At 41.3% G+C, this 144,179-nt stretch overlaps 2 protein-coding genes and 1 long non-coding RNA gene across 3 annotated transcripts in view; all 3 read left to right on the top strand.

The window, feature by feature from the left end:
- Window positions 1–517, top strand: part of LOC136358171 (uncharacterized) — an 8,084-nt gene extending 7,567 nt beyond the window's left edge. The window contains exon 2 of the long non-coding RNA XR_010743021.1: window positions 1–517. This exon is cut by the window's left edge and continues 6,231 nt beyond it. This is a non-coding gene — a long non-coding RNA (uncharacterized lncRNA).
- Window positions 518–26,491: 25,974 nt separating this feature from the next.
- Window positions 26,492–38,524, top strand: FUNDC1 (FUN14 domain containing 1). Its single transcript, XM_066314072.1, has 5 exons — window positions 26,492–26,571; window positions 28,257–28,413; window positions 30,256–30,331; window positions 36,311–36,439; window positions 37,904–38,524. Exons 1-5 carry the CDS (start codon window positions 26,541–26,543, stop codon window positions 37,979–37,981), a joined length of 471 nt encoding a protein of 156 aa, XP_066170169.1. The 5' UTR covers window positions 26,492–26,540; the 3' UTR covers window positions 37,982–38,524.
- A 22,847-nt stretch (window positions 38,525–61,371) lies between these two features.
- EFHC2 (EF-hand domain containing 2) lies at window positions 61,372–115,542 on the top strand. The gene is made up of 18 exons (XM_066340552.1): window positions 61,372–61,595; window positions 62,269–62,472; window positions 63,330–63,429; window positions 65,079–65,207; window positions 68,938–69,126; window positions 73,448–73,598; window positions 79,530–79,753; window positions 82,573–82,827; window positions 84,355–84,465; window positions 84,791–84,929; window positions 92,470–92,635; window positions 93,633–93,775; window positions 97,855–98,051; window positions 101,557–101,690; window positions 105,873–106,070; window positions 106,653–106,745; window positions 113,619–113,724; window positions 115,364–115,542. Exons 1-18 carry the CDS (start codon window positions 61,372–61,374, stop codon window positions 115,457–115,459), a joined length of 2,859 nt encoding a protein of 952 aa, XP_066196649.1. The 3' UTR covers window positions 115,460–115,542.
- Window positions 115,543–144,179: the final 28,637 nt, after the last annotated feature.

The following is a 144,179-nucleotide window of genomic DNA, read 5'->3' as shown; positions in this document are numbered from 1 at the left end:
AAGTCTCACAGGTGGGTCACAAAAATGGTGGTGCCTCAGAAGGGGTCCTGTGACATCTATTTGGGAAAAGCATCCCCTGCTCGTGACAGTCCCGTCCCTGCCACTGTTGCCAACCCTGTGCAACCCCTCAGCAATACTGATTTAACTGTTTGCAAAGCTGTATTGGAAACTGAGGCAAAGTCATTGAAACAGCCTCAATTAAAAAAAATAAACTGGCCTCCACCCCCTCCAAAAAAAAACCCCAAACAGAAAAAAACCCCAAACCAACCAAACAAAAATCCTCAAAACAAATGAAACCCCAGAAACTTCCAGAGGGGAGGTGAAAGGCACTTCCTGACAACTTTTATGGTCATTATTCCCGTGCAATATTGTGTGGCACACTGAAACGTGTTTAAGAATAACATCAATTTAATGTGAAATTAAATGCCAGAACGGATGATACAGTGGTTGCACTATTGAGTAGCATACTGAATTCAATTAAATCTTGTCTTGTTAATAAATCTTGCATCACTGCTGACAGCTGCTGTGGAGAATCTTGAGATTGTTTTGTGAGGACGTTCAGCCTGTTCCTAGCAGTGCCTGAGGAGCTGGTGGATGGCTGCCCAGCACAGTAAAATGATTGCATCTTGTGAGCTTGACTGCAGATCGCTATCACAATAATAAAAACCAAGTTAAAAATTACAAAAACCTGGTACCTCTAAAAGCTTATGAGCCGTAGAAATGACCTACTACTAACTCCTTACTATCTCTGAGTAATTGCTTGTTAGGTTGCCAGTTAGATTTAGGTTGGAAGAATTGGACAAATTGCTGTTGGTCTTTATCACGATCTCTCTTTTTTTGCTGTTCTGATGCAGCAGCTGTTGCTGGGAATCAAACCCTGATCCATAGAGAAGGAGGAATAACTCATTTTTCCAGATAACACTTGCTGCATTACCTGTGTACACATTTCCTTCCCAATGGAGCATGGACCAAAAGGAGCAAGTTCTACACAGCTGGCAAGGCCAGTAATGAAACATAATCTACAACTGATGAAACTGGTAGTTTATATAAGAAAATAGTTCACACTCTTCTTTCATTCTAAAGAAAACTCTTACCGTTTTTTAAAAAAATCTGATTACTGTTCTTACACGTCTTTTTTCATGTCACTGTTTACAGAAACTTTTAGGAAAGAATTTGTGTCTTTTATATTAATTCTTAGGTTTCGAAATACAGATTATTTTCCTGAACTAACCACTCCCTCTTAAGCCCAGCTTTGAAATGTTTCCATTATGGTTATTGAGAAGTCTAGGAATTACAGATGTCTATTCAGAAAAGTGTTTAAAGTAATGATAAATAAACAATAAAGGCCATGAGGGTTAAAGATTAAAAATTAAACTTTAAACTACTATCTACTTGTTTTGCAGCCTTAATATGTGCACTGTGATTCTTCCTCTACATTAACATTCAGAAAGTTTTTCCCCATGAACATGTAATTGTTTGTATTAGAAGCTTAACTGTTGTACTCAAAATTAGAATCATGCCTGTGGGCATTTAAAATGGAAGAATAATACCAGCTAATGACTTCAGAGTAACTAGTAAAATTACATCAGGGAGAGTACTTCAGATTTTGCAGATTGGCCAAATTTATATTGATGAGAAATACATAAGATTTAGCTTAGTAAAATTTAATGAAACGAAGCATATATTGAGGTGTGCAGGCTTATTTGTTGTGGAAATTTGTTAACTTTTTATTTCAGAGATAAATGGAGTTCTGCTTTATGGAAATTTCTGGTTATTTTTCTAAAACATTGTTACACCTTTTGATGTAAACAGTTACATGGTCTTGCAGATAGGTTTCTTTAGTAAATTAAATTTATTGGAAGTTATTTCTTCACAACAATAAATGTATTTCTTCACCAGAAGTCCACCAAGGCATATTCCTATGCAAAAAGAATTCAGCTGGTTTGAAATACAAAGGAAACCAGAGGAGTTGCAGTTCAGAGTTCCAGGTGTTTTCTAGAAAATTACTCCATCACTTTTCTGGTTATTTTCACGTTTGTAACATCTTTTTGTGTTCAAAGAGAACAGAGACCTCCACTAAAGAATGGCCAGCTCTTACCTTGGGCACTGAGGTCATTGACAGCCATCATCTGGCTTGCCATGTGGGCTATGATTTCTATCAGCTTCTAATTCGTCCAAGAAGTATAACTGCTCCTCATTTCTGTCCTCACAATTTGGTGTAACTTCATCCTCCAGCTTCAGCAGAGTTTTCCTTTGTCTAAAAGGGTGGGTGCTATAAATAACTTTTTGCCGTGGAAGGTACAAGACAGCAGTTTGGATCTTGGTATTAACTGCAAAGAGCCAAGAGGTTCAAGATGAAAACAGGATCCATTTTCTGTGGATCCATTTCCATTTTCTGTATCTTCCTAGTGAAGATACAGAATCTGAAAATATTAGAATGGAATTCATTAATTAACTTATTTATTTATGAAATGAGTGGGAGAAATTCTGGTAAAATACTGGACACTTCAATAAAAGTGTTACAAAAAAAGGGAAATGCAAATTCAAGTACAGCCATGCTTTAATGAACCAGATAAATCTTTCAGGCAATCAGTGGATGCATGAGCACTAAAGTAGAATGATATAAATCTCATTTTTAAAGTTGGATAGTTTATTCAGCGATTGAATCAAATTAAGAGCATGTGTGTGATGTTCTACTAGCACAGAAATGCTATAGGGAATGAACAAAAAGGTAAGCCTAATAATGTTATCCATAGAACATCTGAAAGGAAGCAGAACAGAACAACATGTTTTAACCAAACAACTCACAAAGCAGGCCTCTGATGTATCAAAGCCAATTAGGACAGAGTCCAACAATTACAAAAGATATTTAGTCATAAAGAGATACCCAGCAATGTTTTGTCTTATCTCTGAAGCAGATCATTAAAGGCTTCCTGTCATATTTCTTCATGGCTTCTTTTCAGGAAAGTCTATTTCCCTCTCCTCAGGAGGAGAACGGGACCTCCAGAGCCTCTCACTTGGCCCCTCCCAGCTCTACCATGGGCTGTGATCCAGGCAGGGAACAACAACCAACCTGCACCAGCACAACTCTGCTGCCTTTCCTCACTGTCCTCATCACACTGCACAACGTGGGCTCCAAATCCTGACCCCATCCAATCTGGGCAGAGAAGCTTCTGGAGGTACCAGGGAGTCATCGCAGCACGAAGCTGAGCCGGGAGTTTTGAGTTTTGAGACTCTGGCCTGGCAGAGTCTCAAATTCCCAAGGAAAAGATAGGAACTGCTGTAACAGTTAATGTAGGAAGAAGCAGGGTGGGCACCATGTGACAAGTTTTCCTTCAACATCAGCTTTTGCTTTCATATGATTTTGTATGTAATAGTCTGGGGCACAATCCTTGAACAAAGCAACAGCTCTCAACAACTCTCCTTTTGTATTTGAAGAAAGTCTGGTGGGAATAGGCCTCCAGCAGGTTATTGGGGAGACTTTCAATCCTGCCTACATGATAAATGGGGGAAATAGAGGTAATTAGCCAGCCTGTATCCTAGACTGATGCCTTATTTTTACATAACAATATTCTAAAAACTTTTAAGATTAATGTATTTACATGTTCTCAGTTGGCTCTTGTTCCTTTAGTCCTTTCTTGGCCGTCCTTCACAGCCTTGTAATGGAAATCACTGCACAGTTCACTGTCAGTGAATCTCCTCCTCTACTCAGCCTTTGGGTTTCTAACCCAAATGTATCACTCTTTCAGGGGGAAATGTGTATGCCCCACAAGTATGTTATTCCAGGCTTCCTCCTTGTCACTGGGAAATGGATGTAAAGCATGTCCTGCTGCTTGTCTAAGCAGTGAGAGAAATTGTGTCATCCTCCACCACAGACACTTCAGTGCCACTTGGCCTGTCTACAGTCCATTGTTAAATCCTATCCATAGGTAATCTGACCTTTTAATGGGAAGTGTTTTGGTTTGGAAAAGGCAGGTAGTGTCAGTGTTTCTCATGCAGGTTTTTGCCCTTGCTTTATTTCAATTTATCCTTCAAAAATAAAACAACTGAATATAATATGGAAAAATCAGTTCATTTTCTGAAATTATGTGAACTTCATCCAAGCTCAAAATCCTACAGTCGCTTTTTAGCATTTGCAAGTACAACACACTGAATAAAAATATTTTGACATCTAGACTGTCAGATAATCTGTCAATAACAGTTACGTCATTCAATGAGAGAACTGTTAATTTCCAGAGTAATTTATTGGGAAAACAATACATTTACAGCAGTGCAATACACTACTGGATGCTAGAAAAGCTACATAACATTTTTGCAAGTGAAGTAGTTTGTTTCAGAATGTGGAATATTCTTTTGTGACAAAACCACAGGAGCAGAAGAGATGCTTACCAGCAAATGTCAGCGAAGAGAATGTACCTGCAGAGAGCAGAGTGGTCCCAGGCCTCCAGGAAGCTTTAGGAGCCTCATGCAGAAGGATCTAATGCATGGGACAAAGAGGAGGAGTGCTCAGGGTCATACTCCTTACAGGCAGGCTCGTGGAACACAAAGGTTCATCCACCAAATGCTTTATTTTTAAAATAAATGAGTGATTTTTAAAAGCTGGAGACGTTCTCTGCATTGCGGTGCCGTGGCCAGAACAAGGCACTGTCTCTGGGCAGAGGTGTTGGCTGGCACAACACAGTCATGGCTCTGGAGACTCCCACAGTGGCTGGTTTTACATCCTCCAGTTCTGCCTCACTGACATTCCTCTGTTGCCTTTGTCTGTTCAAAAGTTGTCTTGTTGCTGTAGGGAAATGTCAGGGCATTATGTGCAATGATGGTGGAGATCATTCCCAGAGTGCCCAGAGGACTGAATTCCAGGTTTTGTGTGGTGCTGTTGGATGGTGTCAGTCAGGCTACAGAGTGTGTGTGCCTTTCATCTGGCATAATTTGTATCTCATATTGACGTACACATAAAATTTAAGTTATGATCGTGGGTTTTTGGAAAGAAAAGAAGGGATTTTTCATGCCTTATATTGTGTAATTAACAAATAGTAAATTGCTGCCCTGCTTGCTGCTGTTGTTGGCAGTGATGACAACAAAAGTCAGGATTTTTCAGGAAAAAGCAAGACCACATGATGGAGGAAAATCAGCAACTTTAAAGATTATTCAGCCCTTAAAGAAAGGTGCAGCACGGGCAAACTCAGCTTTCAAGGTTTCCTTAACTCTGCCCTGTCTAATTAGCCACCAAGTCTCACTGGGACTTTCCTTGATGGTTGATGCCACTGGTGGTGCTCTGAGAGCTGCTTCTTCCAGAGGCTTTTTTCCTGTGCTTTCCCTGATGCAGATGTTCTCCCTTTTCAGACAGACTAAGCAATAAGATCCAGGGAATGAAATTAATTCTGAGCTTCATGTGTTCTGAGTCACTTCTAGAAATTACAAAATAAAATGTCTAAGACACCATTTTTAGTTTGTTACACCTTAACTGATCTATATCAATCTTTTATTCCATTGTCATTTTTAGTCGAAAGACAACATTATTATGGAACTTCCTTCTTTTATCATTTTCACTTATCTTCAGTGAAACTAAAAATTAAAAACTCTTGCCATATTGATCTTTATTTACCTTCCTTATTTATTTTTCTGCATTCTTTTTTCTGAAGCAAAACGGAAGAGGGGGAAAAGAAGGCTTACAGTAAAAGGATGAAAGGAAAGAAAACCAAAACCAAGGAGGATGAAAAAGGTTTTTCAGCGAAACTTTTAACTTGAGAAAATACCCCATTTAAAGGCTTTACAGTTATGCCATACAGAATAACAGTAGTTTTGTCTATTTAAAAAATTCCCTACCATTTCTAATGTAAATTAGCACAGCTCCACCCAGGTCAGTTGAGGACAACTCACACAAACTTTAGCAATTACATTAGCCCATATTTAGTATGTTTTAAAATACTTCATCCAAGATATGGTGTCTCAGTTAGGGATTGAAGGGCTGTAGCCTTTAGCCTTCCCCTCTGTCTCCTCACTGTCACATTTTACTCACAGTCTTACTGCCTAAGATTTGGGTTATCAGCCCTCCTTTGTGACTAAAGCATCCAACCTATTAGAACCTTTTGTATAGATTAACCTTTTGTATAAATTATAATCTTAAGAAATTTGAACCCAATTCAGCTAAAAAAAATAGAACTTTTGCAAAATCTTAGCCAATTTTAAAAAGAAGCAGCTTAAGCTTTTAGAAGTGCATTCTGGATGTTGTGATTTATGTGCTGTCAATTATTTTTGCATGTATTGAAAAAACCTGTCAAGTTTCCATCTCACATTTCATAAATCAGGTTTTTCTGTATACAAAGCACGTGTCAGAAATCAGTATCTAAACAAGATGCCAGTTGGCTTCTCCATGTGGCAGCTTGTAAACAGAAATATTTGGGGACTGCGCATTTATGACATGCCATGTAATGTCATGTATCAACAGCAGTTACTGGAAAATACTCTGTTCCTCTACATTGCTAATAAGATGATAAATCATGCTTGCACTGCTATATCAGTTCAGCAGGCAGAACTTTCCAAATTCAGGTCGTAGTGGTGTTTTTTTCAAATAGGAGTACTGAGAGGTTAAATATTTTATTAGTGACCTACCTGTGCATCAGAGTGATATGTCAAAACTGACATGGTGTTTTGTACATTTGTCTTTAAGTTATTTGGATTTCTTTTAATTTTTTCCTTCTTCTTCTTTTTTTTTTTTTTTTTTTTTTTTTTTTTTTTTTTTTTTTTTTTTTTTTTGTGGTCAGAGACAAATTCTGGGTGTACTGAAATGAGTGAAGCACTTTCATCATTAGATGAAAATCCCTAGTCAAAGGGATCAGGAGTCTGCTGTCAGAGGACAGGAGAAGCCTGCTCAGGGTGATCTAAAACCTGGCCCTTGCCAAAAGGGGAAGTTCTGGTGTTGCTTCCACCCATGGCCATATTTCTGTTGCATCTTTCATGCAGGTTTAGTGATTCAGGTCTGGCCTCCAGCACAAGAAAGATGTGGACTCATTGGAATGACTCCAGAGCAGGGTCATGGAGCTGTCAGGGGGCTGGAGCACCTCTGCTGTGAAAGCGGCTGAGAGAGCAGGGTCTGTCCAACCTGGAGAAGGCTCCAGGGAGACCTTAGAGCCCTTCCAGAGCCTAAAGAGAGTCTCCAAGAGAGCCGGAGAAGGGCTTTTACAAGGGCCTGGAGTGACAAGACAGGGGGAATGGCTCCACACTGAAAAAGTGTGTATTTAGGAAGAAATTCTTTACTATGAGGGCGGTGAGGCCATTGGCACACAGAAGCTATGGCTGCCCCATCCTTGGAGATGTTCAAGGCCAGGTTGGATGGAGCTCTGAGCAACCTGGGATAGTGGAAGGTGTCCCTGTTCATGGCAGTGGTTTGGAACTGGATGGTCTTTAAGGTCCCTTCCAACCCAAACCACTCTGTGGTTCCATGATCACAGGGCTGTGCAGAAAGCAAGAGCAGTTTCCTGATCCACCTGAAGAGTATCACAGCAAAGAAACAATCACGGTGATAATTAATAGGGCAAACAGTGTCAGCTGCTGTTCACAAAGTGCAGGCTCCAAGGTGTGAATCAGCAACCATGCGATTTCAATTCAATACAATGAGAACACTAAAGGCACCACTGGTAAGGTATTTTATTCTGTGAAAACCAAAGCAAACTGGACAAGTCTTGTGGAGAAATTGTAAAGGCATATTATTACATCTTCCCAGTAGAAATGTAGCTGGAAAAGGCAAATTGTGTTTAAAGCATAAAAGCTTGAGCAGGATTAGGAGGAAGATGAGGATGAACTCAAAGTCACTGTTACCTGACTGGCTGCTGCTTAGATGAGCACTGGCAGTGCAGAAGGTTTCAGGCAGGGCTGGGGACATCAACAGGCCCAAGATATCAGTGCACGACATGGACCCAAAACCCCCAAGCACTTTTATGGTCACTTAGTCAACAATGCAGATTTCTTTTAGCATTTTATCCATTTTTTTAAGTTGTTGTCAGGCCTGCAAATAAACATTTATAGGATCCTCTATGAAATGATTTGGTTTTGTTTTTCTGCTATGTCTAGTAAAAGAGTCTGGCCTTTCTGTTCATGTGTCTTGTTATTTTTTTGTGCCACATCCAAATTTGTGAAATCAAATACCAAACAATAAAAAAACAAGTAATGAACTGTGCAAAGGTAAGTAGCTTCCTACTATTGTGACCAGGGGGTGGAAATGCTGGTTTTATCCCCATAAATCAAAGTAATCACGCAAATATATGAACCTTATATCCTTAATTTGTTTTCATAGGTTTCAAAATCTCACTGTTAGTTTCAGCCAAACATAATTTAATAATGGTTCTAAATGCCTGTAGATTATTTAATTAAAACAGAGTAAATTCATTCTCCATTCTCAGCTAAGTAATACGAAACAGACTTCGTAGAGTGAAGGCCAGAATTGGAGTCCTGACTCTGAAATTTCTTTATCTCAAGAATTTTAATAAATTCTTTATTGTTTCCTTCCTATTACATTAGCACAGTCTGTGGTATTCTCTCTTTATAGTACATGTCTGTAATCCAAAATTTTATTTCCATCCAAGGTTTGTGGAGGAGTTTTGGCAGTTGAAATGTTCTTTTACTGCTTTATTAAGTTTGACTGTCTGCCTGCAGACTTTCTGTGGACTTTTGTACTTCAGACTTATTTAATTGATATATAGTTTTGCATAGAATTTGTATTCCCAGCCATGCAAACTTTGCCCAGCTACTTCTGTAATTATTTGGAAAGGAGGAAACTGATAAGTCATTTAGGAAATAAGGAAGGAAGCTGGTTATTATCACAAATTACCAGAATTAACATGAATTCTGACATGCAAACGCCAGAGGAATGCAATAATGCAAATGCAGCCTGAAAACAAGAAATTGCAGCACTCCTGGCCACGTGTGGCTGGGTCCTGCTAAGGTGATGTGACCAAGGACTGAGCTGCTCCAGGGGAGGGACAAGCCTGGATGACAGAAACGCAGGATGAAACCTGGAAGCAGCATCAGACAAGTGTATACAAAAAAACCCCCGACAAAACCATGAGCAGCAGAGATGACCCACAAGACTGGCCTGTATTGCCTTGCTCTCACTTATGTGATCACATTTGAAATACCGATTTCAGTGTCATCTCATTAGCAGAAAAATAACTAGGGGATTTACAAAAGATCAGAAAACTGGTAGGGAGGTTAAAAGTCATGACTTAATCAGAAAGATGTTTGAAAAATCCACCCAAACATGAAATCGTTACTGATTATCCTAATTAGCAATCTCTGGAGGAGTGGCATGGAGTTAGTAAACTCCCTAAGGTTTGGATCCCAAGGTTTGGCATCATGTGTTTACAGTTTCAGAGGCTAAAATTGTCAGCAAAAGAAGGGAATGCTGATCATGTTTATTGTCATTCCTCGTTATCCCATTCCCAAAATTTGCCACATGTTTCTGTGTACTTCTAAAACAGGTTTAAATATTCCAGACTGATGTGCAATTGAAATATATAAGCTAAGCAAACCTTACTGCATCAGGAAGGGATCTAGAGGGCAACTCATTAAATAAAATGAAAGGATATATATGAAATTTTAAAATATAAGAATCAGGCTAATTATTAGCAAACATTTAGTTACTGATGTCTACATGGCAGCATAAAAGCATTCCTTTGAACATTTAAACCAGATAGGAAGAGACATGGAAAAGTCAGTGATTAATTTTGCATTGGTTGGATGTATTAGGATGACTAATAAAATAAGGCTTTAATATCTAAAATCTGTACTTCATCCATCTGAAACTGCATATACAGGCATGCAAGGGATAGAGGAATTTGACCCTGTAATTGGTAAAATCCAATGACTTCAATTTGTCAAGACAACCCCAAAGCACACTCTGCTGCATGAGAATGAAGACTATAAATAAGTAATGTATTTATTTTTAAATAAATGGGAATGAGTAAATTTTCCCATATACCTAAATGCTCATAAATCATTGTGATTTACTGTGTCAGTCTCTTTTTTCAGTTCTGCCATCTATTTCAGTTTCCTTTAATGGCTGTACATATGGGGAGATTGACTACAAGATTTTCAATCTCTGGAAATCCAAATCTGCCAGACAAAAATGTCTGGAGGCCGAGTTTACCCCTTTACCTCCAGGAGGAAGTGGCAGTACTTTTAATCAGTCATTGTTCCCAATCAGAGGAGCATTCTGTTACCCAGGGCCTGTGGGATACAGCCCTGCCTGTGTCTAAAGATGTGTGTGGAGGATTTCGTGGAGGGAAGGCAAAGAACAGGCTCAGTAGTAACACTGGGGGGTTTTGATGCTGCACAGGTGGTAGCTCAGTTACAGCAGGTTAAGAAACGCCCAAGCAGGACATCAGTCATTGCTCCTGCTGACCACAGTGCTGGGAGGGACCAGGACACCAGAACACAACTTCTGCCACCTGTGTCCAGGTGGCCAAGGAGGACAAGGTCACCTGGCCTGTGTCACCAACAGTGTGGCCAGCAGGACCAGAGCAGTGATTGCCCCCTGCACAGAGCACTGGTGAGGCCACACCTCGAGTGCTGTGTCCAGTTCTGGGCCCCTCAATTCAGGAAGGACATTGAGGGGCTGGAGCACGTCCAGAGAATGGGACTGGAGCTGGAAAAGGGCCTGGGGCACAAGAAAAGGAGGCTCAAGGGGAGAACCTTATCCCTCTCTACAACTCCCTGACAGGAGGATGTAGCCAGGTGGGTTTTGGTCTCTTCTCCCAGGCAAACAGCAACAGGATGAGAGGACACAGACAAAAGTTGTGCCAGGGGAGGTTTAGGTTGGACATAAGAAGATTTTTTTCACAGAAGCAGTGATTAGACATCGGAATGGGCTGCCCAGGTAGGAGGTGGAGTCACCATTCCTGGAGGTGTTCCAGGAAAGGCTGGAGGTGGCACTCAGTGCCATGCTCTGGGTGACACAATGGTGACTGGTCACAGGTTGGACTCGATGATCTCAGAGGTCTTTTCCAACCTAATTGATTCTGTGATTCTGATTCAGCTTTACAGAGTGTTTTCTATAAAAAGCTCCTTTTGATGTCTCAGTTCCATTCTACTCATTTTTCATATCAAAGCAAAAACTTTCTTTCCTAGCAACTCTTTCATTTCACATCAGTTTGCAGCACAGTGAATTAACTCTTCCAAACCAGGAGTCGATAACATCTTGCTCCAGGAGGTGCCTAATCACTGTGATGAATTATCCTAAAAAAATGAGAGACCTTTACAGATGACATTTTCATTTGCAGTGAGTTGAAGATGGATTTAGCAAACAGCTGCTTTCCACAACAGCCAGGATTTGTCATCTTACTCTTACATCAAGCATAAAGTAGTTATTTTATATAGGAATTATGAAAGAGACAAGTAATTCTGGATTATTGATCTATTCGTCTGCTGGGAGGTTATGAGTGAAAAATCTTTTGCTCTGTTGTTTTTAATTCAGATTTCATTAGTATAGAGCTTGCTCTAGGATCAGTCTGAAAGAAAATGATATAATGCCCAGAGTGCTGCAAAATATGTTTCTTTCCCAAATAAAAATAAATGGAAGTTAACAAAAAGCCCCCAAAACCAAAACAATAACAGCAACAACAAAAGGGGTTTGGTAGCTTAGAAACCAGAATGTTTTACAGTAGCAAGATCAATCAAATGCTGGTCTAAGACACTGAAGAATTGTACTTAATACGTTGTACATAAACAGCCTAACTACAGTGTAAATATTAATTATTACCCCTGCCTTCCAAAGGATCTATTTGCACTCATTTTCTTTCACTATCATCATAAAAAAGCTCAGTTTTATATGTAGCATAAATATACTTTTTCTGATTTCACAATAGCTGCCTGTGGCCATTTAATATTTTGCTGTGATTGAGACCTTTCCTCATTTACACTTCCAAAGTCCTATTGACTCGATGGAACAGTAGCGTGTTGTGTAACTGTGAGAATCAGCACAGGGTCTGACGCTGGAAATAGCATTTGCACTAAAAAGTGGAACATGACTTTCTTTATTTATACCCAAGTAACCAAGAGTGCTTTGTAGTAATTTCTACTGTATGTTTTTCTATATTTAGAAAAACAACCCTGTGTCTCTTATCATAATGAGTAAGAAACCGCAGGAATCTTCCAGCTCAGAGCAGGTGCCTGCAGGTTTTTGCCTCTCTGCTGATTTCCACGGTGCCATCAGTGTGCTCAGTGGCCGAGTCCCCATCCCGAGGTGCCCAGCTGGAGCCTTTGGATGCTCCTGCCTCCCTGGATCACATCACACTCCCATTCCATCCCCTTTCCTGCTCCTCTACTGGACTTCGCTGCCTGCTTGAATTTTTTTCACCTGAAGAGCGGAAGCATTTCGGCTTTCTAATTTTACTACTTTCTTAAATAATTCCTTCTTTTCCTCTTTCTGGTTGAGTTGTTCTAAATGCCCATTTGAACCCAGGCTAGAAAATGTTTTGCCCTGCTCAGAGGAGCTGGATGTAGGGTCAAGTCCAATGGAGCTTTCCCATTCATTCTTTCAGTACTGTTATTGCTTGAGCAACTTTAACCACAGCCAAGTGCCAGACACAGACACTGTCCAGGAATCTCAGTGTGAGTAAAGAATTCATGGAAGCTCTATGAAATGTTATTCCGATTGTTCTAATGTCAGCATAAATTACTATGCAGAAGTGAAAATGGTGATTTTATGTGTTAAACAGAGGTTGTGAAGGAGGCCCTTCAGTGAACACAGCTACTCAGCGCAGACTGTGACTGCTCCATGTGTAAGGTAAAGCACCAGAGGAGTTTTTTGTAGACTTAGCTGGAAAGAAATAAAAATCCATATATAATTGTTTCTTTATCCATAGGAGAGGCAATTTATTTTGTAAACAGAAAGCAGCTGTTTGCAGCACTAGACACTGAACTAGGAACCCTGTTTGTTAACTAAGAGTGTTTAATAAATTCACAGTGTGACTGCTAATGAATGAGTTGATTTTAATACATATCATATTTCACTGTAGAAGCCTCCTTATATTTTATCTACCCACAGTTTCATTTTATCTTCATTTGACATTCCCAGTAGGCAAGACCAAAAGCAAACTGGGCTATCCAGTAGTACTGATACAGATAGATTAAAAAACAGAAGGAGAACTCTGGGATAAATCTGAACTGGCTAAAAGGACAAAGAGGTGCCAAAGCAGGACTCCCCAGCAGGTGAGGATGAAGCTCAGGATCCCCTACCCCACCCCAAATCGTGACAGGGTGGCAAAGCAGAGACTCACTGGAAACAAGAAGAGTGAATTTCAGGCTGAAAAAGGGAGATGTGGGAGTGAAAAACAAGGAGGGAGAATAAGGATCCGTTTTTCATCAGATTGTCTGGCCTCTTGCATTTGCCAGTCCTCGTGCTTGCCAAGATGGGAAGTCCCCTGTTCCCTGCTTCTTTATGCTCGTTCCCAGCCTGGCTTTGTGAGGCAAGGCAGTGACGTTGTTCACTGAGGGACAAATTTGAATTCTTTGATCTTACTCTGCTAATTTCACATTTTCTGGGTAATTAAAAACAGACCAACATGCGTGCACACGTTAAAATACAACAATGTATTTGTAAGTGTAATTGAGCTGTGATTAATTCCTCATATTTCAGTACAAACCAATAAAATCCCATTAAAGGGCAATGAATGAATCCTGCCAGGAGCAGGCCCATATTCCCTCTGTCCTGTGTAATATGTGGCCACACACAATTTCACAAACCATGGGCGAACACTACCAGGACAATGGGGCAATATTTCACATTTCATATTTGTGTTGCAAATGTGAAAGTGACAGTGCAAGCTGTGAGAACATTCAGCATCAGAACACCAGCAGACCTTCAGGTCATGTGTACACCCCTGCCTCCATGGAGGATAATGGCATTTCTTCTGTTCCCGAGACAAAGAGGAACTTGATTTTCTCTCCTTTCCTTCATATCAGACACTACAGGAACAAAGGGATGTCATCTCCCTGCTAGTGGCACGGAGGCAGCATCTCAGATACGGATTAGCTCCGAATTATCCCTCTTGACAAATAGGTTGTGAAACCATCGTTGGTATCTCAGCAGTCCCGGCCCTGCCTTTGCTCAGGGAACCCTGAGCAGCTCTCAGGGCCACAGGGCCACATTTCTCTTTGTCACCCCGTGCATTTCAGGGCTTTAATCCACCCGAGGCACGGGCTGTACCTGCACAGAGCAGGCACACTCAGGGGGCTCTCTCTGCCACGTGTCCAGTGAGCTCAGTTAAAGTCAGGAGCACCTGTCAGCTTTTCTACCCCAGCCACAAACCATCTGCAAGGAGCTCTAGCTAAGAAATTCTTCAGAAATACCCCTCCTGTGCTAAATATACTGATTCCCTGATGGCATCTTGCACCATTTGCTCCTGCCTCCAAATCTGTGCAATACTAGCCTCCAGTTTTGCTCCTCTAACATTTGAGGAGGCAGGGAAAGGCACAAGGAGGGAAGAAAAATGTAATTTGAGTTCTTTTTATTGCCTTTCAGCATGATCACTTTCTGGTTTCAAAGGAAATGTAACTGAAACCCAATGTGGTTTTGGAGTAAGGGAAATGTTAGATAAAAATTAGCATTTTAAATCAGGGAAAAGATTTCTGAATTAAAATACTTGCTTCTTGTGGCTTTGCAGAATCACCTTCTTTTTGCCTCCAGGGTAGCCAGAACAATTTTCAGGCCAAACCAACATTTGAATTCCTGTTCTTCCCAAAGAAAACTGGTGGGTGGGTTTCTGTCTAGGAGCTAAAACAGAAGTTTGCCCTAGGGTTTGGCTGCAGTTCAGCTTTGGGGAAGCCACCATTCCATCCATCTTGTTGGCTTCCACCTACAACGGGGACATGGAGCCAGGCAGCAAACTCTGGGGTAGCGTTATACCAAAGCTGCTACAATGCTGCTTTCCACTGGTCATGGTAGAAACACAGGCTACAGCAAACAGAAAAATAGTATTTTCCTTTATGAAAACACTCTGTTTTCATAAGGAGTGATCTACTGCTTTAGATTAACAATGCTCAGCAGTATCCTAAGTTGGCTGGTCTAGCTACTACAGCCCTAAAGGAAACACAAGGAATAGCCAACAAGAAAATATCCTGCAATGAGCTCAACATTGTGGGGTTTTTTCTCTTTAAAGTTGCTTGTCTTTGTGCTATGGCACAGCCAGCTAAAGGAGAAGTTTCTGCTCTTCAGTTTGTTAAACAAATATGAGTAACATGGTTAGAGATGGCAGCTGGTGCTAGAAATGCCAGTGTACCCCATACCAAGCTGAGCAAGGAAGGGCTTTAAGATATGCCTGGTGAAAAGAAAAAAAAAAAAAAAAAAAAAAAAAAAAAAAAAAAAAAAAAAAAAAAAAAAAAAGAAGAGAGAGAGAGAGAGAAACCTGTTTCTTAGTCCTCCCTCCAGGTCCCCACTATGCCCATCCCTGTGTTAACTTACAGCCTCCATAGTGAAGGGAATGATGGCGTTTCATCCCATAAATTCAGGGTCAGTTTGAGTGAATCCATTTTTCACAGAACTCAAGTAAAAGGGAATTAGTTTTACCATAATTTCCAAAGCAAAATAATAATATGGGATGGTTCTGAATTGTGAACCAGGGAAAATATACTGGACGAGTCCAGGCTGTGAAGTGTGTTGTGTCCATGTGCAGAGGCAGTGTTGGGCTGTCCTTGCTCACCAGCTGAGGGGCCTGAGAAACTCTGGGAAAAGAGAAAGAGAAAATCCTGTGCAAATTTCAGGAACGGAGCTGTGTCTTTTCCTGATGTGTTCCCCTGCACTACATATGATTTGAGGGCAGAGTGGCTTTTGGCTGGCAGAGCGGCAGCCAAGCAAGAGGCATCTCTGGCATGAGGAAGGGTCAGGAAGTTGCAGAGAAGTGTTGGAAGCAAGTGGCTGCTCCAGAGGTTGAGGCACCACACAAGTGCACCTTAGGGAGCTTGAATCCCATCCCCTGGCAGCACAGAGAGCTGTGGCTCTGGAGACAGAGCTTTCCCATCAGATGTCTGCAGTGGCCTGAGGTGATGTGAGAATACCTCTGACCTGGCCTGATGGATTTTTTAAGGGCTACTGCACTTTATCATGATGAACGAGGATCAAAAGCAAAGAAAAGCCAGCAAAACAACTTCCTATTCCTCAGTCAAGAACTGTGACAGAGTTTTTATTCACATCACCTTCCAGACGCCCAGGATCCCTGGATCAAGATATCCTAAAACTCAATGATCAGCACAAAATATTTCTGGAGGCCAGGAAACATGGAGCAGAAATTTCCATAAAGAAATCCTCCACAAATAAGTTGCCTATTACTATTTTCAGAAAACTACAGAATGATTTGGTCAAAAGGGACCTTAAAAACCATCTAGTTCTAACCCCCTGCCAGTTAGTCCATATGAGATACCCAGCTAGCCCTAGTTACTATGGATTTGAGGTTATATATTATTTATCCTCTAAAACCATTGGTCTCTAAGCATGTAAGGCATAACACACACCTAACACAATGTAGCAGGTCTGAGACAAAATAACACCTGAACATCTTTAACCACTGGGCCAACTTCCTCTGTCATTTTGCTGGATTATGGAGAAAAATAAACAGCTCATTTTGCCAATAATCTAATAATACAGATTTTATATATATATATATATATATATGTGCAAAAAAAATTAATTCTGTGCACATTTATCTCAGGTAATATTTATAATCTAATGGCATTTATATAATAATACATGCACGGTTTATGTAACATTTAAATTTTATACATACACATGTGTTTTCAAAGTGCATTAGCATGTTGTCCCTCACTGCAGAATTAGTATTTTCTACTTTCCCCTCTTGTTAATTTTTCCTTGCAACCCACAAGAAATCGGCTTCATCACTAACTGATTTTGGCTGCTGTGCACCTATAAATAAGTAGCATTTATTTGCCACATTGCTGCTCTCAAACCGTGGCCACGCGACTGTGCTCCTTTGTTTAAAGTTCTCCTCTAAAAGGTTCTCTGCAAGGGCTGTGTAGGAGGATTTGCAGCAGGGAGGTTTGAAATTGTTTTTCTGAAAACTCTTTTGAAGAGTCTATCCTTTTCAAGGCCTTGGCCAGCTGCACAGCTATTTTCCTCTCTTCATTCTCTTTACTCCTGCAGCACTGAATAATTAGTTAATATTTTAGATATAAAATACATAGATGAATCTCTACTATATACTTCCTTCTTTATCAGCCTATACTGAGCACTGAGGCACTTCCAGAGAGTCTGCTTTTGCCAGGATTGTGCTGAGTTCCTGACAGCCCAGCCAATTTAGGGATCATTTTTACAGCAATTTCACTCATGGTGAAATTTCACTCAGGATTCCTTGTGGGAATCTCATATTTATGGAGAAGATGGACACAACCCATGTCAGGACCTTGTGTCCTGCTCATGAGTGACACCAAACAGCCACACAAAGTGTTTCCAGGAGCACTGACCAGATGGCATCAGCATAGGCACCAGCAGAAAATTCCCTCCAGTTTTGATCACAGCCATGAAAAGGACAACCAAACCCCTGGCACTGGTTATGCTGGGGCACAATAAATTTCACATCAAGACAGGGGGAGCCTTAAAGTTTTTGAGTACATTGAGATGTACATGAAAAATTGGATACTTTCCCTTGCTCCAAGGGTCTATGAACCATAGAGAACTTCCAGAAATATAACTTTCTTACTATGTTAAAAAGTTCAGACTGTGGAAAGAAGACATTTCTGAGAAACAGATTTTAGTCTTTGAAATAATTAGACTGAGCTGAACAGATTTTTGGCATTATTTGTAAGCCAGTCATTGTTCAGCCTTTGTACTTACAAGAGCAATTATGACTCCTTTGGAAACATCCTTAGTTGAACTTTTAAAATAATAAAAACACTCCCCCGTAAGACCACATCAACATATGGTTTTTGTAATGACAGCACAAACAAATCACCCACTCATCAAACATTTAGGAAGAAGACAGGAACAAATAGAACAAACAAATTTTCTAAAGATTACTTACTTGTCCTGATCAATCAGAAGGGAAAAAAAAGCTGAACTGAATGCAGAAATTGCCTATTGCATATAGAATGCACATAAAATACGCAAAATATAAATAAGCAAAACCGTAAAACAAACACTGCAAAACAAAGTTTATAGACAATGTGCTGTGAAGTTGTATTTCACAAATATTGAGCTGCTGATGCCCAGCTTTATGATCCCCTCACTAGTTTACTTTTTAACTTCAGTGACATGCCATGAGTAAGCAAGAAAGAGATAAAGTACATCTGCACTAGTGATGGTTATCAGAACATCCTGGTTTCATCACCTTCCTGATGACTCCGGGGTGAGGCCCCTGTGGATCACAGAACCAAAAAGATTGGAAAAGACCTCTGACACCATCAAGTCCAACCTTTGACCGACCACCAACCACCCTGTCACCCAGCCCAGAGCACTGAGTGCCACACACAGTTGTTTCTTGAACACTTACAGGGATGGGATTCCACCACCTCCCTGGGCAGCCCATTCCAACCCTTTCAGTGAAGAAATTCCTCCTGTTCCCCTGATGTGCATCTCTGCTGCAGTTCCCTCTGGAGGATGCTGTGAGTGGTGACCACAAGAGTGTGAACAATTTTGAGACTGACAGCCCACTGCTCCTTTCTTGGTGCAGCTCTGTGGTCATGCTGACAAGTTAGCACCACTTCAGAGAGGCAGAGGCCCAAAGAACACTTGTCTAGGTCTCTGGAGCTTAACACTGACACAGAGAAGGCCCTGGCAACAAAAGCATCCATGCTTTCTCATCATGAGTTTAGCCCTGAAAGCATCCATGTCTTCAGAAATGGAAAAGTTGAGGTAAATGGACCCAGAAAGGTTTTGAGTTGTGTCACTCCTGATCTTACCCCACAAAACATACAGAAATATACCTGCACAGAAGGACCCTTCTTCTCCTTTGAATCAAGATGTCTCTCTGCTTCCTGCATCATTTTATGCAGGTGCTGGAGACTCTGTCTAAGAACTACTTCTCCATAACCTCCTCCTCTGCCAGACAACGGCACATCAGTCCTCCTGCATGACCTGTGCCTGTCAGCTCACGTGTGGCTGAGCACTGGAACCTGTCAGCAGTTGGCAGTCAGCAGCTGCTGGTGCAGCCTCCACACAACTCCCTGGAAAACCTTGGTGTACAATAAGAAGGAAGCAAACAAATTCCATGTTCAAAATGGGCCTTGCCATACAATCACAGAATGGTTTGGGTTGGAAGAGACCTTAAAGGTCACTCAGTTCCAAACCACTGCCATAAGCAAGGACACCTTCCACTAGACCAGGATGCCCAGAGCTCCATCCAACCTGGCCTTGAACACTCCCAGGGGCAGGGAATCCTCAGCTTCTCTGGGCAACCTGTACCAGTGCCTCACCAGCCTCACAGGAAAGAATTTCTTCTGCATATCTAACCCAAATTTTGTCTCTTTCAATCTGAACCCATTAGTCCTTGACCTCTCACTACAGTTCCTGATGTTCCATCTGACAAACACCCAGAAAGAGCCCTCAGTATGAAACAATTTTAAAATTGAACATGGGGAGATTCCTCTGAGAAGTCATTCTGTCTGCACTCAAGTCTGCTGGTTTTGCTTGTCTTCTTCTGAGTGAGTCTGTGGTTTGTGACTACAAGAGCAAACTAGAGAACTCTACATGCTTATTTAGATTCCAGCGGGACAGTGGACCAAGCAAATATCCTACACTTCTCCTTCTCCTCTGAGGAATTCTGCATGAGACTCAATGAGAACAGCATTCAAACACCAATGGCTGGACTGGAGCCACTGCTACCTCTCTGCTGCTGTTGCTGCAGCCTGTGGGATTGGGCAGATGGTGTCAGTGCCAGGTAATGTATGGCACAAAAACTTCCGTAGATACAGCCTATATGTCTTGTTTATTGCGTTAATGACAAGAAGACAAACTAGATTTCCTCCTCTAATCCCTATCCATACAATTTTCAGATTCAATCAGAGTCAGGATTGCTGCTTCTACAGATGTTTAACTCTGAACTATGTTCCAAACCGCTTCAGTAGATGGCACAGCCTCTTGCTGTGTGCTGAAAGCTCTGCAGAGCAGGGCTTTGTCCTCTTTCAGGGGGTGCAGCTTTCACTCTGCAAAAATGAAGTCCTTGTAGAGACTGGAAGTGCTGAAGGTGGTCAGTGGCCATGAGTCACGGTGGGTACAATACTTCCACATATTCTTCCACAATACTTCTAATACATCTCCATATGGGAGAAAACCAGGAGGAAAAGCTGAACGTTATCTGTCTTTCAACAGTTTTATCAGGGGCAAAGGCTGCTTTCAATTTTTGTCAACCTGCATTAGTATTTTATGAGAAATCAAGATTTGAGTATTTAAAACCTGAAAAAATTAACAGTGCTACTGGAAACAATGCTATGACACAGTTATTTCATTATTGTTGAGCTTTGAAAGGTAAGTGAATGAGAGTCTGATCCTTTGGGCAATCTTTCAAGGCAAGCTTTGTTGTAAAGTTATTATTTAAATTTTACTTGGCATTGCCTTTGTAAAGTTAGGGACCATCTTGGTGATGAACTACAGTTACGGCACACAAATACAATACGGAATGCCTTTAGCTTGTCAGGCTGTTTTCCCAGTTGCCAGGGGCCTCAGTCTTTGCAGAATTACCCTTGGAAACAAATGCAGTTCCCCTGATCTCAGGGTCACTAAAGCAAGCTGGTCCTTTGGCCAGAGAGATGTTATTTCAAGATCTCCATCTAGGAAGGAGATCCAGCCGTGGGGAACGGGGCAGTTGGAGGCAGCCCTGTACTCTGGGAGTCTCATGTTTGACTGTCTTGGCAGGTTTTCAGTTATCTGGGGGAAATGTGTTTAGTTTTATTTCAGCCAAAGCCAGGCAGCACGGAAGAAGAAGTTGTAGGAGGGCTCTTCATAAGCTTGAGGTGACCTGAGAGCAGCCAGGTGTTTCAGTGAAGGCTACCTGTGACTGGCACAGCAGTCTCTGATCAAAGGTTTTCCTTGCCAGCAGTGATGACTCACATGAATTATCTTTTCTCTTTGTGTACTGTCTAGTGTTTACTCATTACAGTTCTGTATTGCTTTTTGTTTCTTGCAAGAAAATGAAAAATATTATTACCATGTTTCCCTTCAGTTTAGGATTTTTAACCTTTTCTTGGTGTAGGGCTTCACAAACAGAAAAATCTGAAATTCTTTGGGCCCTTCACCTCTTGGATTATATTTCTGGAGGGTCTTCAACTTTTTCAGGGTGGATTTTTTCTAAATCTGCCCTGTCCAGTTATTACCTTGTTACCTTTAACTTTGTAAAAAGCCATGCAAAGTAGCTTTATTTTTCTCTTCATTGTTTATATGCACTTATGCTACAGAAAATAAGAACATCTCTTAGCTGTGGAAGTGGTGTGTATGATTGATTCATCATCGCAGCTCCTCTAAAAATTCCTTACATTTGCTTGGCAAGACAGACTGCCAGACTGTCAGTCTGTTCTCACTCTCTCCGTTGGTTTGTCCGAGTACTTGAGTGACAGTAGCAGGGAACTCCAGGATACCTACAAGGATTTACCAAGGGAATTGGATATTTATCTCTCAAGGACAACTTAAAACCAAAATATATCATTACATTCATGATCACAGCTAAAATCTGCTTTAAAAACTTCCCTAAAATAATGCAGCACTACAGTCAGCACGGTTTTCTGAAATTTTATAATATGGACATACAGTAAACAAAAGGTTGCCTCCAGATAATTAAAAATCTTTCATGTTTTACTTACAAAAACCAGCAAATTAAGAACACAAACTTGGCAGAACCCTTTCATTTAAAAAAACCAGTCACTTTGCATATGAGAAAAATTTTAAACAAGAATTTAACAACAGAGACACCCCTATCAGATTGGACAACCTACCAGAGCCTCGCAAGACTTTCTAAGACTCAACTCTGCTCGCTGCCCTTTATTTGCCTGGGCAATCACATGAAGCCTCAAATTTAGCTGAACACTCCAGTTTCTATTAAGCATTTTTGACTGTGTGAGATGAACCTTCATGAGTGATTGCAGTCATCTGCCCCTGCATTCTGCTCCCACCACTGAAGCCGCGGCGGCCTCCAGGGGGATCCTAAAGGAATGATGAGCTCAGCTCCACCCCAGGAGTGCTCTGCCCCAATTTTGGCTCCCCTGGCTCCCCTCTGGCCGTGATCCCAGCGTTTTTCCACAGGCAGGGCACACCGACCATCCCGAGGCATGCATGGGATTCATACAATAGCAGGAGGTGTCACGGTCAGAGCTCCGTGCTGCAGTCCAAGCCTGGTAACTCATCACAGCTGAGATCAAAAGATTAATGGATAATCAGCTTGCATTATTAACAATATAGTAAACAAAGCAAACAGGAAACATCAATCTCCCCCTTAACTTTTTATTTCCTTACTTTTCCAGGCTGAGGTCATGGGAGTGTGTCCTGCTGCAGCCTGACCTGATAGTAACCATCAGTTTTGTTTAATAAGTAAAATGCAGGTGCTATGGACCCAGTGCATCTTACCTGGGTGATGTCTTTGGTTGTTACCTGTTTAAACACCTTTCACAGCACACTCAACCTGGTTTTTCTTTTTGTATCAATTGAGTTCTTCAGCAAGAGACAATTTAAACTACTGTTAGTTAATGGAGACAACAGACATATCCTTCTCCGCCCCTTTCTCCTCCACTCATACATGGATTGTGGTGGGAATTTATAACTTAAATTTCATTAGGATAAAAGAATTAAGATTTATGGTTGGACTTGATCATGTTAAAACTCTTTTCCAACCAAAATTATTGTGTGATTCTAAGATAAAGGTGGCTGCTATCGAGTTAGAGTACTACAAAACTGAAAAGCAGAATTTAATGATGTTGTCAAAGAAGGAAAAAACCTTCACAATTAAATTTTGTTAAACCTAACAACAAACATTTTACAAAGAAAAGTGGCAAAAGAAGGTTGAAGACAAGCAATACAAGCAAGCCATCCAAAATCTCACATGGAGATGGCAGGAGACACAAGGATGTGTATTTGTTAACTTCATAATTACAGGGAGGATTATCTTAATTTTAACATCATAAAATCATGGAATGTCCTGAGTTTGAAGGGACCCACAAGGATCATCAAAGTCCAGCTCCTGGCTCACCCACAAGAATCCAACCATGTGCCTGAGAACGTTTTTCAAATGCTCCTTGGAGCTCTGTCAGGCTTGGAGCCGTGACCACAGCCCTGGAGAGCCTGTTCTAGTGCCCAGCCACCCTCTGGGGAAAAACCTTTTCCTGATATCCAACCTAAAGCTCCCCAACATAATGTCATGGCATCCCCTTGGGTTCTGTCCCTGGTCACCACCGAGAAGACATCAGTGCCTGCCCCTGCACTGCTCTTTGTCAGGAAGTCATGGAACTCCCTACTGCATTACCAGTTCAGTTTACGGCCCTACAAGCCTTTGCCCAGGATCTTGATGGACTTGGAACCCAAATTCCTTCCCAGACATTTCTCTACCATTTTCCAGCCAACTGAGCCTTGAATAACAGCATGTCCAGTCAAGTTTTCAAAAAGGAATCATCCATTCGCTCCAATACCCTTATTGCCAAGTTATTCCGACTGCATTTACTAGGTTAACCCTGTGGAGAATATAAGTTTCACTCACACGTAAGGCCTAGTAGAGATGGCTGTCAGCATGTCTTGCCTTTAGTTTTTATAATTAATCATGCAAGACAGTAAAAAATTCAAGAGCATACGTGCCAGCTCAGAATTCTGGTCAGCAGCACAAAGAAGCTGCTAGGGTTAGAGTCCAAACAGGTGCTTGAAGATTGCAGGGCTCTCTTCTGCTTTTTGGGGTTTTTGGTTGCTTATTGTGGAGTTTTTAGTATTTGTAAGGTACATGTGTGCCATGTACGTTCCCTTGCAAGCTGTGACAGGGAACCTGCTTGTCACAGGTACAAGGACAGAGGGTGGCTGCGTAGCCTGAACTTGTAGCCAGGGCTTATAGAGCAAAGAAAGCAAGTGCAGTCCTTCTGACGTTACAGGAAAACATTTTGTTCCTGAAGAACCTCTCAGGGTGAAGCCAAAATGTGGCCTGAGTTTAAATTGTCTACCTTTCCTTGGAAAATCTGTCAGAATCTGCCATGAATAGCTTGAAGGAGGCATCAGTGTGCTTGAGATTTGAATGGGCTTGGGGAATTTTATACACCACAATGGGGCTGGTAAAAGCTCTCTCAGTTATTCTTGGTCTCTGGAGCCACGAAGTTTGCTGTCTCTGCACACGGTATGGATTTTGCTGGGAGCAAGAACAATCCTGATGGCATTTTCTATGTGGGCATTGAGCCAATACCCCAGGCAGTGCCTGCAGATCCCGGGCAGATCCCAGGCTCATTCACAGCACCCAGGAGCAGCGCTGGGCTGAGCACCACAGCTGGGGCACCACTGCATCCTACACAACTGGAATCCACTGGGAAATGTCTTGTGTTGAGCAAGGGGTGCATCCTGATCCCAGAACAGAGATACCACAAACCCAAAACCTGCCAAAAGGGCTTTCCCTGGGTCTTTTCCAAACTCCTTCCGTGCCACTTGTCACACCGCCCTGACTTGGAAAGAGGGATGCAAAAAATGCCAACAGAAGTTGCATGTAGAACATAATGCAGCTTCTAATGTTAATCTTTGAAAAGTGCTAATTATATAAACCTCCCTGTTCTGAAAGGAAATTAATCTAATTGTTTGTACAGACACAGGGAGAGTCATCTGAGAAGTGCTGCTATTTTTAACTGATCATAGTTTAAAATAGGGAAGCCAAATATTAAGAATTCAAGCAACAAAAGGTACAAAAATAGCCAGGCTCAGACAACCTGAGCAAAACTTTCTGGTCACCTCCTGTACCTTACATCTGAATGGGAAAAGTCAACAAACACTTTGTTACTGATTGGGAAATGAATACTAAACCCACCAATTTTATCCAAGGTGCACTGTGTTTGTCAAAACAAATCATGAGACAAATCTGTGCTCGATCTATTGAAAATCTTAAAAAAAACAATATATTACTAGTTCTCCCTGGCTTGTTGTCACCTGCTTATCATGATAGCAAATGTTTGTAATAAAGATCATTGAATAAGGAAACGACCACTTTATGCACTAACTTCAAGTTTTATATGCTAATTTCAATTTCAGAGTGGACTAAAGAAGGACCTTTATGTAGAGGATACGTTTTTCCCTTTTTTTGGTATGTCTGTAACGGCTGGTGTAATTAAGGGGTTTAATTAAAATCCTAAATGCTTACTCCATAAAAATAGCTTTATGACATGGGGAAAAGTGGATTTTTTTTCCATTATAATTGCCTGTCTAGTGTATTGGCAGTGTAAGAGTCCAAGTGAGAGGCTGTAAACACTTTTACATAATTTGTTTTCAATTTTATTACTTATAAATTATGTTCATTTATGCTTTTTTGTTCATATTGCAACAACACTCCTGAAGCTGCACTTACTCTGTCAGCCGCCTCTATGTTATGGCTGCACACAACTTAAAAAAAGTAATAAAATAGAATGATGCGGGTTTTAGCCCATTGAAACCACACCAACACATTGAAGGAGAGAGCAGACCAGGGCTCAAATTTAATTTTTTCCAATGTTCCACAGCTCACGTTGGCTTTAACCTTTGTACTTTGAGGGGCCTTGTGTTTGTTTTTTTCTGGTTATTAATTTTTATGGGGCTTGTGGCACGTAGCTGCCATCCAGCCATGCCTGCAGCCGCTGCTCTGTTCCTCACACACAGCTGGAGATACTGGGAAGATTTTGGGGTTTTCTTACCCCCATCACTGGGACCAATGACCCCCTCATGGCACAGGCTTGAATATTGTGTGGTTTTGAGCACCACAACACAAGAAAGACATTGAACGATTGGAGAGAGCCCAAAAGAGGGCAAGGAAGATGGTGAAGGGCCTTGAGGGGAAACTGTGTGAGGAGAGGCTGAGGACACTTGGTCTGTCCAGCCTGGAGGAGACTGAGGGCAGACCTCACTGCAGTCACAGCTTCCTCCTGAGGGGCAGAGCAGGGACAGACACTGATCTCTGCCCTGTGCCGACAGTGACAGGAGCAGAGGGAATGGCCTGAAGCTGTCAGGGCAGGGTTTAGCTTGGATATTAGGAAAATGTTCCTCCCCCAGAGGGTGGTTGGCCACTGCGCAGAGTCCCCAGAGCAGGGGTCATAACACCAGCCTGACGGAGCTCAAGAAGCGTTCGGATAACTCTCAGGCACGTGGTGGGATTCTCGCGGTGCCCTGCGCAGGGCACGGAGACAGACTGGAGGATCCCCGCGGGTCCCGTCCACCTCGGGACACTCCACATTGCCCACAGGCGGACTCCCCGTCCCTGAGGCGGGTCTCCCCTCAGGGCGGCCCCGGGGGGGGGCGGGAGGCGCATGCGCGGAAGGGCCGCGAGGGGGCGGCACGGCGGCGGGGCGGGGCGCGAGCGGCCGCTGGGGCCGCAGCGGGGCGGGCGCGCGCCGCCTCAGCACCGGCCAACATGGCGGCGCGGCGGCCCCGCTCCGCCTCAGGTCAGTGCTGGCCCCTTCCCGGCGGGAGCGGCGAGGAGGCGGCGCGGCGGGCGCCCTTCCTCCTCTCGGGGGCGGCGGGCAGCCCCCTTCCGCTGCCCGCGCTGCGTCCCGGGGGCGGGGAGGGATGACCCGGGCTCTGCGCCTCCCCGGTCCGTTCGTGTCCCCCTTTTAACGCGCGGCCCGGCGCATCGGCCCCGGCACCCCCGGCATCACCCGGGCTAAAGCTCCTCCTCGGCATTTAACCACCGAAAGCCCTTCTGGCAGGCCCGCAGGCTGAATGAGTGCTGGCCGAGCCCTCCCGGGGCGCGGGGCCGCGCAGCCGGCGGTGCCGGGGGGATGCGGGATGGGAAGCAGGAGCCTGCAGCCCCCATGGCCGCCGCATCCTTCACCGTGAGGGGCCTTCGGGCATCGCTGTGGCCTCGTCCTGCGGCGCCTCCCGGCACTGGCACAGTGCGGTGTGCTCGGGGAATGGACAGGACATCATTTGCCGCATGCAGGGAGTATTTTTCATCAGTGGAAAACGCTCCGGCAGTGTTACCTGCCACAGAGAGTGTTATCCTTGTGTACACGAGTTTTGGTTTAAATTATTGTAATAATTTAAGAGCGGAATTAATGTAACTGTTCATGACAGGGTTTTAGTATTCTTCATCTAAAGAACTTAAACAGATTGCCCTCAATACCTCAAAAAAAGAACATTCAGTAACAACTTTCTAGCATCATGGATCTTGCTATGTATTTTTTAGTACTCAAGAACACTTATGTGGTAATAAAGGGAAATAAAGAACATCTACATGTGTACTTCCTGCAATCTTTGAAGTTTTTACCCATAGTCTTAGTACAAGTTAAAAAGTTGTCAAAAATCTAATAAAATGTTTTTATCTGCAGTCTTACTTTATAATTCTAGGTAGTAATTTAACTGCGCTGCTTTTCTGGAGTGTCCCACCAGCATGATTTAATGTCAAATATATTTAACCAAAGTGAACTTCAGTTCGTGTGTGTATGCCACAGAATGTGATGCACTTAAAAAAATACTTCTCTTTAAAAATTTAGGCCCATTTCTTTCATTTGATGTTCCAGTATACATGGTGTTGAGGATCTCTTAATTTGAAGTTGTAGGATGAATATTTTGATTGGCAGACTTGTCCTGCAAACATGAAACCAAATTGAAGTCCCTGTGTCTCTGTTTCACTTTTGGAAAAGGAACAGAAGTCACTTCCTGGCTTTGTGGCAAATGTTGATGTCTGGTCCTCTGAGGAGAGCACTGGCCCAGAAGTTCTTAATCTTTCCAAATGTTGGTCTATCCTTTTGGTTTTGGTTTTTGTTGGGGTTTTTTGGTTTGTGTTGAAGGAGCTAACTGGTAATTTCATCTGGTGCCTCTTGGTTGCTGTACTTGAACGGGTAGGGGATTCTTGTTCACCTTTGTAGTGCAAGTCATGGATTTTATAGGTGATACTGTAGCCTTCTACAGCCCCCTGTAGCCTTCTACACCTTACCTTGATGGCAGCACAGAATCCCAAAATCCTTCCTGCTGTGAGCTGCTGGATTTGAGGTACCTCGTACACTACAATTAAAACCATTGGATTACCCAGATAATTCCCAGACTGGGTGTGGGGGGGTTCACATAATACGTTAATTTACTGTGAAGCTGAGAAGATAACTTATTTAAAACTCTTTTTCTTTCCCAGAGCACGACAGCGACGACGACTCCTACGAGGTGCTGGACCTGACAGAGTACGCGCGGCGGCACCACTGGTGGAACCGCCTCTTCGGCCGCAACTCAGGACCAATTGTGGAGAAATACTCTGTAGCCACACAGATTGTGATGGGAGGTGTGACTGGCTGGTGAGGGAGCTCCCCTTTCCATTTCAAAATTTCCGTTTTGACCTTTTACTCTGGTAGAAGATCCATTTCCAAGGGTATTCCAAGCAGATTAATGTGTCTTTAATGGGATTTCCTTTAGCGCTGATCAAGATTATTCATGTGTGAACTATTGGAGCTTGTTAGTCTGACTCATCGTTATGAAGTGGTTTTTAATAGTGGTGAAAACACCAGTTATCCAAGGGAACTCGTACTAGTTACTGTGGGAAGGATTTGGGAAAATGTCAGAGCTCTGAAATTACAAGAAATAAATGGAAAATTACTGCATATAGCTTTTATTTTATGGAAAAGCTTTTTCCTTACTAGTCCAGATTTAGAAACTTAGTTGTATTATGGCTGAGACATAGTTTAAAGGTAAAAAAAATGAAAGGGGAAAAAAAAAAAAAGATGACAAAATATACTTTTAATTAAGAGTCCTGTTTCATGGAGACTTTTTTCCTCTAAATAGAGCTGTAGCCATGTTGAGCAAATTCAGTTTGCTCTGATGTTAACTGAAAAGAGATACCATAGCCTAGTTACACTAGAATAATTCATGCTGAAAGCTAGACAGCGAAGATGAGAGCTTAAACTGGAAAATGTGGTCACAGCCTGAGCAGCTGTGTCAAGGTATTTGTTGTTTGTCAGGTATTTGAATGATCTTTGTCTATTCCAGTACACAGAAAAACTGTAAATTCATTGAAAAACACCATTATGGTAGCACAGTGACTTTTAAAAAGGGACTGTGCACGAATTGGAAGATGAAATAGGCTAAAAATGAAATTGTTGTACCCAGGCTCAGCTTTCTGGAGTGGAGTTTAGCTTTCAGTCTGAGTTTTTTGTTTGCTTCTGTAGCCTTAAAATTATTTTTAAAAGTTATATGTGTACATGTAAACTCAGAAGTTTCTTAGGAATAGTTCATCTGGCATCCATTAAACTTGGCTTATTGAATGATCTGGAAAATGCATATTTCAGTATGTGCAGATGCACATCTCTCTGGGTGCCTACTGATGTATATAAAAATAAGAATTCACTATTGATGTGCAGGAGGAAAAATTCCTCTCTGTGTGTGGGCCAGTGTTTAGACACACTGGAATTGCCCAGGGAAGCTGTGGAACATCAGCCTTGGAAACTCTCTGAGTCAGGGCTCTTGGCAGCCTGATGCAGCTTTGAGATTATTTTGGGCTCTGCAGCAGTTTTGGGAAGGTGACTGGCCCAGGTGACCTCCAGAGGCCCCTTTCTGCCTTATCACTGCTCTGTGATACCAATATCTGTGCTGTTCTCCGTTGGATGAGGGAGGGTTTGGAGACTGAGAACAAGGTAATTTCCTGGTTGCCTTGATCCATTAGAAACAGACTGGCACCACATCCCAGCAGAGTGACCTCGCTGTGTTCAGTTCTTGTGGTGGGGATGTGCTGCTTTTTACTGAGACCTTTCAGTTATGAGTAGTGTAGTTAATATAAATTATTGTATAATGCATTTACATTCCACTTGGGAACAGTTACAGAAGCACTGTTATATAATTATGCTGTGCTTTATTAACGTGCTACATTTAATAGCAGTAAGATCTGGGGATCTCAAGCTTACTTTAAAGGGGCCATCAGTCAGCCAGGAGCAAGCAGCCATTACTCACATTGCCTTGTTTTAGACATTGTTAATTTAATATTGCTTGCATTAAATAGCCTTGATTTTGAAATTCGTAAATGTGAAATGATACTTTTGCTTTTTTGAATGAAGTCATGGTACTAGTTGCAATCAGGAATTGTGTAGTGTGGCATTGTTCGGCAGAAAACTTCATTGGACTGGGTTTGTTTGTTTTGTTCCCCCAAGGTGTGCGGGATTTTTGTTCCAGAAAGTCGGAAAACTTGCAGCAACTGCAGTAGGTGGTGGCTTTCTTCTGCTTCAAGTACGTAGCATTTCATGCTTTATCAGTTGGCAAAATGTTGTTTACTGAACAATAGGAAAAGCACAGCTGGTGGGTAGCATTTAATTAGGAAGGCTTCTTATCTGCTTCATCTTTTTCGTCTTATCAGTCAAAGCCTTCCATTTGAGCTGCAATATTGTGTACAAATGTGCAAAAGAGACATTTCTAAAAAATCAGTGGTAAATCAAGATCTACTCTGTCCTGTAGAATAGTCTGTTGTAAGACAAGAGAACTCCTGTGCAGAAGCTGAGATACTGTGTGTGATTCCATGCTGCCAGAGAAGGGGAGCTGCCTGTAAACTTGTGGTTAGGGAGAGTTTAAAATATGTTTGTTTTACACTGGTTTGAGAATTTTATCAGAGCTGTAGGCTGCTTTGGCAGTTGCCTGGAAGGTTTGTTCTGATCCCAGCGTGAGCCATGGTTTTCTGTTTTCTCCCCTTGCAATGTTTTTATCTATTGAACCTCTAAAGCCTGACTGAATTTTGATAGCTTCATTGCATCCCTCTCTCAGCTGGTTTTCAGGTTCAGAAGTTTTTAATTATGTTATCTAGCATGATCATTTGAATTTTCATCAGATACTGTGATTAGAGGAGGATTTCCAAGAAACCTTTAAATTAGTTCAAACTTTAAGTGAAAGAGAATTTCCTGTGTCTTTCTGTAAGATGCCAGGATTTTACTGGCATTTTTCATATCTTAACACCTGGGAGTATTTTCTCTCATGAATGTCATAGTATGTCATGAGTATGTTCTCATTTTTCCTCTGATAGTTCCAGGAGATGTAGATTGGTGCCTCCTTAGGCTCAATGATAGACAATTTCTGGAGAGGGGAGGTTAAGGATATATTTATTCTTTCCACCATCACCTTGGAGGGTTTCTGAAAGGCATATCCTGCTTTTATTTCTTTTGATTGTAGTGGCTGGTGCAGTCAAACACTGCTCAGGAAGGGTGGGGTGGTAGCTGCTGCTGTGTGATACATTGAAATGTCACTGCTGTGTGAAGTACATACACTAATAATGGTAGTAATAATGTAATAATAACATAATCATGGTCCCTACTGCTTTGGGGGCTAGTTTGGTTTTTTTCCTCTTCCCATGGTCTTTATCCCATTGCTCTTAATTCTTTTAATGATAATTCTTGTATCAGTATGACTGAAGAGCTGCCAGAACAGTGCTGGGTGCCTTCCTCTGTGCTCCTGGCTACAGGGAGCTGAAAAGTGAAAGCTGAGACCCGTAGACAAAAGAGAATGGGAGTTGAATAAAACACATCACTTGTGCAGGATTTTTGCCTGTTAAGCTGTGAAGTTTGGGGAGCTTTCCTGTGCATGCAATAGTTTTTGCCACGTGGTTGAGTGTCTGATTTCTTGGTTGATCTCATTTACACTGAATCCAAAAAGGAATATTATCCAAGAGGAAATAGGAGTTAAGTATTTTGATTGGATTGTCTATATCTTAGGTAAGATCGGATTCTCTTGAAAGGAAATTAGGTAAATGCCTTGGTCTCTCTTTTAATTCAAAACATTTTGCATTTTAAGGCTGAGTCATAAATTCTATGGTGTAATTACATTTCTGTAGTCTTTAATTTTTTCATTTAAAGATCACACATCCTGATTCTATGAATATGTGTTCAGTGTTTCCCCTGAGTGGGCAGAAGAGTATCTCAGCACAGTACTAGAAAGTTCCTTTTTATCTGTAAATTTCTCTGAAGTTACAGATTTCATTTCAACTACTGATTGCAATATTGGCATTATAATTACATGCTAGAACAAGAATAATAACTACAGAAGGCAAGATTCTTGGCTAAAGCCCATTCAGTGAAACATTTCAGTCTTAAAATTTAAAAAATACTTTTTTTTCTTCAGTGGTGATGACTTCATCTCAAGAAATGTAGTAGGAAACTGAAAGCAATACATTTTTCAGTGTCAGTTTGTACAGGAAACAAAAGATTTTTCATGTTTTTCTAAGTGATACAGAACTTCAGTCTTAATGCAGATTATATGAAAAGTAGCTGGAGATAAAGAATAAAAATAAAGTGAAATATCCACAGCTTTTCAAAATCACAATTTGTTATTGTATCTTTGCAGTGAATATTTCCACACCTTAATTTGATTAATTATTATTTAATTATTAACTATGCTTTTTTAGTTGAGAAATAGAATAGTTCTTCAAATATGCTGGTATAGGAGCAATATCCAGGTACTGTATCGAGGAAAATATAATGCATTTCTCATAACCTGTGTAACTTCTCCTTTATACAGATTTTGGTAAAATCCTGAACAGTAGGGAAGTACAAACTTGTGTACTCTTGGTTCTGCTGTAATGAATTGGTTAAAAAGGATTGTTCTTAATGAGCACCTAATATCTATTTATTTTTAAAATCCTGTATCCTCAAGAGCAGTTTCATTGGGTTTTTTTGCTCTGCACTGAGCATACAAATTACAGGTTTTTCCATTCTGTGTTGTCTGTTATTTAGCAATGAAATTGGATTTTTATTCAGTTATTTGTGCTTTCACTAATACATTTTTCCTCAGCCCATTAGTATGCCATTGATGAATTAAATTGAATTCTTCATTAAATTATGTTCTAATTTAGGAAAGGTAAATATTTGAAAACAACACTAGAAACAGAATAAACTCCAAGATATCCTTGGCTTTATCTTGTACAGGGTTTTGTTGATAGTGCACCACAATGGTCATGGGATCATAGCATGGGTTGGGTTGGAAGGAGCCTTAAGGACCCTGTAATTCCATCCCAGGGATGTTCCCAGGGAGGGATCAACCTGCTTCTGGGGCTGGGGGCTTAGTGGGGAACAATTGGATTCAATTTTATGTTGAATGAATATCCCACTTGTCAGCTGATGTGTGCACACTTAGAGGGAATATTCAGTGGAACAGCCAAAGCCATGGGAGATGGGAGCTGGCCTGATAAGGAAATGCCAAGTTTCTGGCAGGTTCTGACATGGAGGGACAGAGTGTCTGTGCCTGTGTGACCTGCAGGGCTGGCAGTGGGGACAGCAGAGCTGAGGGTACAACCTCCAGTTCAGCTCTTACACCAAGTGTTGTGTCACTTCTCAGCCTCTCCTTGTCTGTGTGTGTTAAACTCAGAGACTTTTCAGATCTGTGGTGGAAACTGGGGGCTGTTCCCTCTCTAAACAGCAGAAAATACCTCAAAGTGCCTGTGTGTTCTGTGCACTGCAGCTGAGCTCACCTGTTTCTTCTGGCCTTGCTTGGGCTCTTCTGGTGTAAGAGATTTTGCCTTGAGGAAATTAAAACTCTTTTGTCTTATCTTGCTGTACAGATTTTTTGCTCCAAAACATTTTTCTGCTCATTATTCGTCTTAATGTTTCACAATATCAAAGTACCTGAGTGCCTCTCCAGTGTCAGTCCCAAAATGAGACCTGCCCTTGGAGATTCTGTTTTCCTTGATTAATGTCAAGAAAAATAACACATTTTTAGTGTTTCTGCACTGATGCGTTTCTTCAATTGCCTTTCTGAAAAAATTCTCTTATGTTTTCAACACTTTTGGAAGGTCTTGAACAAATAATGAGCTGTGAGATAGATAAGTATATAATGTATCTATTATTCCATTATCACATAGAGAGACATTTCTGTATAACCCAAAATCCATTCCCCATAGGTCTCTTTAATAATATATGCAATTAATATGTATAGACCTATATGACTCCTTCATATATCCAAGTATGGATACGATCTTGGAATACTGTTATTTTACTTGGTTATCATAAGGCCTGAGTTTAAAAATACTACTAAATTTTAAGAAATTGCATTTATGTGAATTTACTGTTATGAGCAAGTAGGTTTTTTATGATACATTGGTTTCTAAAAATTGAAGTTTTAGAATTTGAGTTCAGGGGTATTATTTCTGCACTTATATATGAAATTATGTAATTAGTGGGGTTGCAGCCAAAGTAGATATGACACAGGCTCTATCACTGCCAAAGTATAGGGTTTTTTTCTTCTCAGTTAAAAAATTTATATTCAAAACATTTCCCTCTGTTGCCTATTTTATAAACACTCAGAAAGTAGAATTTGGAATCTCTTATTTCAGGGCTACAAAGTTCAGGGAGAAAAGATGTCTGGTTTTGATACAAGTGTAAGCTCTGCAGTAGTGACAAACAGATCTTAATTAAAAACTTCTGCCTCCTCTTTGTGCTGTCTGGATAACTGAGCTAATTAAAGTTGTTTTAATGAAATGTTTCTTCTAAGATCCATTTGCATTTTACGAGCAAGCAGATACATTAGCATTTCTTACATTGTGTTGGACAGAGTAGATCAATCACATTTAATTTTCAGTTGTGTGACTGAGAAGGCACCAGTTCAATGCTGGGGCCTTTTTGGAATTCTTGTGGTTATGTTAAATTCATAAAATAACAATTGCCGCCATGTGCAGTAATTTTTCTTTTCCTGGTATGTCATCCAGTGACTGGATGTGCAACCAGCACAGCTTTCAAACTGGTTTCCTGCTTTCACACTGTACACACAGCCCTTAATGAGCTGTCCCTGCCTGGCACTAGTGCCCATGTGAATAAATGGTTTTATAGTAGACAGGCAAAGTCAATTAATTTGTTATTAATTACATTCTGAGGCATGAAGTGAAAGAGTTTTAAATGTAGAAAGTTCATTTTGCATTTGTCCAGTGAATTGGTTTTTTTAATTATGCAGAGATGAAAACTGAAGTTGGCTTTCTTGCAGAGGTGATCTTCTAGAAGCCTCAAACAAAATCTGTCTGACACTTGTTTCATTTTTTTTTTTTTTTTTTTTTGGATTATGAAATCCTCAGTTTCTGGTGAAATAGGTTGCCTAGTTACTGTGCCAGTTGAAGTGCAAGCTAGATGGTCTAATTTCAGTTATTTGGTAGAAAGATCCATGTGAAAGTCAAACTTCAGAGACTGTAAGTGATGTGAAACTAAACCTAACAAATTGTGTATTTAGGCTAAACCTAATAAATTTTATATTTAAATACCTGTTCCATAAAAGTTAATTATCTGTGTCTTAAGTTTACCAATTGCACAGCTTGGATAGAAAGCTGTTAGGTAAATTGGGTGGATTTCCCACCCACATATGACCTTAAGAAGTACCTGAGAAATCTCACTCTTCACAAAGAGTTTCTGTATAACAACCATTTCCATTTAAGTTTCGTGGTTTAAATCTGTTTGTCCTAACAGTTAAAATAAGCAGTAATCCCTGGTTTTTATTTTTTTCCTCTTTTTCTTCCCCCAAATAATGAGTTGTTTAACTGTTCTCTAGCACATGGAGCAATCAAACATTAGTAACGGAAATAAGGCAAAGATTTGGAATGATTATTAGATGTGCCAAAAAAATTGGAAGTTTTTGTGTAAATTGGTATGAACCAGTCTTCTCAAACTTACTCATTTTTCTGACTTTACAGAACTTACAGTGTTATCAGGCTGTATTATTTTTCTGCTTAATGATTTTGTTTTGTAAGAAGTGTGAGAATTGTCTTGTAATGAGTACTTTTCTTTTGTTGGGCAGTTTAAATTGTGTAGGATAAAATAAAGAGTTTTCAGTGTTTCTAATGATGATTTTGATTAGCTCCAGATACTCTGTAACAAATCAGAATTCTACAATTCTGAAAGAAGCTGAAACTAGAGAGTTTTTTCATTTTTGTCCAATAAATGTGTTTTTCTTACAAGTAAAGTTAGAGTAAATGCTGAAGGAAAAGCATTGCAAAGCTTTTATAACTAAAAAACAGAGAACTGGTAAAATTAAGAAGAGTCTACTGAACTTTGCCATTGCGTGTTCTTATTTGAACTGCTGGCACTGAGGAAGGATTTGAAGCAGAGAACCTGCTGAAATTAGAGCAATGTCTTTTCCTGTATCTGTAATAAGTGAAAATAAGAAAAACTCTTCTATAGGTACCAAGACAATGTGTTTTCACTCATGAAATGTGAATTGCAACTGTGCTAACTGCCTTTATTTCCCTAGATTGCTAGTCATAGTGGATATGTACAAGTTGACTGGAAGAGAGTTGAAAAAGATGTAAACAAAGCAAAAAAACAGTTAAAAAAACGTGCAAATAAGGCAGCTCCCGAAATCAACACTCTGATTGAAGAGGTGAGTCTGAGGTGATAAACTCCTTTTTACCAGTCAGGTTTTCTTACCTTTACTGCAGGTGATAATGAGCTGAAAATGCAGATGTGAAACTGGAACGCATCAAAAAATAGTTTGGCTTTATAATTTATTAAAAGTTATCAGATTGTGCTGTCTTTTATTCATTCAGCTCTCTGGTTTGGTCACTGGTAAAATGACACACGCTTGTTCTTGGCAGGTGACAAAGCCAGTAAGGTCATGACATGGTAAAAAGTTCAGGATGGTGTGGGTAAAACATGGAAACTACAAAGACAAAACCCAAATCTCCTTAGATTGCTGATAATAAAATTACTTATCTGGACAAGAATGACTTTTCTGCAGAAAAGCTGTAGCTACTTTGTAACAGGAGTTATAATTTTATCTCCTTTTCATACATTTTGGGGAATATCTGTCTGCAGAATCTGCCAGTTGCCTACTATGTTGAGAAGAGGTTGCTGTGATACTGATCAGTGTCACTGAGGCTGTTTCACCCTGTCATTTGAAGATCTCCATTTAATCAGTTTCATAGTTGTTTGGGGTTTTTTAAAGCCTGTTTTTTACACATTTTCACATTCCATTCGTGCCATCTAAGTTTCATTCTGAATAACTGAGAATCCTGCCTGGGAACGTGCTGCAGACAGTGACACAGCAGCCACATTGGTCATTAATGAGTTTTGCCGTCTCAGGTTTAACCTGTATGGAGTTGGATATAGATTGATAAAAATTACCTTAAATTTTAATGTGAACATGAACTGAAAGATCAAGAGTGAGGGTTTTCTTGCCTCTTCTGTACCTCAAATAGCTTAACCTCTCCTTTTCCATTGCCCTGTAGAAATGGGTGGGACAGGATGGGGTTTTTGGTTTTCCTTTGGTCTTTTTCCTCTCAGATTATATGACTTTCTTGTAACTGTGTTAGTTCCCAGTCTGAAGTGTTTGAAGCAGAGGATTTATGAAACGGCACATTTGATAAAAGGTGTTATACTCTGCACTGCTACTTCATGAAACACTCTACACCCATGTCATCATAAGTGTTTTTTTCCTAGGATTAGGTTGTTAGAAAACTGGCTCATAATGGAGTGTATTTATTTTCCAATGATCTTCCAAAAAGCAGTAATTTTTTTTTTATAATTATCATGTGATTGCAATTGAAGTCATGGTGGTGCTCGTGCTTTTTTTGACAAGGTAGTTTGTAAAACATGTCTTGTTTTGATCAAGCTTGAAATTGCTGTAACAAATCCTCTGTATTTTGACTTTTAAAAGGCTCAGTGTATTTAAATATATTGTTAAAGACAGCTGAGAGTCAGTTTGCACTACACTGGTGCCACCTATTTTTATATGATTTTAGATACATTGCTTCCCCCTGCACCACTTGTTTCCAGGATGTTATGATAAGTATTAAATAACAAAGTCAGACACAATTAACTTTATGAGTGTCATTTTTCTTCTCAGTCCACAGAATTTATCAAACAGAACATCGTGGTGTCCAGTGGGTTTGTTGGAGGCTTTTTGTTGGGGCTGGCGTCGTAAAGACCTGAACATCTCTTCGTGCTGGAATCCTTGATGTGTCTTCAAGCAGTGTGGGGCCACTGGGCCTGCCAGAGCAAGACAAGTGGACTAGCTAGACAACTTGGGAGCTTTTCATTTCAGGCTTTTGCCTCTTGAAGCTTGGCAAAGCTAGGATTTGCTGAAAAACTGTGCAGTGTGCTCATTAAAGCGTTTCTGGGCAAAACTGGTTCATCCTCATCATGACTCTTTTTATCTATGGCCTTTCAAGATCTAGCATTTTTTTAAAATGTTATTCTTGGAATATAGCTATGTAACCGTGCTGTAAGAATGAAAGCTCCATTTCTATGTTTTCAGTTAAATACTGTTTATTTTAAAATTATTTTTCTTCATGCTGTAGTAAGTAGTATCAATGACTACATACTGTATATGATATTGTAGTTGCAGCCTCCTGGCTGTCCATCTTCTTTAGAAGTCGCTGCAATAATGATCAGTCTGTAATACCTTTTTACAGAGTATTAAATAACAAAGAACCATGAGCTTATTAAAGGTGAAAATTAACTTTGACTCTGGCCTTTGTGTACATAAAAAGTAAGAAAGTCTCTCAATTACAGCCTGTAGGGACCTGGTGTCGGTGTTTGCCCAGACAGGTTTTCAAGGTGAGTTTAGTGATTTGTTACAAAGTTATTCTAAAGAAGCTGAGAATCCAAACAAACAATGCATTTTCTGCATTTCGAACTTGTGAACCTTTCAGAAATTTCTACCCAAGGAAGCGTTTGCTCTGCCCTGATTTCTCTGGTTTTTACTGTAGCAGCAGATGAATGTGAACTGCATTCTCTCTCACCAGAGTTCTCTTGGGTTCCTGTTCCATTCTCTGAGCAGCAGTAGTGGTTCAGTAGCATCGATGGATGGATGACTATGAGCTTGGGATGCAAAGGACGTGGGATGTTTGACATATTAACCTTCTAAATACTTAGATTTATGCATCCCTCGGCTCCAGAGGTTTGTATTACATGTTTGTGATGTGCTTGTGGCCAAGGTGAGTAAGGTATGAAGCATGTCCTGCATACCTCTGAGCTTTCAGGGTTTTATCAAGCCTGGTTAAAACTTTGGAAAATAAATCTTAACACACACACTCCCAAACCAAACCCCCAAACTCAAGGTACATGAATGGCTGCAGATCCTAAATATTTTGTTTCAAAGTGATTATCTGAAGTTATACAAGCACAGTTGCTGTTTACTGGAAATGGAAAGCCCAAGGGGGAATGTGTCTGCTGGGTTATCTGGGATTTAGAGTAAAACAAAGAAAGATGAAAATGTTAATATGTGAAAGCTTTTGCCATTATATTCAGCCCAAAGAATAATGGGAAGGTAACCAACCAGTCAGCTTTTTTCTGCTGATGAAGCTCATGGCTTTTTGGCAAGTCCAGAGGGTACTGAAGCCAACTGTCATGAGTCATCCACCCTGACTGGAATGAACTGGGTATCCTGAAGGCCTTTGGGGGTGAAGTGACCATCTCAGTACCATGAACCTGTAAATGTGCATTTTTAGTGTGTGAATCTTGTGTAAATGTGCATTTTTGTGAAAGGAGCATAATTTAGTGAGCTTGTTAAAAAGGCTGCTCATGTGACCAAGGAATTTACTTGTTACAAGTAGAATTAAAACCAGAAGTATTAGTAGGATGCAAGACTAATTTCTGCAGGGGAAAGTTGTTCTGCGCTTCTGTTGCCATCATCTGAGATTTTCAGTCAATGGATCAAGAATTGATTGAAATCCTTTTGAGGCTTCTACAGTTTTATTTTTTGAGTTAGATTTTATTTATTTTTGTAAGCCTTTGGAATAAGAGATGTGATGTTGTACATGTAAAAACTGTCTGAGGGACTAAAAAGGCAAGGAGAAATGAAAAGGTGAACACTGGTGGGTTTGTACTGGGATTGGCTTCATGTCCTGGGCTCCTGACAGGTAAAGAGGAATGGCTGCTGGCACAGCAGGATTTGCTGAGACAGTTCCTTGGGCTGGTGAGGCACAGGGGATACTGCCAGCAGCTCCAGCTCCAGCTGGCAGGGTGAGGTGGTGATGGAGTGGCAGCTGTGGTAAAAGACCAAGGTAAGTGCAGCGTTTCTTGCAAATACCTGAGATTTTTTTGTGTGCCAGCTCATACCAGTCTCATCTATGTGAGGGAATAATCTGTGAAAGCACAATCAAAAAAATGGATGTTGATGGGTTGGGAACAGAATGGAGTGTAACAGGGATATTGGATTTCTGGGGGTAGTCTTCTCTGGGATCATTTCAGAGTTACTGTTGCTCTCTGACAAAAAATAATCCAGGCTAAGAAGATTCAGAGGAGAAAGGCTGGTGAGGCCCTGGCACAGGTTGCCCGGAAAAGCTGTGGCCCCATCCCTGGAAGTGTCCAAGGCCAGGCTGGACAGGGCTTGGAGCAACCTGGGATAGTGGAAGGTGTCTCTGCTCATGGCAGGGGGGTTGGAACTGGGTGATCTTTAAGGTCTCTTCCACCTTAAACCATTCTATGATTCCACGATCCTAAAGAAAAAACATGGAATAAAGATTTTTGAAGAGCATTTTTTGGGGCGGGGTGCAGGAAAAATCAGTTTTAGGAAGCTGATTAAGAAGGAAGGTGTTTTTTAGAAATACTTAAATTAATGAAAGGCTGACACAGCATTTCTAAGATTTTTATTGTTTAGGTGAAGAACTTAAAGGTGGAAAACATGGACACAGCAGTGAGGAACAGCTTTCCATAATGCCCAGTGGGTCTGTGGAATTAATTTCTGCTGTGTGCTACTGAGACCAAGGAAGAGCCCTGCACTCAGGGAAAGATGAGGCAACATTGCAAGAGTCTCAGTTACATCTAAAGGTGGGAGAAAAAACACTTTAGGTTTCTCTGGCCATGGGTAATGTTGCTTGGTACAGTTCATGGTAAAATTCCAGTTGATCCTACTTTTCCCTCTACAGGCTTGTGTAAATTTTTCCCCTCAAGTAGTTGTTAGCAGCCACTTTTCAAAGTTGAATACTAAGATAATGACTGAGGAAGGCATGGCATATATCCCTGTAGTGAACAGCTTTTGAAAGCTTATTAAATAGTGCATTTGGGGAGAGATTGCTAATAAATCATCTGTTTGTTTTCTATTATCTTAATGGGATAATCTATTCCCTGAAATTATTTCTTTTTAGTTAAAGAAGCATTGGGCAGTGAATTTTCATTTAAAGTGAGATGCCAGTGTGATCTTATTACTGAATTTTAAGAGGCCAGAATTTGGCTAAAACTTTGAAGGCTGTTTCTGCTTCAGCAGCCAGACTGAAAATTAAAATGTTGTAGTTAAAAGATGGAGCTGCCTCCAGATTCAAGTGCATTTGTCATGAGGGCTTAAAAGGAGGAGAGGCAAACAGAGTAAAATGCAGGAGTCAGGACTGTAATTCAGTAATTCTTCCTTTGCAGACTCTATAAATTACAGTCAATTCAGTAATGTGAAAAAGCATCAGTAATACCTTCCCCTAACCTTTCAAAAATTGTAGGAAATCTCAAAGAATTACTTTAAAAATCCAACTTTCATGGTATGCAGCTCCCTGGGATCTGCAGGTGGTAGTGGAAAAAGATAATGTTCACCCAAAGTAGAAAAACATGACATTTTGGAAGGAGGATTGGGGGGGGGGGGGGGGGGAAAGCTTTATTCACCCTTGGACTGTGTGCATGGGCTGGGTGAGTGGTGGGGAGAACTAGAGTCAAATCTGTCAGGGGAAGGAGGTGCCATCCTCCCTTGTTGGATTGGGAAGCAGGTCTCATGAAGTGTGCTGATGTCCCAGTACTGGGACATGTGGAAGAGCTGATGCTTCCTATTTTGGGGCAGTTTGGGAAGTGAGTCAGCTGGCATTCATCAGGACCTGTAAGACCAGAAGCCAATTTTAATTAAGATATTTGTGGGGTGAGTGTACACAAAACATCTGGTGCTGATACAGCCCAGCCTGAACCCTCGGTTGTGTTTGGTCCCACGTTCAAGCTTGGAGGCATCTAAATCTTGGAATGCTGTGGGACATGGCACAGAGGTGTAATATGGGATTTTGTGCTCAAAGCTTGGGCTGGACACAGCACAACTGGTGCCAGGCTTGGACTAGGATATCTTGCTGGACCTGGGCTGACTCCAATTCATAGCTTGGGTAAAGCAGTGCAGTGGTACAAATTTGGATTTGGATTCCACACTCAGAGGTTTTCTGCCACCCTCAGCCTCTCCCCTTTTTCCAGTTCCTCAGAGCAGTCTGTGTTCCTGCCCCCCGCTGTAGTTTTGCCTGCCTTCTGTTTTTTCCACAGCTCCCTGGAACAGAGCACCACATCATACCCTGAGCTGTGAAAAAGAGGAAATGGAGTGCTTCAGAATGAGGTGAAGTTGGGAATAAATCCCACAAGTCAGCTCAGCTGTGGGACTTGCCAACAGCTAATGTCTCTGGCTTCGCTCAGGTAAGCTGGAGGCCACATTCCATTACCTTTTCCTGGGAAACCTCTCCTGCTTCCTAGACCAGTGCCCTACCTTCCAAACCATAATGTATTTTGGCATGAGATGACCTTGGTCTCTGCTGCTGACACATTCTGGGGTGTGGATGTATGTCTGTGTTCATGGAGCATGGACAGGAACTTGGGTCTGGTCACCTCAAAGTTTAACTGAAGTCATTTGTAAGCAGATGAATGAGCTGCTTCAGGTGGGAGTGCTCCAACAGGAAGAAAGGAAAGCAGGTTACACCCAGGATATTTTGCTGCCCATTTGGTAGGATGCTTACCTGGGAACTGGGATATATTGTTATACATTCAGTCCTTGATAAGACCTTTTTGTTTCATCATCAAACCACACAAAATAAAGTCCTCATGGCCCCAATCTGTAAAAACCTAATTTCTGCACATGTGGACTGTATATTTTAAAAGTACTTAATAGAAAATATTAATCCCCAAAGAGAATTGGGTATTGAACTATATCATTCCCATTTAATATCGATAATTTGAACTTTTGTCACAACAAGAGGCTCTCAAACGCTTGCCATACCCTGATGAGACCTGGAGAATTAGGACCAATATATCTAGCATGATTTGTAATTGAACATCTTATTTTCTTGAAGTATTAATGGTGAAATAGAGGTTATTCTGTTTTCTTGTGTGCTTAACTGACACCAAACTCATACTGCAGCCGAATTACAGATTTTTATTCACAGATTTCAAAATCCTCTCCACTGAGGCAGTCAAAATGCCTTGATAGCCTACATGTTGCTGAGACAGAAATATAAGCCAAAATACATCTGAATTAATCTGTAAATGTAAGAAACCCCTACAGATGTGTGAAAGGAATGTTTGAAAATCAAGAGTTGCCAAATATTATTTCAAAACCCACTTGGGCCAATAAAGAGGAGGAAGGAAAATTAACAGCAATCAGGGAATCTATATTCTTAAAGCTCTTATGAGAGTGTATGATTGTTAAAAAACATTGAGAAAGTGCCTTTATGACATTAATAATGTTTTTTTCTATTTGTATGGAATATAAATATATCATATGACATACGATATCTAGTTTTCAAACTTAGGAGATGAATTGCATGCTGGCTTCTTTAGGAGATTTGTTTTGTGGCTGCATGTGCAAGTACAGCCAAGCATGTTGCTTCGGTGACTCACTGGTTTGTATGTGAAAGCAAAGGTAGAACAAACCAGGGAAGGGATGGATAAGTTTTCCCTCTTTTTATGTTATTCCAGGAATCTCTGGTTAGGCTTCGAGACCTTCAGGTAGTCTGCACACAATCAGGAAACCAGGGAGTACTCACCGTGGGGGAGTTAAGGGTAAGGCACAAGAAGAGTTTTTCTGTCTGAAAGTGGGTGTCAAGCTGGGTTCCCTGTATCCTGTTTCTGTCAATGTTCTGTGGCAAATCTGCCTTACTGGAAATCACAGACTCACAGAATGGTTTGGGGTGGAAGGGATCTTAAAAATCATCTTGCTCCCACTTCTTGCCATGAGCAGGGACATCTTCCAGCAGACCAGGCTGCTCAGAGCCCCATCCAGCCTGGCCTTGGACACTTCCAGGGATGGGATATCCACAACTTCTCTGGGCAGTCTGTGCCAGGGCCTCACCACCCCTGCAGGGAAGAATTCTCTGAACATCTGATCTAAACCTGCTCTCTGTCAGTTGGAAGCCATTCTCCCTTGTCCTGCCTCTCCTTGCCCTTGCAAGCAACCTCTCTCAAACTTTTCCATAGGTCTCCTTCAGGTACTGGGAGGCCACAGTCAGGTCACCCCAAAGCCTTCTCTTTTGCAATCAAATTTTTTCTTTTCCTTTTGAACCACATAGGCAGAGGTTGCAGGAGTAGCAACTCTGCTGGGAAAGGTCTGGGGGTTTTGGTGGACTCAGAATTTAAATTTGAAGGAACCGTGCAGTCACTACACATGGCAGAAAACACAGGCTGAGGCGCCTTAGGAGGAGTTATGGAAAGGAGGTTATGGTTATGGAGGTAAAGTTATGGTCAGTTGTGGAAATTTTTTATCTGCCTGTCTGTCCTCGGCCCTGGGGGACCTCACCTGGAATACCATGACCGCTTTTAGGCCCTCCAGTTCAAGAGAGGTGTTGAGAAAGAGGAAAGGGTCCAGAGAAAAACACCTAAAATGATGAGGGGTCTAAAGCACAGCTGAGGTTGTTCAGCCTGGGGAAGAGAAGGCTGGGGGTGAATCTAAGGCAGCTACAGCCCCCTGAAGGGAGTCACAAAGGTGATGGAGCCAAACTCTTCCCAACAAGGGGCAGCCACCAGAAGAGTTGTGGCTGGCGAAGGTCACACTGGACATTAGGAAAAGATGTTCCAGCAGCAGGGTGGTGCAGCAGCAGGACAGGTCACCCAGGGTGGCTCTAGATGCTCCCTCCTCAGGAATTTACAGGATTTGGCTGAACAAGGCTGACCTGACACAGCACTTGGGTTGGGTTGATGCCCAACCATGCTGCTGTGAGCAGAAAACTGCACTGCTCCCCTCCTGTGAACACCAGGTGTTTTTATCCCACTCAGCTCCTCCATCCTTCTGGGTTTAGCCTTGTGCTCCTTCACTTCTGAACATGCAGCAGGAATGCTTTCTGTGGCTGCTCTCTTCCTACTGCTCACACAGAGCAGGAAAAATAGATGCTGAGGGGGTGTGGCACTGCAATTAATTCCAGGTTTTCATTTAAAAAGAAAAAAGAAAAAAAAAGAAAAAAAAAGAAAATTTATTAATTTTATCAGCATTGGAAAGGTTAGAGACCTGCCAGGGTTTTTTTGGTCGTGGTGTTTGTTTGGGGTTTGTTGATTTTTTTGTTGTTGTTGGGGGGGGGGTGTTTTTGTTTGTTTGGGTTTTTTTGTCATATTAGATTTGCTTTTAGCAAATTAAAGTTCTCTGGTAGCTGACACACAGGAATTTGTGTACGTGTGTGGTTAGCTTGGAGCTGTTGCAGCAAATTCTTAAATATGGAACAGCCAGAAAAAATTATTTCTTTTTTTTTTTTTTTTTTAATAGGCACTCCTACACTAATTTAAAAATAGTAAACTGGGGCAAGGTAAGTATCACAAAGCCTGATGTGAAAAAAAAATACTTCGATAGAAAATAAGGAATAAAATATGTGATGAAGATTGACACTGTAAGTAAAAAAGGAAGAGGGAAAAAATAACACAGAATAACGGAAGATGCAAAGTGATTAGGGAGCACCAAGAGAGATGGGAGTGGAAAGTTGGTGACAGATGAGGCTGATAAGGCAAAGGGCCTAAAGGAATTCCTCGCCCCAGTAATCACAAAGGGAGCAGAAGGCAATATCCCAGGAACTGGGATTTGTTTTCCTCAGGGAAGGAAGGAAAATGTCAAAAGGTTTTACTCTCGCACTGGAGTGGATAATAAGGCAATTAGTACTATTAAAGAGTTCTCAGAGCACCCAGGCTGGAGTAATAAATCACATCCTAGGACTGTAAAGGGAATGGGAGATTCTGGAAAGCTTTTGTGGGACAGTTGTGATAACTTACTGGAATGGGAATTACTGAGGACTGGTGAGTGTTTAATGAAGTTTGGGCATTTACACATCTCTAAGCTTGACTGCACTTGACCTCAGGAGGAACTAGACACTGGTGAGTCATGGCTGTGTAGATTTCTAAGTGGCAACAGGAATGTATTATTAAAAATACACCATTTTAACATGCATGCCACAGGAGAAGTATATAATACAAATTATTTGGAGTCTGCTGCACAAAAGATTTATGCAAATAATCTCTATTAATAGGATTTCTCAGTGCAAATCCTTTCTTGCCAATAGGAGAAGAGCAATGGTATGCTTATGATTTAGTTTTGCAAAGGGTTTCTGACATTTCTACAATTTCAAATGAGGTTTTTCTCTACATTGGGGTATTAGAGAGGAAGTAACTGGTAACCTTTTACAAAGCTCTGTAAATATGTGAACTACACAATTTCTCATCCACGGATTGAATAAGAAGGGAGAGGAATACAAATCCTTCATATGCTATACCTACACACACCTTCATTTGGTCTCCACACCATAGTATTGCTTGATGAATTTTAGAAAGACACACAGCTCCTTTGTAATATGGTTTAACTGCTGCCAATAAAATAAAAATAAAATAACATTTAAATAAAAATAAAAAGCCCCCAGACAAACTCCTCTGCTTGGTATTGTGGGCTGGTTGGATCCTGTGTTGCCCAGAGGAGTGAGATCTTGTTTTCCCCATCCATCCCAGGGACTGGAGCTGTGGGGGCTGCCTGTGGTGGGGGTGACAGGGTATGAACTGACAGCCCAGGCTCATCCTACTCCCAGCCTGGAGCAGCCTGTGATGAAAAAGGGCTGAAGGAATGAGTCCAGGCAGGAGGAAGGTCACAAGCTGCAGAGGGTGTTTCATTTACCTTCTCCTACAGGTGCATTCATTTCCTTCCTTGGGGAGCACCACAGGGACCTCTGTTCAAGGGGAAAATAAGGAAATAAGGAAATGGGATGGAAAAATCTGGACCTTTTGAGTGGAGCAGCCTCTGCAGAAAGCTTTTGGATAAACCAGTCCCTCTCCAGCTGGCAAGAGGAATCAGATGCCAGAAGATACCAAAGAAAGGGTGGAAAAGATGCTTCCCAGAGTGCTTCTACAGTGCCCAGCAGCAGCAGCACCCCCTGACCAGGCTGGCCAGAGGAAATCAGTGAGGCAGGAGCTGTGGGAGCAACAGCCTGTGCACGATAATCACCACTGGGAAAATGAGAGGAGCATTCAGGGACACAAAGGACCTCTCCATGTACAGCAGCCACCCTGCCCTGTGCACTGACACAGCAGCTGCCTGAGGAGCTTCTCCTCCAGGGCTTATGCAGGCCCAGATCCCAGACACAGAGACATGACCATCCCTGCAGGGTGCCTGACTGACCTCACAGATCCTGCAATTCCCGTGTGACTCCCAAGGCTGATGGGACCAAAGTGCAGCTGCCCTGCAGAGGCCACAGAGATGCCAAGGCCAACCTTGAGAGGACACCTGGAGCTGGGACCTTGGGCAGGTCCCTGTCCTGCTCCCATTGAGGAGGAGCTGCCCTCCTCCCCAGCTCTCCAAGGAGCTCATCCTCCAACACAGCCTCTGCTCTGCTTGGCACCTGCTGGGCCAGTTTGGATGTCCAAGCTCATCTTTGAATTTCAGCACTCAGGAAAAATAAAGGCACAGCTGAATCCAGCTGGAATTAACCTGCTGAGGGCCAGAAGATCTGGTAGGGATGCAGCAAGTGGCTGTGCCCATGTGTTTGTCCCAGCAGGGTTTGGGGTTTGTGCACTGTGACCCACCTGAGTCCTTGCTTCACCTCGAGGTGCCAAAGTGGATTCCTGCTTTTCTACACCATGGAACATGGACAGAACACAGCCATACCCCTGGTGTCCTGCAGCAGCTTCTCTCCAGGTTTGAGGCTGGCAGGGACATCAGGAGCTCAAAGCAGCTTTACCTCAAGGAACAACAAGACATCCCAAAAAAAGCTGGTTATGCCTGTGCAGTGGGAGGTAACACTAAAAATATCACCTGATCATCCCTAATTTCTGGCCAGCTCCCAAACTGCCTCACTTTTTCTTTGTTGTTGTTGTTATTTTAAAGGATTCAATATGTTTCCCTGCAGGTGTTTTCCCTCCTGAATTCTTGAGCTCTACCCCAAACTGTTCTCAGTTTTCCCACCTCTGGCTGTAATTGTACCTCTCTAATCTGTGCAGAGACCTTCTGGGGGCTTTCTCAGAGCCTGACTGGAGGTTACACAGCTGTGCTGTGCCAGAGCTGGGCTTTGGGCCCTTGGTGGCCACAGGGGCTGGGAGAGCAGCACTGCACTGCCTGTGTTGTGGTGTGGGGATTTTGGGAAAGACAGTCAAGCTTATAAAACCATGCTTTGTTCCTCAGGTCACACAGATGGGCATTGCCCTGATTCTTATTGACTTGGGGGTGACAAGGCAGTGCCCACAGCTGTTACCCATCATTTTTGCTGCTCCTGAGGAGCAAAACTGGTGTTTGCTGAGTGAAATTTGAGCACAAGCATTTCTTGAAATTTCTAATAGTGATACCATTCCTGTGCAATGTGTATTATTCTCAGTTTTGCGATTGGGTTTCTTCCAGCCTGCTCAGCATCAGGAGACACACACAGTCTTGTTTTCTCCTTGCTTCTTCTTTGGTCCTCTTCAAGACAATGAGCAGTGATGGACTTGATCTCCCCAGAGCCATTATCTAAACTGGAATGGTGGTGTGAGGCATCCACAGGTGCTGCATGGCTTTCCAAAGCCTTCTCATGGATGAGCAGCAGTGCTGACTGATTCTGGATTTCAGAGAGGGCTCATGTTCCATGAAAAACAGGCTCCATTTTTCGGGGAAGGCAAAAGGTGTTTTGTGCAAGAAGTTTCTTTCTGTAGAGAGGAGAAGACACACCCAGGGCCAGACACACACAGCTGAAGTGGCAGCATCAGTCCCATCCAATGAGAAAATGCTCCTGAGTGACTTGCAAAATCAGTGTATTTTGGTTTTGTTGTTTATCTGCACCACTTTTCCTAATTTCCAGCATTGTAAGAAGTAGGAAGTCTATTGTGTTATTACCCAGATTCCCTAATGTAGCTTTCCTTGGCTCAGCAATCAGTGACTTAGGCCATTGCAAGTTCAGTAGGGGATCAGAGGCACCAGTCAGTTAAAGTCTCTAAACATTTCTGTTGGAGCACAATTGCAAGCCTTGATCTCACTAAAAGAATTGACAGATTGCACATGATACCGGTAAATAAGAGTATCAATTTAATGTCTGACAGGTCACCTCCCAAAGGATTAAACCTGTGTTGCAGAGGGATAGAGATGGTTTTCAAATGGTCATTCCTATCTCTTTCTTTTATGAAAACTGCCTGTTTTGTGGCCAAGTGGTACAGAAGCAAAATAATTTGGAAGAGTTATTTTAAAGCTGAAATCAGGTTCTCGGAAAATCTGTCTTCCGTCTTCCAGTAGGTACAAGGTTGTTAAAAAGAGGATTATCATCACTCGCTCATCATGTCCATCAAAACAAGGACAAATCAGCTTTGAAGTAAAGAAGATTTAGGATTGGGGATACAGAAAACTTCCTAATGATGGGAATCCTGCAGCACTGGAAGACACAACCCAGGAATGCCCTTACATACCTGTGACTAAAATCTGTATTGTTACACAGAGGGATTTAAATCACTAAATCACAATGACATAAGAACCTTTAATCCTGGCATCTGCTATATTTGCATCTGGAATGCTTTTTCAGTTTTTTGGTTTTTTTGGGTTTTTTTGTTTTTGTTTTTGGTTTTGGTTTTTTTTTTTTTTTTGGTTTAGAGCCTGTATTAATATGCCAATGAATTGTATAAATCAATGAGTAGTATTTGCAATATCTCACTGTGATCTAGAAAAGAGGTGGGGAAGCAGCATTTGAAGGTGACACAGTATTTTCTAGGTTAGGCTGAGCCAATGGAGAGAAAAGAATTCCCAGAAGTTTTGTCCAGTCTGAGCATGAAGGCAGTGGGACAATAAAGCTGTGCTGGTTCTCATCTGTGCAAAATGATGTCCAGCAGATGGAGTGACCTGAAGCTTTCTGCACAGTGCTTGGTCCTGAGTCACGGACAGCAAAGTCATAGAAAGACTGGGAAAATCACCTGGAAATTCACAGTGTAAACCAGTGGTCAAATCACAAACAGGATGTTGGGGAATATTTGAAGTGGAATAGAAAATAGGTTCAATACTATGACATTTCAGTGTCAGTAAGGTTTAGCAATTCCCCTGGAATATTGGATCTGGTTCTGGTCAGCCTAATGCTCTGCAGAGACCTGCTCAGAAGAGCTGATTTAACTTAAGGAGCTTATTCAGATCTCTCTGCAGACAGGAATGAGCTCTGGCTCTCTCCTAGGAGATATTTCAAGGATCTCATGGTAGGTGACTGTTCTCCAGCACCCTTCAGAACAACCAGGTTTTCTCCCTTAAAACAGAGGCAGCCCTTTCTCTATCAAGACACAGAAACGTAAGGCATGATTCATGACAATTGTCAGAGAAGTTGGGGGAAAAAAAGCTCAAATGAAAAGTGAGGAAGCTGATTTACACAGGGAGCAATCAGAACTGCACAAGCTAAGAAAACCAAGAGCAGGTAGACCTGGCATTTCTGACTTTTTAATGGTAAGACAGCAAACCCCTCCCCAGTGATACAGAGAGGCAGGGGATGAGAAGAGGGAAAGGCTGTTCCACACAATGAGGGGATGAAGCTTCATTGTTTTGACAGCCTTGCAGGATTAAAGAAAATGTCATCCTCTCCTCAACTGATGGGACAACCAGCAGCTGTGCTGGAAGGGCTGAACCACAAGCAGCCCCAGGGCTTGGGTTGCTGCACGTCACTTCATTTAATGTTGAAGCTGGATATTCTTATTTATCCTTCTTTCACCAACAAGCAGTTTAATCAGTGGTTACCCCCTCACACAGTTTCTGTGTTTCTTCCCAACCTGTCTGGCCCAGATACCTCCAGAGACAAAATATCCCACCCTCTCCCACCCTGAGATCTCCTCAGCCATTTCTGAGTGAAGACACTGCTGCCAGCTGTACAGAGAGAAAAGGGGCCACAGGGACAAGCCTGAATGTGCACCTGGGAGCAAATGATGAGCCAGATTGCCGTGAGTGAGAGGCCATCCATCCCCTCACCTTTCCAGGTTCCTGCCAGGCCATAACTGCAGAGACACAGCAAGATATCCTGGATGAGAAACAGCGCATACACTCATTTACAACATCCCACTGACCCTATTGTTTCTAATTCCCTGGCTTCACAATTCCCTGCCTCAGCTTTTAACAGAAGCACTGTATTTGTTCCCTTCTAGTCTACTTTAAAAAAAGCACTAAGCTTTCTGAGCTTCTCAGCATCATCTGCCGATTTTTCTACCCATGGAGTAATTCTTCCCTTGTTTCCTCTTTTTGTTACTAAAAAAAAAAAATACCCTTAAAATGCCTTATTAGTATAAGCAAAGAATAGGAAAAGTATTTTATTTTGTGTTTTAGACTTTCTGATTTTGTCTCTGTATGCTCATGCTGAGCTTTTTTTTACATTCATTTTTAGATATTTGACCTAGTTTCTATGTTCTGTACTCTCCCTTCTTACACTTGAGATCATAGAAGAGCTTGTGATTTCACAGATATCTCATACTGCATTCCCTATCCTTTCTACACACTGGGATATTTTCTGATTTTGCTGCCACAGTCTTTTGTTTATTTTTTTTTTTTTTTTTTTTTGTTCTTAATGAAAACCCTCAACTCATTCTGGAACTCCTTTTTTCCATGGATTTGATTCCCAAAAGAATTTATCCTCTGTATTAAGTCTGCTGCCTTCAAGTCCTTTGCCTTGAGGTTGATGTTATCCTCCCTGCATTCCCTGAGGCTTACAAATGCTGTAACTCTCTCATCAACACTGTCCTTCCCTTTCACATTCCTGAGTTATTCCTCTCCCGTGGTAGGAACTCCAGGAACCCCACCTGGGAAGCTGCTTTCTGCACTGGTGCCATCCAAAACGCTGGTGACACTCACCAAGGGCTGTGCCCTACTTGATCATGTCCTTCAGAAATATGAGGGTGGTTAAAGATCCCCTCGAAACAACCCGCTCTGTTTCTTTGTTGAGTTGGGGGTGGTATTATTATTATTATTATTATTATTATTATTATTATTATTATTATTATTTTCAAATGACTCTGCTATCTGTTCAAGAGTGAGTCTGCTCCCCTCCCTGAATTTCTTAGTTAGGGGTAAGAGGCAGGATGTAATGGATGTGATTTTTCCTGCTGCCATTTAGAGGTCAGGTTTATCACGCTCCACACTCTCAGCCTGAGAAGGGATGTGTGTATCTGCTTTTCCCTTGCCAGTTCCTATTTCTCCAGTTCAGTTCACTGCTTTCCATTTCTCCCTGCTGCCCACAGCCCCATGCAGACCCTGCAGAGCATCCTGGTGGGAGGGGAGGGCAGAGCCCTGGCAGTCCCTGACCCTTCACTGCTTGAGAGCTGCGTGGAGCAGTAAGTGCCTCTTCACAGGCAAGACCTCTAAGGGAGTTTAACTTCACCCTTCCAAAAAGTCACATAAATTAGGCAGTAAAATTTTGCCCAAACCAGCAGCCATGACTTGACTATCAGGACCACTTTATTTCCCATTTCTTTAATAGGCAGCTTTTCTTCTTGAACATAGACTGCTTAAAATTTGATGCTGAGATCACTCAGTTCAGTCTGATTTGATCTTGTCATCTTCACCATGAACTGTCCCTCCAATTCGAAACAGAAACATCACAGCTACATTAAATACCAATAAAATTATGTGCAAATACAAAGATTAACTCATTCTAACTTGATTTTTCACAGCATGATCTTGTCCTCCTCATCCACATAAAAATTATTCAGCCACAAAAGGCCCTTGAGCATAGCATGACATTTACAGCATCTCTGAGTGTTTCTTGTTTGTTTCTCATAAATTTCCTTTGGTAATAACTTAGTCACTCAGCAACACTCTACAGCACACACATACATTACATGATTATCTCATATTTTATACAACACACGTTAAAGTAATTAATTTTCCCTGGCAAATGTCATACCAGTTAGTTCATCGTTAGGAGCCAAATATTTGTGCAACCATTTGTTACAAATATATGCACAACCACAGAACACTTCAGTTCCCTGGTATTTATTAAGTGTAATTTAAAGGGACACTGTCGAAGTTGGTACAGTCTTAACTCTCATGGTAGGTTTTGTTCCAGTTGAAATTCCTTTAAATATTGAACCACAACTCATTTATTTATTTGTGGACTAATCTTGCTGCAACATTTAGCACACAAAAATAAATACGGTCTTGCTGTGGTGTGGAATTTGCTAGTGACCAGCAAATGTCTGGCATGGCAGAAGAATTTTTTCTCTCATTTAAACCTTCTTTATCCTTTCATTGACAGGATCTGAAGTTCGCCCCACCTTTAAGGTAGAAACATAACGAAATAAGTACCTCATTCATAAAAAGGACTGGTATTAATCACAAGCTGAAAATGAACTCCAGGGGAAGACATTTCTTTCTGTGCTATCACAGGTTGCCTCCAAACAAAGAGACAAAACCCCACCAGGACAGCAGCTCTGATTTCAGTGGATGGAAGCCAAGTTAGCTGTGAAGAATCAGGATCAGTTGCCTTGAAAAATGTATTATAAGGGCATGAAACCACCTCTGATATATAGTGAAGTCTGCTTCTCCCATCCCTGAAATTAGGTCTTACCCATACTCCTCACACACTGATACAAAAGCAAAGCCCTTCAAAGTGCACTTAGAGAGAGGAAGAGCAGCAGTGGAGCTGTGCAGAGAGAAATTGTGCTCAGAGACTCGGCAGGCTGAGCCAGACATCTCCATTCGAGCTAACAGCCCAATAAATCCTGTTCCCTGCAGATCACCTGCTCTTCAGCACGTTCAATCAACAGGTTTGGAAAGGAGGACCCGGCATTTTTCTCACTTATTTTGGCCTTCTATGAGAAAAGCAGCAGTGAAGAAAAGAAGCAGAACAAGTGGGAATGGGAAGGGTCAAGAGGAAGCACAAACCCAAGAAAGCAGGAAGGCAGGGGAAAGAAATATTGAAAAGCAATATTGAGAAGACAGAGCAGAGGAAAGCAGAGATGAGAGTAACTGGAACAGTGCAGCACACTGGTGAGAGAGACTTCTTTTGGGTTATTGTGCATTGTTGCTTTTTATTCAAGGAAGGCACACACGGACTGGAACAGGCAGAGGAAAAAGCAGAGCTGGGAGTTCAGGAGAAACATGAACTATCACACAGGCAGTGTGCCAAAAAGTCTGGTTCACTAAACTTGGCCAAAAGCTAAAGGGAGATGTGATTGCTATCTGCCATTGTGTAAGGAGAAGGCATTGGATGGCAAAAAAAAGATACATTCTTCAAAGGACAATGCCAAAACAAGGATCAAAAGGATCTGTTTCTCAAGAGTGCCCTTAGGCTGGAAGTTAGAATAAAGTCCTAATCAGCAAAGGAATTAGGTTTGGGGTAAACCTCAATTCCTAATCTATTCATAAGTGACCGATTTCAGCCCCTTTTGAGAAGCTGGTATTGACCAAGACTTTTGATCCATACAGATGACTCAGGTATCATTAAGACAGAGCTCGATTAAGAAAAGATTTCTGGTGTAGTGCCTGCAATTGCCAATGTCCTGGTCTCTGTGACAGCGGGGATTACCGTCACTCCTGTTCTGCTATTATCCTGGCAGGCCTCACCAATTTTGAGACCACATCTTGGAAACCCAAAATCCACTTGCTGCTTTGATAACTTAGACTGCCTTAATTTTTTTTTTTTTCCTATGGACAATGAGCTATCATATTTGAAGCAGAATGGATGAATTCTCAAAGCAGCTTTGATCTGTCCTAGATCCTCAAAGCAGCCTGCAAGAATAGCTTGAAAGCTTTTTATTTAAAATAAGTGGCATTTCCTCCCCTCTCATTTTGATTGAAATAGATGATGAATGCAGGGCAAATTGTACTGTAAGCTTGATCGTGAAAGCAAGTATAATTCTAAACCAGCCTTGATCAATAGCAGTTTCTGGTAATTGATTGTAATCTATCTATTTATCTATCTATTTATCTATCTATTTATCTATCTATCTATCTATCTATTGAAATGGGAATTTTAAATATGGTCGGTGGGGTTTTTTTGTTGTTTTATCTGTTAGCTACAAAGCTACAAAGATGAACCTTGAAAATGGATGGGAGAAGAGGGAGGAATTGATCACTCATGCAGCCTCAGCTGATGGCTTATCCTCCAGGCAACTTGCAAGGCTTGGGGAAGACAGAATTTTCCTAGGCAGAAGGGAGCAGACTGGTAAATCTGGCTGAACAGAGACAGGGCTGGGCTTTCTTAGGGGCTTGTAGTGCTTCCCTGGCTGGATGAGAGAGCTTTGATAATGGGCATGGAGAGTCAGGCTGGTGGCAAGTTACACCCCTGATGGGAAGGAGGGAAGGTGTATGGACACTTCTGCTGAGCCAAACCCCTCGTTTTTGTGAAAGGGAAGTCAGGAAATGTTTGACCTGCATAAGTTCAGCCCCATTGACATCCCAGACAGGTCTGGAGTGAGGGAAGGAAAATAAGTACAGTCAGGAGGGAAACAGCTGCCTCCCTCTTCAATTGTCCCCATGAGAGCAGCTCCCCACTCGTTCTGCAGTGTCTGACAGGGCTCTGGGTGCTGCACTTGAGTGACAGCAGCATTTCCCTGACTCTCCTGGGACTGTCTGGGCTGTGGGAGTCACTGTGTCTCCCTGCCCTGGGGGGTCTGTGTTCCCAAGGGATTTGTCCTCACCCTGAAGGTGATGTTATCTGGAGAGAGGAAGGCTGCTTGGCTCTTGCAGGGGTGACATTGCCTGGCTCTTGCAGAGGTGACACACAACTGGGAGGCCTCAGCTGCACTTTGTGGTTACATTGCTACCAAGCTCCATGTTCGTACCTCATTCCCATCGGTGTTGGGTGTCTTACAAGTTTTTCCAACTCTTCCCAGAAACTACTGCGTGCTGTATTAAATGCATATCTATAGCTTAATTGAGGAAAAAAAAAATCTGCATTCTGCTCTGAATTAAATTAGAAGCTTTTCTGTCAGGTTCATTTTACCAGTGTGCCTGCATCTCAAATCAGCCCACGTAAGGAGGGTGAAGAGGAAGTGAACAGCTACTCCCTGATGCAGATCTCACTGAATATATGCAGCAGGGGCAACTCAAAGCTATCTACCAGGCCCAGAATATTCCTCTTTTCATGTACTTTCAGAAGTGTGGGGGGGCTTAGGGAAGTGGCCCCTCACAGTGTCCCTGACTTCCATGACACGGAAATCAGACTGATTGCAAATATCCCCTGAGAAGCTCACACCTTATGTAAAAGAGCTGGGTATCAGATGAGGGAGCAGGAACTTCATAGGACTTCAAACAGGCACAGCAAAGTGAAACTTGCCCACTGAGCTTGTTCTGTGAGACAGAGCACTTCTTCCATCAGGTTTTCAGAGGCTGAGGAGTTTGTGGGATGGGGTGATGGGGTGGGGACACAAGGACAGGAAAACCAGGCTGGTGCAGGGCCCCTCACACACAGGCTGTGTCAGGCAGGCAGCACCTGTGGGGACACTGTGCCTCCATCCCTCATCCCTGCCCAATACCTCTGTCCCCAAAGGGCATGGCACATCTCCTTGAGTGGTTCATGTGCAAATGTGCCTTGGTGGAGCAGGCTGAATTGGAGCAATTTGCCATGGAAAGGTCATTCCAGCTAAGGAAACTCTCCAGTGAGACCCAAATGGCTGGGACTGTCTTTCTATTTTCCTCTCCCCCTGGCATCACCAGGAGGAAAAGCTTACAGGCCACGAGAAGTGGAAATTCATTCTTTCCACTTTGCCTTCCTGGGACAGGAGGCAGCTGGAGGAATGATGCACCAGGTATCCATGTTCATGGATAGCACAGATCCATGGCCACAAAGGTGCCAGATTTCCCCCATGTGTCTGGAGCACTCCACAGCTGCAGCCCCAACACTGTGGTCTCAGCATTGTTTTCTGGCCACTGAAGAATTGGCTTCATGGGCTACATGTTCGTTGACTGGTAAAAACCAAATGAATGAGGTGATAAAAGACACTGGAAAACATAAGGAATCAATATTTCTGGGACTGTTCACTGAAGGTAGCAGCTGACCCACAGTGCAGCACAATGAACAGCCACCCTGGGGTTTGCCCTCCTTCTCCCAACACGAGCTGGCCACACCCAGGGCTGTGTCTGATTCCCCCAATCCAACCCCACTGTGACTTCTGCAATGCCTCTTACAGCCTTCAGCATTTTTCTAAGACAGGCCTAAGGAAGAGGGTATTAATAGATAGTAATTTTCTATTCTTAATTTCTGGTACCTAATTAAGTGTATGCCACAGTTCAATTTTGGTTCAGGTTTTATGATGATCCACGTAGGGTCATAATTCATTTTGAACAGAGAAACTTGGGAACAATCTGATTTTGGGCAGCCCAGCCTTAACATGGCCTGTAAAACCAGTCCCAGGAAGAGGATAAGTCAGTCACACATATGACAGAAGTAGAGACATGTCTTCACAGACAAGCTAAATTATGCTGATTTTAGTCAAACCTTCCTGGTCTCCTCTTCTTTCTAAATTTTTCTATTGTAAAATCCAGAGCTTGGTCAGACCCAGCCTTCCACTCATACAAATGGACTAAGCCTGCAGCATCTGGGCAGAGTGAAAGCCAGGATTTTTTTTTTAATTAAGCCTCTTTGGAAAGTTTTGGGTGGCTCACTTTACAATTTGTATTCCCCCACTCATTTGAAGTTTGCCAGTAAAACTCAATCTCAACACGAAGAGGCTAGAATAGCTGTCTTTTTATCACAAAAACAGCATTTCCCATGTTTTCCCCAGCTTTAGCATCCCTCCTGCTTTCTCCCTCTTTGAACTGTACAACTTATGCAGTCCTATGTACATCCACCACTATCATCTGCAGAGTAGTCAGAACACACAGTTAATTTACTACTGCCAACTGCTTACTGTTGTTGTCATTAACAATCTTCATTTAATAAAAAGCTTTTATCAAAATTGGTTTTCCTGGAGTACTTTCATTTTTCCCAGAAAAGGCATTAAAATTAATTTGTTTTCACTCGGTCTGTACTACTGAGTGAACACAGCAAGGAACAAAAAAGATAAACATGTGAGAGAAACCCCAAAGAGAAGGTAATGTAGAAAGAAGCAATTGTGTTCTAAAGTAGATTATATTATTTTTTTTTCCTCATTTGAAGGAAAACAAAATGATTGAAGACTGGTAAAAAACATCAAATTGCAGTGGTGGTTTGCTGCACAAGGAAGATGTTTCCCTTCTCCTGTGGCTCCTTTACTGGAGGAGGCAGAGGTGCAGAAAGATCTGACTTGAGGGTTTAGGGACAATTCACAGGATTTTCTGCTGGAAATGCACTGGGCTCTAGTGATACTCTGCATTTTACTGACCTTCCTCCAGCAGGGCTGCTGTTTTCTTTGCAAGTTTTTCACATGCAGCCTCTGCCCCTATTCCCTGAAACCTTGGAGCAACAGTTTATTATTGATCTCAGAGGGGATATTGAGATATTATTATTGATATCAGAGGGGATAATAAGACATTTCAACCATCCTGTTACACAATGAGCCACAAAAATTGAACGAATTGGAGATACCAATTCCTTCCTTCCTTCTTTCCTTCTTTCCTTCTTTCCTTCTTTCCTTCTTTCCTTCCTTCCTTCCTTCCTTCCTTCCTTCCTTCCTTCCTTCCTTCCTTCCTTCCTTCCTTCCTTCCTTCCTTCCTTCCTTCCTTCCTTCCTTCCTTCCTTCTCAAAATCTGGCAACATCCCCCCCCCCCCCCCCAAAAAAAAAAACCCCAACAACCCAACTCACCCCAAAAAAACCCTCTAAAATAATTTTCCCATAAATGACAGCTTTGGAAATCGGAACATTTTTTGGCAAAATTCCAATCCAGAGAGTGAATTCTTCACAAATGCTCCCTGGGGACTGGATGGGGAGTCTCTCCCAGGCTTGCTCAGACTGAGCACATCTCCCATGCTGTTCCATGAGCCTCTGTTTGGGGGAGGAGGGATGACACATTATGGGAATTTCATGGTCTGATGCATCATAGAGTATGAAATATGGCAGGGGAGATCCTCTCCATCCATGAGAATAAGGACATTCAGCAGCTGAAGTACAGTTCCTCTGAGACAGAGTGATGGCAGATCAGAACTCGAATATTTAGGTTTAAGTTATTTTATCCATAAACTAATTTTTCTGTAAAAAGCAGTCTAATTAAAAAAAAAATAATCAATGAACAGCTTTACTTAAAATGGAGGAACATAACATAGCATAGTTGCTGTTCTCTGGAACTGGCTTTGGAAGTGATCTGGAATGCATCCTCCCTTATTAACAAGGAAAATGTTACTTCCATTAAAGAAAGAAACAACCCTTCCCCCCACCAGCCATCCGTGAGAAACTCTCACTGTATTTTCTGTTTGAAATTTAAATTCTTGCATAATACCACCCACTGTACGAAATGAATGTGATTAAAATGATGGTTTCTCTAATTTTCAATTAAAATATCTTTTAAATGTTTACCTTTCCACACGAAATGCAAATGCAGATGTGGAGTACAGCGCTGGGAAACCAGAAGGTGGAAACCCACTGACCCAGTTTCCCCATCCCAGGGGACTAAAATGCAAAAAAACCCAAACAAAAAGCTGTAAAAGCATCCCACTTCCCCCTCCCCCAAGCCTGACAGGGCCCCAGAGTAAAATGGGCTGTGTAAAAGTCACAAAACAAAAAACATTAAAAATTAATTGGTGCAGAAAATGGCAAATGCAGTGGGATTTGCCCCATCTGTGACCCCAGTTCCAGAAGTATTTGGGGGCACCCCGTCCAGTGGGGTCACTGCTCCTCGCCAGGTGGGAGAGAGAAAGGGGGCAAGGCAAAGCTTTGGGCCTGAGGTCAATTTTCAGATAATCCTTTAGGTTGAAAAAGACCTCTGAGATCATCAAGTCTGACTTCTGACCAAACACTCCCTGGTCACCCAGTCATAAGGTCACCCTTGAGCCTCCTTTTCTCCAAAATTTGAGAGATTCCTGAGGAAAATGGCCATTAATCCTGAAAAATTGAAGAAATTGATTTAGTGTGTGCTGGTGTTTGATTTAATACGTATTTAGCATTTGGTAAATAATGATGTGTAATAAATACAATATCAATATATGTTATATATATTCTATATGTTATGACACATTTATGTTATGTTTTTCTATTATAATGAAAACAGTATAAATTATGTACACACATAATATTTAGATATATTTTATAATAATATAAAATATATCTATATATATAATATATAATATATATCTAAATATATATACTAATATATTATATATATTTAATTAGTATATATCTATATATATATACTAACTAAATATATATATATATATATATATTAATAAGAATGGATTTTTTTCTACTTTGTTACTTCTGACTCTGGGCCCATCCTGGGGCACCCTGAGGGGCTCCTGCAGAGGAAGTTGGGTCCTGCCTTCAGCTCCCTGGGCCATATCCCGGGATGGAGTGGGTTGGGATGAGCGGGTCGGGATGAGTGGTTTGGGACAGAGAAGTTTGGGATGAGTGGTTCGGGATGAACAATTTGAGATGAGTGGGTTGCAATGACCAATTTGGGATGGAGCAGTTCGGGATGAACAATTTGGGATGAACAATTCGGGATGAGCAGTTCGGGATGCACGATTTGGGATGAACACTTTGGGATTGAGCAGTTCGGGATGAACAATTTGGGATGAATAATTTGGGATAAACAATTTGGGATGAACAATTCGGGATGAACAATTCGGGATGAACACTTTGAGATGAACACTTCGGGATGAACCATTCGGGATGAACAATTCGGGATGAACAATTCGGGATGAACACTTTGAGATGAACACTTCGGGATGAACAATTCGGGATGAACACTTTGGGATGAACACTTTGGGATGAACAATCCGGGATGAACACTTCGGGATGAACACTTTGGGATGAACACTTTGGGATGAACAATCCGGGATGAACAATTCGGGATGAACACTTTGGGATGAACACTTCGGGATGAACAATCCGGGATGAACAATTCGGGATGAACCCTTCGGGATGAACAATCCGGGATGAACCCTTTGGGATGAACACTTCGGGATGAACACTTCGGGATGAACACTTCGGGATGAACACTTCGGGATGAACACTTCGGGATGAACACTTCGGGATGAGCGGCTCGGGCTCAGCCCGCGCGCCTCTCCCCGCCCCGTGACGTCACGGCCCATGACGTCACGCCGCGCGGTCGCCGGGCGGCGGGGGCGGTTGAGGGCGGCCATGGCGCTGCCGCCGCTGCCCGGCTTCTGCCGCCGCAACGTGAGTGAGCGCCGGGGCGGCCTCCTGGCCGCCCTCCTGGCCGCCCTCCTGGCCGCCCTCCTGGCCGCCCTCCTGGCCTGCCCGAGCCGCGGGGGCCGGGCCGGGGCTGCCCCGCCGCTGGGAGCGCTGAGCTCGGCCGGCCTCAGCGGCGGGCTGAGGGGGCGGCGGGGCGGGAGGAGCCGAGGGTAGAGCTGCGCCTCAGGGGAGGTTTGGGCTGGGCGCCAGGAGCCTTCACGGAAAGGCTGATCAGCCATCGGAATGGGCTGCCCCGGGAGGCGGTGCAGTCACCGGGCCCCGAGGTGTTTAAGGAAAGGCTGGAGGTGGCGCTCGGTGCCGCGGTCCGGGTGACACGGCGGTGATCAGTCACTGGCTGGACTCGATGGTCTCAGGGATCTTTTCCGACCTCACTGGTTCTGTGATCTGGCAGCTGCTCCGGGGCAGTTGGAGCTCTCGTTGCTCTCTAACAGAACGAAACAGGGAGAGACAGGTACCCTCTACATAAACCACAAAGGCTTTACCAGAGAGGGCAGTGACAGGGATGCTGATGTGCAGTTTCAGGGTTGCCAGTACCATTAATGCAGGCTAAATAGACAAGATGGTAAGTTTATTGCAGCAAACAAAAGAGAAGGCTGCCATCGCTACTTCAAAATTTTTCATCAAGGATAGGTAGGAATTAATTCGCTGAATACACTGTATTGTGGAGCAGTGTGGGGGGTAAGAGTAGAATGCACAGCACTCCAGCTTGGTGCCTTCAGGAGGCAAATGAAACAGCGTATTTTACCATTCTTAATAATGTTAATTATTCTTTATACCTGGAAGAGAATGTCATTTTCACACTATAAGCTTGTTGTGGCCAAGGTTGCCCACAGAACACGTCAATACCCCGTTGCTGGAGGTGTTCCAGGCCAGGCTGGGTGCAGCCCTGAGCAGCATGGTGCAGTGGAAGGTGTCCCTACCCATGAAAAGGGCGTTGGAACTGGATGATCTTTTAGGTCTCTTACAACACAGGCCATTCTGTGATTCTGTGATAGACACGAGACAGGTAGACACAAAGCTGCCCAGGTACAGGGAGCATGAAATTGTGTAGAAATACGTGCACTCCCAGCCTAGAGAGAGTGAGGATCTTTCAGACATCTTCTTCCCGGGAAACAGCTGGATGCTGTTGTTTTGGAAGGGGGATAAAAAGAAGGTCTGGTGGTGAATACTCAGCCTCTTGCTGAATTGAGATTGTTTTGTTAAAGGCTGGTTGTGTGTATAACACTTGAGGTGGCTGCTGAGTGTCAGCAGCCCTGGAATAGGTGTGTGCCATTGGTACCTGCTGGGTGGGGGCAGAACAGCTCAGCTCAGGAATACATCTGTGGCTTTATTGTTCTCCAAACTTCAGTTTAACTTAATTGATTTAACTTCACATGCTTGGGAAGAGTTACTGACAGAGAGTGTTGAACACCCCATGCTGAAGGGCATGCAGTGAGTATGTTATGAGAACTAAAGGTGTGAAAGCTGTCACAAAGTGCCACGAGACAACATTATATAACCGTGGTTAGACCCCTGTTAGGGCTCCAGATTGCTCTTTTTGTCATCCTTGAGACAGTGGAGTTAATAATGACAACTCACCTGAGAGGGAGCTGAGAGTAACATATTTAAAGGAAAAAAAAGATGTCACTGCTATAGATAAATTGAAAAGGAAGAAAGTGTTTCCACCTGTCAGGACTGTGAGCATCAGCATCAACGCCTCTTATTGCACAGAAACAACTCTGGCAAAGCATTCCCTGAAGAAGGATACACAGGGGAGAGGGGATTGCTTTTCCTATCAGCCCTTGGTTTATAATTATGGGTATTAATTCCACTCATTACTGTTCAAGCCCCTAGTGAAATTCTCTTGTCTCTGCTCCTAATGCTTCCACCTGCCTCATCTGTAGACCTCCAGAAGGCTTGGAAGGGGAGTACATGTGTGTTCTGTCTACCTTGGATGTGTTTGATAAGGTGGCTGGGCTGCCTCCAGGAAATCAGAGCTTTAAGGTAGTGTTCAAAATCAAAATTGTAGTAGTTTGTATACACAGAAGTCCATTCGTCAAAAAAAACCCCTTCACCTCATTTAAAACAGAAGTCCAAAGATCAGCTGCTCATCAGCAGTGCCTGTGTTTTTGTGGGTGAGGAGGAGATCTAGCAGTGGAGGTATTTTGAGCATATGGTGGAAACACAGCATGTAAAAGGTTTGCTCTGTTACTACAAGAAAAAGTTTGTGCATTTGGCGCCTAGACTGTGTCAGGGATGGCCCTGCTTACAGCACAAGTACTCCTTTTATTAGTGTTTTCTTTTTTGCTTGCTGTTCTCAAAAGCATCTGCTCCTTCTGATACTGGATTGATGTCCTTGCCTGTGTCAGCAGCTAAGGAGGAGGGTGAGAAACACGGATTCATGTGGGTCAGATCTGCCAAGTGCTGCCTGACCAGTGTGTTTTCTTGCCTGATGTTTGAAATCCCTCTCAGAGAGAAAATTGTGTGCAGCAAATTCTCCATGGCGTTTCTTAGAGGATGGGACAATACCCTTACAGATCTCAGGGGGGAAACTTCATCCTTGAAAAACTGCAGAAAAATTCTGTTCCAAACTTTAGTGGGCACAGCAGAAATTCCACATCTTCCTTGTTTATTGCAGAACCTTGGAATTGCCCTCAACTGTGCTCCTGTGGCTGTCTCTATATTTCCTGCTTGAAATATTTGCTGCTGCTCTGTAACCCAGAATACAGGACATTGGTTTTCTAGACCAAGAACATTTGGCAAACTCTTTATAAGTGAATGTGCCTGCTGTCCTTTCTTCTTTCCCTGGCTATCTTTCCTTGAACCCCTTCCACTACCTCCTACCCCTCAGCCCTTCTCTCCAGATCTCTGTGTGTTTACAACTCCCAAGTCTTCTTGGACCTGCCCTTCGTGGCTGCATTTTGGGCCCTTTCCTTTATCCACCTGTTGTCTTCTCAGAATCACAGAATGGTTTGGGCTGGAAGAGACCTCTAAAGGTCATCCAAGCCAATCCCCCTGTCATGCGCAGAGCACCTTCTGCTAGATTAGGTTACTCAGGGCAACCTGACCTTGAATGTTTCCAGGAATGGCATCCACCACCTCTCTGGGCAAGCTGTCCCAGTGTTTCACCACCCTCATTGTTAAGAATTTCCTCTCTACACCTAGCCTGCATCAGCTCTCTTTTCACTTAAAACTGTTACCCTTTGTCCTGTTGCAACAGGCTCTGCTAAAAGGTCTGTCCCTATCATTCTTATGCTCCCCCTTGAAGAAAGGGCACAATAAGGTTTCCCTGGATTCTTCTCTTCTTTGGGCTGAATAATGCCACCTCTCTCAGCCTGTCCTTAGAGGAGAGGTGCTCCAGCCCCCTGCTAATTTTTCTGCCTCTCCTCTGGCTCTACTGCAATAGATCCCATGCCTTTCCTGTACTGATCCACACTACTGGTGTTAATGGACCTTGTTTTGTGGTATTTTTGGAGTGGCACCAGAGTTGCTGGCAACAGTGTCTTAGGGTGTTCCTCCTTTGCCAGCACCACTTAACCCCTGAACATCCTGAGACCTCTGCAGTGAGCAGGGGGTGACAAAAAAGTTGGAAATCAGTCACATGAATTTGTCTTGCACGGTGTGTAGCGTTTGCATTTATTTCTATCATTTAGCTAAAGCAGCCAGGGGACTTTATCAGCAGCCTGGAAAAATTCAGAGATGCCACAGTTCCTCCTGATACAGGGTTTGAGCAGGACATCCACAGTGTAATTCTCCAGGTGGGAATTACAGATGGATACTGGGTACAGAACTATGCTGCCACTCCTGCCATAGCTCCCTGTGGGACTGAGTTAAAAATGTAGCTTCTGAGAGCCCACTGAGGGCTCTCCCATCACTCCAGCTGCTGTGCTGGGAGGTTTCCAGCTGTTTGGTTCAGCTGGAATGTGCAGCTCCCTGGGGAGTTTGCTGTGACTCTGTTACAGAGGAAGATGGAGTGAGCACAAGGCAGCCTTCCCCGAGGACTGCAGGGGCTGAGTTTGCAAAGCCAAGAGCTGCAGTCAGAGAACCCTGACCTTTGTATTAGTCACTACTGAGTGGCTCCTCAGTGTTTTTCAGGCTCACTGCACAGAAAATGTCCAGCTTTGTTCAGCAGATCTGCAGCCTGTTCAGCTGAGCTGCATTAGCACAGCAGACATATTCAAGCTCTTTCCCTGCTCCCTAAAAGGTTTCTGTTAGAAGTCATTCAGTGTGGAGGTAGCATGATGTTCTGTCACTATTTTAGGCCGGATGTGGACTGAGTTCATTAGCTGAAGTTTCCAAAATGTGATTTTCCTCTTTTGTGATCCTCAATTTTAAGAAAACTCCTTCTTAAACTTTTTTTTTTTTTTTTTTTTTTTTTTTTTTAGGAAATAACTATACAAATTTTGAGAAGAGATTTTTTTTTTGTCTATAGATCTAGGTGCTTTTTGGAAGAAGAGGATAATTAATTATGTGATTAGGAATCTAAAATAGTCTTTTTGTCAACCCCCCAAAAAGTTACAGGAATGACACAAAAGATTCCTAACAGAATTGAGCCTTTTTCATCATGTATTTTTCATACAAAATTTTAAGGATATTGTGATTTTAGCCCTAAATTCTGGAAATTCCAGCAGAGTCAGACCTGGATTACTTTGATAAACACTTTGCCATACTTCTGCTGATAAACCTCAAAAATATATGAACAGTAAATTCTTCTAGAAGAAGTTTTGAGGACATGAAAAGCTTTCCTTTGCTCAGGAAAATTGCCACCCTCACTGTGCTTCACTAAGTGTGCCTTTCTCCCTAACACATGCTTTGTTAATAGGGGGAAAATAATTAAAAAACTTGCTGTGCCAGAAAGTGGATGTGTTCTGTAGCACCTTCATTATAAATCAGATATGTCTGCCTAGGAAAATCCCCTTTTAAAATTCAGCTTGACTCTGGTTATTGTACATTTGCACTGATAAATGCAGAAAGCTCCCTTCCTTTCTGACTTCTCCTCAGCTCTTTCTCAGCTTACAGAATAAGAAAATTATTTTAAAAAGAAACAAAAGCAGAAAGGGAAGTTCAGCAGCACCCAAAGGAGAGAGAAGAAACCATCCCGAGTGCAGATGTGTTACAAAGCCCCTGTCAGTGCCTGGCTCTTCCAGATTCCAGGGGAGCACCTGTCCTCATTTCTTGTGGGAGAGGTGGGATAACCACATGAAGCTCTGCTCCTGATGCCTAAATGTCAGTACTCACACTGAAACATGACGTTTTATATTCACAACTCACAGAGCTGTGCTGATGTAAAATATTTAATTTTGGGCATCACTCCTGTAAATGTATCTATTGAAATTCCTGGCTCGAGCAATGCTCTGGTAGGGGGACCCATGAGCTCCTAGTCTGCAGACAAGCATTTCCTTTTATTGATTTTCTCTTTTATTCATTTATTCATTCTCTTTTATTTTATAACTCTTGTTCTTGAGTTATATCTTGAGGAGTAAATTTCTGTTTCCTTTGTATTATTCTTTAAATTATGATACTTTTTGCATGCTCTTTTAACTACATTTGTTCAAAACACTGCTTACCTTAAAGTATCTTCTTTGGGGATATACTTCCATAGCTCTGATGCTTTCTGACCCCAGTATGTGAACCTTATTCCTTTGCAATAACTGTTTCAAAGAGTGCTCAGCTAGCTCAGCTTTTTTTTTTTAACCTAAGCAAGGGTATAGCCATTGATTTGATAGTCATGGTATTAAAAATAATGATTTGTAAAAATAGTAAGTATTCTTTTTCATGCTGCTGTCCTTGCAAAAGTGGTGTGCAAAAGGATTTTCAGCAAGGTTAAGCTAAAGCAGTGATTGGGCTGTTTATGTCAGCAGCTCTGTCTTGTGCCATTGGATTTGGAGCACCTGGGGGCAGGTGAACAGTGCAGACTGTGACCCCCAAAGTGCAGGAGTTCCTACAGAGCAGTGTTGATAGTTCTGTGCTGTGGGGCTGGTTCCCTGCCTTTCACATTCCTGACTCTTTCATACTGGCAGAATGAAATAACTGCTTGAGTACTTTCAGGTTTTGCAGTTTCACTGCTGTCACTTGTTCCCAGAACTGCTCTGCTGGGTGTGTGTTACGTTATCTTGGAGCACTTGAATGTTGCCATCATGAAAAAGGAATTTTTGATTTATGATATTAACTTAGAACTGTCTGCACCTTTCGGGGGAGTAGTGTTTTACACATATGTGTGTGCTGATCAGTGATGCTCAGTCTTCCAAATGGAGTGGGGAGGCAATTTTGTTCCACTGCTACTTTACTGACATCCTGCTCTGGTGCTGCTGTGAAAAATTTTGCTGCCCAGCCTTTTCTTCTACCTTTACTTTTCTCCCCCATAACATCAGTTCCTCGCAGTTCATCCTTGTCTTCCCTCATGTTCCCCCAGTCCCAGGGAGGGCACAGCTCTAAAGGCCTTTCTCTCCCCTTAGTGGGTGTCCCAGGGTGCAGGGGGTCTTCTCTGCTTTCCCAAATAAAATATTTTCAGGATTTGAGAGGGCAAGAAAGGGAAGGACAGCAGAGTGAGAAGAGCTAACAAGTCAGGATTGCTGCTCATGGATGGAAGTTGAGTTTTCTGTTGGCACTTCCTCTTTCCCCCTCCTCTTCTGTGGGACTGATGTGTGGGGTCATTAGGGGATTGCTGCCCTAGCCCAGCTCACAGCAGCTGCCTCCATTGGAGGGAACTGGCCAGCAAAGCAGGCAGTTTATTAGAAGGGGCATTCCCAAAGACAGGAGTGATGTTTGTGTGAGCCCAAAAGCTTTTCTGTGTCACTTGAAGACTGGCTCCAGCCAAGAAATTCGAGTGGGGATGACGGTTTTCTTTGCTGTTGGTTGTTCCTATATTTGGAAGCACTCCATCTTTAATTGCCTGAAAAATTAATAATAATATGGAGCAATCACTACAGAGACCTTTTTTTGAAATACTCCCAGATGGAATGAATGTCTGCCTTTTGATTCATGTCCAGCCTCCCAAAATTCAAGCATATTCACTGGTACAGAGGAATTTATTTTGCACCCAGGGGTGCAAGTATAAATAAGATCTTTGACATGAATAACGAGAGCAGGCTGTTCTCTGAGTGCTGCTGAACTATTTCCATTTGTCCTCTGGAGAGCTGTAGGAAAGGCCTTTCCCTTTTACCTTTTACAACAGTTCTTGGGGGTGACTTGATTCTTTCTCTACCATGTACCTCAATCTTTATTGCAGGGAAGGAGTGTGGGGAGTAAACATCAGGTACTGTTCAGTCTCTCAGCCTAGGTAAATTACTGAAGTATTATTCCATTTTTGTCTAGAAGACTGGCAAATTGACCACTGAAAAATGTCACTTCACTTGCAGCATTCCAGTTGTTACAGGTTTTTAGAGTCTGTATTAAAAGTAGTTATAAAGAAAATTTTGCATGATTAATCCTCCTTCCTGGGTGGTGAGCTATTATGGATTTAAAAACAAACACAGAAAAATTTTTCTCTTTTTTCTTCTGTGCTCTTGACAGACTGGGGGAGAGAAGTTCCACAGATCACAGCTCTGTGGTTTCTGCAATGATGTTCCTATGCTCTTTGAAGATAAACGTGGAATAGGAGGTGAACTGTTACCTGGCCAGACCCTGAAAATTACCAACAGTGTGTTTCCTGAGGCAATGGGAAGAAGCAGTGCTCCTTCTTGGATAGCATTTGACAAGCAAGTATGTAGAAATCCTGGATTTTTTTCTATTCTGGTGAATAGCTACAATATGACAGAGTATAATGATGAAATTCCATTAGTCAGATATTTCAGAAGATTATTTTGTGCACGCAAAAAAAGCTCCTAGATAGAAAAAAAAAAAAAGAGTGGTGGTGGGTATTTTTCATTACATTAATATATTGGACAATTAATACAAACATATGTCATGCCATACAGCAATGTATAAAAATGTCTCTGTATTGGGATACCTCTCCTACAGGATTTAACAAGACTAAAGGAGTAGGCAGCATATTCCTTTTTAGTGAAAATCATGACAATAAAGGAATTATTTGGCACTTGGGCAAAGTGTGTGTGGGCACTTGGGAATCATTAAACTCAGTGCTGTATGCTTGAGATTCACTCATGCCATCATAGTTGTGTCTTCAAAGTCCTGTTGACTTCTGGACTTCTGTATGATTTGCTATTGTATAATTGAGTATGTCTGACACAGACAGGAATTTAAAATTAGGGTTTGGTTTTTTTGTTTGTTTTTGTTTGATTGGTTTTTTGTTTTATTTTGGGATTTTTGCAAGAATATAGTGACACCTTTCAAGTTAGAGAGTTACCAAGTAACTGTAACATGTGATGACAGGAATTTTGTAGCACATTGTTGTTGCTTCCCATGTTTAAAGTCACATTAAATTCTACTTAGAGATGTTTTATTTCTAAAGCAAAAAGCCTACAATTAGGGAAGGAAAATGATCCAGAAAAAGGAATCATTCAGCAGATCGCAGAAATGTTGCATGACTAAATGATTATGGTATTTAAATATTGGGAAGAAAGGCAAATCTTGTAATTTTTGCTTTAAAAGAGAAGCCATGCAGGTAATTGGAGTACAATTACACATTCATCTTTGGCAGAGCAGAACTACAAGAAAATGTAAGGTTTGAACAGCTCATGTTCCTTTGGTTGGCTTTGCCTCTGAGGTCCCTGGTCTTGCTGACAGAAAAACATGCTTGGGGATGACCTGCTCCAGTGTGCCCAGGTCTTAAGGCTTCAGCCAGACCTGGATTTGCTTTTCCTACTCCCTTCTTGGAGCAAGGAGGGGTGTGTTGCCTCCTCAGGAACTGTGGAATCAAGGAGTTCAACAGGAGGCAAAGGGAACTTCCAGTGAGCATCAGGTCCTGCCCTTGGCTGGTGAGAGGAACTTGCTGACCTTTGGCCATTCCTAATCCATATGTGCATCCACAGGGCAGTCCTGGACAGGAGTTTGCAGGTTCAGAATTGGCCTCTGGAGGGCTCATGTGTTTGTATTAATGGCAGATTTTTGCAAGGTACTTACTTTCCAACTAAATCAGCTTCCCCAGTTAGGAGCCTGGAATGCAGCTGTGTCCTCCAGTGCTGCAGTTTGGGGCTCAGCAGAATGAACTTAATGAAAAATGGTTTGAGTAGGTGTTTATCTTTTGAAATGTAAGCTGCTTTCTTACCACTTTGGCTGCTCACTTTCAATAGTACCATAGTAATTGGAAGAAGGATAGGCATAAAACTTCATTATTAAGTAGGCTGAGAAGTCTTTGTGATTTCACTTGCCTAATAGAAAGCAGGTGTAAATTTAATTTTTCTACAATTAAATACATACACGAGGCCTCCTGGGCTTGAAATGATGTTTGTAATTTGACTACCAGAGAAACTTTGTGGTACTTTGCAAAGTGCTACAGAGTTTGTTCAATCTTTGTTATTTTTGGTTTTCACAGGTAAGATTTAATTTTCTAAGGAGTGGGATGGGAACTTGGTAGTTCTGTACTGCAGATGAGACTGGAGTTAGGAAGTGTTACTTTTGAGTATTTTTAAGACTAACTTTGCTCCAAAATGAAAAGTAAGTCATCTTCCTTTCATTTGTTCCCCTCCTCACGCTTCCCAAGTCATCTGCTTTGATCTGCAAAATTACAGTTGGCTGCTGCAGATATTTCAGTCACACACTAGCATGTTGATAAGGGTATAAAGAGAATAAAGTGTGAGTGCAAAAAAACCTGGACAAACTCCTCAAATGGAATAAACCAGGGCATAGGTGTATGCTTAGAGAAGGAAATAAATCCAGTGTATTAAGGATATGATTGAGCTTGGAGTTCTGTGCAAACAGACTGCTTTGCCTGGCTGGTGTCTCATGAGACAGTTGTTCTCAGAAGAGATCATTGAAAAAATTAAGAATAATTAGTAATAAAACAGAGCTCTTGAACATATATGTTCATCAAATGTCCTTATTCTAGTGGGACTGGCAGAACAGGGACAAGAGGGTGCAGAAGTTTCTGTGTTCGCAGTGGTTTCATGGCTTATCAGCAGCTGGGTGAGGAATGAAATTCTGATCCTTGCAGCTGAAGGCCAGGATGTTCAGACTGGGATACAGTGGTTGCACCACAACACCTTTGAAGTCCCCTGGAGTGTTCAAGAGATTTATACAGGGCTCCCAGTCACTCCAAAACAGCTACTCTTTTGGAGTGACTGGGAAGGATCATTTGGTCACCAAAAATGGTACTCTACACCAGTGTTTTGACAACTGGAAGGAGGAAGAGATGTTGAAGGTTGATAGTTTGTGTTGCTTCTGTTGTATGTCAGATGTTTTGTCCAGTGTTTTTGTGTTTGATTCATGAAACAGTGAAATCCGCAGTGAATCTGAAAAAAATGTGGTCAAGTATTAATTTTTAAATTTATTTTCAAGCCTGTTGGTTGTTCAGAAACTTGCATGTTGTAGTAATTAAATAAACTATAACTGAGTTTTCTAGATTCCTTTGTGTGAAGATCTAATACCATTAGGTTTAAGAGGTAATGGTTATGTCATTTGATTATAATTTACATTTTTTTTCTCTAGTGGTGGAGGGTCACATTGCAGGACAGTTGATGCCAAAAATGTGTCTGTCATACTGTTTAATGGTTGCTGATAATCAGTGGGATCTAAACCTTTGAAAAAATTTCTGGGAACAGAATTATTCTCATTTTGCACTTACCCTACCTGAGAGAAGGGAATGTGACTGAGAAGTCTGGGCAGGACAGAGGGTGGCTGTTGTGTTCTCCTGGGCAAGCTCCTACTTCTCTTTTCCCAGATGTAGAAAAGGAGGTTGTTCTTGTCTATGAGGTGTTACAAAATCTATGTCTTCAATACTCATTGAAGTACTTTGAGATTCCCAAAGACTCATGCAAAAGGAGTACAGACTGTTAACTGGTGTGTTCTGTCACGCAGGGAACTCAGCCAGCTTACTAGATTTCAAACATTGCCAGCTCATAGTCTGCTAGATGCTTGTTGAAACATAGGGAACAGCTAAATTGTCTTTTTTTTTTCAATGTTTCAATGCTTCAGGTTGTCTGATGAATCAAAAGTAAAGGTAATTTCATTTATTTAATATAACCAGTGTGGAAAATAAAGTATAAATTGACAATGATTTGACCCAAATGTGTTGGGGGGACAGGATGGAAACCTATTTTAATTAATGCTTTCCTGCACATACTTACCAAAGCAAACATCCTGCTAGATAGTGGACTAGGAAGTTGATACATCTCTCATGTTCTTTTAACACTGATGTTGGTGGTTAAAAACTGATAGCAAGAAGTTCAAAGTTTGTGTAGTGGTGTCTGAGTTTGAGCTGAGATTTCCAGGTATGAGGGCCAGTGAGCACCTTCTGTGTGGAGGTGGGAATATTTTTATTTTTTATTATTATTATTATTATTATTATTATTATTATTATTATTGCTATTACAAGAGACTGTCAAGAGAAGTTGCTGCACTCTGAGATTTCCCCACTCACTGAACTGCAGGACCAGGGAAGTTTTGAAATGCCAATATAACACAGCTGTAGGTGCCTCCTGAAAAATGTAGTTTCTCTCTGATAGTCTTCAGAACCATCTGAACCACTTGCAGGATTTGCTTAAAAAGAACTCTTTCCACTTCCCTTGATGGTAAAGCCATTGCTGTCATCATGCACTGTATTGTCTAGTAATTCATAGAATAGCAGTCTAAAATTTGCTTCAGTACCTGGGCAGCTCATTGTGTTATCAGAAATGCTTTGTTTGGAAGGTTTTTCCAAGCAACCTGCTGATAGTTTTGTATTTGATTTATTTCTTTACTTTAGAGTTTCATCTCTGCTTAGATGTTGTGATAATAAAAATGCCAAGCAAAGAATTTTAAATTTATGTGCTTTAATGTGGATTTCTGTTCTTACATTTCTGAGAAATAAATCTACCTCCTGAAATCCATACATTTAGTTACTTATAACCTATACAAGATTATTTGACATATTTTGCAAAAGTGTTGGAGATTTTGCTGCTTTATATTTATTTATTGTTTGTAATAGGTGTTGAAATTTGATGCCTATTTTGATGAAGAAGTGCCTGAAAAACATCAAGAGCCGTATCGAATCAGACACTGTAAAATATTTTACTACCTTGAGGATGATACAATTCAAGTGACTGAGCCCGTAGTGAAAAATAGTGGCATAAATCAAGGTATCTGTTTTTATTGGATCCTTTTTTCTCCCCTTTGTCTCTTCAGTACAGTCCTGGTCCATTCCAAAGGATATATAATGTGAGTTCTTATAGCTAAAATGGGGTGTAAATGCACAGGTGTAATTGTCTTTTTTTGTTACAGATCACGATGTGAACTTTTTTATTGTCTTAATTTCCCAAGATGTGGCTTTTGTAAGGCTGAATCCTCTCCCCTACTCATACAATTTTTTTCTCTAATATAGTAGTTTGAAATGATATGGTGGTAAGGTCTTTGTCAGTGTTGTGTCACTCCTGCAAAAACAGTTTGTGTCCTGGATCTCCATTCCTGAGCCTGGCTCCTCCCACCCTGGCACTGACAGGGAGTTCTGTGGCAGCAGCTCTGTAACTGTTCATGAGCTACTGTAGAGTCTCTGCCATAAATGAAGACAAGAGTCTTCTGTGCCTCTGGCTTTTGGTTCTTTTATGATTAAAGTGCCCTCAGCACAGTAATTCTTCCTTGATGCCCCTGAAGTTGAGAAGCTGCCTTGCCTCAGTGTCACTGCACTGGGACCAGCCTGAGGACTTCAGGAGGAGGGTTTTCTGTTCTGATTTACTGGGGCATTATTGGACCTGATTTGTATTAAGAAAATGTGATCTAGCAGTCAACATCCTGTTGCAGAGGGGGAACACAGCTGCTGCTTCTTGGTGTTTATGGGTCAGTGCCAGAAGTAAAAGTTTTCAAGAGATATAATCCAGAGAAGCAGGATGTCTTGGGATGACTGCACCTCCCAGTCCCCAAAGATGTTTTGTACATTTTATATGTTCTTAGCACAAAATAAGTTAACCATTTAACTACCCTATTCCCAGATCAGCAGGTGCAATCAATTTCTCTGTCTACACAGTAAGATAAAATTTAAAGTTGTTATGTGCATCATTACTGTTAGGAGTGGGATAAAATTGCCTGTGAATCTCTTAAACTGGTCATTCAGGCACTGCTGTCCCTGTGTTAAGTAGTTCCTGCCAGAAGTTTTGTAGGCTCATCAACAGGGACTGATTTTGAATGCAATGAAACCTCATCCTACTCCTACCTGGGCAAGTGCTTTTTCATGTGAAGAAAAGCATGTTGGGACTCTTTCCCTTGCCCCATATGTAAGACGTGGGAGACATCATCAGGTTTAGGTTTTCCTTGACTTGTGTGCCCCAGGAGTGGGAGCAGCTGCCTCTGGGGTTTGTGGCTTAGAGGAAATGTCCACTGACAAAGGAAGTACAGAGAGTCAGAGGTGATGCCTTTGAGAGACAAGGTGGAAGCCAGATTCTTTAGAGCAGGATAAAGCAAATTCAAAGCCGATTCCTTTGAAGGAGTTGTTTTCATTGTCTTTGTACTATGGGTTGTGCAGGCTGCCTCTTCAGCCCTAATGTTCCTGGCAGTCTAGTCCTGTTCCTTTGGTGACAGGAAGGCTACAATTTCCTCATGTTTCCTTGGTTGTATCTTGTGTTAATGATTGTTGGAGTCACTTTAGATACTGGATCTAAAATTAACTGAATGGTATTAGATAGAAACAAGAATTTTCTCAGTCTTCCATGAAAGGATGTTTTGAAAGTCTCTTTGAGATTGTCTGAGTACTTTATGTGGGATAAATATATATAGGCAACATATTTACCTGATGGATTAAAAAGAAATGTTCCAGGATCTCCAAAGTGCACTTAATTTATTTGTCACTGGTATCTGGGCTGGTAAGGAAGCTCTGTGTATTGGTTGTGTTTAGGAAGGAAGAAAAGCTGTAGATTGAAAGGCCCAAGGACTATTTGGAATATGTTTGGGCTTCACAGTTGATGCATAGATATGGGGCCTATACCTTTTCATAAACATCTACATAAATATTCTCGTTGTTCTAGAAATTAATATAATGTAGAGTGAAAGAGGTGATGGAGACTTTTATTAAGGGCATTCTCTACTCACGTGCACTTGGAGTTTGACCTCATACTCCATTACTGAAGACCAGTGACAAGTTATTATGTTAAAGGCTCTAAATATTTGTTGTTGAATACATGCAAAAGCAATGTTTTAAAAAAAACACACACTAAATCATGAACTGCTAATCTTACAATTTTCAATAAAGAATTGGGCTATTTCCTCTTTTATTATAATTCTGTCTATCTTATGTAGTTCAATTTTTTTTATCCTGTTTGGGAATTTTTAAGCTCAAGAACAACAGGAGTGCAACTGTCTGCATTGCAGAGTTGGTAAACTGAAGCACAAAGAAATGAAAATCTTACCCATGTTCATACAGAAAAGGTCATAACAGGGTGAGGAGCTGAACCAAGCTGAAGTTCAGGACCTTGGTCATTATGCTGCTCTCTGCACATCTGCTGAAATACAACTTTTCAGTTAATTAAAATTCCAGAGATTTGTAGAGGAGAGTTCAGCTGCAGAAGAGCTTGGGTTGCTAAAAGGCAAACTGCACTGAACAAAAGAGCACAGGTGCGTGAAGAAAATGGTGTGAGGACATCAGGGGCAGGATGGGCTCAGTCTGTGTGAAGAATTGCAGAGTTGCAGTGCCAGGAAAGGCATCGTGTAAAGGAGGAACAGCAAAAACAAGTGATGGATAAAGTAGAATTGAACTGTTGAAGGCAAAAGGTGTTGGTCACCTTTACTTGGATGTTTGCCCTGTCAAAAAAAGGATGTAAACCAGATAGCTGGGATGGCTGTTTTTGGGAGGCTTCCTGGAGAGAAGGTTAGAGCTTTGAGAGTGTAGATCAAAGGTAGATCTTATCTTGGCTGGTTAATGCCTCGAGGGCATGGGATTACCAATGCTTGTGCCATAAACCACAAATGAGACTTTGGTCTGAATGGGAGTCCAGGAATGATGGGGTTGGAGAAATGCAGTAGTTTCCCATTGTACTCTTGCTTGTGGTTTTGAGGAGGGACATTTGGGAAGCTTACACACTGCAGGAAGATCTGGTGAAGGAACAGTGGTCAAAGAAGTTAGAAGAATTTCGAAGTTCAATTATAATTTTACAAAACTGAAACAAATTGGTTTCAGAGAAAAAAAAATGCCAGAAAATGTGCTTTTACCATTGATCAAAATCTCAGAGCAATGAACTAAATTTTCTGTGTGAAATGTTTCAGTGACTTTAGAAACTGCTTTATGAAATTGGCTACTGTACTTGCACATGAATTTGGACTTATAAGGTTGCCACTAAATAACTGAAATCTAAACTTAATTTAATTTTGGATACTGCCTTGCAATTTCCAAATATTAGAAATATTAGAAGAAATCTGTACTGAGAGGGAATGCAGAGACGTTGAACTTGAGAAACCGGAATTAAAGCAAGAAACAGCAGGACAATCACAGTGCACAAGGCCAAAGTCAAGATAAGGAGAGAAGGGCAGTAAACTTGACCACATAACAAACTCCAAATGCTTCTTCCACAGCCAGAATGCCAGAATGATAATTACTCTTTCAGTATTAAAAAAAAAAATAAAAAAATCTCCCATAGAGAGCCGGGCTACATATGGCAGTTGCAAGTGTTTTGTATATATAATTCCCAGTTAACAGGACTGTGGCTGGCTGATACTGTCTTATCAAAAGGTCATTTCTGTTCCCATGGGGTTGACTGTAGCTTCCAGTGCAATCCAGACCCTGCAAGCCAGAGCAGAGTGGAGGAGCTGGCTGGTTTCCCCAAGGTCAGCCAGCTGAAAAAGAGAGTGGAGCTGCCTCCTGGCTGGGTTCCCAAGGCCGCCTGGCTGAGGAGGAAAATACAAGTGGGAAAGTGAAGTTGCATCAGCTCCTCCATTATAACAGATTATCTAAGAGTTTAAACCTCCCCCAAGGCCTTGAAATAATTGTGATTTTGCCATATTTGATGGTGGCCAAATCATGACCTTGCTATGTTCTGGAAGGGTGATTAAGTGAATGTAAGAAGCCTCCTTGTTTATTGGGATGAACTTTGTGTTGCAGGAATAATAGTGGTGGCTGCTCCTCCTTTCTGTGCAAGCAAAGTGTGTCCAAATTCCAGGTATTAGGCTGAGGAAACTCTGGATGCCATTTAATTTCTTCTGCAGAGAAGAGAAGCAGCAGAGGCAAAATAATTTTTTGCCCAGCTTCATTGTCAAAAGACCTTCACTATTACTGAGATCTCCCTAAGCAGCTGCTGGGTTTGCCAAATAATCCAGGATCCCAAAAGAAAAGAAGATAGGCTACAAATTATGGTGTGGGATCTCAGTGCCACCACCACTGTCAGAGAAAAGCAGTACCTCAACTCCCTTTTCACGAGCACAGTAGAGCAGAGCTTTAGTTTGACCCAATGCAAATATTTAAATCAAAGCTTGGTGGTGCAGTAGAATGTCCTGCTCAATAAACTGACAACCAAAGAACTACCAGGAATAGCAATCCATCCTGACCAATCTGAAAACTGCACATTCAGGTGCTCCTTTAACACCTTGCAACAAATTTCTAGACAAAATTTATTATTTTCCAGAAGGAAGAACAATTTCAAAATGATGAGACCTAACCTCAGCTGATTTTATTAAATTTCAAATTCAACATTATCAAATGTACCCTCTAGAGGTGTACATCAGGCACAGTGATACCTAATAAAAGCAAAGGATTGCTAGAGATATTATCTTTACAAGACGTTTTCGATTAGGAAAGAAATTCTTCTCCCTCAGAACAAAATGAGTATGTGTGTTTCACCCTTAAAAGTGATATGAAAAACAAGTTGAGGCTTATTCACCAAATCTGAGGTGAATATAATCTCTGAAAACACCTCATATTAGAAACTTATCAACCATTGTGTTTTAATTAAAGTGATGATTCAACGGGATTTGCATGCTCTGACTTACCCCATTGTCTGTTGATTGACCTAACAATTAGCCATTATCAGGAAAATATTTTAAAGCATAGGGGTTTGTTAAAGCTAATGCAGTGCAGTTTTCTATCCCATTAAAATGTGCTACTCCCACATTTTCTAACATCTTTCATGAGGATACATCCAAAATAAGTGTATAATATGCTTAAGCAGATAGAGGTTAAAGTTTATTTTACAATCAAAGGTCAGTAACCAGAATGTTGGATTTGGTACATGTGAAACATCACAATGATGAATGGGTCTTAAATCATTATTTTAATGGGAACATAAAGTAAATCTGCTTTGTTGCTTTATTCCCCTGAAAAAGTAAGGATATGCTTTCACTGTAGGAATTAGAACTTAACAAACAACTCTGATAATGTAGGGAAAAAAGGTATTTCATACAAATTAGTCCATAGGGAAATAAAGTGAAAAATAAAGAATTCCCATAGACTAACCTAGGAACAAAGCCCTTCAAACACCAAAGCAAGCACACAGCGATATCTTGCTCCCTTCTGCCCTGCCTCTCTTTATCCCCTCTCTCCCCAGGCCCCCTTAGGTTGGTTATGAAATTCCTCTAAGTTATTTCTAAAATATTTCTGGTATCCCTACATCACTTAAGTTGGAAGGGATACCTTAAGATTGTCTAGTTTATGCCCCTGCCCTGGGCAGAATCAGCTGGAGCCAGATGCCCAGGGCCATTTTGGGTTTCAGGTATCTCTGAGAATGGAGACTATGAAAAAGAAAATCTAAGTGTGTGATTACTTTGTCAAAATTAAAATATCTCTTTTTTTCCCTCCTCTCTCCTTCTCTCCTTTCTTTCTGTTTTGGGTAATGTTCCTGTTAGACTGTGGGTTATGAGGTCCTGGCTCTGTATTTTTGAGATGGATTCTTTGCTTCAGACCAGCAATCAGCCCAACTCATCTCTCTTGTCTCTGCCTTCCATGTGCTTCTTAAGGAAGCTCAGTTCAACGTCCCTGCCTCCATGCTTGATGAGTCATACTTTTTTCCCTGCTAAGGCATTTTTCTTCTCTAAATTTAGTTCTGTTGGGATCCTTAGAGCAAATATTATTTACTCCATGAATTTATTCTGTTTTACAGGAACTATTGTTCGACGGCACCGGATTCCACTTCCACCTCCTCATGAGGATCAGTTCTATACTATGTATCATTTCAATATCAACATAGAAGTAACCTTTTATGGCCGAAGATACAAGATTATAGATTGTGACCTGTACACAAAAAATTTCCTGAGGAAGATAGGAATCAGATTAAATCCTCCTGCATGCCGTCCAGACGACCCATACATCACAGAGCGGGAACAGGTCAGGAGAGGCACCAGTAGTGAAAACTTGCTTTGAATAAAACTTGATTTGAATGCATACTAGTTATATGCATTACATACATTATTTCTTTAATATCAAATAGAAAGTAGCTATTTTAACATAGTAAATCCCAAGAGAAAACTTGGATTTAAAAAATTTGGTATGTGGGTCACTTTACTGTATAAATAATTTTCTCTTGATGTGTTCACACACCTTTTAAAACAGAATAAAATTAATTAGGAATAATAATATAAACCTTACAGTATAAAACTGAAAAGAAAAAAAAGTCTACCTATTACATTTTCTGCTGTAATTTACAGGTTCTACTTATGATTTTGCTTGAGCTAATCTAATGATAATAAACACTTTTAAAGTGTTTAAAGGAATATCTGATTGGAGTTGCTGTTCCTGCCCACTCATGGCTTACTGCAGACTCCTTTCTTCTATTCATATGTTATCTTTCATCTCTATCCCTACATGTTTTTAACAGCTCTTTGCATGTATAAAGCAAATTCTTCTGCCATACAGAACCAGTGTTTTGCAGTTTTAAGACCTGCAAGGTTTTATTTACCTCCCTCTTTTGTAAGTGTATGGGAATGCATATACACAAACATACACACCTCTGGAAGTCTCACTCACAACTCCTAGATTCTATATGGATTCTCCTTTGCAGGATTTGTTGTTTTTTCATTTTTTTTCTCTGGGAGTAGTAATGGGAGTGATGTTGTCTGTTGGGAATAATGACGAGTTTCTTTCAGTTCTGTATTTCTTGATTAATCTGAGTGCAAATGGCACTTGACCTGACTCTTGGGACTGTTGGCCCACAGTATGCAGCCTGTTGTGACAGATCCAGCCTGGTCCTCTGAAAGCAGCAAATGCTCCCTGTGTCTGTGGCATCCTTAGTGCTCCCAGTGAGAAAACTGCTGCAGGTTTCAGCAGCAGTAATGGAAGGTGACTATGACTGAGATGTGTAGGACAATTTCCATATCTCTGAGGCACTCTCAGGCCAACAGGCTGGTTTCTTTTCATTCATGCTGCCAGGCTTGTGCATTCCCCTAGTGAAAAGCAGCATTTTTAATACATCTGGTTGTGTGTTGTGGTGACTCAGCCTGGCCATGGGTCTCTTTTCCCTTACTCAGCCCCTGTGGGTAACAGCTGTGTATATAAACACATGCTGAGTTGTCTTGATACTGTCAGACTGTGTCTAAGTTATGTATGGTACTGCATAACCCATTTATGTTTTGATATTTTTTAACAACAAGCAAAACATTCAAGAATTGGGCACATCAATCCCTAAAGAGAATGGAGAGAGGGAAGAGGTTTGAGAACTAAGAGGTTCAGAAGACAAAAAATTACTAAAATCTATGTCTCCATCTTCTCAGTTGTTGAGGAATTCCAGAAAAGTCATTTAGCAGATCCTGGCTGCCCTATGCTTTCACTTTTCTGTGTGTAATTTCTGGAAGGTAATTTTTTTTTTTGATTGCTCTGGACTACTTTGAGCAAAATTAAATCGGTTTTCACTGGACTCCTAGTACATGGCCAGAAAGTGATGGTAGGAAGGAAGGCAAAGAATGGGATGGAATAGAAAATGAGGCCAGTGGAAAGTGCAGTAAACCATTTAGACTCATATTTCACAGAATTACAGAATCATTTTGGTTAGAAAAGACCTCTGAGATCATCAAGTCCAGCCTGTGACCAATCCTCACCTTGTCACCCAGACCAGAGCACTGAGTGTCACATCCAGATGTTCCTTGAATACCTCCAGGGGTGAGGCCTCCACCACTTCCCTGGGCATCCCCTTCCAATGCTTAAGAACCCTTTCCATGAAGAAATTCCTCCTGTATTTTTGGAGATGCTATTCCATGGATGACGATGGTGTGACCTGATTCTGTGGCTGTGTTTGGTTGTCTATTGCATCTTCAAGGGTCAGGAAGGAGGAAAGAGAGCACTGGGAAGGTAAACAACTTGGTTCTGCTCTCTTTATTTTAAGATTTGATGCTTTGAAAGAATGGGCCTTTTCCCTCTAAGATTTTTAAGGCCATAAGGTGTGTTAGTGAATAAAAAGAAATTTTGACAATGATACAAACTGTCCACAGTCAACACTGTTTTCTGTTCAGACAGTTCAGCTTATGTTGTCTCATCAATGTCTGTCACCATTCTTCTTTGGAAGCAATTTTGTAGATGAGAAGGATTATCTCATCCCTTTTAATGCACTTGGACATGTGGATTTTGACTTAGGGAAAACACTCTGTTCAGGTCACCATTTATATATGGGAACTAACAATATAGAAATGCAGTGATCATCATCCTGGGACCCAGTTTAACCCAGTACTCCTGGTTTTGCAGCAACCATGACTGCAGGAAGCATTTTGTCATAGGTCACATAACTGGAAAGTATCTTTAGTTGAACATTTGCTATTCCTTATCAGACCTGTGGGTGTGTTTTGAGAGGAAAAAAAAAACATATCCAGTAGCTGCCAACTGTGTAACATGAATCAAAAGTTAAAATCTATGTTTTAAAGTTGAAAGACAGAAATTACCAAAGGAAAAAGAAGGAACTGATTCTTTACACCACATTAGTTTAATAAGTCCAAGTGCCGAGTCCTGCATTTTGACCACAATAATGCCCTGCAATGTTACAGACTGGGGATGGTGTGGCTGGACAGTGCCCAGGTAGAAAGGGACCTGGGGGTGCTGGTGACAGCAGCTGAACATGAGCCAGCAGTGTGCCCTAAACCTAGACAGCACCATGCAGTTGTGATCCTGTTTTTAGGAGTAAATAATTAAAAATACATTTCTCTAAATTTCTCCTTTACCAGAGACATTTGGAGAGCACGAATCCTTTTCACCCTTATGAGCGCTTTGACACTTTGAAACAATTTCTGGAGTTTGATGGACAAGTTTTAGGGTTTTCTGGTGTGTGGAATGACCCAGAGTCGCAGCTTTCTGGTCCACGGGAACTTGTTCTTCGTTATTATTTGTCTGATGATACTATTGATATAAAAGAAATTTTACCAGACAACTCAGGCCGAGATGTAGTTCCATTTTTCCTCAAAAGAGATAAGCTTCCAAAGGTGAGGAATGAAAATTTCAAATTCTTCCACTAACTAAGAATTACTGAATGCCTTGTTTTGGAAATCCTGTATTAGGATTGCAATGATATTTAGAAATAGTTTTTAGAGTATTAATCATAATGGCATGATCTAGGTTTTGCACACTTACTCATGTAGTGAATTAATAAGTGATGGGAAAATCTCTTAAGGCTTGTCATGCTTAAACTAAAAGGAGCATTTAGGCACAGAGATGTCCTATGATTTTCTTTCTCCTATATTAATGTATTAAGGTAACTGTATTAATAAAACTCTGCAATAATGGAAGACAAGAAAATCCATTAATATTGATAAGCTTATGTAAAACTGAGGTGAATTCAGGTTTGATCTATGACTTGCATTTGCAGCCTTTGGAAAAGTCAGTTTTAGTATTCTGTAACATTACTTCATCATAGCAGGTCTGGTGTGATTTCTTAAAATTGAGTTTCTGGGTTTGGGACCTTAAGCAAACCAATTAAATCAATAGGAATCCATCAATAAGCTTTGTTGGGCATTAATCATGAGTAAGGCTCCGCTCAGAGACATCTTCAAAAAGTTTGTAACCTGTTATGATTATAAAATTACTGATCTGGATACACCTCTGTGTCACTCCAGACACATCCTGATGATAAAATAGCACCAACCAACAGATGGAATAAAATACTGGGAGTCTTTTCATCCTTTCCTTCTAACACTGATAATCTATTTGTGATGCCATAGATGTACATGAGATTTTATAATAAAATCCTACCAGCAAAATATTACCCTTTTCTAACCTTGTAAGTCCTGTGTTCTGAGATGCTGATTTAGTAGTGGCTCTGATATCAGACCCCTTTAACCACTGAGGTGCATGTTGTAATGATAAGGACCGGCTTTTTCCTCTGGAAATTCTGAGAATGGAAGCAGAAGAATTAAAAGTTGAGGGGTCAGGAGAGGTGGTAAGACAAAATGGCTTATTTTTATTACCCTGCATCAGCAGTTTATTCATAATTTTAAAAATGTGACATAAATATATATTAAGTTTGATATTACTGGGATAAATTACTACTGTCATTTTAAAACTCACAACAGAAACAAAAACACATCTTTGCCAACAGAATCATGCTGACTTGAATCTCCTGTGTTTGTGCAGTGGATAGGACCAACCCTGGATAGTTCTTTGCATGTTTTTATAATTATTACCAATCAAAATAATAGCCTTTAGAGCAGATGTTGACAGCGGTACTTTGGATATGCTGACCTTTGCTTTCTGTTTGCTTCCAAGAAAAAGGAGGCTTTACCCTTGGAGAGAGAGTAAGATTCTGAATGCAGCTTCTGGCATATGTACAGGCTTTTGGAATATACACTTTTGGCTTTTAGCTTGGTGGTAGAATCTTAGAATTTACCAAAAAATCTCTCAGAAAATACAACAAGAACAGTTAATGTATGACAAAGCTGCTGGTTCTAAGGTAGCAGAGTTCTCTTTCTTCACTGTCACCCATATTTCTGAAGAGTTGGTCTCTTTCCTTGCAGAATGCTCCCACTGCTCCGTATCACCCGGGCACCATCACCAATTACACTCTGCTCAATGTGTTGGGAAAGCCAGAAAGAAACAAAACCTATTACATTCGGGACGTTCTGCAGGTCAGAAATTGTTGAGTGCCTCCAGCTGTTGAATATATTTATCGTAGTTCTTGTAATTTCTGTGGTTGTTATCCTCTGCAACAAAGAGAGTTATTTATAGAATTGTGCTGCCACTGGAGAGTAGCTCAAATGAGAACTACTGAGATTTACTGTGTGTAAGTCCCACATTTGTAAAAGTGAAGGAGCTTAACATGGGGGGAAATATACTTGCCAATGGACTTAAGGTTATGTGTTAAATCAACCACACTGAATGACCTGGGTTTTAAGAGGTCCTGTGATTCTGAAATTTATGGAACTGCTGTATAAAATTTCCTTCTTTTATTAGACAGGAGCAGTGCATCAGGAATTTTACAAAGACAGTGACTTGAAAATAGGGGCAGTAATTAATGTTTGGGGAAGGCAAGTATTACTCTGTGATTGTGATGAATTCACTAAAGAACATTACAGGAAAAAGTATGGAATTGGTAAGTAGTGATAATTATCCTTTCCTTATGAGCATTTTTATGCTATCGAATTTAACAGAGATGTCTTCAAATTTTATTACTGCCAAAATATGTTCATTAAAATCTTTAGCAATAACAATCTGTTGTAGGCTGTTAGCAAAGCAGTAATTTTGCAGGTAATCCAGAAGGGCTTTCTTATACATTGCTCCATTGAAAACTGGCATATAAGGCATGTGTTCTGCTCCTAATGCCTCTATTTGAGAGCTACAGTGACAAAATAGTCATATGGATAAGAGTGCCATTTCCTCTTCTTACTTCCCCCTCCTCTTCCAATAGCTGTGTTCACAGTCAGAAAATAATAAAGAGCATGTAGTAAGTGGGTAAGTAGAATGAGTTCAATTATTTCCCTTTATACTGTATTTCATTTTATATGGATGTCAGAATCCTCACATAATAAGATTTTCTGACATGACAGATTTAGTCTATCACATTATTGGTTTTTACAATGCAGTTTTGTGTATTCTGCACCATTAGAGTGTGTATCTTGTGAAGTTTCAGTACTAAATTCTGGAAACATTTAGCAACTATGTCCATTATGGAAAAGCATTTTGGAAATGAATAACAATAGGGGCTTTCATTTATCTGTCTTTGAATGTCCCCAGTCAGACTTGCTAATGGTTCCATTATGGACATCTTCCTGCAAAAATGACTTAGTTATTTTCTGGCAGTTTATTCGTTCAATAAATATAGCTGAGCATCTGACTATTCAGAGATGTTGGAAGAATCCTACTATGGCCTTTCCTTGCCACTGTGAAATAAAACACCTGAACAGAATATTTCTGTCACTTTGTGATCAGATAGCATGTGTGTGTGTGTATCAGAGCTTGTCTGCTGCTTTGGGGGAATTAAATGGCGTAGCATTGCCATTCAAACACTAAATTTCTTATTTGGCAAAATATTTCTCATTTGGACTTTTTCAATAATACCTTGGCATGTCTATACCAAAGTAAACCTGATCTTGCCAGTGTGTGAGGAAGCCATGTTCAATAACCATACAGGTATTACCTGTAATAATAGCAAATTTGACTCTGGAGATGCAAAATAGGGGGGTTCTGCTCTGGGAATTCCTTCAGCCAAGTCCACTGCTGCTTTTGGCAGCAATATCCTCTGTCTGAGCAAATTATCCCGAACAGAGAATGGGGATTTCTTACTCGGGGCAGGCAATAAATGAAATGCAGCTGACCATCCTGGATCAAACATGCAGTGCAACCAAGTGATACATAAATGCAAAGGCCCTTCCCTTCCTCTAATGCTGGCTCAGTAATTACTGTTTATGTCTCTGGATGCTAAAAGTTAGGTGGTTTGCAAATTCGGGGAATTCAGAAGTTGCTGATGTGCAGAATTCTAGAAAATTGTGACTGTAGGTGGTCTAATCTGTTCCTGTTCTGCAGTAAAGGAGATTTCTTTGCCTCCTGAGGTATCTTGTCCTAACCTCATAGGTTAAGACACTGCTTAAAAGCTACTCTGAAGCTGGTTTGTGTAAATTGAGAGTAATTTTTTCTCTTATCTCTGTTGGACTTGGGGAACAACTGCTCAGTATCCTCTTTTAATAACAACCTTGTCCATATCTGAACACTATTCCAATACAAAACCTTACTCCCCTGCCTCCATCTCAGGCCATTTGCTGCTGAGGGAAAACCTTGCAGTCTTTCTCCACAGTCCATTCTTTTCTATCTGTGATAATTTTTCTCAGTGCTTTATCCAGTTTCTTTGGCTTGTTGACACCAAACACACACAAAGATGTGCTCTAGCTGAGACCTTTGGGGAACTGGGAAGTGTTTTACACATACTTTTAAGGATATATGATGGCAAAGACTCTGGCTCACATGGAAAACCATCCATCTTGATGCAACCTGTCTTGTTCACAGACAATACTTTCTTGGAGCTCAAGGGTTCACACACTTTGCTGTAAAATTCTTTCCTGCTTTCCCCACAAGGATTAAAAAACTTAGGTATGACTTTTTAACTGGAAGGGACCAGGAGTAGAGTCAGGGTAGGTTTTAGCTTAAAAGCAGGCTTTTAGAGAGAACTAGTAAATGTTCACCTTTTACTCTTAGTGATTTACACATTTTGTGTGTGTCTGTGGATGTACAAGGTACTCTCCATGGGATTGGTCCCACAAAGTGCTCAGAATTCCACTACGATCCAATTAAACACTGAAACAGACTTAATTGCAGTTCCAGTCCAGGGAGACCATTTACTTGAGCAAGAGTAAGCAAGTGGATAAATTAGTTCTTACATCAAGGCACAGTACTCAGCACCTCATGGCATCAATCCAGCTGTTTCGTTATTGTGTTTTTACATTACTCCCCTTCAATTTATACTCTTCTGCCAAAGCCATTAAAGAAGCTGACATTTATTTTTGAGTCTGCAGTTTCAGCACAAGTTGCTTGCCCACAGAATTTGCCTTTTAGGAGAATGAAGAGTAGTTTAGATTTCTCAGGAAGAATGCGATACATTTCCAATGTGAAGTTTGCCTGTTTTAATGTGTTTGTGAAAAGCAGAGCTTTTCCATGGATGAACACAGCTAATGCTCTTCAGTAGGAAGCTGATGGCATCACCTAGAAGTACTATGAATGCAAGAGAAAATTCATTAATGTGTGAAGTTACCAGACTTGCTAGTGCAGCCTCTGAGGAGGAGAAAAACACTCTGTAGCCATGTAGGTGGTTGTGGTCACCCTGCTGAAATGGGAAATAGGCTGATGTGCAGTGGGGGGAAGCTGGTACTTGTCCTTCTCACTTAATACAGTGCTTTAGCACAGAGTATAAAGTATTTTTTCTTAAATAACAGATTACTCAAGATGGAACAAACCCAAGAAAATCTGGTTTCCTACTGCTTTTTCCTCCCTGTCCCAGCACCTCCCAAGCCTGGCTGTTGAGGCTTTTCACAGCACCCTGCAATCCCTCTCCTGTGCCGGCTCTCCACCCCTCCCACCCCCTCATTTCTCAGGCTCCGGCCCTGACCCTCTGCTGGGGCAGGGCCGTGTGCTGGTGGCCAGGCAGCTGCTCCTGGATAACAGGGATAGCAGCTGACTCCTTGCTTTCCCCTCGGCGGGGCACTAAAGCCTGCTGCCAATTTTCACTAGGCTCGTCAGAGGTCAGTGCCTCTGGTGTTTAACCTCTCCACTACACGTGGTGGAGACTGAGCAGCAGCTTCTAAATATACTTGTGCATATAGAGATGCCTCTTTTTTTTCTCAGGTAACTGTAATAATCGTGAAGTGAGACTGTAAATGGAGATTTTCTTTGAATCAGAAGAAGCAGTGTCATGTTTCAGCTGCATGGACAGTTCTGTGAGCATTAGGTTTTCTTTATTCCTGCATGCGAAAGTTGTGGACATGTTTTTTTTGCCTTCTTATTTTACTTCTTACCTCAGTTGTGAAGCAAACTATCAGTAGAAGGTCTCAGCTGTTTGTCATACATCTCCTCTGATGTATAAAGAACACCATTCCATCTCACCAGGTTATCACCCCCTTTTTATATTGTCCAAGTCTTGTGGGATTTCTCTTTCTGTTCCTGGCTTTAATGCTCAGAGGTGCCTGTCCTCTTCCTCTGAAGGTTGAATTTCTTTCCTGCTTCTATACTCTGATATTCAGTATAGTTATCATTCTAATCCAAAATACGTAGCACTTAGCTCTTCCTTGAAATATGGTCTTATCTAACACATGAGAGTTTTCCTGCAGTTATTCAATGAGGGCAGAAGGTAATCTCACACTCTATACCAAAATCTTAGAATGTATATTGAAACTGAAAGCTGACAAGCTCATTCAGGCTGGTTTTATGCTGCTTCTCTGGCAACAAATTCTTCTTGAGGAATTTTGTTTTTCTTACTAAGAAGGTTTTGCTACCTTCAAATTGTTTATATCCTGAAGATGTGGCTGGAGCTATTTTGTTTCTTGCTGTTCCCTGTGCTTCTTAAAATCTCAGGTTTTGATGTTGTGAGAAGTCTACAAGTATGTGGTCCATGATTGAAAAATGAGGTGAAATAATCTCCCAAGTTACTGCAGTAACAAGGCATGAAACTGTACATAGCAAAAATACCTGTGCTATTCTATCTGAAATTCATTATCGCAGACTTTCACTTTACTCTCTACCTGCTGTAAATTTACACTGAAAATGTTACAGCCTGGAAGAAGTGAGAATTGATTCCTTTTCCAGACTGGACAGAGGTCATTTTCTTAAACACTAGTGACCACCTTGAGAAGAGTACATTTTGTATCTAAGTGCCAGGTGTCTGTCTGATTCTGCCCTAATGCTGTCTGGCAAAGATAAAATGAGTTTTGAGCTCAGGTAGCTGGCTCTTCACAAGTTCCAAAATTGAGTTTTTGACTAGTTTTGCAAACTGTATTTCTCCATGGCAATTTCTTTCTGAATTTCCTCATTCTGAGGAATATGAAATATAGGAGAGAATATGAAAATATAATCCTTTAAAATCCTGAAAAAAATATAGGTGACACAAGGCTAGATGTTTGTATTTTTCTGTTTAGTGAACCTAGACAGCTGAGGGTCAGTCTCTTTTCTCAGGTAACAAGTGACAGGACAAGATGGAACAGTGTAAGAGGAGGTTTATATTGGATATGAAGAATCATTTCTTGACTGGAAGGGTTGTCAAGCTAGAATAGACTGTCCAGGGAAGCAGTGGAGTCACCATCTCTGGAAGTGTTCGAAAAAATGTGTAGATGTGGTACTTAGGGACATGGTATAGTGGTAGACCTGACCATGCTGGGTTAATGGTTGGACTTGGTGATCTCAGAGGTCTTTTCTAAAATTTGTGATTCTATGATGCTATGAATGACACAAGATCATTTTGCATCTGGGATGAGATGGGAGCCGAAGGGCTGAACTTCCCTTTGGATTTCATTTACTGCAAGCTTCACTTGTGAGAGATTCAACACACCCCCAAGGGATAAAACATTAGTCCTCGTAATTTACAATTTCCTTCCAGTTTATAAATCTAATTTCCATCCACATGTGTTGAAGTTTACAAACGGGAAATGCTTTAGCATCTCTTAATGAGTGCCTTATGCATGGGCGTGAATGCAGACTGTGACCAGCGCCTAAACACAGGAGCTTCTTGTCCTCTGCTGCCAGGGTCCCGCCCAGGTGCCCGGGAACCCCGAGCGCTTCTGGCAGGACCTGTGACACCTGAGCAAAGAGGTGGGCTTTGTGTCTGCCAAAATACGCTGTTCCCTATAGCCTAATTAAAAAATTAGCGCTCGGTTTGATGAGCAGCATCAGCCCCCCGCCGCTTCCGCCGCGTCGCCACCGGGTGGCGCTGTGGGAGCGCCGAGCCGCCGCTGCCGGCGCCTCTCCCGGCGCGGGAGTCGGGAATCCGGGAGAATCCAGGCGGGAATCTAGCCGGGAATTCAGTGGGAATCCAGTGGAGAATCCAGCCGGAATCTAGCGGAGAATCCAGCGGGATTCTAGCCGGGAATTCAGTGGGAATCCAGTGGAGAATCCAGCGGGAATCTAGCGGAGAATCCAGCGGGATTCTAGCCGGGAATTCAGTGGGAATCCAGTGGAGAATCCAGCCGGGAATTCACCGGGAAGTCCAGTTGGGAATCTAGCGGGAATCTCACCGGGAGATCCTGTGTAACACCTAGGGTGCTCAGCACCTGTAGGCATCGGGGTGTACTTTCCTGCTCCGTCTGTGCCGATTTACAGGCTCCCTGTTTATGGTATCAGGAATTGCCTGTATCAAGCACGCCCCGCGGAGCTGTGAAAAATGTGGTGTTTTAGTCACAAACAGTGTTTAGAAAATAGGGGATCTCAATAAAGTTTAATGGGAATCTCATGGGGTTTAATGAGAAGGTGCTGCGCCTGGGCTGGGGCGACCCCCAGTATCAATCCAGGCTGTGGGATGAGCAGATCCAGAGTATCCAGGCAGAGGAGGACTCAGGGGTGCTGGTGGATGAGGGAGGGGCCGGATATGCTCTGGCCACGTGCCCTCAGCCCAGAGGTCAAGGGGGTGCTGGGCTGTATCCAAAGCACCGGGGGCAGCAGGTGAGGGGAGGATTCTGCCACTCTGCTCCGCTCTTCCGAGACTTCACCTGCAGTGCTGCATCCAGCCCTGGAGTCCCAGGACATGGACCCATTGCAGAGAGTCTGGAGGAGCAACCAAGCTGATTAGAGGGAAGGAGCAGCTCTCCTGCAGGCAAAGGCTTGGAGAATTGGGCAGTTCAGCCTGGAGAAGAGGCGGCTTTGGGTGACCTAAATGTGGCCTTCCAGTAGCTGAAGAGAACGGACAAGAAAAATGGAGAGAGACTATACAAGGGCCTGGAGTGACAGGACTAGAGGGAATGGCTTTACACTGAAAGAGAGTATGCTGAGATTAGATATTAAGAGGAAGTTCTGTGCTGGGAGGGTGGTGAGGCATTGGAATAGATTGTCTTGAGAAATCTCAGATGCTCCATCAAGAGCAGGTCCAGAGAAGGACAGCGGAGCTGGGGAAGAGTCTGGAGCTCAAGTCCTGTGAGGAGTGACTGAGGGAGCTGGGGGTGTTCAGCCTGGAGAAAAGGAGGCTCTGGGATGACCTTATCATTCCCTACAACTCCCTGAAAGGAGGTTGGAGCCAGGTGGGGCTTAGGCTCTTCTCCCAGGCAGCCAGCAACAGGTTGGGAGGACAGAGTCTTAAAGCTGCTCCAGGGGAGGTTAGGGTTGGACATTAGGAAGACATTCCTCACACAAGGGGTGATTACACATGGGAATAGGCTGCCCAGGGAGGCAGTGGAGTCACCACCAGGTTTTTAAGGAAGGACAGGACATGGCATTCAGTGATGTGGTCTGATTAACAAGGTGATGTTTGGTCATAGGTTGGACTCGATGATCTCAGATGATCTAATCAATTCTGTGATTCCTAAAGGTGTTCAAGGCAGGCTGGATGGAGCTCTGAGCAACCTGGTCTAGTGGAAGGTGGCCCTGCCCATGATGGGGGTTGGAATGAGGTGATCTTTAAGGTCCCTTCCAGCCCAGACCATTCTATGATTCTATGAGTCTGTGATTTTGGTGCATATTTACACACACACAATTAAGTTACTGGCTTTAGTGTACCAAGAACTTTTTATATATGTATGTTTTAAATAATGAAAATTTTATTTATTTATGTATTTTTTTTCCTCTGGCCAAAAGCACAGAGCAGGAAACTCATAAGACAGTTATTTACTTAATCATGTTTTCTCAAAGGATGAAACTGAAAAATTAATTTACAATTTTATCCCATTTTGAAACTGTATTTGTCTTTCCTTTTGCCTGTGTATCTTAATGATATTTTTCACACATTTTAAGATTATAGATGAAATCCTGAAACCCTTGAAGAAATAATTTTGCATTTGGCTCTGTGGAGTCTTTTTCTACCGTGTAACAGTAGGAGGGATCCTGGTTTGACTTTGATCAGTGGTCTGTTACAGAAGTAGGCTAATAACTATTCATACTGGACATTTAAATCCTTGGTAAAATGCCTTCATCACAGTAGTAACAAATAAATCTTACTCTCTTTGCTGCAGTGGATTTCACCCCAATTCAGTATAAGACTCCACCACCTCCGAAACCAGAAAGAATTATTCCTCCTTATAATGGATTTGGTTCTGAAGAAGATTCCTTGGCCTCCTGTAAGGCTGTGGTTATTGAGCCTGCCCATAAGGATTACAGGCAATTCCTGATGAAAGACAGGTATTTTGTGTGAAAAATAATTCCAGTTGTTAAAATGATGTATTTTTGTGAAAGAGATAAATGTTATGTGGAGCTGTATTTTTTTTTTTTTTTCAGCAAAATATACAGCTCATCAGACTTTTAAGGCACAGGTGCATGAGGCCTGGGTCAGTGACTCCAATTTTCTGCAAACTCTGCAAAATTTCTCTTTGGAGGAGGCCAATGTTATGACCTTTCCATCCTCTACCTCCTTCCCTCTGCTGTCTTCAGTGTGAGCTTGACAGAAATCTTAGTCCAGGTGTTAGTGAGGAATTTTGGATGATCCAGCAGACCAACAGAGATTTGGGTTTTTTTGTCTGCTGAATTTCATGCAGCTTACTGTAGCACTGCTAAAGCTTTGATGCTTTACTTTCCATTATGAAATGGTTTATTAGGCAGCAGTTGTTGAGGCCAAAGCAAAAAACGCAAAGTCTCCTGTTAAAGATTCACCTGGAGAGCCTTTGTAAAAGAGGAAAGCTGTTAGAAAAGGAATGTATTGATAGTGTGTATACAGACACAGCAAATCATTTAAAACACAATCACTTAATAAATATCTAACTTGTAAGATTATCTGGTGGGCCTGAATTTGTGGGAGATAATCCTAGTATGAATTGCTATTCCGAATTTGGTTTGAAAATATACATACCTAATTGTGTTCTTCCTTCACAAATTTTGTGGAAAGAAACTTGGGGCTTGATTTGCAACTCAGCTTGAATAAAAATTAATTCCAGACCTGTGGCAGAGAAGTAATTTTCTCCTGAAAATTATTCCTTTCTATCTGACTGACTCTATCTGGTTCCATTAATTTAAGCTGAAAATAGTTTTTGACAAAGTAGTGAATCTCACGCCATGTTCATTCTTGATATAGTAATAACACAATTAATATATGTTACAAAACTCAGGAGAAGGCATCACTTAGGGGTGAAAGCTTCTCTCATACTCTGTTTTTGATTCCTTACCTGTTCCTTTGCTATTTTAGATATGGCATGGACAGTAACATCCTGCGCTACAGGGCGAAGCTCGTCACGGACAGTGCCATCGACAAGGATCGGAAATTCCTCATTTCCTTCTTCCTCAGTGATGACACCATTTCCATTTTTGAGCATACAGAGAGAAACTCAGGTAAGAGGTAGCAATGTCTCTAATCAGCCCCAGTTACCCTGCTCATTTGGTTAGACTTTACAGTAAACACTGTGGCCAGACTCAGCAGTAGCAGAAGCAAGGATGTGGATTTTTAAATGCAATGGGAATTACATCAGCAGGCCTGCTGCATTATCTTGCATAGCTGGATGTCATAGTAATTCATGATCTTCCTCACTCAGAATTACATTGTTCATTGCATGACAGTGCTTCACAATATCCTTTGGGACCTGCAAGTGTAATGCCTTAGAACTTTTATTACATTTTAATTTGAAAATCTGACCTTTAAACATTTGCTTTTGTTGTGGATAACGTACAGGAATAGTACTGTAACTGATGATAAATAGGGACAGGAAATATAAGACATCAAAAATGAAAGACTAAGTCCTTTGTTTTGCAAAATTGTGTTAGGAAACTTATACAGCATCCATTGTATAGAAGCAGCTCATGAAAACCAAACAGCTGTGACACTTCCTAACATACTTTACCATTAATCATGGAGTGCTGAGCATTTAAAGAGGGAAGATTTTCCTGTGCTAGAGTCTGGATGTGTGTTTGTGTACAATACTGAACAGTATTCCAAGAGCCAAACTGACAGTGTTTAAGTCACAAATAAATGCTTTGTTGCTTCTCAGTTGCTTGACCACATTTATCCTATTGCTGGGGCATGGTCACCAAATGTTGTCAAGTTTAAATTCTTTTGGCCTCTGTTGTTTGTTTCAGGCTGCCTCCAGCTGAGGATATGAAAGGTTTTGTGATTTTCAAGCATCTTTTTATTTTCCTGAAGTGTTTCGTGCACAGATGGAAGGACACAGCAGTGGGAAGGATGTTGGGAAGTAATTCTCTAGTTCAGAGAGATGGGGGAGTTTTGGCCAAGCATGACCCTGTTAGAGAGATTAGTGTCTTTTGTGAAGCCCACTAAACATCTTCAGCAAAAGTTTCAGGGCAGTTAACATCCAGAAGTGCCTTTTCAATCCAGAGAACCTCTGATGGTGTCTCTGCTTGTACCCAACTCTATTAAGAGTGCATAAATGGACCTCAACCCCAACTAAAATACAAGCAATTCTCTGAGAAGTGTTTTGATAAGGTGTGGAATACCTGCTTAGGACTTGAATGAGGATTCCCAGTTAATCCTGCTCCACTACAGCATCAAGATTTAGCACTTTTATGGCAGCAGTGTCTTGTTATCAATATTTTACTCACTTCCTGGCATCCAGTGGCCTGACATTTATGCAACTTCTTTTGTTGCAGCTAAATACACACACACACAGACTCTCTTATGTATATATTTAATATGTAATGCTGCTGTGAGGCTCAAGATCAGCTCAGTTCTCCACCACTGAATGACATGTTTGATTGGCATTTTTTAATGTCCAGAGACATAAAAGGTGCTAAAGGTACAGCTGCACTGTTAAATTGAAGAAGTCCAGGGAACAGTTTGAATCTTGGACCCCAAGCATGTGTACTGCCTGTTCAGTCACTTCGAGTTCTCCTTTGCACCATTTCAACTAAACAAGGCCCCAGAGAGCCTTGAACACACCGTAATAATAGCTGTGACCTGAGAATCCAGATTTATCCCACAGCACCCAGAGAAGTCAAAGCCAGCACTGCAGAGCAGATGTGGTTGGCTGGTCAAGCCATCAGCAGCATGAGTGCCAGGCCAAAGATTGCTGCCTGCCTTCCTTTTATTTTGGAAGGAGAATATGTGCTGGGATTTCATCTGTGAGCCCATAGAACACTGCTGGTCAAATAAAATATGAAACAATAAATGGGCAAATTTGCCCACTAATAGTAACAAATGCTTCAAGGCACATATGTAATACATGTGTCTGTAAGTGGACTTTTGACTTCCCTGGGTTGTTAAAATGGATGGAGTAGCTGACTTTTAGAGGTGGTAAAAGGTGAAATGGAAGGATGTGGCTGAGAACTGGCCATTGGAGAGTTTAGTGGGAACAGCATGAAGAGGCAAGGTATGTGCTGGAGGAGGTAGAGCAGCAGTTGGAAAGAGGCCTGGGTCTGCACAAGTTTGTTTGTTCCTACCTTCCTTTTCTTTCTGCTTCTTTTCTCTCACTATCCCTCCCTCATTTTAGACATGTCTGAAGGAAAGTGAACGGGTTTCTTCAGTGTTAAGAATGAGAAGGATTTGTAGAGGTCAGTTAATAGTGGCTAAGAGAAGGAGTAAGGCATCCAAATTAACAAACCCTATTGTGCACAGGTTCAGTGGGCTAATTTTACCTTTTTATTTACATGAACTGGTACAAATTGGCAAGTAGTGCTTCAAATCCCAGTCCTAAAATGGAAATAATAAGTTGCTCTTAGTTTTCTTGGTTCAGCAACCTTAAGGTTGCAGAGAAGTACTTCACTCTAATATTAGTAACACTGAAACTGTATGAAATTCACAGGGCTGGACATCTTGAAGCACTTCTTGAGATGGGGATCAAAGCATGAGAACTTTGGCTCCCCATGAAGAAGATCACAACCCCTTTTTTACTCAGTGTAAGACCCAGCCAACAGCTGTACAAACACCTGCAAACCCTGATCTGATCTTAATGGAAGAGGGTCTTTTGTGGTGCTGTTTATTTTGTGGTTTGAGCCTGGCTTTTGTAGATTTCTATCAAAACTCCTTATCAGGTTTCAGTGTAAAATCTCTAACTTAATGAGATATTTTCAGTCATTTTCTCTTTATACCACTTGTAATGTATTAACCTGTAATATTTAAAAAACCATTATGGGGCAGAAGTAGGTTTCCATAAGTGCCCAGTTGCAGGGAAACAGAGAGGCAAGAGTGAATTTCCAAACTTACAGAGACATATTAAATATTAAAAACAGTCGCCAAGATTATATAACCTAAAAATTTCTTATTTGTTTTTATAGCTGGGTGAAAAGGAATGTGTTAACATTAGAGTCACATTAGTGATTTGAATTGTTTTTTGATTCAAGCAAGGTCTGATGATTACCAGTGGAGGGGTTTTTTTTTGTCTTTTATGGTGCTAATAAAGCAATTAAGACAGACATCTGCTCCAAACTCTGGTTTAATAAGTAGTTTGGGTTTCACATTAATTTATAATTTTGAACTGTAAAAGACATTTAATTACACTGTTCATCAGCCTTTTATTAGACTTGCATCAGTACCTGATATTAAGGCAGATATTTAGTAACATCATTAAATGTTACTAAAGTAAGCTTTTGGCTTTTGGTTTGGAAGCTGAAATATCAACAGGAAGCAAACCCCAGAGTTGTTGTAGGGCACATATCCCAGTGAAACTAAACACATGACAAGGTTTTCCAGAAAGCTTGGTACGTGCAATGCAGTCCTGTGGTACACCAGAAGTTAATACAGGAAAGAGAAATGTTCCTTTTAGCATCTTACCCACCCTTGAGTACCTTGTGCAGTTTCTAGTGACACAAATAAAATCCTTATACTGTGAAAAGGAACCATGTGACATACCCACCTCACAAAGCAAAGAGCAGACCACAGTTAAATTGCATTGGCAAAACAATGTGTGGAAGACAGTACCATGTCACTCCTACGTTTTTAAAAAGTTTCAAAAGCCCTTTGAAAGAAATTAGAATTACAGTGCATCAGAATTCAAAATCTTCATAGGACAGTGCTCTCTTAATTTGTGATTTTTTTTTCCTTTTTCTGCTCTTAACAGTTTAAGGATAATTGTTTGCATCTTAGTGTTTGGATCTTAGGCTTCCCAAGGGCCCATTCCAAGGCTGGTGACAGGGTTATGGGAACCATTTGAAGAGGCACATTTCTGTCCCGTTGTAAAGAAAGGCAAAGCAGGGAAGGTGCTTGGCAGGCATTCAAATGAGACATGTCACAGAATGTGCACAGTGTCACTGTTGCTGTGGACACTGGCAGAGACAGTCCTTTTAGCAGCGAGAGGGAGGGGAAGAGAGTGTTCTGAGACAGGAAACCAGAGAAAATGTGGTATTTAAATACAAATAATCTGGTTTGGGGTGTCTTTTTGTTGGTGGCCTGGAGGTTTTTTGTGTGTAGGGAGGAGGTTTCCAAGTAAAGCCATAATTAATTATTTTTCATTCTATTCCCATAGGGATAGCTGGTGGAAAGTTCCTGGAAAGAGGTCGCATTAAGAAGCCTGGGCAGGAACTCTTTAAGAGTGAGCCATCTGAATACTACAAGGCTCAGGATCTGTTTGTTGGAGCCAGAGTTTGTTTCCATGGTCACAACTTTCTTTTGGTGGATGCTGATGAATACACATTCAACTACATGGAGAGGAATGCAAATGAGGTGAAGCAGGCTCTTGTTAATTTCTCCTATCTCTCAGGACTGTGGTTTATCCATGTATTTTTCAGAATTATTTATACTGTTTCCTCACCCAAAGCTCACAGCTCAGTGCTCTCTGTCTGGCAATGGATTTAGGAGATGCCAGCTGGGAGTGCAGGCAAGTCTGGCCACTCTTTACTGTCCATTCCTTTTTCAGTCTGCATTAAGGGTTGTGAAAAGGGATATTCTTGTCCATTCCTTTTTGAGGTTGTTCATGAACCTCTTGTCCCTGAGTTGATCTAACTCTTGCTGAACCTACAGATACTGTCAGCTTCCACAGCTTTCTGTGGCAGTAGGTTGAAAAGTTCACTGCCTGCTATGAAAAATAAATATCTGGTCAAAGAGGTATCTTTTATCTGTTTTAAACCAGCCACCCACTAGTTTCAAGGCCAGTTCTGCTGTTCTGAAGTTTGGGCAAGATCCCATTTACCTTATGCACCACCTTCATAATTTTGTAAGTCTAAGACATTCTTCCCCCTCAGCCTAATCCTGTGCAGCTAAGAGTCTCACCCTTTTTTAGTCTGCTCTTGCAAAGTTACTGTGAGGTGAGGAGATTGGAACAGTGTTCACTACTCAAGATCCAATTTAGTCTTACTGATGAGGCTATTTTATGTCTTGATTTGGTTTTTTGGGTTCATACACATTTTTCTACCAAATGTTTTCCTTGTAATATTAGAAATTCATATCACGGTCAGGAATTCAAGCTTAAAGTGTTTATTGAGTTTTACTGTCTTTTCTTGTTGCCTTCAGAAGGGAGAGCAACAATAAATGACGAGCTGGGGTGCCTCTGCTGCTTTATACTTTAGCAGAATGGTGCATTTGTTTGTAAATTAATGTGGATTAACACCATTAGCGCCTTCCCTGGAACAATGAGGAAGATCTGCAAAATGCTTGTGGATGTAAAATCCTAAGGCTGCTAAATGCTTAAAGCAGTAAAATACAATGGTAAAACCTCAAAAATACAACCCAGTGTGTTTCCTTCCTGCTGCTGAATGGTTTCTCCTCCTGGTAGAATCAAATCCAAAGCTTTTTTGCAAAATGCAGAGCTCGTCTTCAGATTGTAAATGTTCTTTGGGATGTTGTTTGCATTGATTGTCCTGGATCAAATGGATGAGACTTTAGTTCTCCAGACTGAATGATTGTATAGTATCAAAATAAAATTTCCAAAATGGGAAGAGGCAACATTGAAAATATATCCTTAAAGTGAATTTTGAATGATTCTTCAGAAAATTAAGGTTTTTATACAGCTGGTAGAAAAAAAAAGTTGATTCTCCCAGAGGCAGGTTCTTCATTCACATCCTTTGACTCGAGCTCCAGAAGTTTGCCTCAGTTCATCAGGGGATCACATTCTCAAATCACAACAACTTCAGCAATTACTAGGGAAGATCAGAGCTGAAAGATTGTTTGGAAAAAGGGGAAACAATATAAACATGGCTATTTGTTAGTTGTTTCTAAAATTAGAAAACAAATAATTTTCCTTCTGAATAGACAAGAGATTTCCTTCCAGCAGAACACATCAGTATGTTTTCTAAAAACTGGTGAAAGAAATCCATATGGAACAGTTTTTCATGGAATTTTGACCACAGTTCTATAGGCATATTGTGATTTAGATGAAATTTTGATTTGTAATCATAGTGCACGTGAATATTGAAAATTTGTTTGACATCATCTAAGATAGTTGAAAAGCTTTAATTTTCTGTTTCAAAATTATACTTATTGTATTGTTTTTATGTTTAAGGGAGAGGAAAGCCATAGAGTCATGTAATTTTGATTGAAAGTAACTTCAAGGACCTGGTTCAAAACTTTTCAGCACTTCCGGTTTCTTTTTCAATTTGAAGGAAAAATATTTATTTAGTAAGTGTAGATTTGCTTGCAAAACAGAACTAGTGTGTTGTACACAGTCCTACTGGTCATTTATCCAGGTTTGGGGAGGACTGTTTCAAATGAGGCATCACTGGAGGGGAATTCAGCATCTTTGATCTGCCATCAGCTGTTCTAGCTTTGCTGTGTGCTGCAGCCCAAACATGGAAAAGGATTTTACTTCCACTGAATTCAGCATAATAATCTCTAAGTTAAACAAGACAATCAAACCAAACTAGACTGTGACTAGAAACATGTCAGGAGTTACATGAGAAGGGGGAAAGCTGGTGAAATTATTGCCATGCTGCTGGGATACTCAATGCCTCTGTAGGTGTTTGGAATATGGAGTTTAGGACAAAAGATGTAAAAATAGCTGTTTTGATAATGTGGAGAAGACAGGCTCTTAAATATTCAGAATTTGTCCATCCTGAAATACTCTGCTCTCTGAATCCTTCTGCTCAGTCTTTTCTCCCTGTTCCTTGCTTGATCAGCAGAATGCTGTGTGCTTATGCCCCAAACAGTAACATCTTGGAGAGGGGCCTGGAAAAGCTACAGCCTCTAAAACTCTTTGATTGCTGCTCCAAGCTGCTGCCTTGCAGGGCATTGCCTGCCAGGGCTGCACCTGGGGTTTTGGCACAGGCAGAAATTGTCTTCTCCTGTTCTGAGAAAAACTTGCAAGAGCTGATGTATTGATTAGACTTGGATCAGTTTGTACTGCTCTGGCAGTGCCATAGGGGCTTTAAATACCCCTTTTTTGATCATTTTGAACTGATACAAAGCTATAGTCACACTCCAGCAGAGTTGGGACTGAGGCCCGATTTTTATGTCCTGGTCCTTAGTGCAGTCATATGTAATTTCAAATAATTGCTATTGGAAGAAATAGGAGAAAAGTTTTCAGGCAGTTCATTGTGCTTTTTAAGCTAGGTAGAGCATGACAAGGTATTGGGACATAGCAGATAATCATACTTGAAGTCACCTCCAATTTAATGATTAAATACTTCTGTGTTTTATATTAAAAATTAGTATAGCGAATAGCTTTTTGGTAGAGCACTAACACAACAACCTGAATATAGATTGAAAGCCTTAGTGCTTCAGTTCTGTTTCATCTGAGTTCAAATTTATTTTAACCGTCTATTTAGGAAGAAATAAACATTTAAACATTTTCATACACAGCAGGTAAAATTGGTTCCTAAAAAATTTCCAGTGTGCTATTTCTGAGTATGTAAGACAATGTAGTCCAAAATGAATGAGACTATTTGTTGGAACATTTCACTGGAGCCAATGGTGAAAAATCAGCTTTAACATGGTGAAATTTATGACTTGAGAATTCAGTGAGGTCCACCAACATAAAATGAGGACCAAGTTATTAGAACTGTACTTTAAATGTTTCTACTTCTGCTTTAAAAATGCAGTGTTTCAAGCAAAAGTGGATATTCTAAATGCACTAGACTTTCTGATAATGCATGATCTGATGATTTTTATTTAATTGTTTATATTATTGATAATCTCACTGAGATTCCCATGGGCCCATTTCTCCAGCCTGGACAGGTCCCTCTGGATGACATCCTGTCCTTCAGGTCTTTATAATATATGTCTTTCCTCTTTTAAGTTCCCCATGGCTGATATTCGTGTCATCCTCAACAAACTAAAGAACATGACTGAATCTTGTGCCAAAGAAATCAGAAAGACATTTGCTACTGCTGACCCTGAGCATACCAATGTGATTGGGTATGACACTTTCAGGTAAGACACTGGGTTTGGGGTTTTAATATTTAATAAAGGCACATTCCCCCAAAAATGTATAAAGCATGACTGGATTTTGATGTTTTCTGTCCAGTAGCTGACAAGTGGCATAGATTTGTTTTGCATTTAATTGGAGATTATGTGGGACAAAGAAAGTAAATCCGTGCTCCAGAAAAAAAAAAAAAAAAAAAAAAAAAAAAAAAAAAAAAAGTAATAGTTTCAAGTAAGCTGAAAAGCACCACAGAAATGTGTCTACTTTTTGTGGAGCTGAAACAGATGTTGTGAAGAAGGGCACAAGTCAGCAGTAACATGTATGCTGAAAGATAAAGAAAAACCCATCCTGAGACTCAGACAGTAGTCTTGAAATTCAAGTAGCAATGTTCAAGTTGCCTCCTGAAAATGGTGTTTGGGTTTTGAATCATTGGTAAAAAAGACAGTCTTTACAGAACAAAGGTATATTGGAATTATAGAAGGCAGTGCTAAGCATGATTAAAAAAATTGGAGAGCAGTAGTGAGAACAGTAATTAATACTTGGATCGTAATTTAAGCATAGATAAAGGGAGCGGAAAACTGGATTCTGGGAATGATCCAGATATGGCAATGGACAGATGTAGACATACTTGAAAGAGGAAGTCATGTTCAAACACAAACTGATTTCAGTTTATCCCACAGCCAGAACACTTGAGTGTATGAAGTGTATTGGGCACAGTACTGGTAAAGTTAATTAATTATGTGAAACAGAGGAGAAAACTTTACTTGAAAGCATTTGGTTTTCACAGAAGTAATGCACTGTCTATTTAGGAACTGTCATTATAACTAAGGCATGTAAGTAGATGAATATTGCATGGAATGTCATCTCCATAGGAATGCTAACCAAGGCAGGAATTGCTTCTGAAATATCTCAGAAAAGAAATAGATCAGCAGAAGGTTCTTTCAGCAATTCAAAGTGAAAGTAAACTTAAAACAAGCTGGTATTCAGAAATGAAAAATAAGTGAATTAAAAGTAGGATTTAAACTAAAAGAGGCCATAGTTTTTGGCAGCTTTTGGTCAAAACATTTCTGAACTCTGATATTTTGCTCAGCAGAAGCAAGATTTTGAATTGCTGATTGCATTAAGGGAGAAGATGTTATTACTTGAAAAAGAAGGGAGAAAATTGAAAGATCATATTTAATGGGAGAAAATTTCTAGCACCTGGAAAAGGTTTCTAATTTACTGCAAGGTAACTGTTTAAAATAGAAAAAAATGGGTTTAGTTCAAATTATGAAAAATCGTCTGCAAAACTTTGTGCACGCACTAAGAGCAACTCAAAGGTTTGGAACATTTGTGTGATAGAATTAGAGAAGCAAACTTTTAGAATGGAAGATTGTGCTTTTAAATGGCAGGGAAAGGTTTTTGTTTTATCCAGAAGAGGCTCAGTTGGGTGTAAATTTAATCATGGACATAATCTGTGCATCTGTGAACAGCTCAACTGCTTAATTTAGGGTAGTGCTATTCTGTGACAATGGAGAGAGATATGTCTGATCATGTGGTATTGAGGGACTTGGTTTCAGCCACAAAAAATGCAGGAGCCCTCTCCATGAGCAGGAGATGAGGGAAACCCAAATAATCAGGGTTTTCTGGGCTTCAGTGCTCAACTGGGCCAGTCTCAACATCCTTTAATGGTCCCCATCCCTCCTGTGGGGAAGGCCTGGGGTCAAACAGGGGATGTTCACACTGCCAGAGGAAGAATTTGCCTCTAAGGAACCTTGAACATTTGTGCACTATAGTGACTGTAGGTTTTGTTTCAGTTCGTTTGTATTACATCCAGCAATCTGAAGGCTCTCATTACTATTATCTGTGCATCTTCTTGTAGAATGAAAGAAGCATTTTTAATGACAAAAACAAGAGCACTTCTTTTCATCTGTGAAAATTCCAAGATACTTTTATATGATTAGAATATCTTTTCTTTCAGTTTCTTATTGTGTACATCTGTTTATTTTTAATCTGCCATGACTATAACTAACAACAAATGATTATTTTGGTACAGGCAATTATCTGTATGACAGCTCCAACAATAGTCCTCTTTCCTTATCTTAAATACAGCTGAGGCTTTCCTCTGCTCTGAATTTGGCTGTTCAGATTTCTTCCTTTCTATCTATGTAATTTTATATAATCTGCATGTAAAACTACATCTGTAAGTATGATGTAGTGAAGAGAATTGTAATTACACAATTTGCTTTAACTGCTTTCAGAACCCAAGTCTTCAGTACTTCATCCAGGAAATAAATGTACAATGTACACTGAAGCTATCCCCTAAGCTATCATTAGAACTATTGAAAGCTTTGTTTAAGAGAGAATTAAAAATAACTAAAACTTAGATGCCTGTGCATCACACAGCCCTATCCAGTTTGGTTTTTTTCTCATAAGCTACTGGCAAGGCTGTTTGCTGTTAGAGACAAAGAACTATGTGGGTCTAACAAAGATGCCTATCTTCAATTCAGCTTGAGAAGCAGTTCTCTTGAACAGTTAATTATGACTCCTTCTTTTTGTAATAAATTCAGATTGCAATCTGTTTTATTCTTCTAGAACAAAAGAAGTAAAACAAGAAATGGCTAAGCTGTGGGAACAGTTATTGAAGCTTGGTTTTTTTTTGTGTCGGGGAGAGTTTGGATGTCATTCTGTTTGTGAATCTTGGGTCTTACTCATTAGTCCCTCACAGTCACTAAAACATTCCTTAATTCCCAAGTGAAATAATTTTATCTGCGGGTTTTGGTGATTTGATTGTCACTGACTGGATCGAGAAAATAAAAGACTTTTTGAAATCCTGACTTTGGAAAAATCTGTGCCATGTATGGAAATCCAGTCTGTGGAAATGGCTGATGTTGTCTACAGCCCCCAGCGCTGCCAGCCCAAGCACTGGAGTGCCATCAGGCATCATTGTCCTCTTCATGTGTGCAGTGGTGTTTATTGCAGGCTTCAGGAAGGAGGCTCCAGCTTTGACTGGATCTCTGAATGCTGCTGCAATATAAATAATAATATTCAGTAAGTGGAAAAATAATACTGACAAGATAATGATTATATTAGTAGATGGACCAACTCTTGGTCATTAAGTTTGTGTAATCTCAAAAAAGGTTTGCTGCTGTCAACAGCTTGTCTCTTGTTGTATTTATTTCCTGCCACTGCAAGTAAAAGATCATTCTGATTTATTTAATATGAAAAAGAAGCAATTGAATCAAAGTAGACACATTACAGTATTTGACCTTTCTTTAATAGTTGTATAAGTGCAATCATATTACATGAAGCGATCCCTTAATTTGGACAGGACCATACAAGCCTCTGAGAGGAAGCAAGTGAAGAACTATGTTTCTTGTTAAAAGTTTGCAAATTTGGAGGGGTCCTAAGTTTCTGTGTTTTCAGTTCACATGTGGATGTTAGAGATCTCTCATCAGATTAATTCAACAATTCAAGTATTCTCCAGGCAGCTATTTAGGTCTTGTGTCAGAACTTTGTGCATGACTACTAATTTCTTCCGTTTATTTTCAAGGATTGGTGTTTAATCACAGTGATTCAGTGTCCTCATGGGTATCCCAAGGTAGAGCAGTAATTGCACCACCAATTACAGTGAAGTTTATTCTTAGTGCAGTTTATCCAGAAGTATTATATATAGTTAATCCAATTTTGACTGAGACACATAGGCCTATGCTGATGCTTGCTTGTTAAAAAGCCTGGTTGAATATGAGTGCACCAGAGACAGATGTTTGGGATCACAGAACCAGTGTAATTCCACTAATCCAGATTTGACAAAAGGCCTTGTTACAGCTGAGGGAGTTGACACTGTCCCATCAGATGGATCTCAGGAACACTTCTTCTTCCTTAGGTTGGGCTGATTTGTCTGAGCAACACACATAGGCTTGGGAGAGCACATCCCGAGCCTCATCCCTGCATGGGATCGAATTTTCCATTCACAGCATCCAAGTGTAAGCTGCTCTTGCTGCTGCCTCCTGTCTTACATTCTTGCCAGGGGAACTTGTGATTTGTTGTAATTCTCTGTATGGCATCTCTGGTAAAACACTTCAAGTCATGCTTAGGATGTATTCTTGTACATACTGAGGAAATTTGGACATCCTCCCCCAAAACAATGATTATTAACTGGTTTTAACTTATTTATTAAAACTAATGTGGGCTGTTGTTTTTGTTGACAGAAATTGGGTAGTCAGTGTTGCTGGTGGAGGATTTTCAGAACATGAAATTATCACCCTTGGCCGTCACTATGGTGTGAGAGATGACAGTCAGACAGACCTGTGCCTCCTCTTTTCAATGGCTCAAGAAAAACTAAAGAAAAATGCCTTTGAATATTTTGAACAGCTTATGGCAGTGTTTTTGTACAATGACCGAGAAAAGTAAGTTTCCTCTCTTTATCCCAAGCTGTTATTTTAAAAGCTCTTCATGCAAACCCAACTACTTTCTGTTTGTTGCTGAGCAAATGGTATATTGTGGCTAAAGAATATGATGTGTGATGTTAAGCCTCTCTCAGCACTTGACAATAGACAAGAATAGGACAGCCTTTTTGTCTATTTTATATTTTGTCTGTGGACTTTTTATTGTAGATGCTGTACTGAACATTCTGAGACATCAAATACCAGCTCATGGGCAAAACATAGAATTTTAAATCAAAGAGGAGAAATCGTGATTTAAGGGGAGAAAAAAAGAAATAATTTGGATTATTTATGTGACTCATTTGCCCTTTTTGTTCTCTGATGTCACAGATAAAGAATCACAGAGAATCACTGAGGATCTTAGTTTGAGAAAGTTCTCAGCTTCAAGTTTCTCAGCTTTATAATACCCAAATTTTTTAAAATTTTATTGTCTTTTTCTCTGTCCTGATATTCCTCATGTATTTTCCTATGCACAGAAACATTCATTTGAAGTAAACCTGAAAGATACCTAATGTATATTTCTACTCCTCTCTTTCTGATGTGCAGGTCTGGATTGTTGCCATATGAGACCTGCAGGACTATTTTCAAATCCTTCAAGTTACCACTTCCTGATGATCTACTAGAAACTTTACTGATCAGGTAACTTAAGGGCAGATAGTGTGACCTGCATGCATGAGTGCAAATCAGTGCTAAATATCTACTGCAGACACAAATCCTCAGAATTTGTCATTTATCTAATATGAATCATTTCATGGTGCAGATTTTGTCCCTGCATACACACAGACTTTCCTGTGTATAGAATATTTATAATCAACTGAGATGCATCCATCTTAGCAACCTGGCATGGTAAATCATCTGGGGCTTGGCAGAATTCTATGGAATTAATCTTTCCAGAGACAGTTACTGATACTTATCATTTTCAATGAGATTCACTTTTTTTTTTTTCTTTAGCTGTTCCTGTGTATAGATGTGAGGTAAAACCAATAATCTTATGAAAGCACATTGTGTGAGTTCCAAGGAACACACTAACATGAATACAATGAAGTGTCTTTATCAAGTAGTCTTACTTGATAAACATCAATTTGCTACTGATGAGTAATAAAAAAATTGAGTTTGCTGCTCCTATTAATCTCACATGAAACATTTTATTGTCGTTTTTAAAAAGGAAAAGGAGTGTTAGCGTGGCTTTGGTACTTTTCCATAGCACATTTCGCTTTTTTATTTTTGCTAGCTGTATTAATGGGAATAGAAGTGAAAAGAACTATCAAGTGCACTTGTATTAAAACTAGAGTTCAGAGTAAGCTGTGGTGCTCTGAACACTTGTTTTCCTGGCCAGATTTTCTGGTAATATGTTTAAATGCATACTTACTGCTTTCTTCTTTCCCTTGAGGGAAATCCTTAAATCACATGTTTTGTCTGTGCTTTCATACTTTGGTAAAAACAAAAACAGGTCTTGTCTTCTGTCATGTTAATATGCTTTCAGGTAAATACACTTCTTGATTTTAGGAGGAGTTGCAAATTAAGTATCTGAGTTTAGTAAATAATGAAAAGCCCTTGTCAGGCAGAAATGTGGAATGCATTTTGATAAAGCTTCTTTGTACTGCTGTTCATCACTTCTGACACTGAGTTATAAGCATTAGTCTTCAGAAATGTCAGAATTTTAACAGTGATCTACAGCTGATACTTCAGAACTCCCACCAAGCTGCCCAACACAATTGTTGAAGGACAGTTAACATCCCACATTAGACAAGGGGTTCTTACAGATTCCACTTCTTGAAGGCTGAACTAGAATTGATGCACAAGAAGGCACTGGAAGTTTTCCTTTATGTACTGACTCAGTTCTGATAAGAAGCAGACAAGCCTGACACATCCTGAGCTCTAGGGACATGTTTATTGTTGTGAATTTATACCAGCAGCAGCTTTTGTGGCCTGAACCTCTACTTTCCCAAGGAGTGAGTGTAGGCAGTTAAAAAGAAAAAGCCCAGTACACTATAATAAAAATTAGAGATAAGCTTAGAACACAGGGAGGAGATCAAGGGCTGGATTTCACCCAACTTTAGCAAGGTACCCATGACAGCTGGATGAGGTTTCAGCTGCTGTAGGTTCTTTCTGTAGGTGGTGGAGGAGAGAGTTATCTCCTCAGCCTGCATCAGAGTTGCATTTCTAAATTCTTAACCCTTTTCCATAGTTTCCAAAGGGGCTGAGGCCAGCTTGTGTTACAGATTTCTGTGTGAGAAAGGTGAATGAGAATGTTGTGAAGCTGGGCCTCAGAAATCAGTGTGGGAAGTGCTTCATTTGACAGAAAGCCTTGTGTAAGGCACTTCTAAGTTACAGCATCAGCAGCTTCAAAGGTGGCAGTTTAGGTGGTTGTCACAGCACTGCAGGTAATGAGGAAGTTTGTCACATTCTTCATCTGTGTGCACTTGGCACTGCTTGGGAAGTTGTTTGTTTTATGAGGGTGCAGAGCCAGGGAAATATTTTTTGGAACTCTGTTTAATAGGACTTAATTTCCAGTAGTTTGTAAATTGAAGAATTGGGTCATCTTAATGAGATTTAGACTTTACTTTTCCTTTCTTTGTGCTTCCTGTAGTTTTGTTCAACGCTGAAGAATCATGAAACAGGCAGGTTTGTTGTTAATGGAGAGCAATCTCATTCCTGTGGAGTTTGCAATTCAGTGTGGGCCACGTTTGTCAGAAGTTTCCTTCCTTCCTTCCTCTCCTTCCTTCCTCTCCTTCCTTCCTCTCCTTCCTTCCTCTCCCTCCTCTCCTTCCTCTCCTTCCCACTGATATTTTGAAAACAACTGGTGGTCCTACTCTGTGTATCTGTATTTATGAAGGAAGAAAGTGGTATAATAAAAGTTGCTGGACTGATTCCCACAAAATCAGTATATATAGCTAATGCACTAGCTGGACCCTGTTCAGCTATAAAATGATGCTGGACAATGTGATCAGATAATAGTTGAAGGCTGAAGCTCTGTGTTTATTCAGCTTTGCTATCTGAGATTAGGTGGCAAAGACTTTCTCCAGGACTTAATGACTCTATGATACCATTTTGAAAGGTAGTACTCTTAAAGTATTTATTATTTAGATTCGTAAATTATACTGCAAGGATCAGTCACTTACTAAAAGAATGAGATGGGACTAGAAATTATTGTACAATTTTGTGGTCACCTCCAAATGACCCAAGACTTTGTTTACTGTACCCAAAGACCACTCAGTTGTCATGGAGTGAAGGGAGAGTTAGCATAAAACCTGGGGTTTCAGAAGACCCTTTCATATTGTCCATCTAGTGCAAATTTATGTTTTTAATTGTGGGATGTTGAAATAGTAGGATTTAGGTACCCAGCAATGTGAATGTTTTTCCAATTTACCTGAGCTGGCACGTTAAAAAGTATTTGCTTTCTGCGTCAACATTTTCTCACTTTTTCAATCACAGAACAATAGAGAATTTAATCACACTGTATTAAGCAATGCAGATGGTACACAGTTGTTTCTGCCAGAAAACTACAGTAGTCATTATAAACATGTCTTTAAATTTATGCAGACATAATGAACAATTACAGTTTGTTTAATAAATAAATTTTGCCGAAGTGCTTAAGTAATGACTTTAGGGGGCTTTTTTCTGTTATTTTTATTTACTGCAATGCTAAATTGATGCTAACAAGGACTTAAAAAGAAGCAGTCCTTCCCTGGAGGATTTATAAACAGCTGGCAGATAAGGAAGGAAAAAACTGAGAGAAGAATGTATGACAAGTTTACAAGCATTACATGTTGATTATACCTCATTAATTTAGTTGTTAATTTTAGGTCCCTGATTTTTAAATTATCTTTTTTTAATTTCTATTATAAGCAGCTGTGTAGGTTTTTTTTTTGTTTTTTTTTTTTTTTTTTGTTGTTGTTGTTGGTGGTGGTTTTTTACCTCTCTACACTGCTGGGGGGAGTCTGTTTGAAGGGTCTTTGTTGTTTTGAAAAGGTGAATCTCCAGTCCCTGAGGCAGCAGTGCCTGATGACAGAGGGCCTCCAACATGGTCATCCCAGTTCTCAAATGACTTACAGGCCAGGCCAGGCCACTCCTGCCTGCTCAGTTTTCCCCAGGACTGTGGTTGGGTAATCATTTTTTACCTGGTTTCCTACCTGTAATGGTTTATTTTAGGGCTGCCCTTTTCCTTTCAGGAGGCAAAGCCTCTTTTTCTGCTACAGCAAGTGTCTAGTAGCAGGAGCAGCAGTGGGAATGATCACAAGATCTTTCTCCTGCTGCCTTCTTGTTGCCTTTGGTGCCTGAGACTCCCTATGCTGTTTGTGATTAAAAGGCTCTCTAGAATTCATATTTGAATCTCTTAAGGCAAATTATTCCTGTTACTCAATTTGCTGAGGAGCTGATGGTTCAATTCATGGTTGTTCAAGACAGGAGTAAATGTAGTATAAATGTAAATTAAAAAAAGGAGAGGGTAGCCATTATTATTTAATAGTGACTTGTTGTGCTTGTTGGTTTAAGTCTCTTAATATGAACAGTTTATGACAATTTAGGTGTACACTTGTGACAATTTAGTCCCTATAGAACTCTGTTGCACAGAGAGTATGAAACAGGCTGAAGAATCCCAACATTTTCTCTAAGGTTAAAGCAGCAGATGCTTCTGCTCTCTTATTATCAGATTAACTTGTTAATAAATGTTTGAAATGAAGGAATTAAAAAAAAAACCTCTGCATGTACATTAAACTTTCACATAAATCTTTGGGGTATAGAGTTCTTGATGGGAAATAAAAATTTATTAGTAAGTAACCTTTACTCACCTAAGCATGCTCAGGAATGATCATAATGTGATTTCACCAGATTTTTCACCAGCTGGAGTATTTAATTATAAATGTAGTTTTAGAAGCAGAAATGTGTGATTATTTCTGTAATGATAAAGAAAATAAAAAGCTCTGCAAACTGTGATAGGGATTGAGGAGTGACTTTCATAGTCTAAAATCCCATGCACTGATGAAGTAACAGGGCAAAACTGAAGAGAAGGGTGGTTTAAAGCTATCTTTGGTGCATCTTCTTGATAAGACAAATCTAATTTCCTTTTCTGAAGAGTACTGTCTGTCTCAGCATTATTAACTCCAGCCACTGAAATGCATGACATCTCTGTCCTAATAATGCACAAATTGATAACATCTCCTCAGTCCATCTGGATGCTCTGTGCCAAATCTCTAGTGTGTGCTTTTAGTAGATTGATACAATAAGTCACAGCAGTAAAAAGATTTAAAGAGTAGATTTCTTTTTTCTTTCTGGGTTATTCTAGGGTAGTATTTTAAGATGCTTTCTGTAGCTATTTCATTATAGAATTTAGGAATCCCATTTCCTCTGCCCATGTTAAAAATTTTGGTTATAGATAATTTCAAACTCATATTGTCATCTCAGCTCACCAGTGCTGTCACGTCAAAGGACTTCTCTCCTTGTAAATGTTTGTCAAAAGCAGAAGCAGTGCTTTCCTCAACTTTGGTGCCTCAACAGAAAGTTGAAGTAGTTACACACCTTCACTTGTTCTTTGTTTAAAAATCCTGCTTATACAGCTCAGCATCTTGGTGGTAGAATTAATCTTTTGACTTTTCACAATGAGCAAAAGGTAACTACATAATAGTAGAAGGAAAAATAATTTGTCCTGATAGTTCTGAAATTCCAGTCCATGTGTCATTATTTTTCCAATAGGTATAAGCTTTTTGGTTGTCTTATTACATCTCATGCAAAACTTGGTTTTTTTCTGTCACCTTTTTTTTGCCACCTGCAAGGAAAAAAAACCAACCCAAAAAACCCAAACCCTGAAACTAAGAACCCCCTGGAAGTGGGAATGGTAATTTTGTTGTATATTGGATATATTCCCCAAAAGTAAGGCTTTGTGGAAATGTTAACTTGCATGTGAACTATGATAAAGAAGCAGGCTGTCATAGGAGGGTTTCTCATGGCCGTGTTTCAGGCTCCATTTAATTCTGGTAGCAGTAGCATTCTTTTCTGACTTTGCTTTCATCTTCAGCATAACTCACTGTACTTAAAATTTCAGTTTATCGCTGCCATCTCTGTTTATGGCTCTCAGTATATTTTATTATTATCTTTCCTGCTGACTATTAAATGAAAGGTGGGGGGGAGGAGAAGGGAAGGATGAGTTTATTGCAGTTTATTTCTGTCACCAGATCTATTTTTCTTCCAGTATTGTTTTCCAAGTTTGTGCTGTAACTTCTCTCTTGACGTGCCTTCATGCCTAATTTTTGTTAGAACCCTCTGCAGTGATTGAAGGGTTTTGAGGCCTGCGTTTTGTGCAGTGCTGTTTCATTAAGGACAAGGCAAAATGATTTTCTGAAATACTTGTTTCCTGTGCAGTAGTTTTTGTCTCACCAGATGGCAGGGCAGAATTGTTTAACCTAGTGTCTCCCACCAGATAAGAGATGTTGAGTCTTGCTGGGTGTCTGTGTCTCTCCATGGACCCCAGTGAGGCACAGACACTTCCAGGCTATGTTTTTGTGCCCAAACTGGGTCCCTTTTGCAGATGGGTGGTGTTGGGTGAGACAGGTGTCCTCCAGAAGCTGCCAGTGCTGTATTTATCACAGAGCATTCCAGCTGTTCTTTTCAAGCTTCAGCCCAAAGGTGTATTTCAACATTTGGCTGGTGACACTGAAAGAACAGTGGTTCCCAAGGGCTTGAATCACCTCAGTGTTCTGCTGAATTGAGGACTTTTATTTCTGAAGCTGCTTCATCCAAGTCAATGGCAGAAGGATGAAGTGACTTATAAATCTGTTCCCATGGGGCTTATTAGGGCAGGGTAAGGATTTTAGAAATCAGAGGGAGGGAAATAGCATTTTCCACACTACTTGTAGACCTTAGCTGGCAGCATATATATCTTCATGCATTTAGGGGACAGCCACAACTGATACAAATATTTATCCATACAAATAAAGAACAATGCCATAAACCTGTTACCAAACAATTTAAAAATCTGGCTATTATTTGATACATTAGAAAGCTTTGTGTTTGTCAATGTCAAATTGATCCCAAGGTGTGTGGAAACAGCATTTTCAAAGGATTACTTATTTTCAGGAGATGATTGTAGAAGTCATAATAATTTAGGTCAGTTGTGGTACAGCACAGGTCTCCTGTATAATTCTGTTTCTTTTCTACACCAAGGAATCATACACTGATCATCCCAACTCTATGTGTGTCAAAAGCTGGGAGATCAGCATTGGAAAAGGTTGGGCAGTGCTTCAAAACTATGATAAAAATAGTTGAAATAAAGTAAAACTTGAAGAAGTTGAATTCTACTATAAGAGCCAATACTAAGGTGTAAGAATATGGAAAAGAATGTACAGTATAGGAATTCCTGACATTTTTTACTGTTTTGCACTCCTGACAGTGTTTGGGAATAAAGCAGTATAAAAATTATTATCCCAAAGGTAATGATTACTATGCAGTAGATAACATGACATAACTTGGTTAAAAATTCCCGTTAACCTTGAGTCATCTTATGGATATTCTGCTCAGGTTTGCAGATAACCAAAAGCAAGTAGACTATAAAAACTTTGTTCATGCACTGAACTGGAGAGAGAATCAAGCCCGGACTTATGCAGAGATCAAGGAGCCACCTAAGGTAAAACCAGTGTCTCAATATAATTTCTCCAACTTTGATATGACTTTTTTAGCCAACACACATGACAACTTGTTTTTTTTTTCATATTTGTGTATTTATACCTGTTTTCTTCAAGTAATTATTTTAATAGGTTCAATAGGGAGGTTTAGGATGAAGCAGAGAAGTCAAACAGGGATGAGGAGGTGCCTCGTATGTATCACATCTCTGGGGCATTTTATAGAAGAAAAGAGAAAAAGAGAGGGCAAGAAAGTGTATTTCTCCATGGAACAATGGGCATGAGTACTGCTTCCCCCACAAATATCATTGTTACATGTCAAATGATCTGTTCTCTTGCTGAGGTAGTCAGAAAATACTTAAAGCTCTACTGATGCAAATGCAGAAAATAGCTCTGCATTTTGTATAACTCCTCAGAAACCTGTACATAACCCACCACATCTCTGGTAGGCGTACACAGAGAAAAGAACTGATGGATCAACTTTGTATATCTTCAGCCTCCTACTTAGGGTAAATAAAAATGCAGTATCAACAAACTGCAGAGACTAATCTGATCTTGCCATCTTGTGCTGAGTGGAACATTTTAAAATAGAAGGTCCATAAGGCAATTATGCTGAATTTTAAATACTTTGTAACAGATAAATCCAAAGGCCTTCTGCCAAGACATCATTTTGGTATTGTGGCCTAGCCAATGTATTGTACAGAATGCGTTTGATTGTGTTCAGACCATTTAGAAACACAGCATTCCTTTAAATTCAAGTTCACTCGTGGCATAGTTTAAATCAGTATTCCTCAGGCACTGTGCTCCAGACTCCTGACTCCTGCCTGACTTACCAAGACTTTCTTCTGTAGCATCTCAGACTGTTGGAGGTGTCTAATGAGGGCCCAGGGCTGTTGGTTTGCTCTGCTTTCCATGGCTGATTATTTTTGCTTTGTCTTTCTGAAGAATTTTTCTGTCTTGTACAGATAAACTCAAAGCCCTTCCACATGTTTTATACAGCAGTCCTGAGGATAATGGTGTTTATTAGGCTTTGTTGAGGGGGGGTTCTTTGTTTTTAGAGATGAATTCTGTGCTTAAGCAACAATTAAATATTCAGTATTTAATACTTTAGGAGGTGACTACAAAATGGAAAAAAATCAGAGACAGGAGAAGTTTTAAGTCTTGTTCAGCTTTAGAATTAAATTGTCACTCTGTGTGTGACTTACCACGAATTAATAGCATTGTTTTGGGGCTACAGTACCTGTATTTGACAGATATATTTCAGCAGAGTTGTGCTTGTTTAGCTGGGGTTTTTTTATTCCTTCTCTCTAGCTCATTATTTTGTATGATTTTTGGTGTTGAGACATAGATGACTTTCAAGAATTTGAAGTATAAACATTTTAATGTAGAAAATATAACATGATTTAATTAAAAATGTCTGCAAAAGGGCTAATGATAGAAAATATTTTTAATAAAATATTTTGCAGCAGTCATAAGAATTTGCATGTCATAATCTTTTAAGAAGATGTGCTATATAAAGACCCAATTTTTCACAAATTTGTCTGTGGAATTGAAGCAGCTCATTCAATCTTATATTGACCAACTTGTAATGATTCTTGTTTTCATTATTATATACTAAAATATTCTCTGGGTCACTAATTTCAGAAGGAAGATATCTGGAGCCAACTGCCAGGATCCCCTCCCGTGACTGGGATCAGATACCCTCCTCTTCTGGATGATCTGTTTGGCAAGGAAGAATAATCTTATCTGTGCAAGGCACTGATTGGTGCTCCAGCTCTGAAGATTACTTAGAGAGATACAGAAAACATTCCTGGTAAAACAAGAAAAAAAAAATCAGATTTAGGTTTTATTACATTTAATTTCTTGTTCCAACAGAGATGTATGCTTGTGTGTTTTTGGAACTCTTTCTAAGTCAACAGCACTCTGTCATACTTATACAAGCATAATTAAAACTAGATCCTCTAATCTCTGCCTGGTTGCATGGAGAATTTGCAAGTATTGAGAAATCTTTGAGTCAAACAGTGCAAAATCGGACTGACCCTGCTTTGTTCTGCAAACAAACGTGGTTGGATGACCTCTTAAAATTGGGTCGGACTGCATTAGCACAATAATGCCATTCCATTCACGTTTCCTCCTTGCTCTTCCTCTCTTATCTGTGGTTTTGCTCTATCCCCGTGGTGATGCTCAAGTGCTGTTCATGTCAAAGTTGGTTATTTCGTGGAGGAAACGCCAGCAAAATTTTTGCACACTATAAAGCTGCTCTGGTATCAGAGATAATTATAGCCTTCCAAAGTGGAAGCAAATGTTTTGCAGGCATGGCAGAGAAGCTGTTGGTTCTTGCGTTTTGTTTTAGATGTGACTCAGTGTTAGCCTCATCCAGCTTTACTTGGTGGGACATGACTGAAGAGAAGGGGTTTCAGTACAATTTCAGGGCAGCGTTGTTGTAGCAGAACTGTACTTGCCCTTTGAAAATTCATTGATGCTCTTCTCTTTCTTCATGGCTTAATGGAGTTCCTGTTAGCATTTTTGTATCTTTTTAAGCTTATTACAGCTCAAAGCCATGATTAGATTTGGGTTTACTTCTTGCTTTTGTGAGAGGAGTAATTACCCCATTGGTAAGAATGGAAGAGCTGAGGTGGAAGGTGGAGCTGATTCATCCATGAGATTCCACTGGGGAAGGGGAAGAGGTGTGAGCCAGTGCACCTCTTCTAGTGCCTGGGAAGACTTAGAACACTGGTTTTTCTTTAATCTGAAATTACAGTTTTGGGGAGGAATTGTTTGATTTAGAAAGATAAGAATTCAATGTATCTAAATCCTCAAACTGAGGGAAAGAAAATAGTACATTTTTGAAACTTGGAGATCCCCCTTACAATTACGATTCTTTACAGAAATACCTTCCTACACCTCTGCATGATAATGTAAATGAAATTCTTTTTGTACCATATGGCAAAATATGCAGCTTTTGACAGCTCTTTGCCTTTTTTGCAGTGAAAAAGGTCTTGAGAAAAGGCATACTTATGTTGCCTCTGCTGAGGAGGTGTAGAAGTAGAATGGGCAAGGAGTGTCAGTGCCCAGAGGCTCAAAATAAAAAAGGCAAAAACCTAAAGTGCTCCAAGTTGTAGACAAGACCATGAATTTCTTTTTGATCCAAAAGAAGAAAATGGTTCCTATATGACAAGAAATATCTGACCATAGGGACAGTGCCAGAATCCTAAACAGCAATTTGTGTTTGAAGCCAATTTGGTGAAAGCTGGATGGTTTTTTAACATGCCACCAAGACTGAGACTGATATTAAATTAATGCAATTTTCTTTGTAAATTTTTAATGTTCCAAAGACTTCAGAAGGATTTATTTCTGTTGTGGAAATATTGTACAGCTGAGGATTTCCAAGAAAAGGGGACTCTGAACATTGAGAACCTCTCAAGTGGCTTCAAGAAAAAAACAAATTCACTTTGTTTCTCTTTATGTGTATGAGACAAAAGAAGCATTTTTTAAAGAAAAAAATAAGTTCAAGAAATATAACATTTCATAATTTTACATGCATAGGTCTATTCAGTCATGGTCTGGTCTTAACTGGTCATGTCAAGAAAGGGAACTGTACACTGGAATTAGTGCAGAGAAGAGCTGGAAAGGTGACCAAGAGAATGGAGATAAGAAAGGTGACTGAAGGAACATGACTTATTTAGTGTAAAAAATGAAGGCTCAGATTGAATTAATATCCTCACTTTCTGTAAATACATTGTTGCCAGGTGAGGAAAATGATCTGGTTCAGGTAAGAACATTGGTAGTCTTAAGGAAAAAATGGGTTTAATTTGCCATGAATAAATTAAACCTGGACAATAAAAGGTGGTTTCTCACTTTTAAAACAACACGGGTCTCAAACTGCCTTCCAAGACTGACGTAGTCAGTTTTAAGGTTGAGATGGGTTCATCTGATGATAATTTTAGGAGGTTTATAATACCATTCTGAATTATTAGTCTCACTTTTGGTTTTCCCTTTTTCCCATGCATCTTGCATAACTCTGAAAAACACAAAACAATCTCCTAGGAGAGGGCAGACAGGGCCTGAAAAATATTTTCATTGCTTGTCACTGTGCTCAGTGTGTCATACGCTGTGGTCTGACATGCTATAAACGCTTTTCACCAGGTTTTATCTCTTACAAGCAGCAGTGCTTCCAGAATGGAAAGCCCTGGCCAATGAGCAGCCCAATAATCCTCTTTGTATAATGTGACTTACAGCATATGCTGCCCAGAATATTTCAACCTCTCCTCTAATCCTGCCACCAGCTTCTTCTCTCTTTTCACATTGCTGATGAGAGGCCTGAATGAAGACAATACCACAGGGTTATGTTTCGAGATGGCAGGAGGCCACGGCTTTAAAGCACGCCTGGCACAGAGGGGAAGGCAGCCCCACAGTTGCCATTAATCTCAGCTCAGGATCTCTGCAGGGCAGCCCAGGGTATCTCCTTTCCACAAGTATCTGCCCCAGCCCGCCGGCAGCGGAGGGATTCACGTTACAGCACCGGCTCCTCGCCCCACGGCTGGGCTCTGCTGCGTGCTCAGTGTTAATGTTTGCTTCCTCAGCCTGGCATTTGGGAAGAAGAGGCTCTACGTTCTCTGGAAGAGCTGCTTCTGGCAAGGAAATGGCTGCAAACAGGCTGGCTCAGAGTGCCTGGGCTATCACCTGCAGTTGGGCCCCCTCGGACATGGGTAGCCAGGGACACCTGCTGTGGGCAAAAAATGGATGTTCCTCACCAGGCAAATATTTTCTACATCATGCAGCCAGCTACTGTATTTTTCCAGGCAGAGCCATTTGCACCAACATCAGGCAGATATTGATCTGCATAAATGAAAGCATGAAAGTCATCCTGCATTTGTTCCTCGTGTGCTGGTGTGAGTTCATCCTACTTCATGGAAAAAGTTTGGGCTCAGCTGGCTCCTGTGTCTGCTCTCTCGGTTTTGTCCTTTCAGCCCAGGAGACGTCATTGCCTCCCAAAGGAAAACTTGCTGTGGGAAAGCTGCAGGGATCCTAATTCCACCAAAACCAAAGTACTGGATGTTTTCAGTCACTTGACTGCATTCAGAGAACAGCAGTTTATGTATCAGCAGTACTTCACCAGGTGTGTGCTTGCTGGGCCCTTCTAGGTGTTCCTGTGGTTTGAGATATGGAACTAACAGAAGAATTTTCCAGTTTTAAACATTTTGTAGTTCAGTGTCATGGAGGGAAACATTAGTTCTTTAAGCAATAATGTCCTCTACCCTCAGTAACTGAACTATTGCTTGTTTGCTTACAGAATTTCTTCCTCTTCAAGGCTGTTTAACCATCGAACTGCAGTACAATGAGAAAGAATAGTGCCTTGTTTGTGAAGAGTTTCCAATATCAGGAGGAAAAAAGTACCACAATCTGAGTTCAGTCAGATTTTTAAAATTAGTTTTAGTTTTTAGAGAGCAGTATAGATAACAGTTGAGAGAAAACTATCTGGAAAGAAGACTTTTTTAAAGTTACTCTTTGCTCTAAATCAGTTTCTTCTTGTAGTTTTTTTGGGGGAGTGACTCAGACCCAGTCAAAAGCATCACTCGTGATTTGGTCAATGGTCAAAGAAGCCAGAGAGATGTGTGGGGGAAGGTTTTCAGTGTAAAGTTTAAAACTAGGAAACTAGAAAAACTAGGAAACATAACCAAGATTAGGAGGTTAACATAGCTATAATATGTTAAGGTTATGGATTGATTAAATGAACTCTTCCTCTGCAGATTTCTCTGGTCATTTCTGAATCATCTGGAAGTTTCTTCTGGTATGTATTACACACAAATGAATGAGCTATCCTCATCTGCCCTTCACCCCAGCCATCTGTCCTCTCTGCTCTCCTCTTTCATCAGGATAGTTTCATATTTAGAACTATGAACAGAGAAGTAAAGGAGCTGATTCACAAACCTACCTGAAATCTGATGCAGATCCCTGGCAAGCAGCATGATGGGATGATCTGTAACAGCAGCAAATTCACTGTATCACCTGCCAGCACTTGAGAGAGCTCCTACTTCCAAAGCAAATCTGTCAGGGTGGCATTGCCATGGAAGACAAGAAGACCCTTTGCAGAGCTGCTGTGCTGCAGCTGGGACAAGGTCACTTCCAAATTAGAGTGTCTCTGGGTGATACTCATGTCTCCTGCTCTCAGATGGCAGCAGTGCAGGTGTCTGCACCTGCACTGGCTCTGTGGATCCTGTACTGCTGATGGAAGGGCTGTCAGCACCCCCAGGGAGTGACCAGCCCACAGGAATATTTAGAGGATGCCTGATATCCCTGCCCATCCCTCTGCACCCACTGAAGGGGTTGGAAACAACCACTAAATGTAAATGTTTGCATTGCTGCTGGGAGAGATGAGTCTCACCCTTGGGGTCCACTGGCATTGTGAGAGGAGCTCTGAGGCCAAGCAGGGTGACCTTGGCTGCTCCCTGCCCATGGGCAGGTTGATCTGTCTGATGAATCAGATGTGGATAGTCTGGGCTGACCTGGGTGGAATGGGCAGAATCCATGAGACCACAAGTCCATGACACTGAGAGGCCACTCTGAACGTGCACAGGATCCCTCTCCTGGGATATTCTGGAGCTCAGGGCGAGCAGATTCAGTGGTTACCAGGTGGACCTGACTGTGCTTGAGCTTGACTCTGCCTGGTGGGTCTTGCTCAAACTTCAGCTGGGTAAACAGGAATATCTGGATTTATTTAAATGGAACTACAATCTCTTTTGTTACAACTCTCTAAGAACCTAATTTAGCAAAGCATTTAAGCATGTGCATAAGGCTGTCCTGTTTGTTTGAAGCCACCCGAGTGTGTCCAGGCAGCTTGCTAAAATCTGTCACACAAAGCACTGCTGGAAATGCTTTCCTAACAAAGAAGAATCCTTAATTTGAGGCATTTAGGAATTAAATCATTGTAATACCACCCCTATACTCCTCCCCAAACCATATAAGAAGGTAGCAGTGAAAGGAGGTGATATAGAATTGTCTGGACATGTTTATAGGCTACATATTGTGTGTTGTTATTGCAATTCTTCTACACTATAAGCCAGCAATTAGCAATTAAATTCCCATTATGGGATCATGTTGGTAATTGAGATAAACTGTAAGTGTGTAACTGTTTTAAACCTTTCTCTTAACTAACCCAAATACTATAGTACTTTTATAATTTAGAGATAATATTCCCATTACTAGAGTTTATGACTCAATAAACAGCTCCCACAAGTTCATAAAAGCCCAAACTGTAAACACCAGAACTATTAATGCGATAGAAATTCTGTGCCTCTCTCTTCTCTTGGTGGTCTGGATAGAGCAAAGGGAAATGCTGTTGCAGAAAAAAAGAAACAACATTTATTTTGGCTATATAAATATAAATGAATTGTCCTAAAACCCATCTGGAAATTTCCTCTCCTTCCCATGTCCCAGGTGGTCTGGCAACAGTGATGCATTCTGCTTTTGTCTGCAGGCAAGGGCAGGAGCTCCTGTTGGAAATCATTTACATGAAGGGATTGCATGTGAAAGCCTGGTGCTATCCTCACCCTGCCTCTCCCTCGGGAGAAATAGGAACAAAATCTTCTCTAGAGTTGGGTTTCAGTGTACTTTTCTATTATTATTGTTATTACATTTATTATTATTTTAAAGGAAAATCCTCACTGAAGTGCCCTAGAGTCCACAATTTTTGAACCTCTCTGCTGCTGGTCGTTTTTTTTTTTTTTTGACAGCATGAATTTTAGGGAAGTGCATCTGCCTGCCTGAACATTAATACAAGCAGACTTTTGCAGCTTAAGCCTCTTTTCATTTGGGGCTGGTGAGTAATTAAACTATTTTCAATTAAAAAATGAGCACTTTTCTTTGTCCAAAAGAACTTCATTTTGCAGTGTGGAAAGGCATTGTTCTGCCTGGCAAATCCTTGTTCCAGGAACCACCTCTTGCTTTGCTGCTGAAGGACATTTCTTCCTGTGTTGTTAAAATCATATTGCTCAAGTTCATTAAAATGCAGGAAGCTTTTTTTTTCTCATCACCATCTGAGTTCAAGTGGTTGTGAGAAGCTGGAGAAACACACAGAGCCACTGTTCCCACATTCCCTCTCCCAGTAGGTAACTCGCCCTGGGATGGAGCACACAGTTTTTGTAATAAATGATCAGCCAATTTTATCAATAAAGAAATTTATTGAAAAATTGCCAAATGAAAGTTCAAGAAAGCCACAAGCAAAGATCAGCACCGAGCCTGGGATCAGTACTGGGTGAACCTCAGATACAGTCTCTATCACACCAAATCCCTCCTGTTCATGAAGTCAGTCTTTCCAGGGTCGGTTTTTATACAGTTTTTGACTGGATAGGAGGTTGCTTCATACTTTTATCCTTCTTGTCTTCATTGCATATTCATATTTCTTTTCCTCCTAGCTGCCTGTCCAGTGAATAGTTTTCCAGGCAGGGATGGACACTTGATTACATTTATGGGAACCAGGCATTGGGATGCACACCCAGGCCGATGTAGATAAGATTTCAGTCAGGTGTTGATCACTGGGTTGTTGGCAATCCTATCTTCAGAGACTCATCTCCTTTTGGAGCCATCCCTCTTTCTGTTGCAAATGTGTCGCTTCCCCTGTTCCTGGCAGAGGCGGCACGGTTCCGAACACCTTTATTTCTTACACATGAATGATTTTATGCCTCATTTTACAATAAAACACGAATTAATTCCGCAAAATATATCACAGTTTTCATCTGTTTTGCCATTGCATCAGGTCTCCTTTTCTTGCCACTTCTGTTGTGAGAGTTTGTTTCCAGAGTAAGCATCTCAAGGGACTGCTGGCATTCGTGTCTATCACCTCGCTGCTGCTGGATTCCTGACCTTTATGCCTTGGAGGGAGTTTAGCTTTCAGGAAAAGTTCAAACAAGGCGGAAACTCAGACATTTTGTTCCAGCAGAAGCCTGGTAAGGAGTGAGAAAATGGTCTCTCTTAGGCATTTCCATTTCACTGGCCTTCTTGAAAGTTTCACGTTTCCATAACAATGGTATCAAACAGAGAGGGCACTCGAACGGGAATGTGCCTGCCACTTCCTCTCATCCCACATGTAACATTCCAGTAAAGTTTCACGGCCTCGCAGCAGGTTCAGAGGTGCCCCTTTTGACTCCCTGTTGGCCCCTTTTGACTCCCTCTTGTCAGGCAAGGAATGAAGACAACACAAGACCCGAAGCAAATCAAATATGTGAATTAGAAAGACTCCGTATCCTAATGAAGCAAAATTCCTTTTTGAAGGCAAACAATCATGAAGGACCTGAGCTGTCACTCCTGCGGCCCCAACAGTTTCACCATTGATTTCTGTGAAACGGGGAAACAGGGTTTCCTGTGGGAACAGGGTTTGGCTTTGCTTTCCGGGAAAGGGCGATTCCTTTTCTGCATTCCTGCCCTTGCACACAAAATCCCTGACTTGCCTCAGGATAGCCCATGTGCTTCAGCTGCAACAGCCAGGTCCCAGGGTTGGGTCAGATCCTGGCAGATGCCACCTCAAAATTCAGTATTGCAGATATTTATGTTATAAATGAGAAGAAGCCAATTAAAAATAACAGAATTTATTTAACAAATTAAAAAGACAATTAAAAAAAAAAGAAAAAAAACAATTAAAAAGCCACAATAAAATTGGACAACATCGATTGAATGCTGGGTGGGCAGAGTGACAGTAACAACGGTACTGTCCAACCTCAACCACACACCCTATGTCCTGGTGCAAGGGTTTTTATAAGGTTTATTTGTCCTGAGGCTAAATCCATTGAAAGTCCAAATATTGGTGTATCTCTTTTATTTCCAAGCGAGGTCTTGTCAGAGGTTCCCCTGAGAAGACTTGATGGTCTTCCCGGATCTCGTCTTTGGGGTGCTGATTTGGTCATCCTCCAGGATCCTCTATCAAGATTGGCATCAGATGTCAAGCAGCTGTTAAGTGGAGGCCCATCATTGATGAATGGGCCATCTCCAGTCCGGCTGTGTAATTTCTGTTGCAAATTTTGTGGTTTCGAGGCTTGCACCACAGGTCTTGGAATCTCGGAGATGCCGTGGAGTAGCTTTTAATAAACCAAATCCTTGATACACGAATTTATACATTACATTTACCACATTTATGTGAAGGGATTAGATATTTAGGTGTGGGGGTTTGTGACAGATGCACTGGTCCCCTTAACCAAACAAATGGTTGGATCCAAAGGAGGTAAAGGCCTGAGCCAGAACTGGCCAAGAACTTCTCCAGTTCCAACCTGTGCTTTGAAATCCCAAGAAGGAGCAGGGTTAGAAGTCTTTCCTTTGAAGTCTGCAGATGACTGTGGGTCTCCTGGGCTGCTCAGGTCCCTGTATGCAGCTCAGGAGCCGATGGGGAACTGTTTTCCCAAAGCAAGACCAGCAACTGTAGGGTTGCCTCCTCCCCAAGGAGTGGCTTCAGCTTTTTGATCTTTCTTTTCCTGCTGGGTTGCTTCTCTCAGTGGCACAAACCTCCCCCTTTCCCTGGGTGAGAGGCAACGCTGCCTTTCCTGGGGGTCAGGGTGAGTGCACAGTCCTCCTCCTGCTTCATCAGCTGAGGCTTTTGGATACTCTGCGTCTGTGAGCTCTGCTCTGCAAAGCCACAGGCTGAGCTTTTTCTGGCACTGGTGGCACAGGGAGAGCTATCAAAAGCATGAATGGCATCAGCATTAACACCCAGCAAGCAAGGGGAAAGAGCTGCACCACTGACTAATGTGTGGATGTTGATGATACTTCCCTCCCTTCATAATCTTTTTATAACATTCTACCAACTGCTGGCATTTGAGGCATCAGTGTGCCAAAAGCCTCTCCTCTTACAGGAGGTAAGCTACAAATCATAGCGCAAGAGACATTTTTTTGGATTTAATATTGCTAATTTAATACATGTTAGTGATGTTGAGCATGCATCAACTAAAGAAAGAAATCAGTTGGCCACCTCTGGGGAGCACTTTGAGAATGTTTAAGGTCAAAAAGCTAGACCCCAGTTTGGTGGAGCAGGGGGTTTTCAGCACAGGTGAACAAAAATTATTTTCAGGTTGATACGGTATAATGTTGCATTTATCTCAGGAGTATAACTAATAAATAATGTACCATTGCCAATAGGTTTAAAGCATGATGTCACAGCTGCCTTTCATCTGTGTGCCTAAATATTCAAACCATCCCTGAGTGAAATGGTCACTGTCTTTCTGAAGGGTAATAATGCAGGATTCAGCATAAAATTTTGCCTTATTCTGGACTCTATCAGTTAAAATGATGGTGGTAAATAGAAGGCAGGTGAGTTTATTAGCGTAGTAATGGGATTGTTGCCTCTTCCCTCTTCCTGCTTGCATCACTCACTGTATCTGCTATGGGTGAGGCATAGGAAAATCCAAAGGGACACCTCTTAATTAAATTAACCAGGACAAAAGAAATACTTGCAGTAAGGGTTCAAGATAAGTATTTGTTTCATATTTCTGTGTCTGCCAGGAAAGCAAGGGTGGGTTGCAGCAGGACATGTTTCCAAGAGTCGGTTTTAGGAATGATGAGCAAGAAGGACTGGGAAAGAATGGCTACACAAAGATAATTACAGTTGGGTGAGTAAGCCTTGGATCACCCTCTGGGAACTCATGGCCAGTGCTTCGAGAAAAATCAGATGGCCAAAGGTGACTCATTAGCATGAGCTGGGATTGCACTGATGTAGTGGTGAGAAGGATCAGGAGTGGAAAGTGAAAGAGACAATCAACAGTTATTTTAACAATACTGAAATTAAGTTGGGGAGATTTTTATTATTTTTGTGAGGTTATTATGCTCTCTGAACCTTTGTTCACAGCTGTTGCTGTTCTTTATCCGGAGTAGTTTTCAACATAAGCTGAAAGCCACATTATGAGTTGGGCACTGGCTGGTGTGACCAAGGCAGGTTTGGTCTCTGCCAAGCTACACTTGCAATTCAAGTGGTAAAGACTTCAGTCTGGTTTTTTTTCACTTTGTGAGTGTGGTGCTGTAATGTTGGCCTGGTGGAAGCACTGCTGCACACAGTTGCTAGGGAAACATCTTCATTTTTCTTTGAGTTTTGTCATTCAGCTCACAGCATTGCTGTAATTTTTCTTTTAAAAGTGGGACGTGGGAGCCATGAAGAGGTGCCAGTCACTGATGTAAGAGCTGGCATTGACCAAACACTCTGGCTTGAATCTCACCAAGGGTCTCAGGGTCAGCAGAGAGGTTTCTACAGGTGCTGGAGGGGTGTGGGAAGCAAAACAGCTTCGACATGAATTTGAATAATGTGTTGAGAAACCCCTCCAATTATGCCTGCAGCAATGAGTCAAGTTCGAGCTTATATGAGTGAGATGTTTGGCTAGACTTGGTATTTACATTTCAGTAGCCTTTTCTTCTGACAGTGATGCCCCTTGTCTTGTTAATGAGTCTCCTAACTATTGGTGGGCTCTGTAATGAAAGGAAATGTGACAGGATTTATTGACACAATGCCCAAAACTGATCAGAAAATTCTCTTCTAAAGAGGAAAGGAAATTACAAGCCTTTTTCAATTATTCTACTTTGAGTGTTATTAAAATCACCCTTCATTAGATGCCACAGAGGTGGTGATGGATGTTGTAAACACAAAACTTTGTGGAAGAAGAGGCCTCTCAAAATAGGTGCATCTCCCAGACATTTGTATATCTAAACTCTACCTTGAAGAGATAATCAGGCACAAAATCACCCGTCCCTCTGTGAGGACTGAGCTGGGGACTAATTTTCTGATGGACAGTTCTAGGGATTGCTTTGTGAGCAGAGACAAAGCAGAGATTTTGGAAGAACACTTTTGCCATCAGCCCTCTGTAATGCCTGTTTGTCAGCAAAGCTGCTCCCTGAGCCTGGTTGTCTCTGCACAGACACAGCAGGAGTTTGGTTGTGACCCACAGGAACTGCCCTGGAAGTACATCCAGCGAAAGTCAGGAAGGGGTCCTGAGCTGTGAGATGAACTGGCACATCTGAGATCAGCACAGCAACCCAAGGGACAAAATATCCTTACCCTCTGAAGCCCTAAAAAGGTCCTTCTCCAGTGTCTTCATCTTTACCTGAGCTGTAGGCCCAAAAGAAAAAAGGTAATGTCTTCAGAGACTGGATGCTTTTCCTCAGGACTTGCCAGCTGAACCAGCTGGGCTCTTCTGTGGCTTTTGTCTTCCCTGGGGGCCCAGTGTCCTACACTGATGTGCAGAGAGGGGACACAAGGAAGGTCCCCACATCTCCCAGGGCCACACAGGAGGGGACAAACTCTGGGCCACAAGCTGCTCCTGGCAGACTTGACCACTTCTGCTCCTGTCCTTGGTATCCTGCACAGCTACAGGCTGCCAAGCCCAGGGAGACTTTTTTGGAGTGAGGTGGGATCCTGGGCTTTGGGAGAGAAGAGGAATGATCCCATACCAGCTCTCTCATCCCCCACCCCCGCTTTGATGGAAAGTTGGGTCAGTGTTGTTTTTGTTTCTGCTTCTTTCTCCCTTGCCAAAGAAATCATTGTGACTAACTCCTCATCATACATGTTGAACAGTGTTTCTGGGATCAGGTCCTCCTCAAGAAAACAAAAATAATCCCTCTTGTTTCTCCTCCCAGCTATCCCATAACATACGTAATTGTTCAAGGAAGCCAGGAATGTATTTTAATTCAGATCATTATTAATAAGTTCAGGAGCTATGAGTTTTCCTCTCTTCATTCAAAATGAATTATGGCTTGGAGAAAAATATATCCATCTTACAAGGTTTTAATCCAAAGGGACACCTCTTAATTAAATTAACCAGCAAAAAGGAAATACTTGTAATAAGGGTGCAAGACAAATATTTGTATCGTGCACATTGTAATTTATCACAGCCTTAAAAGAGTCCATAAGGTTTGTTTTTCTTCACTGAAATGTGATGCATTCAGATATCATTCTCATTTATAAATTAGTGTGTGTCACATGGGACACCCCCCCATGGGTTGGGGTATTGGCCTGCCAGTGATATATTGCAGCTGGGAAGTGAAGATGAGTAGTCCTCAAACTCAGGCCCTAAATTTAACATTACCCAGAGACAAACAGAGCCCTGAACTGACTCAGGGCTAGAGGCAAAGCTGCACAGCCCTGATGTGTTATCTTGTGGGATTGCACAGTGCAGTGGTGCTGCCAAATTTGAGGGAGCGAGGGGAAAGCACCTCCACTTCCTCCACTAATCTGCTTTTATTTACCTGGGTGGTACCATGGTGATACTCACTGAAGCCCTGGGTGGGCAAAATATTTAAGTGAGAGCCTATTTTTAAGCCAGCTGAGAGGTTGCATTAATTTCACAGGCAGTGCTCTCACATTTGTAGTTTTGTTCATGATTAAATACTTGATGCCTTCGCTGCTACAGGTAACTTCTACATATTTGGGGTTTATTTAGCAGTTTTCAGGGAAAAAATAAAGCTCAGACCACAACTCCTGTACATATAGATTTGTTTGTACAATTAATCCTCTCGAATGCCATGAATGCTCATGGAGTGGTTTGCATGCTCACAGGTGTTGGGGTGTACAGGACACACAGAAACATCAAATGTAGACTTTCATATTTTTACCCAATACTACGCATCTGACTACATTCTAGAAGTATGCAAATTTCTGGTTTGCAAAACTGGGAATAATCAGGCTGGAGGAAAATATGCTAAAATATCAATAAATATGCAGAATTATTCCAAGAATTGAGTGTACACAGGGGAAGGTCTAATTTAGACTAGACTAGACTAGACTAGACTGGAATAATTTCAGTTGGGAGGGCCCTACAAAGATCCTTTAATCCAACTGCCTGACCACCTCAGGGCTGACCAAATGTTAAATCATGTTGTAAAGGGCATTGTCCAAATGTCCCTTGGGCACTTGGGGCATCAACCACTGTACCAATATGTATAAAATTTTAGAGGCAAGACAACACTAGGGCATTTCCCAGAGTAGGAGGGCTCTAATTATGAACTCAGATGACAGCATTAATTGCAGATGCCGAACAATGTGACAATGTCTGGATGTTCAGTTGGTGGATCATGTTGTGTTTGAGAGATCAGAGATTATAGGAGTGAAAATTGTCAATACGAAATTGGAGTTTATGGGGGAAGATTTTCCATACATTTTGCAGAAATCAATGCTTTATTCAAGGAAAAAGGAAAACTTTCAAAGTATTTTAATTATGGATGACTTTGACCCAGTTTGTGGAAGAAGCTGCAATTTTAACAGGAAAATTAACACAGATGACTGAACTTGTCTACAGGGAATATTTGTTGTCCTTTTAATTTTTAATAAAATCTCACATTTGAACATTTTGTTCCAGATTCATTAACTATAACTAGAATATAATTCAAAAACATTCCTAAGAACTGCAAACTAATGTGCTGACCTTGTATACCAGTCATGGAATTGAAAATTCTATCACATATTAGAACTGGCAAACATGGACAGATCCTGTGTGCATGAGAGAGATGGTGGGAAGAAAGAAATGTTGCTTTTATTGTGGAGATGCAGGCTTTTCAAATCAAATTTTGCACAGGGCAGAGAGGATGTGCCTCAGCAAGGCATCACTGATAAAGCACATCCAGCTTTCCAAAAATGGCACTTTGGCCCAGGCACTCTGGGGAGCCAAACTGTGGATGAAAAAGGGCTGAAGTTCTCTCACGGAGCTGCTGCAGTCTAGAAAGCAGTGGAGATGTGTGCTGTGTCCTCCAATGGGTTAATCAAATGGGATCATTTGAGCTGGGATAAAGATGGGATAAGCAGCGAGTTACCCACATTTGTGGATGGTGCAGAACTCTTCAGAACTGCCAAAGAGCAAAGAATTGCAGGAGGATCTCACTCACACCCAGCTGAGTGGCTGGGAGATCAAATGCCAGTGGAAAGCCAGTGCTGGGAAGAGCAAAGTAATGAAACAGAGGAGAAGTGACAAAATGACCGCTCAGCCAGCAGCTGGAAGTCAGCACGCTGCTGCCTTTTAGAAAACAATTTGGAATATTGATGGAAAATTCTCTGAAAGCAGAGTTCTGATCCTCAGCAATGGAATGAAAAAAAAAATAGTCAAATTGACTACTGGATACTACCAGGAGAGGAAGTTGTCAGATGAATCATAAGCCCAAGCCATGACACGCTTCAACCACCATAACATGGATATGGGGGAGCCAGAGGTAGAGAGAACTAAAACAAGAACAAGGAGGCTGTGACCAAGCTTGCATGAGAGGGGTGAAGAAACAGTTTATGAGAAAGGCCTATTCAGGGAAAGAAAACAAAAAAAACCCAAAAAACCCAAAAAACCTATTTAGTGTTTCTTGTAGTGTAAGAACAAAGAATATCCCAAAGACGGGACCAGGTTTAAAAAGGGGGTGAAGATTTGCTGATTTCACAGTGTAGCTGCCTCATGCTGGTGCCCTCACAACAAGATTCTGCAAAGGCCAAGAGGACAGAGGGGCTCCAAACTAGACAGATTCAGAGAGGACCAGGCTGTTGGTAACTGTCAAACATCCAGCTCCAACTCAGGAGTCCTGAGGATCCTGGAGGTCAGGTGATCCTGGAGTGGTGGGAGCACAGCAGGGACACCAGGAAAGACCCCATGACACTGGTCCTGTTTCCTCTGCTGTGCTCTGAGCATCTGCTACCAGCCATGGTCAGAAACAGGACCCAAGGTTGGACCAACCCTTCTTCTGACCTCACAAAACAGCTCTTGTATCCCTCTGTCTCACCAAGAAGTACAGAAGTGCTGTGCTGATTTCTGAATAAAATAAAATAGCTTAGCTCTAAATAAACGGAATGTTCTCCTTGAACTTAAAAAACAAAACAACAAAAAGCCCCAAAATAAAACCAAGATGATGTTTATACTGGGAAATATGCATTTTTTTTTTCTTCCTGGATAACTCAGAAACAGCTGTAGGGGTTTTATTCAGACTCCCCCTCTCCAAAGTTCACTTTTAGGTTGAGACAAATGTTTTCAGTGCCAAAGAAGACATTTGAAGAAGACCGTAAATGAGAGAAAACAGAGTTAAGATGCAAATGGAGTTTTGCTGCAACCTTAACCAGAAATCTCATGATTTACAGTCCTTTCTCTAACATTTGCTTATCTTCAAGGAGAGAAGGGCTCTGGTTTAGCGGAAGCTGTGTTTTACCAGGAGGATAAACAATGGTCTTACTGACTAACCAGCATTTCCCAATGTTGTCTCATGAAGATTTCAGTAAAAATCTCCCCAGAATCTCCCCAGAATAATGCTATTGATGCTGAGGCAGAGAGATTTGAAAGAGAGCAGTAGACCTGACAGCACTTAAGCAGTGCTGGGACAAGCCCTGTGCATGTCACAAGAACCTAAGGAAATCTGGAACTAATCTTGGTGGCAGGCCCAGCGGGGGATTTTGCCTTCAGTAAAGACAGGATTGCCCAACATTTCCCATTATAATCTCTTGCTTATGCTTTCTCATAACATTGGCAAGCTTTAGCTCTTCAGGCTAGTATTATGTACACTGGATAGCTTTCCCTAACTTAGGAGTTTGGGGAAAATGTCAGTGCAAATGAAAACTGAGGAGGAGGAGAAGAGAAAGGAAGCAGAAATGGGGGTTTACAACCCACCTGCCAGCTTGTTCCTGTAAGAACTATGAAGTCCCTATGGAGGTGTGGCAGTGACTTGAAACCTGAGAAGAGTTTTCTTACTGTCACCACAAAAACTAGTTGTCATTTAGATACATGATCCTCTAAAATCCCATTTTTACATGCTCAGAGATGAGCAGAGAGGCTGCCAATACATCAGCAGAACCCGCAATGCTCCTATCCCATTATACCATTCCTGGACGGTGGGCACTGTGCTAGACAAGAGGAATTATCCTGAACAGTGTTTTGGGGGGTAGGATGTGTTTGTGTTCTTGGTTTGGCTTTTCCCCTAACTGGGAGGTGATTTTGTAAGAGCAACAGAGGTGTGATGTCAGGCCCTGCTGCATGAGGGAGTGCTGGCACAGAATGTGCAGCCTTGGCAAGGCTGGATTTCAAGGACAAGCTCCCCGAACTTCAAGAAATCCCAGCACTCTTCCATCTTTCAGGTGGGGTCAGCCTGGTTCTCCACTGTCAGAGGCAAGATTGTGTGTTAGCAGGCATGGTCCTCCCCCTCTGAAGGGGAGATGAGAAATGACCGAGGGTGATAAGTACCTAAAAGCTGTTGACATGCATTCAGGACTCTGGGAGAGAATGTAGGAAATTTGTGTTTCCTGTTCTGCCAGAGACACATTTGATGAAACAACCATAATATATATATATGTACAAAGGGTTTGAATGAAGGGTCATTATATGTTAAATTAACTGTATTGCAGGAACATTAAAGAAAACAAGAACAGGAGAAACTCCTCAATCCATGAGAGGATTTGTGTGATGCCTCAGAAGAACAGATCTTTGTGTTAGCAGGAGGCCTATCATTCTTGCGAGGTCACTGGAAGAGACCCAGAGCCTTTTGCACTCTGCATGTGCAGCGTAAAATAGCTTTGCATTTGCTTGATCTTTTCCATCGTATTATACAACCTTGAAGAAAGAAAAGCAAGCATCAAATTTGTGATTTATGGCTTGATATTTACTTGCTGTATCCGGGTGCAAGACCTAGTCCAAGAAACAAAAAGAGACCGTGAGCCCAGAAGGAAAAATACACGCTTAAGGACTAAATGTATTTTTCTTGGAGCGCAGTCCCAGCGAGCTCTGCTTGGAAAGCCGACCGCCTGCTCACCCTGCGAGGGTTTCCAAGTTCAGCTTCCACGCTGAAATCTCTCTCTCTCTCAACACTCTTTGCACTTGGCTCTGCAGACCTTAACCCCCATCCTCATTGCTCCTTGTGGAGGAGATCCCTGCACCCCTCGGCCGGGCTGAGAAAACCCCTTTTTAATAAATTAGCACAGTGTGATGGGATGCGGCAGCATCTGGTGCTCCCAGCCCTGATTTATTTCTGCAGGAGCACACAAAGCATCGAGTGATAAATTATTGAGAGTCAATGGGCCCTTGGAGAACAGGGCTGTGATGAATAGTGAGCAGTTGGCATCCCACATAACCGTGGGTCCCAGAGGGCTACCTAGGGAGAGGGGAAGGGGAAAGAAAAGGCCAAAGCCTTTGAAGGATACAGCTGTTGGGAAAGTCTTTCCTTTCATTGTGACATTACTTTTATTTTTAACACCTTTTTCAGCAATGGTAAATGGGGTTAGGAATCCTTTGGGGATAAACAGTAACCACTAAACCAACTTACCTGCAGCCTGGTCTGATATAGGACAACAGTGACCCTGAGTAGTGATCTACCCCAGCAAATTTTTCATTAAGAACATCAGGGGCTCATTTAAAAGATGTTGCAGTTACCGGGAGTTGTCTTTTGCAAATTCTGAGGCAGAGAAATCCACAGTCTATGTCTCACCAGCAAAGGGGCCACAATGCACTTGTTTGGTATGGAAAACAATTATTTTGGAGTCAGTGTTTAAAGACACAAGAACAAAGGCCAGATAATGTAAACACTACCTGATTGCCCTCTTTGTGTGGCACCTTTACAAAGCAGTGGAAAAACCACTGAGAAATACCTTTCCTTAATGACCCTGGACATTGTGGTCATAGGGAAAATTCCCCTGGCATGAGGAGGTGGTGACTGGGATCACTGCAGGGGGCTGCTGGGTGGCACTGGGACAGGAAATCACTCCTTGTGCCTCCATCCCATCACTTGGGAGCTGGTGCAGGAAAAAAACCATCACTGATCATGCATGGCAGAAGGTTAGTTGTACATCAGGTTGTGAGAACAGCCTTTTCCAAGCCTGTACATATGAGTTTCACTACGCCCTCTGAAGCAAAATACACCCATATCTGGCATGCCGGGGTGTGAGAGTTAAAATGAGCCTTGTGCCCAGAAGTGGGAGGATTGATCCAGAACTAGAGCTAAAAAGGGCAGTGCACTGGACACTGATCTCCCTTGCCTGACTCTAACTTTTCAAACTGGATTTCCCTTCAGGAGGGCATGAAGGAACTTGTTCATGGACATCTGGAGCATCCTTGTGCAAGCACTTTGAAAATTTCAAGCTGCTTCAGCCTGTCATACTTTCTGAATTATCTGTATTATAGCTGGCAGACACACTCACCTGGCCATTAGTGATAATTTTAATTTGGGTCAAAAATTTTCATTTTAGTTGCTACAGAAACCATCAAATGCTACATCTTCCTGGCTGCTCCTGCTTCAGACAGCTCTGCTTTCACATACTTGAATTTGGGGGAGTTTTTCACATGCACAGCTACCACAGTGAGAAAAAAAAAAGAGTACAACATTTTGTTGTTTGTTTTCTCTTGTTTGCATCTGCAGCTGGTCACATGTGACAGCGTGTTGGCTGATGAAATTTAGCTTTGACTGTCCTAACCTAGGAGTCACTGGGTCTGCTGTGGAGTCTGGAGCAGACAAACTTGTACAACTCCTCTGGAGGCCTTCACAGCCCGGGCTGGGCTCTGGGCTGGCAGGGGTCTGTTCAGACTGCCTCTAGTGTTTCAGGCTTTGTCCATTTCTATTTACACCCTTAGCACTATTTTACTGCAGCTGGCACAAGGGAATGGCTTCTGAGCTGCCCCTAGAAAGGTGTTTATAACACATCCAGGTCAGGACATTCTGGTGCCCATTTAAAACTCTCCTTGTTGCCTCTCACTCTCCCTAACTTTCACAATTCCTGGAGTCTGAAGTGACATTAAAGTCTGAATAACTTCTGGCAGTCTATTCCCTTTGCCAGCCCTCTGAATGCACTGACTGCCTCCTGGGCTGGGAGACACCATCTGGGTGTCCACCAGGAGGTACCTATTCTGCTCATTCAAGACTTAATTTTTATCAGAGTTAAACCAGTAGTTTACATTAGTGCACTGCATGAAAGAAAAACACAGCACAGATATGTCATTTAATGTATTAATTAGAATAAATTCACCACTGATATTACCAGCAGTGTCCTTCTTAGAGCATGAAAACCAAACATTTATTCTTTTTAATGGAGCATTTTTCCCCCTCTGCTTCCCAAGTGAACAGGGGTTTATTGTCATCATCCCCACTCCTGTATTCCATATGTGACTCCGAATCAGACCCTGAGGTATTTCATCTCTTACCTGGCAGGGTCATTTTAATGTATCGAAATCAGCCTGACTTACATCTGCTTTGCAGATCATCACTGGCATACTTTAAAAATTGTTATAAGTCTATAACGATGCTTTTCTCCCCTCCCCCAGTGCTCCAGTAATGTCAAGATTTATTGAATCTGAAGGTCCAGTTGTGACCTTGGCTCCCACTCACTAAATCTGAACCTCTGGGGTCCATAAATCTTTGTGTGCTGTTCAATTTATAGAAGTGAACATCTGCTTATCATACAATATTTAATTTGCAGGTGTATTCCACCAGTAAAATAAACACATGGGTTCAGTTGCCTGGGCTGTAGGACATTAGACAGATGTTGATGGGATGGTGATGGTTTTGCCTGTTGGGAGAGCCCTCAGTGTTGGCAGAGCTGCTGGATGGTGAGGTGGCTCTCAGGACTCTGCATCCCTGAGAAGTGATAGTGGCATAGCTTTAACCCCAAAACTCAGCCTAATCCTGCCTGAGAGCAATGCCTGAGGTGCACACAAATCACACAAACTTAGGAGAAAAACTCCTGTCTTCCTGCCTCTCCTACGTCTGGTGGGAAAGGCATCAGCCCACATAAGGATGGTTCTGCACAACCTGGGGAATGAGGGGCAGTGGCTCTGTTTCTTCATTCACATGATGAAAAATACGGTGCACAAGAGAATCCTATCTCAGAGCCTGCACAGAGAGGGAGAGGCCTACAAACACCTGAACATGATGAGAAAGGCTGAAAACTCCTGCTCCACGGCAGAAGCAAAGCCCTTGTTGACCCCAAATCATTGGAAAAAGAGAACAAGAGAACAGAAGGAGCAGAAAATATCCACTGTGAGGGAAAAGAAGGAAAGAGGAGGTGACCAAGCAAATATAATTAGAGGGTCAGTGGTGGCTGAGCAGGGAAACAGAAAGGCAGCAGAAAACCAAGGTGCCTTTGTATGACCCATAGGAGGTGACAGGACACAGGATTTTTGACAACAACTGAAGAAGCCAGAGGAGAAAGCAGTCCCACAACAAAAAGAGGGAGATGAGGCAGTGAAATCACCCAACTCCTCTGCTCTCCCCATGATGAGCTGTACACTCACACTGTGCACAGAAATGTCAGTAACAGAGCTCAGAGCATCGTGGGCATACACAGAGGCTGGGACAACATTTCTGGTTGTCCTCCATCCCAACAGCTGGCAGGGAGAGAACCTTTCTCCTGTTCTGCCCAAGAGGCTCCTTTTCAGGGGCTTTGGCCCAGTGCAGGGTAAAGTGTCAACTGCAAGCAGGTAGTAAAAGTGCCTTTGGGCATGAAGCAGGTTTTAAAAAGCAGCTTTGCATTTTTAAAAGTGCTCATTCTGCCTTTGTGAGAGAAAGAGCCCCTCTGCCAGAGGCTCAACTCCCATACTGGAGAGTGGGGCTCTCTCCTCCCTGTGAGCAGCTGCCTGGGCAGGGAACAGGCTGGAATAGGAACAGCTCCATTCCATGGCATGTGCTGGGTGAGCAGCTGGGCAGGGGGTCCCACAGGCCATGGGGCTGTGCCAGCAGTGAGCTGGCACCCAGCTCGGTGGCCTTGCTTTGCAATATTTCCAAGGCAGGTCCTCTTCTGTCCAGGCACATGGTTGGATGCTGTCCTTCTTCCTGCACACTCCTCCCCTGATGCTCCAGGGTGTCCACGTGGCCCTGGAGCAGCCTGTGACACTGCTGGAGACACTTTGCACAGCCTTGAACTAAAAATGGTAATTCAGTAACTGGACATGAGTTGCAGTGGTGCAAGATGTATTTTCCATCATTTTTGTCCCTGTGTCCTGTGAGCCCATTGTACACTTTGGAGGGTGACCAGCTCAGATCATTGCTGCCCACAAAGGAGGGCAAGAGGGCATCTAGTTAACAATAACAAAGCACCTGAATAGAAAAAATATTCTGAAAGATTGTAGCTCTACTTAAACAAAAAAAATCTATTAATATATTTCAAGACCTTCCACAGTTGTTTTCTCCTCCCTCCAGGGTAGTCTAACCCCAGCCATAATTTAGCATGAGGCATGAATATCTTCACTTATTGTACCCATAAAAGAAGAAAATTGGGAATTTGCTCAGACTGCCAGGAATCTGGAATTTGTTGATGAATGGACATTTGGCTGAACATAGTGAATTCCCAGCTAATTGAAAGCAGATAATGAAATAATGCATTCACCTTGAAAAATATAATTTTCTTAATAAATAATTGAAATGGCATTCTTCTGACAGATGAAATAGGGAAAAAAATAATAAATTCAGGATTAATTCCTGTCCTATGTATTATAACGTACTTCAGTGATACCTTATGAAGAGATTAAAAACCATAAATCAATCTCTCTCTCTTTTATTTTTTTTTTTTTAAGCACAGTGCCAGAGAGTGCTTTGGTCTATAAAATGCAAGGGGCATCCTGTTCAGGGAGTGTGGTTTCAGTCATCATCAGCTTATGCTTCTGTCTCCAAATATACCTAGGGAGAAGAATGCAGAGGCCAGGGGAAAAAAAAACAACCTTGGAAAAATGTAGGGGGTCTCCAGCATGATCACAAGCACTTGAATTTGCATATCTGCAGGTGTTCACCCTTCTCAGCTCCTTCTCATGCTCAGGGTGGGCCAGCAAACCTGTTCCACATTGCCCTGGTGGGAATCAGTGAAGAAGAAATGATTTTCAGCTGAAGGGAGGCTAATGGCTGAAAACATGTCAGCTTGAAACACTTGCAGATGATCTGATCACACCCTCCATTTTAAGGAAAAGATTAGCAAAGGATCCAAATAAGAGCATATGGGTCCAAATACCCCAATCTGGGTAGGGCTATGACTTGGAAACCCTTCTGGATCTAGAAGTAGGTTCCTCCCATATTTATGCAACAGGATAAAATTAAACTGCAGAGCTGAACTCCAAAGTGTGGAGCTTAAAAAATGCAAAGGTGGATTTTTTTTTAAATAGCTTTAGTTTGACAGTAATAATTTCTTGTCAGACTGTGGTTTGAGTGGAACACAATGTTCCCAAAGAGACACGAAACCCGACAAATTTTAATCTGCTAAACTGCAAAACTTGGCTATCCTAATTGGAAGTGTTATTAATCTGGGTTAAGTTTGGAATTATTTTTCAATGAATTTGCAGCAGGTTGTGGTTTTGGGCAAAAGCCATAGAAAACTTGGTAGTTACACAAATTTTTAATGTGAATAAGGGAAAAACCACAGTGATTTTGCTTGAGTTGTGATTTAGAACTTCAGACTTGGTCAAATTGATGGGCTGCGAGGCCATGTGAAATAAAAGAACAAGTCTTGTAAATGGAAACTTCCCCACCAAGTGCAGCAGATCTGCTCACAGAGGTGCTTCCTCTCAGATCAGTTCTTGAGTTTTAAGCACAAAGATGTGTCCGGCTTCTTCCTAAGATCGATGGGCCGGAAATCCTACAAGGTCACAAAGGGAGCTGAGGAGTATGGAGAAACGGGATGAATGGTTTTGAACCTCTGCCTTCCTTGCTACTAAATATTCACTGATTTGCAAGACCTCTTAAGTCCTCTGCCTTGAGGAAATTTCTGTGTGGTCAAGAGAAAATTAGAAGAACAACTGCTGAAAAGCCTAAGGTTGACTAATGGTTGCATTCGCTAAGACATCTTATATTTTTTGTCTGTAAGAGCATCTACCTGGCAAAAGCAAAGAGTAACTTTGGGAATGTTTGAGCACTCTGAGGTGTAGAACAGTGTCTTCCCAGTTGTCTCAGTGGTGATCACTCTGATGATTGAAAGACTCACTGAAAGAAAGTATGTGTCACGATTGCCATTCAATTTACTTAGAATTTTGGGGGAGTTAGAATAGACCTTAGGGCCTTCTTGAACGATCTTCATTGTAATACAGCTCATGGAACCTACATCAGTTTCTTCAAAGTCAGCTTTAAATTCCTAATATCAGTGTTTTAGAGTATCTTTTTTATTGATTGTTAGGTTTTGTGGGGGTTGTGGTTTTTTGTTTGTTTGTTTTAATTTAGGGAATAATCCAGGCTTTATTAGAAATTGATTAATAACAACTGCTGGTAAGTACTTCTGGCAGTTAATTATTTTCCCCTCTGAGAGCAATGTCTTATTTCCATCAGAATTCATCTATCTATCATCAGACCATGAGATTTGTTAAACCTTTGTCCAAGAAGTGAAGGACTGTGTCTTTGGGCAAGTTCTGCTGTCTGCAGCCGTAACTCATTAACATCTTGTCATCCCTGAGCCTTCCTTTGGATGTGTCACATAAATTGAGCTTTTGAATCTCTCAGAATAAGGCATGTTTTCCTATCCTTAATCAAATTAGTGTGTTTTTTGTCTGAATGCCCTTTATTTTTTTTTTCTACACCAAAACAACTTGAGGAACCATCACACCATGGTGAAACACAGCAGATACCTGCTCTGTGGTGGACCCTGCTTTGCACAGCCAAAAGTTGTCTTGGCCCCTTCAGACCCTGAGCTGAATTTTGTCAGACTTTTTACCAGGATCTGGAGATCTCTGCAGAATCGCCAATCGATTCGCTTGGAAATTCTGGCCTGACTTGCTCTCCCTGATTGTGCTCTGCCACAGTTAAGGAGCAAATGTGCTCTGTAATTCACCAGTCCCTCAGTCTCTCTTTGCCACCAGCAGGGAACAGTTAAACAGTGATGAGCCAAGAACCCTGCTCATGAAATTGGACAATTCCCCAAAGACAATTTTATCTGAGGTAAAATAGTCCAGCTGGTAAAACAGTCCAACAGTATCATTTGTATCAGCTTTATCACCTTTTCTGATTAAACATGTTCGTGTTCCAGCATTATAAAATTATTTTGATAGGGTCTGTTTTTGATAAGCTCATGATAATTCTAATATAATTCTATTTTCTCCCTGTAATTCTTAAGAGAGTTCCCAAATAACCATTCCATTATTTTGTTCAGATTGGTGTCAGCCTGACAAGTCTATATTTATTCACATCATCCTAGTTGCTGTGTTTAAGTGCTGGCACAACTTTATCTTTGCTTCACATCTGTAACTTCTCTAGTGTTCCAAGACTTATTCAAAATCAGCAGCAGGGGTTCAGCGAATATCTTTCCCTTTTGGATGCAAATTATTCAGGAACTGCCAATTAAAAGTTTCCAAGTTTAGAAAGCATTGTTATAAAAGAAAGGCTTGTTTTTCTTACATAAGATGCAGTGCATTATCTGGCTTTTTCCCAAACAGAAGTGGGAAACATTTACTCATCATTTTTACTGCTTTGGGTTTATTATTGGCAGTTTTAGCCTATAAATTTTGCTATTTTTTCAAATAATCTGGTACCTTTCTAGTGATCCCATTTGTAGCTAACATACTTTTAAAACTCCTGCTGACCATGGATGTCTACATTTGTCCTTCTCTTTACCATGATGCTTTTACATAATTTACAGGCTGTAATTAATAGATATTACCATCCATTTACTTTTTTTTTTTTTTTTTTTTTTTTTTTTCCTTTTTTTTTTTTTTTTTATTAGTGACTTCTCTGGAATTAGGCCTTTAGTACAGGTTCTCAACTGACTAGACATTAGAGAACCCACTCCAGAATGTTTGTTCCCAAGCTTCTAGAACTCTGGAAGCAGGCCAAAACCCTTCTCACCAACAGTGCAAATCCTCCTCTGATGGTGCTCAGCTGATCCTCCTGAAATATCCAATAAAGATTATTGAAACATTCCAGCCATGGGAATCTTCCTGCCAGATTTCAGCCATAGTGACCAGGTCAAACTTGTGTTTCTAAAGGAGTAAAAATCGTTCCCAATTCACTCTATGGGCAATTACAGGTTATTTTTTTTTTCCAGAGTTTTTGATTTGATGCTAAATAAATGGTTGGATCTTCTCTTGCTTGTCACCCCTCTGCTCCAGTGAGCCAGGAAGGTTGGTCCCTTCCTGAGACAGGCATCCCATCCCACCACAGCCCCTGCACCAGAGAACACAACCAGCCAAACCACAATGTCATGACAGCTGCTCTTGGTATTTTAAAATGGCCAGTGGTGGTTTTGCTTATGAAATAAAGCTTCTAGCTGTTTCTCACGTAACACAGGAGACAGCCTGTCTCAGTGCAGATTGGATTATTATAATGAAGCAATCACCCTTTTACTGCAAGTCTGCCCAAGTGATAAACAGAAACAATAGCAAATGTAGCTAAAAAATTGGCTAGCTCCCTCCAAAAAGTCCCCTCAGGTCTTTACAGAGATGTGGAGAAATAGACTAGGTTTGGCCAATGTTCGGCAATAATTGGGATAAAGAAGGGAAACATGAAGTCATTCTTCTCTGAGTGTCTCATTCATCCTATTTATTAGGATTAGCTGGCTGGTTTTCATGTTGATTCAATGGGAATGTATCACTTTCTAAAATTCTCGACTTTATTTTCTTGTTGATATTCAGTGTTGGTTGAAAAACACAGAATAATACAACTTGAAACAAACTGTTCATCTGTTGGCAAATGTTTATTCTGCATTTTGTACACACAAAAGTTGGATAGCAATGGTGAGGCTGAGCCCAGTCATCTTAAGAATCCTTTTCTAGAATAAATCCACTTGGGATTCATGGCCTGTTCAGGTAGATTCAGGTGGAATCTGCCTGAAGCAAGTAGGCAGTCAAGGCTTAAATAAATCCAGGGCAGGATTCATTTCATCAGGTTTTAGGAAGGAAAGTTTTCTGTCATCAGTAGAAAATGGCAGGTTTGTCAGGGGTCTGAGTTCCCCTTTTCTGTAACAAGTGCCCACACAGGTGTCTGTAGAGCCTTCAGTTTTAATTAACCATTATTGTTTATCCTCAACAGCCCCAAACTCAGTGCTGATCTCCCAACAGGACTGTCCCAGGAGCAGAGCCCTGCCCAGGTTGGGTGAGGTAGGCAGAGAGCAGGTCTAAGCCAGCTCATCGCTGTGTGCTGAAAATGTGATTTGATCCTCTTACATTTTGGACTTTGAGAGACAACAATGGAATTCCCACAGCTCTTCCCTTCCAACTGTCCTGCCAAACTTGGAATGCTCGTCAGCAATTTGGGAGGGTATTAGACTTGCAAATCAATTTATTGCTTTGACTTTGGCATTCTCATTAGGACCCTGGCTGTACATCTGAACTGTTACCCCAGCTCAGTTTACCTTCTTGTAAACTTCACTGATATGTGAAGTGTTGGATGGGTCCTTTCTAAAACATATTGTCCTATTAAAACACATTTAAAGAGCCTTGTAAACCCTGGGGATTAACCCCAATGTTTATGGAGAGTTATAGATGCTAATTCTTGCATATTTGTCGTTCCAAGGCATGGTCTGGTGGCAAACATTCTTCCTACACCACAGCATTTGCGTCAGTGAGGATTTGTCCATGCTCTGATTCCTTAGGACAAAGAAAAGAAATGGTGGGAAAGTGAAGAATATGGGCATTTACCATCCCAGACTACATTAGCTGGTCATAAAATCTTAGCACTAGCTCTTAGCAGGAGACTGGGAAATAAAGGATCATCCCCAGAGGATGATTTGGATTAAAAAGATAGTGATAAGAGATGGTCTCACCCTGAAAAAGAAGTGGAATTTTCTCTTTCAGGTTTTGTTACTGTTCCTGTTTTGGAGCACCTCTGTGTAGGATCTCTCCTTCTTGTCTTGCCAAACAGAGAGTTGGCAGCAGGACAAACCTTGGCAACCCCACAAACCTTCAGCTTCCTCACCAGCTGTGGGTGCCTTCATCTGCCCGGAACTCATCAGCTTCTTCTCTTCTAGGGATGGAAGATTTTTAACATCTGCAAGCTTCTGTCTGGTGGCAAAATAGTAGGTAAAACAGTGAAAGATTCAACTGTTTGGGGTATATGGGTGTAACTGGAGGGAAATATGTCCTGTGTGATCAAAAAAATATATATGTATATTGGTTTTGTGTTTATATATACATATATATATATAAAAATACATATGTGCACACACACACACATGAAGAGTTTGGCAGATATTTGTCTGGCCAACAAAAATCTTAGCAAATTCAGTTTGTTTCAGTTGAGCCTTTATTACATCTCCATAAAGCTAATCCTGGCAACTTTGTTTTTTGAGGAACAGAAAGCACCTTTTGGGTGACATAATTTCTTTAGGAGACAGCAGACGTATCAATAATGACACTCAGAAGAGTCACAATTACCTCAGGATTTTAAACCTTATGGATAGATGGGCTTTTTGGGGAGAACTGACATTTGAAAGAGAGATCACTATGGAAGGAGACATGATGATGATGATGATGACGATGATGATGACAATGATGATGATGAGGGAAAGATAACCCAGCTCTGACCAAGCACTTTGTGAACAGTTGCTGTCCAGAAATATTGTGAGGGGTACCCACAAAGAGCTCTATTCCTGATGCTGATTATTCCTACCTTCAGGAGAACAGGTCTTTATAGTTTTGGTGGGTTTTTTCTTTGTGCCTAATTTGTTAGATAAACAGATGCCTTCAGTAAGTCAACTTGACTTATTATCTATTTAATTGGACAGTCTTCTGGATCCCAATTTTTGGCTGACTACTGTGACTGAGTGAAGTAGATGGAAATTAATCATAGTCAGGCTAGCCAACTCAAATCCATTTTTTTCTTTTTGATTGAAGATTCTTTTAAGCTCAAATGAAGAGAAAAAGTTCTCTATACAACTGGGAAACCAAGAGACAATTACAGGACAATTAAAGGAAAGCAGCTCATACAGTCCTTTGTTGCTACTTGATAAAGCTGTGTTAATAATTTTTTAAGTATTTGTTTGTTAGAAATAATGTGATAATTCTTTTTCTTTTTAATTTATTTCCTCGAGAGCTCATTATTTTGAAAACATTCATTAATCAACAGAATTTTCTGGATAACTTTGCAAAAATATTTCTTACTCTCTTGGCTCTGCCTAGAGCAGGCCACGTTGAGTAGTTGATATTTACAATGCCTTGGGTTTGTGATTGATTATATTTCATATTTCTGCTTTCTGCTTAAGGAAGTGCAGCTCAGAAAATCGGGTTTCTAGTGATCATCTCTCTTACCTAGTTATATCTGTGATGTAACACAAAGAAAGGTGCACTCACCTGTCTGAAAAAATAAAATGTGCAACATAGATGGTAAAAAAGCCATGCTCCTTTTGGATTTTGGACCATGCTGGGGGCCTGCATTTCTAGTAACAGTTGAATCTTTGGGACCCCTTTCCCTTAATCCCTTTGCTGTGTCCAGCCTCAATAAACAGATATGACTAGGGCAGCCTGTGAGCACCAATGCAAACCCCAGCACGATTTTCTATCTGTTTATTTGGTTGTACTTTACAATAATTAAGTTCTCCTGTTAACAGTTGTGTGGGCATTGCATGGAAATTTTACTGATAATGCTTGAATTTCACCTC

The sequence above is a fragment of the Sylvia atricapilla genome, chromosome 2, assembly GCF_009819655.1.
Source record: "Sylvia atricapilla isolate bSylAtr1 chromosome 2, bSylAtr1.pri, whole genome shotgun sequence".
Classification (NCBI taxonomy): Eukaryota; Metazoa; Chordata; class Aves; order Passeriformes; family Sylviidae; genus Sylvia; species Sylvia atricapilla.
The sequence above is the reverse complement of the archived record's forward strand: the minus strand, read 5'-3'. Positions and strand labels throughout refer to the sequence as shown.

What these genes read in the sequence shown, in the direction of transcription:
- FUNDC1 (XM_066314072.1), top strand. Translation starts at nt 26,541, where the DNA reads ATGGCGGCGCGGCGGCCCCGCTCCGCCTCAG. An exon ending in ATGGGAGGTGTGACTGGCTG is followed by an intron (nt 28,414 to 30,255) that starts GTGAGGGAGCTC and finishes TGTTCCCCCAAG; the next exon opens with GTGTGCGGGATTTTTGTTCC. An exon ending in GTGGCTTTCTTCTGCTTCAA is followed by an intron (nt 30,332 to 36,310) that starts GTACGTAGCATT and finishes TTATTTCCCTAG; the next exon opens with ATTGCTAGTCATAGTGGATA.
- EFHC2 (XM_066340552.1), top strand. Translation starts at nt 61,372, where the DNA reads ATGGCGCTGCCGCCGCTGCCCGGCTTCTGCCGCCGCAACGTGAGTGAG. An exon ending in CAGGAAATCAGAGCTTTAAG is followed by an intron (nt 63,430 to 65,078) that starts GTAGTGTTCAAA and finishes TCTATCATTTAG; the next exon opens with CTAAAGCAGCCAGGGGACTT. An exon ending in GCATACAGAGAGAAACTCAG is followed by an intron (nt 93,776 to 97,854) that starts GTAAGAGGTAGC and finishes CTATTCCCATAG; the next exon opens with GGATAGCTGGTGGAAAGTTC.